Source organism: Colletotrichum jinshuiense, chromosome 9, assembly GCF_051148585.1.
Source record: "Colletotrichum jinshuiense chromosome 9, complete sequence".
NCBI classification, from domain to species: domain Eukaryota; kingdom Fungi; phylum Ascomycota; class Sordariomycetes; order Glomerellales; family Glomerellaceae; genus Colletotrichum; species Colletotrichum jinshuiense.
The window spans coordinates 2,622,057-2,743,807 of NC_139316.1; the positions used below are offsets into that span (position 1 = coordinate 2,622,057).

Here is a 121,751-nt window from a genome sequence, read left to right on the forward strand (position 1 = left end):
ACCCACGTTGAGTGGACCGCAACCCAGGGGCTGGCATCCGAAAGGCCTTGGCGAATTGATTCCACATCACATCAGATGCCCGGCGATCATCTGGGTTACTGCGTAGCATTGGGATCTCGACGCGAGGTTAGTGGAGGGTATCATTGAGGTGTGACCTAGGCGATTCTTGGCTGCTGCTGCAACACGGATATTGCTAAGGTTGACGATCATCCCTGTGAGGGTTAGATGGGGTTTGGAAACGGACACGGAATCGGAGGAGGAAAGGGGGATAAACAAGAGACATGGGTGTCGAGCCGACAGGCATGGGGGGTCGAGAGAAACGATGCGAGGATGGATCTGAGATCCCATTTTATTTGGGTGACCTGCAGCCGACGAATCGATGGGTTGTATCGACATGAACATGGAACACGTTCACCCCATCGCCGGGGCCCCGGGCCAATGGCCTCCCGTCGATCAACGGCCGGCCAGCGGCGTAGGGGAGATGGGAGGTGGACTAAGTATAGCAAGGGTAGGCCCAGCTTTCCTAACGGGAAGCCTCACAGACAGGGGAGAAGCCTGGCACGTAATTTACCAAGCGTAAGCAAACTACATACAGCTTATGGGGACGCTCCGTATTTTCGTTCTCACGTAGGTTGGGAGAGAAAGACTTTGATAGTTTTCTGCCTGAGCACAGGCAGGACAGGGAAGGGTGGGAGCAAGAGCTCGGCAACAAGCAAACCAACTCATCTCAGCCCAAGAACAAGGGGAAACAAACCCTGCCCAGTCCCCCATCCCTCGGTGCTCCGCATCCGAGGTTTCCAACCAACCGGCCAGCCACTCAGCCCTTCAGCCGTTATACGGGTGCCTGCTGTCTCTTGCCCCTGGACTGTGACTCCTGTGTCTGAGACAGGAAGCTAGGCCAGGGCCGGGCGGGTAAGGTATTTGCAATTGGGATCCGCACGTAAGGTAAGGTGAGGGCAGCGCACTGGCACGTCAAGCGAGCTCCCGGTTGCTGTCGTTGCTGTCGTTGCTGTTGTTGCTGTTGTTGCTGTTCACAACGGGACGTCGGTGCTCACTTCAGACTTGTCATTTCTGACTGACATGTCTTGCTGCAGTCGCATGGCTACTACAGGGCTCACAGTTTATCAATCTGCACCACGTTGGAGCGTTATATCCGTACATCATATCCGCCGCTCAGCTTTCTTTGCCCAAGGAGCCTTACCCTGCTTGGGCAGCTGTGCGAACAGACGGGCCTCCCAATCCTGCTCCTCCGCGCGTTAACCGCACATACAATAAAAGGCCATGCATACGCATACTACTGCAGACAGAGAAATGTGTGCAGAATTTTTTATGGTCGTGTTTCCTCCCCCTTGATCATGGTTTCTTTTCAAACCCCTGCTGAACACTGTTGGTTAGTGATGATGCATACCACAAGGTAGGGGCAACGACTGATTCCCAACTGCAGAGCAAGCTCGTCATCCGTACTGTCGTTAATCGACGGGGTGGGGTGCTGATGGCTGGCTGATGCTGCACCCCCTTGCCCCAGACATGGACTACAAAAACCTCATTGTTAGAAGACCGACAAACTGACACCCCTCCCCCCCTACCCGATGGTTTCGCGGCAGGGATTAAAACAACAATCCTGCCGTATCTTGGACGGCCCCGAACCTGGATGACGGATATCACTACTCACATCCGTGGCTGTGGTTCACCCCGATTTCGATCTTGGCGTGGACAAGGACAAGACGCCAGGCACTGAGAAACATGAGCACCAACGGTCGACCAAGTGTTTAGAGTACCTCGTTGTGTACAACGGAGATCTGGGGCCGTCCGAGCCTTCCCTAGTCACCATATTTGCTTGCCTTGTTAGATGACTAGGCGCCTCAGTATGCCAGCTGCATGCTCTTGCTGGGAAGAGGCCTCACTGACTCAGCCTGACCTCCGGCCCCATTTTTGCCTTTCTCTCCTGGTCATCATTGATATGATATCCGCTTGGCTTCGCCAGGTGGTGATATCCCGGCCTTCTCTTTGCCGCTCTCCTTGCACATTGTCCCCTCTCGCCTCTCTCAAGCTCCCAGAGTATCCGTATGTATCATGCAGGCAAAGTAATCCTGCTTGTGTCTTGTGAATCTAGTCTTCCGGGGGAGTTGGGCAATGCTTCCTTGTGACCGATTGAAGTTGCAAGCCACATACGGCACGCCATTAAGCTGCGATGCCCCAGACACCAGAACCCAACGGACCTGGCCAGGTCAGACCAGAGCGAACTAAGCAAGAGCTGCCTGTTTCAGAGGGGAAAGCAGCATGACAAATCCCCTCTTAACCCCTTGCTCTCGACACACACACATGCACGCAGAACGCCTTCCATCCGATCAAAGCAAGCCAGACTACGTACCATATCCGCAAGGGACCTGCCAAACCAATGGTCCGGGTGCCAATGCAAGGGGGCGAGGGCTCACTCTCGTCAATGCGCACCTCCTCATCATCACCAACACACATCTTTAACTCGCCTGCATGGGGCGGTTATGTTATGAATTGCTCCGCTACGGAGTGGTGGTGGCGGCGAGAGGGAGAGAGAGAGAGAGAGAGAGAGCAACAGCTTCATTACGGTCATGGGCTGTGTCTGTTAGAGTTCTGTACTTGCATATTAACCATCTACTGCCTGTCCACGGTATGAACGCCGCCAACGGGGACTCTGTACCACTTCACTTTTTGGGAGAATAGAATTCTGTGAAACAAAATAGAAAATCACCACTGTGCTACATCACCCAACCCATCCTCGTCTACTTCAGCTGCTGCATCATCATCATTCTTGTGCGAGCTTGGACTTTGCCAACTGAGGAGGGATGTCGGTGAACCGGATGGCCTGTGCTTGTATTACTTAGTGGCGCTCGGGTTGGCAGTCTCCCGCGATAAACTTTATTTGCCAACATATTTTTTTCCATAAAAATAAATAAAAAAGGACGAAATTGAAAAACTCCGACCTTCATAGTCTTCAATATTGGGCAAGGTTTCTTTTCTGGAAAGCCATGCCCACTTCTGTCCCTGAGAATTCCCACGCCCGCACACGGACTTGTGAAGCATTGACACACGCGGGTCGCACGAGCCGGCCACGGCGGCACAGACAACGTCAACCGCCACCACATCTCAACATGTTATTATGATCCACACCATCCAAGAATCAGCCACAGCACCCAACAGGAATAGTCACAATCGTTTGGATTATTGTCTGTGGAGGCTGGTCACTCTGTGACCTCGTGCCTGCGCCCACATACAGGTCCACGTCCACGTCGATCAATCGACTCCCCTCGACGCCATGGCACTTTCAGCACATTTCCCGCGTCCGTACGACTCCTGCAAATTTAATACCCAGAGCGCTTTTGTATCACCGCACTCCCGACGGGGAACACTATGCTCTACCCGCCGGCACACTCAGAACATAATCGTACTTGTTTAAACAAATCACAAGCACTTATGGCAAAGCCAGCGTGGGTGTGGTACCCGGCGTTAAGGGTGTCAGGAGGAGACGGAACCATGGCAAGTCCAAAGCTTACAGCATGCCATGCATGTCGGCTTTGCCGTGTCTTCCATCTCTCGCCTCGCCATTGGAGGCGTATGTGGCGGGGAAGTAGATAGTGTCACGAGTGGCTATCTCGTGGCTCTCTCTCTCTTGTGGTCTCAGGCGTGCGACCATGCCCGCCTGTTCGGGCTAGGGGGTAGAACATCGAGCTAAGTCGAAAGAGATGCTGCAAGTGCTGTGGTTGACGCGTCTCACACAGTCATCTCTTTATCTACCTACGATTGACTCTTAATTAGCTCTCTCTCTGTCGTTTGCAGCCTCGTGCTCGGGGGTATGGTCCCAACGGCCGATCGATCCAAGACAGCGGATGGCCGAGACAAAGGGTTGGAACGGCCTAGGCCTTTACCTTCGTCTGCTGATTTAGTGACATAGCCCGGTATGTGGTGTTTCCAGAGGCTATGCATGCCATAGACGGACAGATAATGTAGATGGTGAAATAGACAGTGCTGAGTATTGCCGTCGGCTCAAGCCGGGGGCATCACTCTCTTTGAATGACACGCAAAACATGAAATGAATGAAGGTAGCTACTGCCAGTGGTCAAAGTCGCCATGAAATTCTTCCGAGCAATAGTAGGTAGTCCAGCAAGGTGCGATTCTTCGTCTGAGCAGCTGGAGGTAAACGAAGTGGAATGAAGAGAGAAGGGAGTAGGGGGGAGACTCTCGTGTCCTGTCCGTTCCACATCTCCTTCGCTGCGGAAACCTGGCAAGGAAAAACGCCTCGCTGATCGACCGCGTGCGTCAAAGGCTGTTGCGATCGTGTTTCAATCTACTTTCACACGCCATCACCTTTTCCATAGGACAGCCTCTGCTGTTCGCTGACGGAGAGCCTGGCCTGGCCATATCTGACGTGAAAGTTGTGGCCAGACCAGTCTCCGAGCCGAAAGCTAACAAAGTAATTCTGTCGATAGCCGGAGCCATGATGGAGTTGGCTTATTTACTTGCTTGTGCCTTTTTTCAAGCGTTTCTCTCGCACGCTAGTTACCCCCTCCCCTTGTGTCTTTCACTTCCTGCAGCGGAATTGAAGGAAAACCGCAGTTCTACAAACACCTCTACAACCCTGAACCTGCCCCACGATATAGAGATATGCCGGATCTCCCTATGTGCTTGTGACTTGGAAATTCTTCCTGTGAACTAGCATCCACCCGTCCGCCGCCGCCGCCAGCCTTCCTGGGAGAGCAACGCTGCCACTTCGTAAACCTTGATGGCTACACAGGCAGGGCCAGGCTCTAGGGGGCGAAGTTGACTCGGTCTGAGAACTTCACTCGGTAGTTCTGGTTCAAATTTGGTTGATAGCTTGCCATATGAGTACTTAATAACTGGCTGTATGCACGTATGAGTAATGAACGGGATATTCTATGAACACGGCTTGCTTTAGCTATGTGTACCTCATAATATAGTAAAGGGAATGATGGCTACTGTCACAGTCTTGGAGTAGGGAGACAACAAAATGTTCTCGAGTGTGCTAGACTACTGCCCCCGCATGGCCCTATCCCACCAAGGTCGGCCCGTCGTTGTAAATCCCTCAGTACCAGTGCTCTTGCACGCATCAGCCCCATAGCCTCTTCGCCAGGAGGCTTCCTGTCCCTCGCTGCTAGCCCGCTTCTGTGCCCGGCATGCCGTTATCCGTGCCTGGCTGGCTTCTGTAGCTCGCCGTTCCATCGGGATAACATAACCCCGATGTTACCTCCAATTCATTCCAAACAGTTCTCGAGACCTCAAGGAATATGTTGTGTGTACATCAAGTGCGATTCGTTCCCCGAGAACTGGACATGCCCCCCTCTCTAGCACAACCCCCAACACTGTGGTCCCATTTGAAAAGTGCCGTCGTATCGGGGGTCCGAACTTCTTACTACGAGGCCTTCTCAGACTGTAATCTCGATAAAACCCGCTCGTGAGTGCCATGGGGTTTGCTTTGATTGACACTAGGGCAGAAGTTCCCCTCCCAACACACTGCCATCCGCGCAGTTGTCCTGGCCGTTTGTGGAATGAGCCACACCGACCAAAGGCAGCGGTGAAATACCATCCTCTCCCGGGTCGAAGGAAAACTCTCTTCTGTGGCGGTAGACTTCAGAGGCTTTTTGATGAGCAGGGCACGAGTGCCCGCCGGAGCCTGCCATCGAGACATCCGGGTGGCCATCGGGCGACCACTGGTCGCCCGAATTGTCCGTAGCGGCCGTTCCGGGTCTCACTGGGCCGACGCTGGGGGTCCGTTGAGGCAAGGCACTGCATAGCTCATTCATATCGGTATAATCATCTGACATGTCTTTGGTGGTTTCTGGAGTATGCGTTGACGTCTTGATAATTTGCAAACGTGACGATCGATGGGACAATTCGGGCGCAATAGACTTGGCAGGCAGGTTGTCTATGATCCTGCCCTCTGTTGTCGTGTTCTTGCCATCCTGCTCCGAGCTCTTTGCGACATCCCGGGCTATGTCGGCCTCATTAGGTGGCCACTTTTTTCTCGAATACTTCGTGGCCCAGTACTGTCCCCGCCGGAGATTCCGCAGTTTCTCGCTCAACTCAATATCGGCATTTTCATTCAGTTTTGGGTACATTGTCACTTTTTACTTAGCCTGTATGTCATATACGGTAAAACGAACGGTTTTATAGCTTACAGACTGTTCGATGCGTCTGGTGCGGGCTTCCCGAGGTTGCCAAGTTTCGCGAATCTTCCATGCTATCGGATTTATCGGGGTCTCGTCTGTCTGCAGCGTTTCTTTCAGTCCACGTTCAATGGTCCACGCCACAGCTTGTCAATAGATGAAACCTACCTTCCCCAGGGCTGCCCTTGACCTTCTCAATTCTGGCCCTGAAGAGTCTAGATGATCGAGCGCTTCTATCCATGACACTGCCGGATCTGGCTAAGACGACTGCACCAACACCGTCAGGGGCGACATTGGCAAGTACCATTTCCATACGCTTGATCTCAGCGAGGAAGCCGGCCTCTTTCTTCTCCCATTCCGCTGAAATTTTGGTGAATTCATCGAGACTGTGCTGCTTCGTCTCCTTTTCTTCTGCCAACGCCTGCTCGGTTGCTTGAAGTCGCTCCTGTAGCTTCCAATATCCCTCGAGCAAATGTAGAATGTAAGCATTGTACTCTCTGGGTACTGGGTCGAAGATAGGTTTGGTCATCATGATATAGTGTAAGGCGTTGACCATTTGTTCCAGGGAAAGGGTGCCCTCAGTTTGATCTCGCCCCTGGAAGAGGATCGCTTCGATTGAGTCCACCGGCGATGGTGACAGCCGACGAGAGGATGAGAGCGACCCATCTGACATGATGCTGGGGCAACCATGCTTGGCAGAGTTGAGGATGTCAAGGCTAGCAATACGAGGGATAGACCTTCGTTGTTGGGACCTGGCGTTAGGGAGGCCAAGCTGCGTTGAAGGGTCATTCTCGACAGACTGATTCAGTGTCATCTCTGATTTCCGTCGCTGAGGGAATGTCCTTAGCCACTCTAGATCCGCCATCACTTCCATAATGATGTTGACCAATGGTCTGCCCACCTATCATTTGGGTGAAACGTTGTTGATTCGGGTTCGTGGAACCCGCCTGCTTGGTGCGCTCGCTCTGTCGGCGGCGGCCTTGTACTGGGCAAGGCAAGTTAGTATAGTGCAAATACAGAACCGGATAGTCGATGGATGCTGAATCTGTAGGCGCAAGTCGCAGTATTGAGACGCGACTGCAGAAGGCTCGGTATCATATTTCTGGTATAGTAGCCCTGTTGAACTTGAAGGCAAGAGTGATGCTGAAACGCCAGGCGGGAAAGAAGTATTGTTTGCCTAAGGAGGGGCAAGGTCAAATGAACGGAAAAAAGAAACAGGCATGGAATTTCGACGCAGGTAAGTGCCTCACCTCAGTTGGATCTTGACGCGTAGAAATGGCAGGTGCGGGCTGACTTCGAGATATCCGTCCGTCGCTCACTGCGCCTTCTCGAAGGGAAAGTGCCTTACTTTCCCTACAAAGGTGATGCTACAATGACTTGCCCTCGTCCCGCGTGATTTCGACTCTAACTGCCCACCGACCTACCTGCCATGTCCCGGAGGGAATACACACGAAGCACCTAAGGAGAGCAAGCAAGCCAATGGATGTGTAGGAAATCGTCTAACTGATCAGACTATCCCTAGTCGCTGGTGAACCGAGGTCCAACATGATATGGTGGCGCCTGTCAGCGCTACGTCGTCTCAGCTCTCCAATATACCGGGTGAACAGCTGAGAGTGTCGTCATGCCAATTTACAGTCCATTACCAGCGTATACTTGGATCCTTGGTCTAGTTGGCCTTCCACTGAGGTACCTTGTGCTCAATTTCCCAGATATCTACAGTATCTATGTGAGCCGCTGCAGTTTGTTGCTTTTCCAAAGTTGCCATAGAGAGCGCTCTGTCCTGTTCACCAGTGACCCGGTTGCCGAATGCACCAAGTGATGAAGTGTTAAGAGAACAAATCCTCAGCCTTCTGCCGTCTTCGACCTCGTCCTTCAGGTTTGTCGGCGAAGAGCTCCTTTCCGGTATTACCGCCCCCAAAGCGGCCCGGGAAAAGCTCTTTAACGTTTGCACTCGCAGCCCCCTTGATGGCGAAACCAGTGGTGGGGCCTTGCTTCTCTGCTCTGCCCCGAATATCAAACAAGTCCTTCTTAGCGTCCCCATCGTTGCTGACTGACATATTAACCTGCATAAGCCGTGTAGTCTCCTCCGCACCATCCATCACTCGGTCCATATGTGTCTTGCTAGTCGACGGCCTCTTTGTGGGAAACAGTTCCTTGGACTTGTTATCCCTTGCCAGATGGTCCCTGATACCGGACGCCCTCTGTCTGTTGCTGACTCTGGTCGCTCGTCCAGCCTCCACGTCCATTGCTGCGTCGCCATCGATATCCCTCCTGGGTGACGCTGATCGATCCCGCTGGCTTCTGGCCGTTCTTGATCCTCGATCTGGGAAGAGCTCCTTCTCTTGATTGCGGCGCGCATTCGACCGCTCCCCGTGCGAACTCGAGTCTCTTGAGTGAGAACTTCTCGGACGCCGCGTAGACCTAGTCTCGCGATCTGCCAATGTTGCCTCGTCGTCGTCATACATGCCAGCATCGAATACCTCCACACTCTGGTCACGCTGATTCCTTGCTCGGCCACTGCGGCTGGGGCGGTCGTCTCCCTCCCGGTTGCGGTACTTGCCCCTTGTCCCCTCGCGTCGCCTTCTCTCCTCTGGATCAAATTCGGGGTGGAATAGATAGAACCGACTTCTTGAGGCTGCGCCTGGCACCTTCTTGTCGGAAAGTACGGCAAACCGAATTTGCAAATTGGCTTCCGGTTTGGCTGCGAATGCCTTGGCTGGGATGGTCTCCAATACGGGTAGCTGAGTCACGTCGGCGATCTCAACGGCACTCAAAGCTTTCAGAGCCTCCTGCGCCAATGATTCCGATCCAAAGACCAGATTCGCGGATTCGTCGTCAATCCATTCGACCCTGTCTGTGGGGCCGTAGTGATCTCTCACAAATGTCTTGATGTCGTCCGTCGTCAAAGTGTCGAGACCACGCATATTTATCTTGTTGGAAATTAGGGTAGAGCTTTCCGCATCGCGCTCTATCGTAGTGGAGGGTGCAGTGACGGGTTCTCCCAAGCTCTATACGAAATGAAAGTTAGCAAATCGCGGCCCAAGAAAGAAGGGAAACGAGGCCACACACTGCGCTGTTGGTAGTTGTCGCGGTCGGAGGAGCAAAGCCCTCGGCAACATCGTCCATGTCAATGTCCCAATCCATGGTGACTTCGGTAGGGTTGTGGTTTGTAATGGTAGAGATTGACTAGATAGAAACAGAGGTTTAAGAGCAGGCAAGCTCGGCACGCTCAAGCCTGGAAGATGAAGTAGGATATATGAATGACAGCAAGGATGGAAGTCGTCTGGCCTAACTTCAATTGGCAAGGAGAGACCTTGCTGTGGCTGGGAGAGGTTGAAGACGTGTAAGGTAATGGCCGTTTGTGGTGGAGCGTGGAAGCAGCAATGGTGATCGGGGTTGAATGAATGATCCACGAAGCTTTGGCCACCCAGTGCAGTGGCTGTGGAGGATGAGGCTGAGGTGGGCGCCGTTGCCGTTTCTGGACAAGCGTTGGCTTTGAATCAACTTGCCCAACCGGTTCTTTTGCATTGGCTCCGACCCGGGGTCTTGATAATTGGACGACGTAGTGCCGACCCTGATTACACAATGCCATCAAAAGGTATTACTGAATTCCAGTTATGCCTGTCTACCTGCACTTTACGGACCAGCAAGCATCATCAGTTATATAAAACAAACACGTTGCAGTGGTCGCAGTTAAATCTTACCCCGGAATTTCTACTCTGTCTATATCTGATACCCCATTTTCCGGGAATGGCAACCACGACAAATCCCCCTGTCCTCGAGCCAAATGAAACGGGGTATAATTAGACGCTCTGAGATATCAGGTCAACCGACCTCTCTTCTATCATAACACGGTCTAGATGACCACGCTCATCTTGTAAAGCTGTGTGTACAACTCCCACTTGCCGCTTTGCACGGTACATCAATAGCCATTTGCTTCTCAAGAGGCTGCCATGTCCCTAACGCCGAATGGTCCTTTTATGGTACAGAGGACCGAATTTCGCTGTAAAACTTTAAAAAAATAAACAAATCGAAAGTCTTACACAGTTTCCACCCGTCTGCACGCCTCAACTAGCCCGGGCAGACAAGCCGTGCGGGAAGTTTTGGTCCGCGGACCATCGGGTTCGCTGCCCGTCGTCACAGGTGCCAGGTTCGTGGTTCGCGAGATCTCGGACGCCGCTCGTTTGAGGCATGGGAGACTCGGAACAATATCCCCGGCGGAAGGGCGGTCGTGTTCATCCATACGGTCGTCTTCCACCGGGTCGTTCGGATCTAGAAAGTGATCGTAGACCCAACAGTTCTCAAGACCATCCAAGAACCTTGGGGAGCTTCGGAGAAAGTGCCATGAAAGCTTGTCCTGGCGCATGGCTATGTACAGCGATTCAACCTTGCCACTGGGATCGCAAACACCACAGTGCTTTCGCAAAAAGTCGAAGTCGTATTCGCAGTCGACAAGCTTGGGATCTAGTGGTCGCAACATAGGTAGCCCCTGAAGTACTTCTGCGTCGCAAAGCTTCGCTTGCAAAGGCATCCATGGCCTTCCTTCAAGAAGTCCATTAAAAGTCTTTGTGACGGCCTTGACAAATGAGTCGCTGTCGTGACCGCCAACTACCACAGTCCGATGAAGCCCGCGGGAAAGGCAGCGCTTGTAAGCGTTGGTGTCCCTCTCGAAGGGGAAAGGTTGGGAGGCTGTCGGAAGCAATGAGATGTGAACCGTCCATGCCCCGCAGCTACTTGTGCTAGCGGCAGATCCAGTTGTACTAGGGGTTGGGGAGATACGAGACGCCGAGTATACGTTGTCCAGGTCGACCCGAAAGTCACGCTGGGCATGTATCATGGCTGGGGGTTGCTGTAAGGGAAGGGGCCTCGGAATGTCGCTAGGCAGAGAGCCGGTCTTCATTTCGGCGTTCAGGTGTTGCCTGCCTCGATTGACTAGTAAATCGTGATCCGACTCCAACTGTTCCAACCTCTCCTCAATGCTCTCGTCTGCGTCGAAGAGTTCCATCTGTCGGTTGCTGACGTTCTTCAACTCACCATCAACTTTTCCCAGATGGTCCGACTGGGAGTGCAGGTTTTCTTGCAGTTGACTGGTTCGTCGCTCCAGCTGCTCAACTGACTGCCACACTCTGTTGATGTTGCGATATGATCCTTTAATCTCCTGCCCTATTTCCTCGCGGCTCTTGTCAACAAGCTCTTCCAGCTCGCTCACCCTGGTCACAACAGTTCCAAGGCCGCCCTGCCTTTCTTGGTCAAGTTGTTCTTCCAAAACCCGAAGACGCTGCTTTAGCAGCTCAACCTCCTGTCTGGTTGATGATGGCTCCGGCGTCTTGACATGATAACAGGCCATGTGACCGCAATCACAACTCGCCCCGGGAGTGGACCGATTTAAAGAAAAGTGTACGCAGGCACATCGTTGGCCTTTGATACCAGGTACCAGTAAGATATATCTGCACTGGCCCTGCGGTAGACTCGCCTCGTCGATGCGGCCAGTTGGGCCTTGCAACGGTGAGGGGGAAGACGTGGAGGACATGGAGGTAAGCAGTATCCGCTGGCTCACAAAGCGATAGCCTCTCGATAAGACCAGGGTCGCTGTAACAGCAGACCCAGTGTGGGGAGCAGGTTTATCGAGTTCAAAGCTATCACAGGCTGTCGTAGGCGCGGCTCAGAAAGAGTTGAGCGCGAGACTGAGATTTGGGTGCAGTACAGAAGAGTAGGCGGTCCATGGGACGATGCAGATGGTTAGGTTTATAGAGGGGCGGGCGGCGACGATGAACGAGGTAGAGGTGCCGGAAATAACAAAAACTATATCCAAGAGAGATAACACGGTTTGAGGTAGGAATCGTAACTAGATGAGAAGAGATGTCTGCTGTTGCGCGGGTAGGCGGGGGCGGCTCTTTAGATAGCAGACAAGAAGCGGGAGGAGGGCTGGGACCGGGAAGCGTGGGTCTGGGCGACGAGGGTTTTCAGGCTGAGGTACACTTCGTGTCTGGGGTGAAATAACAGGGACCGAGCTTAGACGTGCGATATCTGAGGTTCGGGATGCGTATCTATCGTTGTGGAGGAAAACACGGGATGACGGGGGCGAGAGGGGGGAGGGTAAGATACGTCGCAGTACTTCCGGCCGGCAGCCTGTTGGTGGACGGGCCTGTGGAGATCAGATGGTTGGGTTGGGCGACGAATGCTGCAGGGAATGCTCAATGGGTTTGTAGATAGGACAAAGTCGGTAGGGTCCTGGTATCGTCGGCAGGGCGAATGTAATACATAGAAAGGCGGCGATACGGACTGACTGCGGGCGAGTGTGAGGGTGAAAGTATCGGTCTCAAAAGACGACGGATGGGTGAAGACGTTGGCCGCGTGAAAAAGAAGTGGCATTGGACGAAAGTACAAAAAAGGGCGTGTCGTGATGAACGGCAAGGGGCGGGAAGGGGAAAGGGGGCAAGGGGGACTGTCAAGTTTTGCAGTCCGGACCAAGGGGGGGTGGGAGTTGAATGGAGATGTGGTGTGGGAAAGGTAACGGGAGGAGTGAAGACAGGCAGACAAGACGCAATAGACGATGGGGAGAGGAAGGGAGCGATGGCAGATGGAAGCGGTCGAAGGGCCGGATTCGTAAGGACGGGGGGAAATGAGGGAATTCGATACGGATGCAGTAATTGGTGGCTCGGTACAACTTGCAAAATGCGAGGCTGCCCGTACCGTCCACCTATTCTTGGGCCTCTAGTGTATACAGAGAGAAGCAGGCGTGATTTCCTTACCTTTGATGAAAATGGGAGGGAGTACCTGCTGTCGAGATGGCCTTCCGAACTCCCGTCGTCTTTTGGTCGGGCGGAGCACAACAGAGAGGTGGAGGGAGCGAGGGGTGATACGGGGGAAGCGGGAGGCGGCAGGCGGGAAAGTGGGTTTTGCGCGGGATTGGGAGACACTAAGGTACCTAATCTCAGTGTAGGGGAGGGGATGGACGCGCTTTCAAATCGCTGGGTGGGAATCGCGGGATCGCACTGTGGCGCTGCTCGTCTTACCCCAGAAAGGCGCGAAAGCGTCCCGGACCTTACCCCGCGAGTTTGCTGTAGGAGGAAGTTGAAGGTCTTGTACACCGTGCGGGATGCATCGGGAGGAGACGCGGGTAAGTCGCACCGTTTTACGTGACAGTTATCAATCACGGCAACAAAACACCGCTGAACCGGCCATTGGGTCCAAACCAAATCAAACCACCAACCCCTGGCTCGGCGGAATGATGCCCTGGAAGGAGTGCGCGCGCACATACACACGTTCTGCCCGCTACCTTAGCTACAGACTTCAGGCATCTTGAGATGCCTGTGGTTCATTGTCTTTGGATTTGACCCTCTTCCAGCACCCACGATTAAGTTGGCTACCACTGCTCCGTTCCTCTGCCGATGCACTAGTAACGAATAACCTCGGGGGTGAGGTGGTGACTTGTGAGAGGTGTGTCCTCCCACGCTTTCCTGTCGCAACCCACGTCTTGATGCGCGCCCTACGCCCGCTAGATGGCCGATGGGCGGCCTGTGACTGGTGGATGTGGGGGACACAACCAGATAAGGCGCAACCTTTTAACAACCTTTTCGCCCCTTCATTGGCCACCTCACTGAGTAAGGTATCCATAGTACCTCGTGAATTGCATAGCATGTACCTCCGTATATTTACACGTGTAATCCCCATCCTGTCGAGTTTTACCCTTCACCTCTGCTTAGCTTGCAAGACTCGCCGTAATGCTGCGGGCGTTGTCGAACAGGGGTCCAATCGAATGCTTGGGGGAGGCACCTTGGCCTTGCCCTCAACTTCAACCGCTCAGCCGCCCCACCTCCAACGGGAATCGAGTTACGTACTTGCTGTTCCAATACCCGTCCCTGGTTGTACACATACGCATGTTTCATTCAACGCCATCAATAACATCGTTACTAACTGGTGAACGTTTTATCTTGCATTGCAGACATGGTCCAACCCCCGTCAACACGACAACGAAAGAAAACATGTACTACGGCGGACAATGGTGGTCGGAGGAGTCGAAGTTGGCAGAAGAGCAAAAATAATATTAAAAAGTTAAAGCCCTGCGAAGAAAGAAAAAAGAAACGAACTCTCTCCCGGCATTTCAATCACACGGAGAAGACGCCATGTCGGCGCAGTATTAAATCTCACCTCCCCGTCCAGCAGTCAGGCACCGGATGAGCATCCGACGCCCGTCTAGTGCAAACTATGTCGTCCCAGAAATCACTCTTATTGGGCAGATCAATCACTAATTGCACCCAGTTTTGAAGGGTCCCCCACCAACTCCTCGCTGGCATTTGAGAGGTGGTTCGACTGGCTACAGAGTCAGCGATATCAGTGCGTACATCACTCTCTGCTGATACAGAGCACGTATTATCTCGAAATGCCTCGTCTGCTGGGCATCAAGCCAAGGTTTCTAGCGCCCAGGAACGGGCGACAAAAGCCCGAGCCGCGTAGGCACGTAGGTTCTTCATGTTAAGCCTTTGCCACCTTTGCGCCCCAGCGATCGTCGCCCGTTGTTGCACAGTAGACCCCGGGGTCTGTCTGTCTTCGTCTTTTGTTACTTGGTCCGCCTCTTGTGCCTCGATGTACTCCATAACGCATATTCCTGAGACAAAGAACACATGCAGCTTCACATGAGGCAAACAACCCCCGTCCAAGACATGTTCATCAGTCTCGCGAGATAACCTTGCCACGCCCGTTCAGTTGGCCCAACCGAAAACGCCCAGACAATGGGATAATGAGACACATCCATTGCGACGCTGCATCAATTCATCGTCTCGTCTTCTCGGTTCGCACACAATATCCACAATCACTTTCTACCATTGTCTGGTACCGCCAAGGTTGAGTACCCTGGCATAGAACAGAACCTTCTCGGGCTGCCGACATGACGTTCTATTCTGTTGTGCTCTGCCAGAGGCAACCAATAGTGACCAGCGCCAATACATCCCCCGTTGCGATACATAATATTTCACCCATGTCGTACGGACCCCCGCAAGACTCGGTGAGGGCTTCCGAGCAATGCTATTGGGCCGGCGTCTAGGATTGCGAGTGCTTTTTCGAAGGAAAACGCCATTCCACCCCGACTATCATTCGACTCACCTCATTTGCACTGGACAGGAAGGGACCCTATGTCGCCACCCAGAACCCCTGTTCCCCTCCCTGCCCTGCCTTATCAACGCTCTGCCGTTGACGGTCCGATATGTATGCTTGACTCACCGCTGATCGCGCCCATGTGGAAGAGACAGGCTGGAGTCAAATGCCAGCGCCGACACTGACGCTCGGTGAATTACACGTGGCCCTGTCGGTCTAATATGGCGACACTGCGACGCTACATGTCGTCTTGAGGAGCGCCATCCCGCGGTGGTCTGGCTCATTTATTTTTCAGTCAAGATTCATCTCGGGTCTTCTCATCGCACTCCTGTCAAGTACGACAGCGCCCGCTCTATCGCCCCCGTCGCCTCTGGCCAAGACAGTACATCTACCGGTGCTATCCCTCTAACTGTAAGATGGAATCTACCAATAGGCGCTTGGGAAACTTGTGCACTGCCTCTCTCAAACTTGGCTTAGCGGAGTCTCAGACCTAGACTCCAAGCACCAAGGTCGCCCGGCTATCCAAGATGAGCAAATTATATCTACGGCATAGCTCAAATTCTTGACCAGTGAGTTGCAAAGTTGCAACTCCTGACGAGATTTTGACGATGGATCTGTCGAAAGTTAACCATAGTAATACCTTCTCTCAGCTGAGTACGCCGATCGGGTTCAAGGAACCGGGATAGAATACTGCGGCGGTTACGGAACCAACCAAAACGCATCGTTTCCCATCGCTGAGTGACCGTCTTCCGTACGTCAAGTCAAAAGCTTACCTTGACAAGAAAGGCGGGGAAACCAGTTTGAAATGTTCTTCTTTTTCTCACCACCAAGAACCGTTCTTATGGCGAATATTTCTCTTCTTCGTCGTTTTCTCGCATCTTAAAGGCCAGTGAATCCAAGCAACGTCGAGAAGGGGGTTGAATATGGGTGAGTTCGGCAATACCGTTGACTCCCTCCTGGAAACATACTCGAAGTGTCTATCGCTCCTCAAGAGCTTGAAGGGAGTGAACAACAATGACAAGCAGCCGCGACAACTCCGGAAAAGCATTCGTTCCGACCGCTCCAAGGTGCGAAGTGTGTACTCGACAAGGCTCTCCGTGAGTGGTAGTCATCTTGAAAAGGGAGATGGTATATGTTTTTACACCTCCCATTCATCGCGTAATATTGTGCTAACTGGAGACCACAGCTGCGGCTCAGTCTTCGCTGAAAAAAGTTATCAATCGTCTTACCTCGGCCATGACCAGGCTACTTCGTCTCATCACCAGAGGACAGAATCCTATCATCGACTACCAGTCACTCAAGACCTTGTCCAACTCATCCCGTGTTGACGCTGTCAAGACCATTAATGATCTTTCACGGCGGCTTAGTACTTCATCGGCGAGATCCAGTTCGTCGGCATCAAGTAAGAAAGAGAGGCGTCAGAAGAGAAGCAACCTCCCGAGGAAGCCTCAAGAGTCCAAGAGCGACAGGACTTACAGTCAACAAGCTAGCCGTGAAGGAGAAGAGCAAGAGCATCGAAATGCGTTGTCAGTCACTGCCGCCGTTCCCGTACGTGCACGGCAGATCGACGCGAATAAGCGCGTGTCAATGGCAACAGTATCATCAGGGAGCACCAAGCTGGGAGAAATCGCCCCCAAAAAGCTGTACCGGCGACAGTCGATGGCGTCGGATGAGTTTGCTGTGCAGCCAACCTACCCGCTGAGGCCATACTATCACGACCGCCATCATTCCGAGATCAAACGCAAGAGGTTCTGGAATTTGTTTGGGCGGGGGTGAACCAGCTCTTCCGGGGTCGTCCATATTTCTCCATCTGGATCACATGAGTGGCCGGTAAACCTATGAGTGAGTGATATGTTTGGCACTCTATTAGGATCATGGTCTACGCCGATGGAGACGAGTAAAGGGGGAAAGGGAGTAAGGAGGAGAGTGGCATTCAGAAGATAGCCAGGTAGCACATATGAATGCAAAAGGAGAGATAGAAACGAAAATCTTTGACCTCCAGGCAGCGCGCGTTTACATCGAGTGACGTGGTGTTTACTTTTTGAGTCTTAGCCTCATCAGCTTGACATAACCCCAAAAATTGGAATGTGGGTTGTCTGCCGCTAAAAAGCGTAAGTGAACCTAGAGGGCACCGCAAATCCAGAGGTACGCTCCTATGTATCATCGCACTTTATCTGGGTGAGGGGCTACAAGGGGGTACACGCTGGATGGCGCTGAACGTCACTTGCTCTGCCCCACCATCCACATCTCCATTCGGTCTTCTGAGCTAGGCCGCAGCGTGTCTTTACCACAGGTATCGCCTTCCTGTCGTACTCACGAGACGACACCAGCGACAGCAGCAGCAGCAGCAACGACGACGACGACAACGACAGAAAGCTTCTGCCCCTTCGACGGCCGTCGTTTGACCGAAACTATTTTATCTGTCGTCGGAATCAGTTGTGCTCAGAAGCCAGAACATGCAGTGTCGGTTTTACTGAGACAAAACCACACGCCTCCAACCCACCCCTCACGATGCCTTCAGATCCCGCTGCCAACCTCGGCGCCTTGCTGCGCGCTGCGTCCATCGAAGACCACGAGGAAGTTCTCAAGGCTGCCAATGCCTCTCTGAAAGCATCCAAGGCCGACTTCACTGCCCAGCGGACCCGAGTTGTCGCCCTTCTCAAACTCGACCGCTTTGACGATGCCCTCCGCGCCATTGCCGACGGCGGCAGCAAGCTCGAGGATGCTTGCCTTTTGGAAAAGGCGTACGCACTGTACAAGTCAGGAAAACTTCAAGAGGCCGGAGATGTCGCCAACTCTAAGCCACAACGAAGCTTCCGCCATCTTGTCGCACAGGTTGCTTATCGAGCCGAAGAATTCAAGGACGCGCTCGGCGTCTACAGTAGTCTGTTGGAGGATTCTCAGGACGAATACAGTGATCTGAAGATTAATCAACTGGCTTCCGCGGCCCAGTTCGAGTGGAAATCGGCCAACAACCTCGATGGCGACAGTGGGCCGATCTGCGCCGCAGAGGACGCCGATACGTTTGAACTGGCGTACAATATTGCCTGCGGCTCCATCGCGCGTGGCGAGCTCTCTCTTGCGTCGGCGCTTCTACAGCGGTCTTTGCGTCTCTGCGACGAATCCGAAGATCTCTCCGAGGCTGATAAACAAGCTGAAATGACGCCCATCATGGTCCAGCAAGTATACGTCTACTCGAGGCTAGGCAAGGCCGAGGAAGCCCTCGAAGTCCAGAAGCGCCTGTCCATTTCCGAGTAAGCTCCCCCGGATTCATCGAAGGAAGGAGGAGTATGCTAACACTTCGACGTAGTGACTGGGACGCCGAGTCTAGATTGATTGCATTGAACAACAAATCTGCTCTTGCGACCGAAGTCAAGAACCCGTACTTGGCTCAGCGTGAAGTTGACACGGCAGCGGCCCTCAGCAAGCAGGCTAAATTATTCAAATACCAAGAGAGCCAGCTGAAGCGTAACAAGTATATTCTTGGTCTGCAAGCTCAAAAGTTCGCCGGCGTCTACGAGAGTACATCTCGAGCACTTGTTGATGCCCCACCAACCGTGTCTGCTGACACCAATAGCCTGTCGGCCATCAATGCTACAGCCCGTGCCCTACGTTCCTCTAAGGCGGTCGATGTCAAGGATGTCTTGCCCCTGGTTGAGAAGCGTCCCGCAGATATCGGCTTGCTTCTCACTATAATGCAGCTCTACCTTGCAGCAAACAACCCCGCGGCCGCCTTGTCCGTTCTGGAAACATTTTTGCAAAACTTGGAGAAGCAGGGCGTATCAGAAGTACGATTCTCTCCTGGCCTGGTTGCGTTAACCGTGTCTCTCTACAGACGACAGGGGCGCCATGGCAGTATACGATCAGAACTAGCAAGGGCTTCGTCGTTCTGGGAGAAGCGGGACGGTCGTCACGTCGATTCACTCCTTCGTGGCGCAGGCTCAGAATTGCTTAAGTCATCTGACCCTGACGATCTGACAGCTGCCGGTGCCGCATTTGAGAAACTTTGCCAGAAGCCCATTGTGGATCAGGTTGCTGCCGCAGGCCTCGTGGCATCTTTTGCCACCTCGGACAAGGCCAAGACCCAGCCGTACCTGGCTGGCCTTCCTTCCATCGACAACCTCATTGGGGGAGTTGATATTGAACAACTTGTCGGCGACGGCGTCGTGACTCTCGTAACGCCCGCCAGCCAAGCCAAGAAGCGGCGTCTCGAAGCACAGCCGACTGATACGACGACCAGCAAGAAGCGGAAAAGAAAGTTGCCCAAAGACTACGTCGAAGGGAAGAAAATGGATCCCGAAAGATGGCTGCCACTCCGCGATCGATCCTCGTACCGGCCCAAGGGCAAGAAGGGCAAGAAGAAGGCAAATGAGGCCACACAGGGAGGGTTTGTCAAGGAGGAAGAGACATTGGAACTGGCGGGTGGTGCAGGGTCTGTCAAGGTCGAAAAGGCACCGGCGTCGTCCAACAAAAAGAAGAAGAAGGGCAAAAAATGAGCGGTAGGAAGGGCTTTGTAGAAATTGCTATTTCATTCTCCCGCATGTCGAGTTCGGCGGGGACACAAAACATCACAAATACAAAGCTTACGCTGGCTGACCTATGGACAAAAATAGCCAAGAGCACAATCACCGTGTAATCGTTCTATCGGTCTGTTGAGATATTGTCGATCGTTGTGCGCTCTACTCTACACAGAGGCCCATATCGGCCGCCCTTTTTGTTGCCCCTAGTTGCCATCACAATGCTATGCCCAAAGCCCAGTGTCCTTGCCCCGCTTAGCCATGAATCCATACATATGTACACATCTGCCATTAAATCGACTTCACCTCCTTTTTGTGATTGTTGTTGACGACAGTGAAGAATAAAAAAAAAGACGGGTGGCGCCCCTGTCTGCGCAAATTTGTGTAGTCATGGCTTCTTGCCACTTCTGTGCCCTCTTATGCTATTCCCCAAAGCTCGCTCTTTATTGTAAGTGCAAGTCAGAACTTGTAATCTCCATGCTTGCAATCGGATCTTCTCATCGGTCACTGAATTAAGTTCACCGACGTCCGTTCTCTATCACACCATCCTCGTGCCTTTTTGACGTGAAATGCTGCTATCGGGGCCCCATATCTTACTTACCCGCGGCGTATTTCGGATACCTAAGCCTTGACCGCTTGGATTGGTGGGCTGGGCAATCGCTGCATTTCATTGTCTTTGCCATCCTTGCCGTCCTTTTGCTCTTCGTTCTGAGGCTCCAACGGTGTCATTGGCTCCAGGGGGGTTGCCAGCACGGCAGGTATAGGTTGCGGACTGGCGATGGACTGCGGGCTGGCCACAACGACCATGTCTTCGTCTTCTTCTTCTTCTTCTTCTTCTTCTTCTTCATCTCCAGATTCGATTTCAATCGGTGGCAATGGTGTTCGCCGTCCATCTGAAAAGCTGACTGCTGCTTCACTCTCGCCATCTGAGGGGACTGAAAGTCGCCCACCAAACGCAGGCGCCTTAGATGCATGTGCCGAGGAATATTTGCGATGAAGTTCACGGAAGCTCCTGGCTGTTGCAGTGCTGGCACTGGCGGCCGATTCTCGCCGCTCCTTAGGTCCCAAGGAGTTATTCAAAGCGTCATGAAAGTCTTCCTCGACGCTGGCAGGAGAAGTAGGCTCTTCGCGCTGTTCTTGCTTCCGCTGCCTTAAACGTTCTTCCGGAGTGAGTTGTTGTAGCTCGGAGCCAAAGTTGATGACAGATGCTTTCTTTCCGTGAACCACAAAGCTTCCGGAGCCCCGGGTGAGCACATCTTCGCGGCCTGTCTCGTCTGACACACCGCCGGAGATGATCTCTTTGCCCTTTCTACTGCGGTGGTGAGAAAGGTGGCCGGCACTCTCCCTGAGTGTACGTTGCAAACTTCGCCGTATTTTGATTCTGTCATGTTTGTCGATTGAGCCGGGTGTGTCCCGCGACTCCGAAGCATCCCTAGCTTCGGATAGCGACCCGGTACGTTTCCTTTCCGGTGCCCTACCACGGGAGCCTGATTCTAGGAGACCGGCTTGCTCAAGGAGCACCCGCTCGTTAGCATCGACGTCATCATGATGGTCGTCCACCGTAGACTGGTCAATTCCCTTGCCCTTCTTCGGCGTTGAGTGTTGTTTTGGGCTATAAAATGTCGGCTCGGCAGATGATTGACTCGAGTTAGAGCCTGGTCTCTGCCGCTGGACGTGTTCCCTCGGCTGGGAAACTGCTGAGTCCCAAGAGTTTTGATGTTTGTGCGGACTGAAAGTGGCACTTGTCGGCGGTGTTTGGAAAGCCTCGGTGGCTGGCGATTCGGGCTCAGCCTGGGGCACCTTCGTAGACCCTTGGACAGTGGAAACGGCAGCAGACGACCGCCTCCGCCTTCGCGCCACGCTGGTTGCTGATCCGGCTTCAAGAATGGATGGCCTCTCCTGGGACGGGGATGTTTCGCGAGGGTCAGGCCCGGTTTGTGTCTTGGACGGTGTCAAGCCCTGGGGACTTTGTTCCTCAGCCAGATCCTTCAACAAAACATCTCTATGGCACCTCGATTTCCATATGTCCATGCGAATCCATTTGATCTTTACGTCCATGTGAGCTGCAGCCGAGAGAATCTGATCTCTGGTTTTGGCTTGGACAGGCGACAATATTTGAAGGTGGCGAGCGTTCCTCAAGTGAGCCTCAAGTTCTTGCTCCTTAAGGGCAATGTCCTCATCTGCCTTAGCAACTGCGTCCATCATTGTCTGTCGCCGTTGTGCCTGAATGGATTCGGCCTCCTTGTGGTCAATCTTGCCGCGAACGATACTGACATCGCCGGTGGGAGTCTGAATGATCTGCGCAGAGGCTGAACTGCCGAGCCTCCTGATACCACGTCGACTTTGACCCTCATAATTACCGCCCACAACTCCTCGCATACGAACGCCCGAGGTTGTGAAGGTGGCAGCGTAATTCAGCTTAGCAAGCCAGTCATTCATTTCTTCTTCGTTGTCGGCCAGCAGGACTTCCTCGACGTACCCCCCCGGCTGAGCATACTTGAAGGCATTCTTGTGTTTCTTGTATGTGGAGTCGACGAGCGCAACGGCCTCCTTTGTAGGTAGGTACCCGTCCGGTTTGAATTCGGGAAGCGGCGGTTTGAAGGTGATAGGCTCACCATCAAAACCTTGCTTAACATGAGACTCGTACTGTTGCATCAAGTTTTTGATCCATGTGGTGTTGCGGAAAAAGTAAAGTTGAGCACCCGTAAGAACAGCTCCCCATTCTTGCCATGGCGACCTTGTCTTCTTTTTTTTGACATCCTTCCGCCATAAGAGGCCAACCTTGGTGATTTTGATATCAACAACGCCCTGTGCTGCCTCGGCCGGGTTGGTCGTGCCCTTCTCATCACGAAAGGCATCTGGCCGTGATCTGGCCGACACAATTTGCAAGACGCCAGTCCTGAAGAACGTTCTTTGGAGCTCTCTCACGTTGAGGTCCTTTGCAGTTCCCAGATAGTTGTAATGGTCCTCGAGCTCCATTACGTCTTTGAGGCTCGGTCGCAAAATGTCCAGCTTGCCATCTATTATAAGAGTATATGGATCAAGAGGTTCGCGATTCGACCGCCTGGCAGTTGCATCCGGTGTGCCTCCTGGAAATAGTGTTTTCCGCTTGGCTCTATTCGCCAAAAGCCGGTCGCCGCTGAGATCCAAATCGTCTTCCACATGGATGAAAGGGGTATATGTGATGTTGTCGTAAAAGCACCTTAAAATGGGATCTGACACCCCCTCGCCCTGTGTGTTCTTCAAGTAGTCAGGTTGCTGCATCTTGTGCTTATTGTTCTTGTTGAAGACGTCGGTGTGTAAAATGAGTAGGGAAAAGGCCACAAAGTACGCCTGGTCAGGAGAGGCATAGATGCCGGGATTGCATTCGTGGTAACGATTCGCAAAAGCCTGCAGGCATCTGTCTATCTGCTGCGTTTCTTTCGGTAGCTCAGCTTCCATGAGTAGTTTTCGAATGGCCATATCCATCGGGTATTCGAAGAAACTGAAGCGGCGCATATAGCTGCGTAAAACTGCAATCGAGAAGGCATCGCTTCCCTTGGACAATGCACTGGCAATGACCCCGCGGCTAAGTATCTCCTCTATTCGAGCGAGGTACTTGACAGGTGTTTCGTCGTCAAGCTTCTCGGGCAAGGCGATTGGTTCTCGCGCAATCTGCAGGGAATTGTTCTTCGATGTGTTGGAGCCGGGGGTGGCTGGTGTCAGTGAGCCTTGCCTACCCTGGCCAAGATCCGAATTCTGGCGCAATCTATTGAGGCCGAAAAGGTCCCCAAAACTCTTGCGTCCAACCGATGTTGATGTTCGACCGGTTCCTGGGTCGAGATGCCCATCTGTTGAATCCCTCCCCAGCGAACTCATCGTTGATGATCTGCCCCGGCGTTGTAGGCGGGCGCGAGTTGGAGAGGACTGGCCTGAATGAGTTGACCCTGGTCTGAAAAGAGCTGTAGCAGGCGAAGCATTTGGCTTGGCTGATTGCTCAGGTGCTGACGATGCCATGGAATCGGCGCGTGCGCTGTGACTCGACTGGGGCCGTGATCCTTGCTGGGGACGTGGGGTTGCCTCCCTAGATGTAGACATAACGGTCTGCTGAGTTGTGCCGAGCGAGAAGGAAGGCATAGCAACATTATCTGCTCCGTTTGGGAGCTTGCCCTTTTGAGGCAGATGCGATAGATCGAACATGGGCGCTGAAGCCTTTGGTTTTCGTCGAGGTAGGCGGAAGAAGTTGGAGCTTGTGGAAACTGGGGGGGAGTTGCCTGCAGTGTTGGTGGTATACAAGTGATCTCCCGAGCTTGCGTCGGACCGTGATGATTCCGAGGCTCGATTCGCGGGAAGGGATAAAGCAGGGACATCGTAGTGGTCTCCGTTCGTTGGTGCCCTCGAAGAGGACGGGCGGTTGGGTTCTTCGAATGTCACAAGAGTCGGCCGGTTCCTTGAAGCTAAATCCTCCAGTCCCGTCTTTCTTCTCGACTTCCACGTCATGGGCCGGTTGCCTCCGTCGTCACTGTTTCTTGGTATTTCGCCAGAGCGTCGAAATCGGTCTGCGAGTCGCATCCGAGATTGCTTCTTTTGGGGAATCTGGAAGTCAACGGTGGGCGCGGTCGTGATGATTTCAGGGGCTGGCGCAGCTGGTTAGCAAGATGGACTTGGCAAAGCGCGCAGGACTGCCTGGTAAGGGAATTGGAAGACCACATACGGCGAGGAACAGGGGGGGGTTTCTCGGCCTGTTGCTTAGCCCTAAGGGACAGCTGCGAGTCGGAAGCATTGCGAAACCTCAAGATGGAAAACCGACGGTGCTTCGAGTTCTCTTCCTGAATTGGAGGAGTATCTGGCCTGGCATCTGGGTCGGCGGGAATTGGTTGGACGAAAGCGTCGAGGTCGGCGTCGGACTGCGCAGGCACGGCCAGAGACATAGACGGAGGTTCGCGGGTCGAGGCTGACACGCACAGGGGTGGTTCTTGCTGTTGCTGCTGCAGTTGCAACGGACCCTGCAACTGGGGTGTTTCTTCCGGCAACTGCTCGGTTTGCAGATTCTGTTGTTGTTGTTGCTGCTGCTGTTGTTGTTGTTGCTGCTGCTGCTGCTGCTGCTGCTGCTGCTGCGATTGAGGTCGCGGTGGTTGTTGCTGCGGCTGAGGCTGCTGGGGAGGAAAGTGCTGAGGGAGCGGCGGTAGCTGGGGCGCAGAGTCGGTATCAAGAATGGTATGGCGCCTCATGTCGGTCTCGCTGACCATGTTGCCGCGACGGCGTAGAAAAGGCATGGCGGCGATGGGTCATGGTTTGTCAGGGATACAACGTCGAAGCGGGAGTATGACGAGCACAGTCAAGTCGGATGCTGTGCGATGCCGTTGATTCCGGACACTAGGCCATTAGCGCAGCGTGAGGTTGAACGGGGAGTCGGCACACATTGGCGAAAACAGGAGTCGGAGTCGTTGACACAAAGGAGAGGAGGAAGGCAGGGAGACCAAGTAAGCAAGGTGAGGTGAGGTCAGGCCAAGCAGGTGAGGTAAGGGTATTATGCTAGGTGTAGTGCAACGCAAAAGACAGGATGACCAGGCATTCTACAATGGGGTAGGGGTACCAGTAAAGGATAGGGTAGGGAGGAAGGGGGTCTGGAAGTCAAGTACAGAAAGATGTGGGGAGCAAGAGGGCGCAGAGAGAGAGGAGAATACTGTAGAAAGCTGGCGACAAAGAAACAAGACAAGGAGGTGAGGCAGGTAAGTAAGCAGAGATGATAGACGATGGATGAAGTTGGAGGGAAGAAGAGATCAAGCCAATTGGCAATGCGTCCTCGTTGTCGTCGCCCGTTGCAGCAGCGTCCCGGTCTCGAGAAAGCAGCAGGCTGAAAGGTGAGGATGCCCCTGGACAAACACAGCACAGCATAGCACAGCGGGCAGAATGGGATGCAAATTGCGCTTGACTGTACTGGGCTACCAGCTGTGTAGTGTGTAGCGGCCCTGGACAACTGGACTGATAGTACCGTTGCCAAGACACCTTAGGTCAGCACACAGAGCAATCCATCCGTACTCAGGCATTCGTAGGCTCTGGCAACGCAGCGTGGCAGGGTAGTCAGGCCCGGTGATCTTCAGACTTCAATTTGGGAGTCCCTTCATGGACGGAAGTCCCGGTCTAGCCCAGCCCAGCCCAGACAGCGACCTGATGGTTTCCCCACAGCATCCAACCCTTGTTGGGGGTCTTGTCATGTACTCCTCATAGAACCCCCGGTATGGAAGTACATCATGCCGGGGCCACTGTATTTTGTACAGTGCGTAGAGAAAAGTCCCTTTCTACCACCGATGCTCTTGCGCTGTCCGCTACTGCGGGTTTCACTACCTTCAACGCACTGCCGCCGCTCAAAGGGCCTCCGTGTATACAGTGCCAGCCTGGCCACCATTCGCGATTTCCCACTTTAGAATGCCACCTTCAGGTTCTCTCCTCCTCCAACAAGGATGATACTACAAGGGAATGCAGTGTAAGCAACTCAGGTACGGTAAGTGGCTGCCTGCGCCAGCTCCCTCCCACTTCCTCCTCACCTTATACAAGGTTCCATTGCTCGCCGAACCTGTCCAATCTGAGCCGCCCTGCAGAAACTGTCACCATTCCCTTATCTCTACTCTGTTTGATTTTGCACTTTTCAATTGGGCATTGTCGCACTACCTGCTTCAAGCTGCAACCTCCAAGCCATTGACTTATTGCACGTGAACAGAGCAACATCACTTCAATTGCATCGCTGCAACTGTCCTTCCTTGACTGCGAGCACCGAACGCCAGTCCTCGACCCCGAAGTCGGGGGTAGTCGACGTCTTCATCTTCGACAACCATTCCAAACAACCTCACCTTGCTTCACCTTCGACATGCGGGCCCAGGCAGTCATCTCGCTCGTCAGCTTGGCCCTCCTCACCCCCGCCACCTCCGCTGCCAACTTCGATGTCTATCCTAACCACAACCGCGATGCACCGAACTCCGCTCCGTCCAAGTCAAGCCTTTTCCCATTCCTGAAATGGCTGCGCAACGGCGCCGTTGAATTTGTCTTCGGGCCCCATCCCTCCAAAGCATCTAGCCACCCTACTTCGCATGCTCGGGCGAGTCTTCGGAACAATCACATCAATGAAGTTGTACTGCGTTTCAACTTGACGACTCCTGAAGAAGAGACGGCCTTCGCCAACGCCGCAACCCGTACCTTTCTCGACATCTGGGCATTCACCCACGATTTCGTCGATGTTCGCTTGCGCCAAGACGATGTTCGATCGCTGCTGCGTCTTCTTCCTAAGTCTCTGGAATCATCCTATTCAACATTGATCATAGATCTGGCCGCTGCAGTGTACGACACCTATCCGGCCCTCGACACGCCAGCCCAAATCCGTCGTTTTGAGAATGGTCGAGCATCGCTGAAGCCTTCGCCTAGCGAAACCGACAACTACTTTTTCCAAGATTACCAGAAGCTTGATGTAGGTGACTCTCCCGGTCCTCACCCAAGCAAACCTCGATCTGACTTGATAAAAGACAATCGTCCAGTGGATGCGCTTGACAGAGGCTATGTTCCCTGCCATTACCGAAGTAATCACCATCGGGCAATCGTACGAAGGCCGAGACATCCTTGGTCTTAAAGTGGGCGTTAAAACACCAGGAAAATTAAGCGGGAAGAGGAAGACTGTCGTCGTCACGGGAGGAATGCATGCCCGCGAGTGGATATCCACAACAACCACAAACTATGTTGCATGGTCTTTTATCACAGCTTTTGGGAGGGAGCCCATGATCACTAAGCTGTTGGAACACTTCGACTTTGTCTTCATCCCCACGGTCAACCCCGATGGCGTGGAATACACCTGGCAGGTCGATCGATTATGGCGCAAGTCCCGGCAACAGACGGGCATGCAATGGTGCCGCGGCTTCGACCTCGACCACGCCTTCGGCTACGAATGGGGCGATTATTCCGAAAATGATCCTTGCTCCGAAAGCTATGGCGGTAACGAGCCATGGCAGGCAACCGAAGCTATCGCGCTCGCTACCTGGGCAAAGAATGCATCTCGCGAGAACACTGAGTTCATAGGCCTCATTGACCTACACTCGTACTCGCAACAGGTCCTTTTCCCTTTTGCTTACTCCTGCGATGTGGACCCGCCCAACGTCGAGAACCTCGAAGAACTTGCCGCTGGGCTCGCTAAGGCTATCCGCCTGTCTAACGGGGAACTCTATTCGGTCACATCGGCATGCGAAGGAGCAGTTGCGGGCCGAGCCAGCAAGAGCGGCGCAAAACGTATTGAAACGGGCGGCGGGTCGGCCATCGACTGGTTCTACCACGAGTTGCATGCCCATTACAGCTACCAAATTAAGCTGAGGGACACGGGTAGCTATGGTTTCCTGCTTCCCAAGGACAATATCGTCCCCGTTGGCGAGGAAATCTTTAGTGCCATGAAATATTTTGGAGACTATCTGCTTGGCAATAATGGCATTGAAAAGTCCACTGGAGCCACTGCACCTACGTCGGAAGAGGCCGATCGCAGCTTGGAACTGAGGCGTCTTAGGAAGAAGCGGTGAAACAGTCCTTGCCGTTTGGTCCCCAGAAACGATTTGGCGTTATGGCGAGATTCATATTGTATTCCAAGACACGATATTTATGTTAGTACGAAGCGATTGTCAGGTCACCGGTAAGTTCACCGGGAAGGTTTCTGTAGGTGTGTGGGCACGCATCTGTCTTTGGTATATATTACTTTGCAGTGATTATGGATACATGAAATCGATACATGTGCCAACAGACTGACCCATGAAAAAACCTCCAATCAAGCATTGTTACCAGTTCAAGATCATGGCAATAGAAGTGTACACAGCCGTGAACTTGAGAAGAGTATCGAAGAGGAAGGATCCAATGGATCCGCTAGGTCGATATGTCAGTAAGAGGGATCGATTACCGGGTGTTACGAAGATATTCACCGAGTTCGGCCCTTGGGGCCAGCGCCGCTTGTGTAACCAAAAGCGTATAGGACGCGGGAAAATGCCCAGCCGGCGCCTAATACGGCGCTGGCGACGGGGTAACGAAGACCGGAGATGAGTAGGGCACCGAGAAACGAGGGCTGGTTCTCGGTGAAGTTGGCGTGGGCGCGTTGTGCTATGTTGATGAAATGTGTCAGTACCTGGGCATCATTCCGGTGGTCGCTTGTATGTATGGGTTCCAACGTACCGCAGTTGAAGTTGTACGCCTTGGGGTCCTTATCGGCTTGCTCGTTGGAGGCGTACGGCGCCGGATAGACGAGACCGCTCGCCTTCCGGTACTTGCTCGTTAGGAGGACATGAGTAGTGTTGATGAAGAAGGTAGAAGCGGCCACGAGGAGGACGTAGCTGTGATTTCGGGTCTTGTTAGCCATTGACTTGTTCGCCAGGTGCAGATTTGTTGTCGACAGTATGGGAGGAGTGTTGCACGTACCCGTACTCGTTGGGGAGTTGCAACGTAAGAGGCATGGTGCCGGGCTGAATGATTTGGTGTGCTAGTAGAGAAGTTGGGATTGGTGTTTCTCTCTGGGGCTGCGAGGTTGATTGAGCAAGGTTATGGAACGTGCTACTATATGTATGCAATGGGCGGGAGCAAATTTCTACGACAGGCAGACACGTCTTGAGTATGTAAGGTTGTGTAGCAACCAACTTTGTTGCTTGCTAATGCTATCGGCTCGAGACACCTGGTGTCTGGGTCTCTTCTCCGCTTAGGGGAAGGGTGGTTTGGCGGGGGTTTCTCCGCTCGCTAGTCCATCTATTCCGTCCGAATACGTCTGTAGCTATTACCCTTGACCACAAAGGTAAACATGGTCCCTGCCGACCGCGCGGTTGTAGTGCCTATTGCGCCTCCACAGGATGCACCGACGGGACAGGAGACGGGCACTTTTACACCCCGATGGCCGATGGCCCGTGTGTTTGGCCAATCACTGCTTAAAATGAGTTAAGTGTCTGTTCGCCCAGCAATCGTTGCGGATTTCGGGGCGGACTTTGTCCTCCCTTACTAATTGGAAGAGTTGAAAAACATCCATACCGATTGGCTTGCAATGACGTCGTGACAGAAGTTGAAGCTCAGTCATTCAACAATTGGCCCGAAGTGAGGCTATTCCCATACCCAGTTGGCTTTTTAGACGGTCAACTTTAGCTTGCCGAGAGCTGGCTGGCTGCGCTTCAAGGCGTTTGGAGCGCTTCTCTCCCAATGAGATGTTGGCAGAACCAGCACGCCATTTTAACGCCCGCTTCGCCATGCAATATATCACCGGTAACGTAGATCGGTTCGGTAGCGTTGCCTGCCGTGACTCGGCTTGTTTTCATGCCGAGGTTTCCGATGGCTACCCCAAAGTGTGCCATTGACCCAGGGTGAGCTCTTGTCTTCACCCAGTGCACCTATCTTGCGGGTGTACCCAGTCGAGGCCTAGACCCTCGAATACCCTCCTCTCTGCTGTCAACATGTCGGGAGCCGTTCCAAGCTTGCCGCCCTCTAAGTCTACCCAGCTACCGTCTAGTCGGCTCCGAATCCCGCTGCTATCAAACTTCAACCTCTTGTGTCTTTTGCAATAGCGCCGTAGGTCCCGTTGGAAAGTCGTGTCCCCACTCCAGCCTAGAACAGCACAGCCCACCGTTTTCCAGGGACTTATGATGATGTCCACCCGCCGGTGCGGTCTCTCGTTGGTTTGGCTTTGACTGCATGAGAGTTGCCCGCTAAGTCCTTCTTGGTTTTTCTTTTCAGGGTCCTGCCAGACCACAAGCGCCTTGTCAAGGGTGTCAAATCCACTTCCTCTTCCTTCGTCACCCTTCCAACTGACTGGTCGCTGGCCACGCTCGCTGTTGTGGTTGCTCAACGTAAGTGTATGGGTAATGTGCCTGCCCTTCTCCAGGCTCACGACGATTTTCTCAACAAAGTTCAGCGTAAGGGATTCATCTGGATGACTGATAACTACATCCACATCCCCGCTAACCTGTTTGCCACGCCGGTAGCCACCGACAATGACCAGTTGGAACTCGAGGCTAAACTTTTGGATATGTGCTAATATCGTTTTAGCGATGGACTCAACTTCAGTTCGCGGTATCCTAAGCCTGAACTCGTCGTAGTACTTAACGCCAATCTGCTGAACGCGACTTAGGCTGTCCCAGCCATATTCAACAATATCATCCAGATCTCGCCATCCTATAAGAACTGGTCAGTGAAATTTCCACACCCATCTTCCGTGGTAAGAGACCTCTGTTATAGAAATCCCGAGCGGTGGTGTCACCAACCCCCCAAATATCGTAGAACATATGTATCACGGCAAGTTTGGGGTCTGCCTCAGCTTCGGCCGCTTCCCGAAGCCTGCCGGCGTCTTTCCATTCATACCACAGCTCGGCGATCTTAACCCCGCAGCCTGGCAGTCTGGCGACTTCTGTTTACAGTGTAAGTATTCGCCAGTCATGTTGCAGTTATAGCGTGAAACGTCTGCTCACCTTGTGTACTGGCTATTGCATAAGGATATGCCGATATCGTGGCTATCGATGTCGAGTATGCCCGGACTCCGATCTGGTCGCCAGCAAGTTTTCGTGTAGTCCGAATTTTCTTTAACTCGTCGATAAACGTAGCATTTGGAGGGTTGGCGGGGGTTGCCCGTTGGCAGGCATATGTTGTCGTGAGAAAAGACGGCACTGGGGGGAGGTTGAGAGCTGGGTCGTGCCCCGAAGTCGTTTGTCTGATCAACGAAGGCACTGTTCGATGCGAGGCATGAGGAGACCTGCCCCTTCTTGTCTTTAGAAGACTACCGCCCTGTGCCTGTGATGTAGCGTCGGCCGTAGCGCGAAGCAATATGCCATTTCCCTTAGCTGCGGCGGGTGTCTCGGGAGCGTCTCTTTTGAGACCTTCATATATGATATAACTGTGAAGCGGGAGAAGCTTGTTCTGCGCAAGAGATTCGGTGAGCCATGACAGCTTCACGACCTTGATAGTGTTGGTATTGCCGGTTCTCTTGGGTGCGGAGGATGCCTCGAAACGTTGTAAAGTACCCGAACCATCTTGCTTCACGTCCTCGGTGTACACGGTATAGCCGCTCTCGCTTTCCACCGATGTTCTCTTGCGCTTCCGAGGAGTTATAAGCTGGGATTCGGCACTTTCTGCTGCTTCCAGTGGATCCGTCTGCACTTTCCTGTGTCTGAGTTCGAAAAGCGCCCGCTCTCGCTTGGAGATATTCCCAATGACGACCTCGGCCTCGCGGATGTCATATGTCAAGCTTGGGATCTTCTCTTCGAGCTCATGTCGGCGGTCCGTCTCCAAGTGAGTGGGAAGAAGAAAAATTGCCGGAAAGTCGAGACCCATATTTACAGGGCAGTCTGCCATTAACGTTTGCCGATAGACGAAATAGTAACTTGGGGGGAGGGTGCTTCAATAAATGACAATGGCTTGCAATATGGCTTGCTAGCCTATATATTTTAAGGAAGGGCGCCCAACGAAGTGGTGCAGAATGACCAGTCGAAGTAAACAACCGGACTTGGACTCCAGAGAAGGATGTTATTCAACAAGTATTTGGCGGCGACGTATATAACGAAGAAATCCTTGCTACGAAAACCGCCTGCTGATTCAATCTCAATGGAGGTGACCACAAGTTTGTTGTGGACTTGGAGTAGAGGGATGCATAACCGCGCTGGCGTGGCGTGGGTGAGGTTTAGTAGGGCCGTCCATGTTACGCAACCTTCAACTGGTTAGCGTTCCAAGCGCTGACATCATCGTTGCGACTCAATTGACCCTTACGCAAAAAGAACTGCCAAAGGCAACGCGTCTGGAAATAGACGTTATAGTATAAGTGTTTTGAGTAGGGTCATATTGGAAAAAACTATCCCTCGGCTAGGGCCACCTATATGGTAAGCAGCTGAGTTGTTAACTCAGATGCAAGTAAAGCACATGCATCCCGCACCGGTTTTATTCGTTATCGACGGATACCCATTCTTTGAATTTTTACTCTTTTACGCGTTGCGAACCAAATTAGTCCTAGGAGAAGAGAGCGAAGCATAGGCCGAGACAAATAGCGCTGCTAGACGTCCTCAAACTCCATGTCTTCGTCACTCTCGCCATCCTCCACATCCGCTGGCATTTCCACCTTGACTTTCTTGATTGCCCTCTCTTCTGACTCCGGTGAAGGTTCTGCTTTTATAGCTGGAGCTGGGGTCGTTATACTGGGTGTTACATCCTCGAAAGCATCTTCTTCCTCGTCATCAGATCCCTCTTCCTCCTCCATTGCCCTCGCTGCTTCGGCCGCTTGCTCAGCCTTGAGCCGGGCAAAGTAGTCATCCAGTTCTGCGTGTTCTTCGTTATCTGCCGACTTGACCACAGCATCCTTGTCGTCCATTTCCTCAACCTTGGTGGCAGGTGTTGGTCCCGCCTGGACCGCGAATGACTCGCCAGTGACTGTACTAGTGGACATCCACGAGGGCAGTGCATTTTGCTGGGCAACCTTCTCCTTGCGCGCCTTCTCCGCTGCCTTTTCAGCCTCGGATGGACCATCCGTCGTCGAGATGCTGACCGACATGGACTTGGGCCCAACGTTATCGAGACCCCGGACTGCTGTCGGTTGCAAGGACGAAACGGGAATAGTCGTGACGGATTGGTAGCTTGCGTCTCGAACGACCGGTAAGGCTTTACTGATTGCGATGTCAAATGTATTGTCCGGTACCACCATCTCGTCGATGCGCGGTAGCAGTTCGGTAATGAACTTAAACTGATTGTTCAGCCGTGTTGATTGCTCGTGGCCGGTCGAGTTGCGCTCGAGATCATGAGTGAGCGAAGAGCCACAGCGGTGACAGACAAAGCCCTCAGGGCCGACATTGTCAAGAACCTCCATCTGTGTCCATTCTGCTTTGCACCGCCCGCAGAAATACTCCTTGCGCTCGCTTGCTGGCACAGTCGTGCCCTGGATCTGTTTGTCGACAGTGTACACGCGCCACTTGATGGCGTCAATGGTTTGGCGGTAATCGATATAGTAATATGTTCGGTTGACGGGACGCGGTTTCGCTTCGGGGTTCTTGGGATCTTCGCGATATTCTAGTCTCGTGTACCTAAAGGGAGCTCGTTGTCAGATTCACGCAGCAACGGTAGAGGCAGTCGTAGAGCTTACACAGCCAAGAAGCGGTCCTCTCTCAGCTTCCCGCATGCTTTGTGTAGGTCCTTAGTGTTCGTTGCCATGAGGTAAGCGAGATCATCGTCCCGAAGGCTACTGCAGGTTAGTGAAGTTGCGAAGTAGGTAAGGAAGAGCACCCCACGCAGAGTGAATGATCAAGGCGTCGATGATCAAGATATGGCGGGTTTCGTAGAAAGCGCGCATAACAGACTTGACAAGCGTCTTTGCGAGATCCAACGATTGCGCCATCTTGTTGCCTGTTTAGACAATGCCACAGAAAAGAAAAAAAACGTGTTGAGGGTAAGTAAGGTGGGCAAGGAAAGGATGGTTCGCTAGCTAGCTCAGAATGTGAAGTCCATGGCAATTCAGCTTCGGAACCGGCGACTTGCGATTGCGCATGCCACCTGACGAATTTTATTTCTCAAACAGACGTCTAGATAGAAAGAATCATGGGGAAATGGTTGGAAGTATCGCTTTCTGGGGAGGGCAAAATTAGGTTGCGTTTCTGCCTTTCGCAACAATGACCAGCCGTACTTTGTTGGGGGCGGGCAAAAGGCCCAGGCGGCTCCGAGGCTGGCTGATAGTGACAGGGCTGCAGGCAAGGCAGACTGCATGCTATGGAGCCGCTAGCGTACCGCAAGCTACCTACCTTCCCTGCTATCCTTATCAAATATATCTTAACTAGGCGAAGGATGCCACGAAGGTCGTGCCGCGCTTGGGACATTTCCTCGAGTTCTTGACATGGTACCCCTCAACCTTAGCTCCAGCCATAATCAAACACGCAGAACTGCACACCACCTGGCAATCATTATTGCCCGCTTCAACACAAGGATAATGGCTAGAGTAACAGGGCGGGCCATCAATAAATATGAATTCAAGATTCCACCAGCCGTATTACAGTCCAAACTCCAGTTACAGCCTTGCCGATTCATGGCGTGGCTGTCGCACTGCCCTTTGAACCGTTATGCGTAAGCCGAGATACCTGACACGAAGCAAATGCTCGTGGCTGACTTACACTCCCCCGAAAACCTAACTGGCCAAGAATACAGAGCTGGTATCGCGACTCGTTCTCCCACCCTCTTCCACGCCCAAGAGAAATCACATTTCATTCACCCGGGTGTGATCATGTTCCCCATCCCCCTTATTTACGCCAGTCGGACATCCCAACCTTCTACGCTTAAGCATACTTCCGAAGCTATATCGCCGTTAGTACCCGAGTCGCATGGCTTCAACAGGAGCCAACTTACATCGAGAGTGAGCGCCCTGGAGCTGTTGACTTCTTGGTCTCTATAAACACCAACCAAGCTCTCACTGTCTTGGAACAAACCGGTTTTGAGACTGATGACGATGAACTGCATACCGGGGCCGGCATGCTCGCGAATGTACTTTTTGATCTTGTCAACATTGGCGTTGTCCAACGCGGCGTCAACTTCATCCAGCACAAAGAATGGGCTAGGCTGGTAGCTGTGAATCGCAAATAACAGTGCCAGGGCAGCCATTGTCTTTTCACCTCCAGAAAGGTGTTCCATGTCTCTGAATCGCTTCAGTGGCGGCATCGCGTGGTACTTGATACCCGACAAATAGGGAGTGTCCGTATCTTCCTCTATGTCAAGGTACGCTTGTCCACCGAGAGGGTACGCTTCTGATCGCGTAAGATCCTTGTAAACGTGCGAAATCTGTTCCTGTATGTGGGTGAAGGCCTTGTTAAACAGTTCATATCGCTGAGCTTTGACGTGGTTGAACGCATCGCGGGCCGCCTTGAGCGCCGCTCTAGAGTCCTCGAATTCCTTCTCGGTATTCTTCAGCCTCGACTCGACGCTCTCTAATCGCTCAATCGCCCTCATGTTTGGGTTGAGCTTCTCGAGTTCCGAAGCCAGAGAGGCAATCTTGTCCTGCAACCGCTCTTCAAGACTGACGTCATCGGACTGCACCACTTATCAGCATTCATTCGTTTGGGCACTAAATCGAGATCTCTCTTACGTTTTTCAGCTCTTCGTCCAGGCCGTCGTAGTCAACTTCAATACCGTGGTTCTCAAGGGCAGCAGTCATCAGCTCCTCATCGTCCTCCTCATCGACATCCATGGCATCGGCATCTTGTCGCAGCATGTTGTCCTCGTTTGGCAGGTTATCGAGTGAGCCCTCTTGCAAGGGTATTTGAATCTGATCAAGCTTGCACCGTCTGAGCAATGCGAACTTGCCTGCACTGTTCTTTTGTACCACCGTCTCCAAGGCATCTATCTGCTTTTGTCTGGCGTCGATCTCCTTGCTTCGCTTGTGGAGCTCGGCCTTGGCTTGAGAAACCTTTTGGTTCTTCTCTTCCAAAGTGCCGCGATATTCTTCAAGCGTTTCGTGAAGCGCGTCGAGTTCGTCAGATACTTCGTGACTGGCGTCCTCAATATCCGACTTTTCCTGCTGATACGTCTGCAAGTCGCGCTCTGCGACCTTCAGGGCCTCCTGCAATTTCTTCAGTCGTTTTTCCAAGTTGCTGTGCATGTCCCTTGCCAGGGTAAGTTGACTTTGAAACCTTGACTTTTGCACTTCAAACTTAGCACGTTCCTCGTCAGCCTCTCGTTGCATGTCTCGGTGCTCCGTCTCGTACGCCCGAATGTCGCTGAAGCCGAGCCTATTGCAAAAACCGGAAAAGACTTGATCTTCTACTTGAGCGATAGCATCCGAGAATTCCTTGACGGTTCGTTTTGTTGCTTCGAGCTCTGCTGTCTTTTCCTCGTACTTGGGCCTGAGCTCGTCAAGCTGCCTACTTTCGTTGTCCCTTTCTCTCTTTTTGCTGTTGAAATTCTTCTCCAGATGGGCCAGTTCGGCCTTTGCAGCCGTTAAGCGTGGCTCAAGACCGTGTATCTCAATCTGGAGAGACTCCTCAGCCGCGCCACGTCGGCCAGACTTTGGTAGCTTCTCTATTTCCTCCTTGTACTTGGTCGCCATCTTCTTCAGAGGTTCCAGGTCGGTGCTCTCAAACCGACGCTTTCCGCCCTTAGGCTCTGGACCACGACCACCAGTCATCATACCGGTCTTATGAATGACCAAGCCGTCTAATGTAACCGTCTTGACGGGGATGCGTTTTTCGTATGAGATGAGCTTCGCAATTTGCTCACTGTCGCACACAACCGAACTGCCGCAGGCGTACGCCATAGCACGCTCATAAGCAGCATCGAAATCAATAGTGTCAATGGTTAGCCGAGCTCCAGAGATGCCTTTGATAGCAGAGTTCACCGCATTGACCTTGATGTTGTCCAGTGGGATAAAAGTCATAGGCGGAAAACGTTGGTCCTTGAGATACTGGACACATTCATGGCCCGTTTTTTCCGTATCGACTATGACTGAATCGTAGTCTCGGCCCAAAGCAATACCGACAGCCTCATCATACTTCTTCTGCTTCGGCTTGCAGAGATCGCCCACTCTGCCCTTGACGCCAGGATAGAGTCGCTTCAGGTTATTGACCATTTCCTTCATCCTAGCCTCTCGGTCGTTCTGCCGACGGCCATCATCGGCTTCTCGGAGTTGCTTGGCAACAGTCTCGAGCTTCTCTTCTAGCTCCGTGCGTCTTTGGCTGGTTCTAACACGCTCCGACTGAATTTGGTGGTATTGCTTCTTCTTGGTGTCGATCTCTTGGGACAGACCCTTGATGTTGCCTTCGGTTGTCGACTTGCGTTCACCAATGGTCTCCAACTCCCCCTCATACTTCTCCAAAGCAGCCGAGAGAGTGTCAACCTTGCCCCTGAGCGTATTTACTGTCACCTCGTCGGTCTTTTGCTGGCGAATAAGATTGTCGAGTCTCCCTTGATTGCCGGCACACTTCTGTACGACCTGCGAGCGTAGAGTGTTGTACTCTTTGCGGTCGGCTTCGCTCAACTCCTTGCCTAGTTTCTTCATTCGTTCTCGCAGCTGCTTCTCAAAATGCTGCTGGGCTTTCTCAGTAGTCTTGAGTCGACCCTCGTCTTCCTTGATAAGCTCAGCCTGCTTGTCGCGCTCTTTGCGAACCGGTTCCATTCGTGAACGACACTGATTAATATTCCGAGTCTTCTCTTCAATCTTTGCGTCAATTGGAATAAGCTTGTGTTCCAATTCGTCGAACTCCCGCTTCTTGGCATTGATGGACCTTTCCACCCCATGGACGTCCTTTGCTGCTGCTGCTTGCTCCTTCTGAGCTGTCTCGAGCTTTCGTCTGAATGACTCAACATTACGCTGAAACTCTTGTAGATTCTGCTGGTGGTCATGTATCTGTTCCGTGGACTCATCCATGCCACGCTGGAAGTGGTATAACTTCCACAGAGCATGCTTGACAATGGCTTCATCCCTCTCCTCTGTCTTCTTTTGAAAGTTGTCGGCCTCCTTCTTCTGTTCTTGGTACTGCTTGATTTCGGAGTTGATGCCGCGTCTCCGGTGGAGCTGGAAGCTCTGGTTTTCGGCGGCTTGCTCGGCTTCGGCTTGTAATCTTTCGTATTCGGCCTTGTACTCCAAGCTGCCGGATATTTGCTCTATCAACCTCGTCAGGTCTTGAGGCGACTGTGCAGCGATAGCTTCAACATCTCCTTGGAAGACGAGAAAGTTCCTGGCCTTAATCAAAATATTTTCGGATTCGAGTGCCTCATTGTATTGCTGGGCTGTCACGACGCGATCATTGATTCGATACTCGCTAGAACCTTGGTTCGTGATAGAGCGCTTCCACTTTTGCTCGTCGCCGGCATCGTCTTCGTAGACAGCCATGACCCATGCGGTTTTGGGGTCACTGCGGGAAGCCTTCTGCGACAGCTCATCTCCATCACCGTTGGCGTAGCCGTTCGTCTGGCCGTTCGCTTCGGCAGAGCCGTCATCGTTTATTTTAGAGGTTTTGAGTACGCGACCACGGTAAACAAGGTCTTTCAGGTGAGCTGATCGGAGATGCGACGACTTGATGCCAAGAACGAAGGATATCGCGTCCATGCTACCGGGGGCGACACGTTAATTTGCTGGCCGATGCAGCGCGTAAGGTAAGGTAGACTTACGAGTTTGACTTGCCGGATCCATTTGGGCCGATGATAGAGGTGAAATAGGAGTCGCCGAACAATAGGATGTGATGGCCCTTGTAGGATTTGAAGTCTGCGTGAAGGACAAAGGTCAGCGCGAGGGTGGCACGAATAGCTTGGGAAATGGCACGGGCATACTGAAAAGCTCTAGACGTATAAGCTTTCCCATCTTGCCTGAAAATGGTCGCGGGTGACGCGACGAAAGATGAGTATGGTTTTGATCGTAGGAGGGCTAGAATTGGGCTCGTCGCAAACGCGAGGTGTAGGCGCGCGAGAAAAAAGGGTTGAGGCACGAGTCCAACGGAAAGCAAGCGGCGACGACTTGGTTGACGGGTGGCACGTCGCAAAAACAGGGACTATGCGGAGGTGATTAAGTCGAGTGTTGATGGCCTCGGGTTGGCCTGGCGCATCGCGAAGAGGCACTCGGGAGGGATTGAATTTCGTCTGACGATAGTGAGGTCGTGGGTGGTGTACTTGACCTGAATTGTTCCCCACGCGCGCGTCTGAGTGCTGCACCCTCACCAGGACGCGACTGGCAATTGCGGGCCACACTGAGGCTGACCAGATGCCCGACTCAGAAGCTCGAGCCACATTGGATTGCGAGAGCAACCCATTATTATCACGTGACTGTAGATCGTCAACTAAGAACTTTGAGTGGATTGGCTAAGCGTCATCATACACTAGATACTTATTTGGGCCTCCGATTTTCGCTCAACAGCCAACCAAAGAGCCGGCTGACAACATCTGCACAAATGACAGGCCAGCTGCTCAAGCGCCAAAGCGGAAGTAATTATGTTGGCTACGAACGGAGCGCGAATACTGTAACTATTGGTTATCTGCGGGACGAGCTGCCCAGTCCTTGCGGCAGGGTGGTATTCTGACTCTCACATTAGTACTCGATATTGATACAGGGCCAGGGTTCATTCGGATTTACCTCAAGTGGCATGTGTGTGTTGTTGGAGTGACTTTTGTACTGGGTTCGAGAAGCTCTTTGGCCTTGTTTGCGCAATATTATCATTATCGGATTCTCATGGAAATTTGCCTGGTTATCTTGGTTCAGTACTGGCTGCGTGCATCCATCCATCCAACAAGCTTCGGCCGGCCAAGCTCATACCCTGTGACGTATCTTAGAGTGACCCCTGCTCGAGAAGGTCCAGTTCACCGTCGCCAGGCAAAGGCAAGAGTGTTGACACTCCACGACCCGGCACCTGCCTGCTAGTCTCGCGACTGGGATTTTAGCGGTCAATCATCAACACGTGTAAATCATCGCCGCACCTAAACGTGTTCCAGACTTCTACCCACCACACCCATCACAAGTCCACTCTGCCTTGTCATTTGCTTCCCCCGCCCATCCAAGTCCTAGTCACGCTGCCGCCCAAGCTACGGTGTAGACAGACACCACCTTACCTTGGTAGTCCAGCGTTATCTCATGTACCTTGACAACCAACCCGTTCTTCCCCATCAGTTGAGACATTCGCATTTACCGACGAAATATACCCGCGTTGGTCGTCCATCACCGCCACTCTCCCTTTACCCATACCTCGGCGTCCAAGCTTACTCTACAACCTGCCGATAAACTTTGCTTAAAGATTCACCTAGGTTCCGTGCCTTGGCCAACAAGGTTACTTCTCAAGTGGTACGCTATCTCCTGGACTTCTGTGTCCCATACACACAGCTAGTTTTGACTGGTACAATGACCCTGCCATGATCCGCCTCATTCAAAAGCCAAGACTGACTTCTCTCTCGTCGATAATACAGTTCATCAACATTCCGTTTCCATAGCCGAAGTTTTCGGGCCCATTCGGTCTCAAGCCCCAGTGCAGGATGGCGGAATCAAAACCGCTAGACATACCCAAAGCAAAGGGCGACGATGCTCAGACGGACAGCGAAACCGCCTTTACCCCCGATCCGACCGAGGCGCAGTCTTCTTTTAGCTCCTCTCCGCCAGACCACGATGGCCTTCATACCCCTACTCTAGGCCCTGTCAACACTGGAAGCCCTAGGCTTTCGAGGAATCCATCTTTCTCTGGAAGCAGTTCCTACCAAGAAGACTGGGACCCATTCCCACCACTCGATCGCCTCACTGTGCTAGATCTTCTTGACAACTTTGCTCTCCCGCAGCAGCTCGAGAAGCTACAGAAGGGCATATCCGCCCAGACCCAGAAGGTCCGAAAGCAAAGACAAGTCTTGAAGAACAAGAGCCAACACGCCCGGGAACGTATGGTAGAGGAATGGCGACGCCGCGTCCCTACCGCCGAAGAACAACTGGAGAGATATAGAAAGCGGATGCGCACCAGCGTCGACAAACTTGGGAAGCAATGGAATGACACCAGAGTGGTAACGTTGAGGGAAAAGGTGTCATTCATATGTGGCGTCATGAACATCTTTGCAAGCGGCTTCCTCATCGGTGGCTATCCCGAGTACTTCCACCTGTGGTATACCGTCCAAGTGTTGTACTTTATGCCTATCCGCTACTTCACTTACCATCGTCGCGGCTACCACTACTTCTTGGCAGACCTTTGCTATTTTGTCAACCTCCTCCTCGTACTCAGCATCTGGATTTTCCCCAACTCGAAACGCCTCTTTTTAGCCGTCTACTGCCTGGCATTCGGCAATAACGCGGTAGCCATCATCATGTGGAGAAACTCGCTCGTCTTCCACAGCTTCGACAAAGTTACTTCACTCTTCATTCACATCATGCCCTGCGCAACACTTCATTGCATAGTACACCTATGGCCGGAAGAGCTCCAGGCCAGGCGCCTCCCCGCTATATGGGCAATCAAGCATTCTCCAGTTGGTTCTCCGACGGCATATGGCAACATCTTCTCCATGTTGGCGTGGAGCTCCATTCCCTACGCTGTTTGGCAGTTATCCTATTACTTCTTCATCACAGTTCGCCGACGCGAAAAGATTGCCGCCGGGCGACCGACGTCCTTTACTTGGCTACGCAAGTCTTATTCCAAGAGTTGGATCGGCAGGGTTGTGCTTTCACTGCCGAACTCTCTGCAGGAAACGGCCTTCATGTTGATCCAATACTCATACGCAGTTCTTACTATGCTTCCCTGCCCTATCTGGTTCATGAGCAGGTACGCCTCGGCTGGATTCCTCATGGCCGTTTTCACATGGAGTGTCTACAATGGAGCAACCTACTACATTGACGTCTTTGGGACACGTTTCCAGAAGGAGCTCGAGGCTCTCAGGGCTGAGGTCAAACAATGGCAAAACACGCCCGATATGGGCAGCCATTCGCCCTTGATGACACCGAATCCTGACAGCTCTATACCAAGCGAGCTGCATCTGTCGAATACCAACGATTCGGCGGATGAAGGCAAACTCGACTCCGCCCTCAAGCACGAGAATGCCATGATTGGGAATATCATAGGTGCTGACAGACCTTCGGTAGACCGGGTCCCAATGCTGAGCGAGGAGCGTTTAGCTCAAGCTGAAGCCAGCGGTGTCGATGGGGGTGCCAGAGATGTTGCCAGAGAGAGGAAGGCAAACTAAACTCAATAGTTACTGGGCTGGCTTGTCTTGAAATGCCGCAGGAGATATGGAGTATGAGAGGTTTAAGACTACAACGCCGTAACGACTTCTTATTTCACCTTTGAAACGACGATAACCGCTTTGGAGCACTCGGAATGGTTTTGTTCAGTCATGTTGCCAGTATGTTTTGTATACCCGCGGAATCGTTTTGAAGGTTACTTGTGTTGGATAGCTTGTTTCACTAGCACACGAACAACGTTTTGAGCATGGCTGCTTGTAGCTTGATTCGAGACGATTCATAGTGAGCTACTGGAATGCCCCGTCCTTACGTTCCACACAACGATGTGAGGGTCCAGTTTAAGTCGGATTTTTCTTCTCGAATTGTGCTTGATTTAAGAGGGGGTGGATACACTCCACGTCCCCCTCGACGAGCATTTGCGTTAAATACTATTGCGCTTGAAAGCCCATGGAGATGGTTTCACTTCCTTTAGACCATCGTCTTTCCGCGCTACCTGGGCATTTGAGCCTTTCCCCAACCGTTTCCTCCCATGAACCCGCCAAAACCCAGAAAAGGGGGGGAGAGCAAGAAAAAAAAAGGACCGTTAAATCACTCCGAAAAAAAAAAGACAACAAGCCCTGACCCTACCACCCGTTGTGACGCCATTTCCATGCACATAAAGCAGCCTGTAGCGGGGTATTTCGTGTCCTCTCCCATCAACATTCCCATGATAGAATTCGATTGTTCGCTCCGATCCCCCACCGTTCCCGCCTATAACCGCATTAATCTCCCCGGACCAGATGTAAGGGAGATGATGGTATAAAGATTTTGCCGAGGCTGATCTGTCCGAGAGGGATGGTTGCGGAAACTGATACTCCCAACTTCCTACCGAATGATGCCCCAGTCAGATAGTCGTCCTCCGTCACTGTCTTCTCTAGCTCCTGGCCGTCGTCCAAACACGTTCCAGAAGCGTAAGGTCTCATCACCAGCACCGGTCACGACCGTTCTGCCGTCCGGGCTCATTGCGAGATACAGCACACGATATGTGTGGCCAGTAAGACTGACAACCTGCGTCATCGATGGGTATTTCCATACGACTATCTGATTCTGGCTGTAGCCGTGAGTCGAGACAATCTCGTTGGAGTTCTTTGACCAGGCAATATTGCAGACCTGGCTGCCCGTATCGACCTCATTGATTACTGAGCCACGGACTGTATCGTGAAATATGATTCTACGGTCAGCCGTGCCACCTCCCGAGGCCAGGAGTCCCCGTTGGTGTGGTGACCAAGAAATAGCCTTGACAGCAGCTGTATGGTCCGAGAACTTCCAGAGTGGTGTTTCTGAGAGCTTATCCCATACCATCAGCTTATTGTCGTTGCCACCGCTGGCCAGTTGGCCATCTTCGCAATTCCATTTGAGACCGCAAACCTCTTGTTTATGACCGACAAGCTTCCTAAGCCACTGATCAGGGGCTCTGACATCCCGATGATAGATGAGGCGGTCGCGAGACCCGGATGTCAAGATATGGGTGTTCCAAGCCAAGGAGCCCACTCTCGCTGTATGGCCGGTCATTGTTCGCAGTCGTCGCGTCTTTTCGGCATCCCAGATCTGAACCAAGCCCTTTCCCGTCCCTATGGCGATGTGCGTTCCCTTTTGAATCCACGAGACACTCGTTACTGTATCGTCTTCGAGCGTGCATAATTTGTTGACCCGACTGGTCTGAGCATTCCACATGTAAACACTGGATCCGAGACCGACCCCGAGCACATTAGCACTACCCCAGTCGACCAAATTCAAGTAAAAATCGTCTGCCAAATCTGGGGCGTCGAGGACTTTGTACGGCACTTTGCTTACCGCCCGGGGCTGCCGCCGCGGGCTGAGCAACATTTGCTGGCTGTTGAAGCGAACTGGCGAAAGACTGTATATCTCAGAGCGAGTGTCCAAGTTTGGGCCGTGTCGACTCTGTGGTGTCCGGGATGGCGTCAGGTGGCCTGCGTTGCTGAGTTGTCGTGGTGACATGTAAGAGAATAGGTTCTTGTGAGGAGTTGACGGCGTCAGGGTGGACGGAAGAGAGTTCGTAGAGGCGTTGTTCGGCGGCGTGCGAGACCTTGTGCCATCGCGACCTTGGGCAGCTGAGTGAGAGGCCGTAGATAGAGAATGATCAGGAGACAAGGTCGGCGGCGTTGACTGAGGTATTGAGCCTTCAAAGAGCTCGGCGCGAAGCAGCGTCGAGAATGTCCGATTTGCTTCCTCGGCTACATTGCAAAATTAGTTCAGAGTCCTGCTTCTGTAAGGGCAAGTATGGCTCACTCTTTTGAAAGTGAAGCTCTCCGTGGGGAGTGCGCTTTTTCTGCTTGGATGGTGTTGCTGGAGACCCATCTTCATGGAGCAAGCTGAAACTTGCTTGAAGGTCTTGGCCGGATCGTGTAGGAATGAATCTAGCAATGACAACTTAGCAACGATGCTCGAGATGAACAGCCGGACCGCCTACGCACCTGTCGCCATTTATTCGTTGGCGCTTCCGGTGTGGACTAGCACCGGGTGTGCTTTCCCGCTGTTGTCGATGATGCATCTCCCGCAGCAAGGCATTGTCGACGGCGTCGGCGTCGAAGGTTGTAGAACGAGTTGCCTCGCTAGGTCTTCTGCCATGTTGTGTTTTGCGCTGGTTTGCATTCTCCAGGTGCGGACGGTTCTCGAGGAGTCCTCGATCGGAGGGAGGGGGAGGTGTTGCAAAGCGAGTGGGAGTCGCGGTCGCGGAATTGCTCGTATCGGCCACTGGTCTCTTGGTGGGGGCAGAGGCAGCAACCGCCGCCGTAGACTCGGTGGGAATTGTCATTTTGGTCTGTATGTGTCAAGTTGACGAAGGAGACCTGGGCGCGAACAGTGAAGTGGCTAAGGTCCAGCAAGGCGGCTGGGACAAGTGTCGGGCGAAGATGGCGGGGGCCGAACAAGCACCACCGGCACCTGTGCGGGTCAAAGACGTCGGCGCAGTCGCGAATCGACCGGCGATAATTGATGGGAATGATGCTTCGATGACTTCTAGGTGGAAATGAGAGTGATATGACCGTTGGCGCAGTCAAACGAATCACCACCTTATCCCTGACGGTGGCGCTTCAACTTGATATCGTTCGCATGCTTTTCCACGGCCGCAAGAGCTTGGGCTTTGGTCGACAAGGTGGGAGGGTGTAGAGTGGCAAAGCGCGAGATTATCGAAGGAACGGATTAGGAAAATAAAAGCAAGGAAGGGATGAAGGAGATCTCGTCGGGTGCAGATACAATATGCCTGTGACCACGAGTGCAGAGATGCAGGCGGGAGTTGTGGAAGGCGGCAGCCAGCGGAAGAGGATTGTGTGAATGATGGAGTGAGTGAGGTGGTGTAGCGGTGGTGACGGGAATGCCCAGTGGCCAGTGAGGCGCAACGTCCAATGTCCAATGTGCAGGCAGTGGGCAGTTGTTGTCGGGGAGGACCTCAGACGGTAAACGTCCTGTGGGCTCTGGCGGGAGGTTGAACCGGGAGAGTCGCGGCTAAGGGATGAGCGCTAGCCTTATTGGGGGTTTAGCGTTAACGGCAGAGCAACAACACAACAGCGGTGGTCCCTCGGCCGCTGTCTGGGTCCCTTGGCTTTTCTTCGGACGCGACGGTGGAGGGAAGAGGGGGAAAGGGCGTTGGCGTTCGGTGCCGCACCGGGGGGCAACATTAAGGAGAAGTTGAATAACAATAAACAACCCGTCACAAACCCCCCCCCCCCCCCCCCCCGGTCGTGGAGGGTAGACGCGATGTTCGAGTTTCTTTTTCCTGAAGATTGACCGAACAGCAACGACCACATACAACACGAAGGAAGCAAAACACGCAAACTTTACTCGTTGCCGGAAGCCAGTTAGTTAGTTGATTGGAAATTTGCCCAGCGCGCCTTGTATCTATTTTCTCCTGATAACTTTGTCTGCATGCTATTTCAATCACTGGTAACTTGCCCTCTAAACAACTGCCCACAATCATGACCTTTGCCATTTCAAGCCCCCTGCTTTCTGGAAATGCATATTGCACCTCGCCATACACCTTACATTGGCTATCTCACCTTGACTGGTCTCGGTCATGCATACTCAACGGGTTGTCGTCTGGCTCCCTAATGGCGAAAGACTGCTCGCAACGATTGCTTCTCAATACATTGCACTGAGTGCCCTGGCTTTTGTAGCATGATTGCTGCCAATTTCAAGACCCGCGTGCGGTAGGCCATTTACTCAATAGTGCCTCTACAGCTTGGAAGCAACACATGAAGTTGACGATGGAGGGTGGCCATGCAGACGCTACAACGTACCACCCTATGTAGCAACCACCAACAAGCAACACCAGGCGAGACTTTGGTCTATATGCAAGGTACGGGTGGGATGGGATGGGATGGCAGTCGCGGTGAAACGCTGGTGGTCAAGATGGCGTGCGTTTGTGTTTGTGTGTGCGTGCGTGTTTGTTCCACGCTTCGCGCTTCTCCAGCGAGGGAGGTTCGCGTACCCTGTCTCGTGAAGCCGCGCTGAATTCCAGTTTCGCTTCCACCTAGATGCTTGGACCAGACCTTCTGGCCTCCCTAGCGGGGATGAGACCTGTAAGCAAAAACAAACAACGCCCTTTCCAGCCCCCCCGTCCGCCCAGATCCGGACAAGGGAATGATACGGAAGGCCAATCCGGTGCCCAGGTCTCCTGGCGAGGGGCGAGAGGGGGCTGGAGGGGGACGCTACTGCCAGAGGTGCTGTAAGTTGACACTGGGAACCAGTCAGCACGTGCTGGGCAGTTTGTTTTAGTGGGATCGGACCCATACCCCTAAAATCCATCCCTCGTTCACCCCTCAGGCGAGGAAACCCGGGCCCGCACTGGACAACAAAGCCAACGCTGGAATGATTCCCTGCCGGTTGCCTCTGTTTTCTACGAATCCCCGTTCTTGTGACTTTTGATTCTTGTCGAAAGATGCTGGCGATCTTGCATTTCCAAGCCACAAATTGAGAGTTATCCCAAATAAAACTGGGGTTCCATTTCTTTTTTTTATTGCTTCGAGAACCCTTCCCATGGCAGGTCGGGCCAGGTTTGTCGAGTCGAGGGAGCAGGCGCTTACACGGTCGCGAGGCCGCAGATACGTCATTTCACGCCTGAGAAATTAAACGATGGGCTGGGGGTGGCAGGTGCGTGACGCGTCGCAACGCGTCAAGAAGCGCTTTCTCAAATTCGCGTAAAGTCCTGCTCCATGGCCGTACCCCTCCCTGTGTTTGTAAAGTGTTAGCTGCTGTGTTGATACTATTCCGCACAGTATGAATGTCTTACTTAATCTGAGGCAACGATGAGCGAAGCTCAACTGACCGACTTGATGCTTACCTAATGTGCTAACCTCTAGTGTATGTCCATACTGCATCAGCTAATTGTGTCCACAGACAAATCAAACCTGAGTAGAGGACAAACTTAATCCCTATATTATTGCACAGTACCTGGCCAAGCCTTCGGTCTCAAGAGGGCTCTTTTTAACGGCCAAATCAGGCTCGTTTCGATTTACTGCAGCTCTACGCCGGCCCACTTATGCCAACCCATTGACACGAACATCGGCATGAAGGTAGACAGCATTCGCTCCACATCTTCATTTGCCATTGATACCACAGCAGGGCCGATCATCGCCCATCTGATTCTTTACTGAGAACTTCATCTCTGCACGACTGGCGCCTGCACACTTCTGCGTCTAACAACGACACTGGAGGACAGCCGCATCCTTGGGAGCACTGCCACTCAGCTACACGCCCCGATCGACACTAATTAGCACAGCATACTAAAACCTGGACTGCCAACGCTCGGCCCATGACTGTTGACGGGACATTGACGGTGCCACCACTGAAAACCTTTCTCCAACAAACCGTTTGTTCCCTGCCTTTGGTCTGTTCGAACGCCACGCCGTGGGCAAAATGAGCCCAGTTTTGAACTGCCTCGTGGGAATTTACCGCCTGGGCTTGCCGACTATGCTGCCGCGTGCTTCTCCACACACACGGGCCATGATCTACTGCGTTGGAAGCTGCCAAGCGGGCGACAAAGTAAGCGGTACGCCTTGAAGCAGCTTAAATTTCCTCGGCCTACTAAGAGGCTGTTCGCACTGAGACAAAATACAAAGAAGGACCAGACGATGGGTTATCAAAATGGCAAAGTACACGTTTTTATGTGGCAGAACCGCCTTGTACGACCTAGGTACTCCAAGGCGTACGGCATTTCCTGTTACCCGCCTGGCCGCTTGCCGATGTGAGAGATGACAGCGTTACTTGCCATGGATCACTAAATGGCAGGCGTCTCGAACATCCCGGCCACCCATTATTCCAAACAGCAACGATCAACGGGAGTCTATGAATAACCATCACTCCCTGGTTACGAGCAGGTGCCTTTTACCGGTGATCATGATACCGGCATTTCGATTCGGGGTATGAGCCTCGGCTGTTCTCAACTGACAGATACATAGACATCTTTAATCTACACTCGGCTCGTATGTTAGGCAATGTCGTCCGATCGCCGATTCAAGCTTTCTATCGCAGCCCCGGGGATCGAGAAAGCATTGGCTTCAAGTAGTGCTTTGGCATATCCAGCTAGATCGGGCTGATGGCATCGGCCCCAAACATTATAGCGGGTGGCATTACGCGCAAGCCAATTTGGAGATGGTTCTATGCTAGCTTAATGCCAAATGTTACTTGTCAGGCAGGGGGCGCCGTCGTTTGTCTGGATTGGGACTTTGAAGGAGGCCCGGGTGTCGACGGCGGCGGGGCCGACGCCGAATCGGTCGAAGCGCCGGCTTCAGGGAATTTGAAGGCCCCCACAGCCACAGGCATGCCTCAAGAGCATCGTGGCGTCCCATCGCTACCATCGGTACTACGCTTTATACAACGAAGCACGGATGGCACCCGAACTTCGTCTGCTGTCGCCCTCCGAGTCAGGGCGACGGGAGACGCAAGTACAGGTACAGCTACTATTGGCACAATCCTGTGCATGCCGCCAAGCTCGCTACATTGCGAAGCTGCTTCGATGCTAGGGAGCCGGCTCATGCTTCCCCGTCAAGCCGGTCATTTCCTGGCCACACATGGATGCTCATCCTGCTCTTATTAAGCAAAGCCATGATCAATCTTGGTCCCCCATTGAGATTGCGGTAATGCAGAGGACGGCTTCATCACTTCATAAATGCTTGAGGGCGGTGCAGTGTTTCTGGTTTTCGGACAGACCATTGAGCCAGGCCCAACCTATCAGCAATGCCTGGATTTGCTAGCAAACCAACAAAGGCAAGCCTGCAGCTAGATATGGCCTCCTTTCAGTTATTTGAAGTCTCTTGTACATAGTGTATCTAAGTGGCCCACAGCTATGCTCCACTCGGTTAGTAGTTGATCTTCACGCTCGGCCGAAAGTCAAATCGCATTATCCCACATGTTGTGACGACCTATCAAGCCATCTTGCCAAACTACTACTGCAACACAACCCTGTAAGTTTTCCCATTTTTTTGCGAGATACCAAAGCCGACATTGTCCGATCAGGTTGAGGAGCAGTGCACGGTTGAACGGGTACCTGGTACGGGGAGTTAGCTTATCCATCAGATGTGCCCGCTTGTGTTCTTCCCCTTGCCCGTCAATAATGCAATTGGTCCTCGGTCCTTACCCACACACCCTCGTTACTATACCTTCATCGATGCCGGGGCGGCTCTTTGACCATATTCCCGCTGTCGATATGGCGCCGTCCCGCCTCGGATAGAATGACGTTGTGAAAGACAATGGTTCGGACGCCGCGTGTCTATACTTCTTTGACATTTGGTGCCTGCTCCTGCTCCTCTCGCGATAATGTTCGTCAAACCCAGTATAAATCGCATCCCTTTCCCAGCTTGAGAAATGCTCCAACTATTTGCCCCAACTTCTTGTTCCCACTTTAGCCTGTGATTTTCGATCACACTACATCATAGTATTGTTCTGCCAGGAAACGCTCATGGCTCAGACTACTGCCAAAGCTGACCAACGCCAACACGGATACGGAGAACTTACCCAATCACACATGAACGGCTTCACTGCTCCAATTGCCATGTCCCTCAACAGCCAGCAACGAGCTGTGGATATGGATGAGTGTGGCGCTGATATCCCGGACATACCACTCAAGCGGCCAGCAAACCGTATACCATCGGACCTATCATTTAACCACACTCGGTTCGAAGAGGCCTGGGATGACGATGATAAAGACTGGACCGCGCATCTTGGACCCATCAACCCCAATGCTACGAACCCCAGGAAAAATATAAGGTGAGTGACGATCCAGGGCGTGAGTCTGCTCATGGGTATGAGTTATTACTGATTGTTCATGTAGCACTGTGCAGCCTCCTGAGATCCCTCCCAGGGGAAGAGTCAGATCCCCCGAACCCCTTCACGTACCAGAGAGGCACCCTTCCTCTAGTCCGCCAAGAAGCCCGAGAACACGTTCTTCGAGGTCCAGGGGCAACTCCACATCATCATCATCGTATCTTACAAATGCCACTTCGCTCCCAGCTCTGCAAACCAAGGGTGCGGGAGATGACGAGATACTCGAGCCCTTGGCCGAGGAGGAAGTCGAACCAGGCTCCTTTGACCTTGTGGTGCCATCTCACGGCGACAATGGACATTACTCTCTGGAGAACCGGTCAGAGCTCCTCTTCTCAAAAGAACACTTGAAGGCCATCTTTTGCGACCATGTTCTACTCCAACGGTTCACCGACTTTCTTCATTCCGTTCGCCCCAACTCACTACCTCTGTTGACATACTACTTGGACTGTTTGAAAGCGTTGCGCGCCATCGCATACGCAAATGCTATCACGGCTGGGTTAGATTCTCTACCAGACCATGAATTTTCGACAATCCAAACCGATAGCACGCTCAACATTTCGTTGAAAAAGAAGGCCGACGCTGCTTTTGACGTTCTCGTGCAAGAAGACCTTCCCGCCTACATTACACATGTTTGGATTCAGACAGTAACTGTATCAATCAAGAGGCGCATCACGGGCACACTTCCCGTTCAGTTGAGGGAGATGTCGGAGGGTTTAGCGGAAGTCTTCTGCTTGACTGATCCTTCAAGACACGACAACCCCATCGTTTTCGCCTCTGAAGGTACGCAACCCCATCGTTAAATGTGTATAAGTTCACATGAACTAACCATTGCTGGCAGAATTCCACCGGACAACGCAATACGGCATGAATTATGTCATCGGTCGAAATTGCCGGTTCCTCCAGGGACCCAAAACAAACCCCTCCAGCGTGAAAAGACTCCGTGAGAAGTTATTGGCTGGTAAAGAGCATTATGAGACGTTCCTCAACTACCGGCGAGACGGCTCACCCTTCATGAACCTGCTCATGGTAGCACCTCTTTACGACAGCCGCGGCACTGTCCGTTATTTCATTGGCGCTCAGGTCGACGTCTCGGGTCTCGCCAAAGAAAGCTCGGGCTTGGACGGGCTTCAAAGCCTGGTCGTCGAGAGGGAAGCCAATGCTACATTTAAAGATGTACAAGAGTCTGACGAAGAGGAAAAGGATGAGTTCCGGGATCTCAGCGAGATGTTCAACATGGCAGAACTCGAGACCGTCCGCAGACAGGGTGGGAACATGCACCGAGTACCACAGAACGAGTCTAGAGCAGCGTCATCGACAAACTGGAACAAGCCTCGTATTCTGATCCAGGACGAAAGCTCATCCGTTCAGCAATCTAATCCGGCAATACCGCTGACGAGCGGTAAGCTCTCGGGCGTTTACGAACACTACCTCCTTGTCCGCCCTTACCCTAGTCTTCGCATTCTCTTCGCCTCGCCATCCCTACGGTTGCCAGGAATTCTGCAGTCTAATTTCTTGGACCGAATAGGCGGCTCTAACCGAGTCCGTGAAGGCCTCACCAGTGCATTCGCAGATGGTCACGGTGTTACCGCCAAGGTTCGCTGGATCAGCAAGTCATGCAACGAGGGCAGAGTGCGCTGGATTCATTGTACCCCCCTTCTCGGCAGCAATGGCGCCGTGGGCGTCTGGATGGTTGTCCTCGTTGATGATGAGGCGGATGCTGGTGTGAAAAGGGGCAAGGAGGCACCCCCCGTCGACGGTCGCCTGCGGAGAGCCGGAGCTTTACAGTCACAGCAACACAGGCCTTCCATAGATGACAAGATGAGTCTATCGAGCTTCGCTGCCATGAACAGGGCACGTGACGAGGTTGGTGCCCCCGGAGACTTCGAGGTTGATGTCGAACGCCCTGCAAGTCGCTCCAGCCGCACAAGCCGCTCGAGTCGGCTAAGCCGAGGACCAGCCGGTACCTCCCGTCATCCTATTCCAGTTGGATTTGACGACCCCAATGGAGGGCAGCCCCGGCCTGCGTACACGGTACGGCTAGAGGAAGATTATTGATGACCAACCCTAACACAGAAATCCTCATGGCGGTGATGTGTTCAATGTACTTAATACCACGCACACTTCTGTATGTTACTGGGGTGTATTTCATAAATGGGATTGTAAGCGCAATAGAACTTGGGGTACAGAAGAAAAAGAAGAGCCCCGCACGCTTGACAACTTATGCGCTTTCTCCTCATATATACGCGGCACTGCATAAGAGAGGTTGACTTCATTACCTGTAGCATGAAGCAACAAGACGTACATTGCCAGGTCTAATAAGGCAAGCTGCCCACATCTCGTTCTGACCCTGGTTTCAGATTGAAGTTCGCAGTGAGCAACCAAAGACCTTTCTTCATATGGCGAGCTTCCCTTTCGCATCGTTGTCGTATTCATCAACTCGTGAAAATTCATATAGTCTAATAAGTGCGGGTGCTGGAAGTCGCCAAAGTGTCAGGTCTACCCAAAAACACCCGTTGATTCTATGCCGACCCAACTCCCACATTAGCCAATCTCGGAGGGGCGCGAGTGACCCGCCCAAAGATTCGTCACTTGCGGATGATAGCCAAACTAACAGCCTGCACGCAGTTCGTTTAGGCTTGAGCAGAGCCTGCTTGCTCTAATAGCCGGGCACGCCACCCATTGCAAACTTCTTCGAAACCGCCAACGACATCGCCGCATACTCCGGCACACTCGCGCTTTGCAAGCCTTTCGCTCCAGTTGCCTCGAGTCAACCACCGTTCGCCCTCCTCACGGAGCTCCTCTTCCCTCCTGATCTCGGCGACCAGCTCTTTGGCGCTCTTCAGGCGCCGCGTCGCCGTGGTAGTTGTTTGTCTAGACATATGGAGTGTATCTGAGAGATAATTAAGGCTCTGGACAAGATCCGTAGTTAGTGTGTGCAGGGCTGTCAAAGAGTCATAGGCTTTCGTTGTCGGCCGCGGCATCGATTCGGAGAGTTCGAGCAAAAGGGGTAGTAGTTCGTCAATCGTCTCCGAGTCCGGTGGAGGCACGAGTGGGGAGAGAAGTGGGAATGTAAGGTTATGTAGTTGACGGGTCTGGTGAGTTAGGTGTGTCGTGAGGGCCGAGTGGGCGGTAATGAGCCTGGACCAGTTAGCCAAGAACCAATACAGCGGGAAGCCGTTTAAGACGTACCTCGTAGCACTGCCTTCGACGCCAGCTTGCGACCCTAGGTCCCTCAAGCCCTCTGTCACGCGGTGAAAAACACCATCTGTAGGGCCTCCGTTGCTCTCAGTCCCTCTTCTCGCCAAAGATTCGACGGCGTCCATCTTGGCTACCAGACTGGGCAGCATGCCGGGGGAATCAAGATCAGACTCTGATCCATACTCGCTTCCGTCGTATTCGCTTCCAGTCCTTCGGTGCCCACGTTGTGCGAGTGGTGGTGGTCCCAGGTTCAGATTCTTTGCCTTGGTACCGGCCTCAGCCAGACTCGCAACATCAACGCCACTGTCCCGTGTTACCTCGGCGCCATCTCGTCCATCGGCCTCTTCAACACTAATGTTTGGCGTCCCGTTATCATCTTCGTAGTATTCACCCTCTTCCCCTGAATCGGAAAAGGCGTCAGCCAGCTCATCTGCGAGATTGCCCAGGCCGTTGCCGTCGTCCATGGCCCCACTAGCGTAAGAGATGTCTAGGGCGTCTTGGTTATTGAAGCTGCTTCTCAGAGGCGTTACGGGATCGTTGGCTGAGGACCTCGATTGCCGTCTATTTCGAGGAGACGAGTTGACGCTGTTGTATTGGTACGAGGCATCGATGCTCGAGGGGTGGCGCGAGTGTCCCGGAGTCTGCGGCATTGTAGCGAATGTTGGAGAGGAATGTGTCGGTCAGGCGGCGAAGGAGGTGTAGCGCAAGTCCGGTGATGCCGCCCCAGAGACTTAAAGACAGAAAAAACCCGGTTGATGACGCTCCACGACGTATGTGTGTTGGCAGTAAACAGTCAGGTTGGTGTGTAATGTTGTTGCTTGCTTGTCCCGGGTTTGCTGGTGCAGTAACAAACAACAGGGGTTATCGCATCAAATAGACGACAAGGAAGATCCAGGCGGAGGACACGGCAAGAGTGTGTAGAGATGGCCTGGTACTTGGAGGACAATGGTCGCGCAAAGGCGAATTTGAGCGGAGCGGAGGCTACTATTGGCGTCCCACGTAGGCCGTGGAGCCAGAGTGATGTGTCTGGCGGGCGAGCTTGAGGTTATTACTTCTCTTATTAATTTGAGAGCGGGCTGGTATAGGAGGACCGGCACCGGCGATCCAGTTAATGCAATTTGGCGAGCACAGCGGGCTCTGCTTTATTGTTGATCTGTCGCCCGATGGATGCTATGGTGTAAAAAGGTGCAATAAGGGCCCTTGTGCCTGTGCGTCACTCTCGGGATGCCTTGGAGACTGCTTGTGGGTGTGGGACGTCCGGACAAAGAGAACACCAGGTTGCTGTGGGAGGATGAGAAGAAGGGACTCGAGACGCTGCTCGCTGGATCGCCGGATTGGATGCAAGACACGCTGCGCTGCGCTGCTTCCTGCGTGGTGTTGCGTCTCAGGTACGCTGACCGCTGTGGTCCATATTTGGGGAGAGGGGGGGGAACCTGCCAACCCTCGTGGCTCGGTCCCTGCATCCGGCACTGAAATTACTTTTCGCCCGCTGTTATGTGTGCCTGACCGGTCGGAGCCTTATGTCAGCAATACCTCCCACTTCCCTCAGAAAGCGTGATGACCATTATCGTCCCTGCGCTGGGACGAAAAAAATAAAAGCATAAATTGAAATAACAAAATAACAAAATAAAAATAAAAGACATACACCGGTGCCCTGCGGAGCATCAATCCCCGAAATTCTGCTCTTAGCCCCATTTATTCATTTTCCCACCTTAAAGTAGATTGTCCAAGCCCCGTTGCAATCAGCACTTCTCTTCCGGCAGCCGAAGACAATCGATTTCCTGGCAGCGACCCCTCCCTCCCTCTCTTACCGCGCCGCTCTTCCCCCTCACGACTGATCACCGACCCCGTCTCCCGCTACGGCCACCATGGCCACCTTTCGCCGCTTCCGTCCCGACGATGTCAACAAATTCTCCAAGTGCAATCTCGACCCTTTAACCGAGACGTACGAGCTGGCCTTCTACCTACAATACCATGCCAAGTGGCCTTCCATGTTTCAGGTCTGTGAGGACATGAATGGAAACATTATTGGCTACAGTACGTCAAATGCCATGTATACGGGTCGCTCGACTTGTCTGACTTGATGCTTTAGTCATGGGCAAGCTCGAGTCATCGCCAGATGTATACAAATATTCCGAACATTACCTTCCGTGGCACGCTCACATCACTGCCTTGACCGTTGCGCCAGAAGCGCGGAGGCTCGGCATTGGCAAGATCCTGTGCGAACAGCTGGAGGCCGCCGCCGATGCCAACGACGCCTGGTTCATCGACCTTTTCGTCCGTACGAGCAATCACAAGGCTATAGCTTTCTACAAGAGCATGGGTTACAGCGTTTTCCGCGTGGTTAAGGATTATTACGGTGACCACGCCACGGACCCGACGCGCGATGGTGAGGATGCCTACGACATGAGGAAACCGATGAAGAGGGACACGAAACTCCAACACATAAGAGATGATGGTGAGAAGCATGAGGTTGATCCATCCGATGTTTGGTGATGCGCAACCAGCGCCGTTTCTAGCAAAACCCGCCTGCCCTTGCAGGTCTTGACAGACTGCGTTGGCTCAAAGCCACGCTCCATCGACTTGATAGACGCTCCCGCTCACAAAAGAACTCTCTGGGCTGAGCAGGAATGCGATAACGTTTCCGCACTCCTCGGCGGTGCCCTGGCGTTGGAATGCCGTTGGCTCGTCGAAGGCGGCGTCTGACGCGCGGTCGTGAAACTTCCATGCCTTCTCCATTAGCGGCGTGTAGATGGCGCCGGGGGCGACAGCGTTCACCCGGACTTCGCGGGCGCCGTTCTCGTTGGCCGCCGCTCGAGTGAGCCCGATCACACCATGCTTGCTGGCATCGTACGCACCATGCTTGGCGAATCCTATTGTATCATAGGGAGGTCAGACGAGCCCACAGGCAGTTGGGAGAGGCGGCATACCCTTGATACCATGAATCGAGGCCACATTGACAATGGAGCCACCGTTAACTATGTTTCTGAGTTCCGCCCTGAGACAATACATGCAGCCTGTCAAGTTGACGGCAATGATCTTGTGCCACTCTTCATCTTCGAGGTCTGCGACGGCCCGGATGCCATGGTGTTTGCCTATAACCCCGGCTACATTGGCCGCTCCGTCCAAACGGCCAAACTTCTTGACGATACCGTCTACCCAGCCCTCAACCTCGTCCTTGCTGGACACGTCGACCTTGGTCACCGAAAATGGCGCTTTTTGCCCCAAAAAGTAAGCCTCAGCCTCCTTCATGGCATCCGGGTCAATATCCGCAAGGCATACCGTGGCGCCTCGTTTTGAGATGATCTTTGCCGTCGCAAAGCCAATGCCGCTAGCGCCGCCAGTAATGGCATAGACCTTTCCGTCGAGAGATGACATGTTATCGGTGATTCAGGGATTATGTGACTGAGAAGATTGCGTTGGTGATGGCTGATCAACCTTCCACTCACTACTGGGGTCCTTGAGGGCGTGGGGAGGTTATTTGAGGCATCGCGAGGAATAACCCTCAAGTCTTGAAGGTGGAATAGTGTCCCGTCCTTCCGGCACCAACCTGCCGCCAATCAAATCACTTCTACGTCGGCTGGATCGTCTATGTTCGCATGTATTTGACCCGGCCCGACGTACGAGAGAGATTTGGCAAGTCCCCAGCCGGCCAGCGGAGGGCAGTTGAAAGTAGTATTTGTGTGGTAGAATACAAGGGACTCTCATTTCAGATGGTTGACACTTTTCCGAACCTTCCATCCAAACTTTGCGCATACTTGGGAACGCTCGAACTAATGGTAGTTCGACTTTCGTTTCTGAGGTTTACGAAGACGGGTTGACAGGGCCATCTACCCGCGTCTTGAACTCGGGGAAGCTCAACCCCGCACAGATCAACCCCGCCGTCCCCGCAAAACAGGGGCTCGTGGCGCGACACTTGGTGTGTGATTGGTGTCAATCGAGTCACGGCTGCTGCTCTGATTGGCCCCCAATTCCTTGACGGATGGGAATCCAGCCTTGTTTCTTCCTCCACCTGACCCGCTGTACCCGCAGTATTGACGTACATGCGCCGGTTCTGCTGCTTTACCTGTGACTACCTAGCACGGAGCTTCGACCCCAGATTTCTCCAACTGTTCCCGTGCCGTTCTAGTGTAGAGCTCCTGACGCTGCTCCCTAGTGGTCCTGGAGCTGGTGTAAAACAGAGCCGAGGAAAGCTTTTGTCTGAGCCCTCCTCCTGCGTTTCCTTACCTCGCCTCGCCACTTCTTCTTCCTGTTCTGTGTCAAACTGCTGCTGGTTCTATCTTGCACAGTTCATCTCGCACCGCAACTCTGCGCAAACACTCCCCGGTTCTTCACTTCGCCCTTGGCCTACTGTATAGTGTGATTCATCGCCTACTCCTTCGGTGACTGTCCCGCAAGTCGTTCCTGTCCGGTCGTGGAGCTGGTTCTTGGGATACTCTCCTTGCCATGCGCTTCTCCTCACTGCTGGCCGCCGCCGTGACGGCCAGCGCATCCTCTTTAACGCCTCCTGTTCTTCCTCTGATTGTTCGCAACCCATATCTCAGCACTTGGCTGGGCAATGCTCGCGATGCGCCATGGGAACATTGGCCCTATTTCTGGACCGGCTCCAGTGTAAGCGATCCTGCCCTGTCGTCGTCTCGATGTGTATGTTCTGGCTGACCTGAAGATCCCCGCCAGGTTGGCTTCTCCGTCATGGCCTCCGTGCCAGACTCCAACACTGTATATCCATTGCTTGGACGGCCACAGGACTCCTTGCCCCCATCCTCCAAGTGTGTTTGACCACTCCTCGTGCTGGTGCCGGTGATAAACTGACATCCCACCTGAAACTTTAACGTAGCTTTTCCGGCCTACTTGGGCGCCGCTTTTGACGCATCGACGACGAATCTGTCATACTCGATCCCCCCTCCCAAGGGATCTTCCGAGCCTGTAAAGGTCGTACTCTCGTTTCTGTCCCCTATCACGCCTACATCTACCTTCCGACAGTCAATCCCTGCTGCGTATTTGACTGTTTATGTCAAGGGCTCCTTCGATATCAACATTTACACCGATGTAAACGGCGAATGGGTTAGCGGTAACAGGGATAACAAGATTACCTGGGAGCTGAGCAAGCCGAAGGTTACGCAAGAGCAGAGTGCCACACTTAAGACCTGGAAGGTGGCCAGGCAATCGCAGCAGCTGCTCACCGAATTCGCTGATCATGCGGAATGGGGCACTCTCCATTTCACTGGTCCAGCCGATATCTACCATCAGTCTGGTACGTCCGGTATTTTACGCCAATACTTTGCAGCAAAAGGCTCCTTGAGAAATGAAGTCGATGGTTCATTTAGAAAGATCATGGACGATGAGCCCGTATTTGCATTTTCCAAATCATTTCATCTGGGCAACAGAACCGGCTCTGAATCGACATCGGAGGACAGCGTTCTCTTTACACTCGCCCTTGTTCAGGACCCCGTCGTTCAATTTGCGGCTGCCAGGGGACTCACACAAATGCGTCCATTGTGGTCCTTTTACTTTCCTACGCCGATTGAGCTTGTCCAGTACCATTACGATGATTTTGCGGCTGCCAACATGCTGGCCAGGAACTACTCAGATCAACTAGCTATTGATGCATTTGCCTCGGGCTCCCAAGATTACCAGGATATTGCCGCGCTCTCGGCTCGTCAGGTCCTAGGCGCAACCCAATTCTCTGGAACCCCGGACAGCCCCATCCTCTTTCTCAAGGAGATCTCCTCAAACGGAAACTTCCAGACGGTCGACGTTATCTTCCCCGCATTCCCTTTCTTCCTGTACACAAACCCCCGTTGGCTTGCGTACTTATTGGAGCCTCTACTGGAACACCAGCTAAGTGGACAGTACCCTAACGATTACAGTATGCATGATCTGGGTGCCCATTTCCCAAATGCCACTGGTCACCCAGATGGAAGAGACGAATATATGCCTGTGGAGGAGTGTGGAAACATGCTCATTATGGGTCTCGCTCTTGTGAATGCCTTCAAGTACGATACCCAGCCAGCATTTCTTCACGCCGTCGAGGGCCACGCGAGACCTCTGGAATTGTTTGACGTGAAGGTTACTGGTTCCCAGCCCTGGGCTCTCTCTGTGGACGCTTATGGTATTGACCATTCTTCCGTCGATGCTGCCATGAGGGGGTCTAAGGAGGCCGAGAAGTGGGTATCCAGATCCTACCAGCTCTGGACCAAATGGACAGGATATCTAGTCCGCGAATCACTCATCCCGGCGAACCAACTTTGCACGGATGACTTCGCCGGGTGGCTTGCGAACCAGACAAATCTGGCACTGAAGGGCATCATTGGTGTCAGGGCCATGGCCGAGATTGCCGATGTTCTGGGCAAGTCGGACGATTCCAAGTACTATACGGACATTGCGACAGACTACATTGACAAATGGCAAGGGTTTGGTATCTCTAGGGACGGTACTCACGCTAAACTGGCCTACACCTGGTACGGTTCCTGGACCAGCATTTACAACCTCTATGCAGACTCTTTGCTCTGCTTCCATTTGTCAGACCCAAATAAATCATCGCTGAGCGGACGCTTCACGGGGTGGGTTCAAAAGGCCATGGGCATCAAGGCCAAGTCAACCTTCATCCCGGACAGAGTGTACAGTATGCAGAGCAACTGGTACCACGCAGTGCTGCAGCATTACGGATTGCCGCTTGATAGTCGCCACCTTTACACAAAGAGCGACTGGGAGTTCTTCGCGGCTGCAGTGACGAGCAAGAAGACCCGGACAGAGATCCTTCAGAGCATTGCGACTTGGGTTAACGAGACAACAACGGGTAGGTTTCACCCTAGGTTTATAGACTTCCTAGAGTCAGTTTGTAGGCTAACGCGAGTGACAAGACCGACCATTTACCGATCTCTACGAGACAGAGGGCACGGGCGGGTGGCCTGGACCTCATTTCATGGCCAGACCAGTCGTTGGGGGGCACTTTGCCTTCCTGGCACTGGAGAGAGCATGCGGAGGAAAGGCAGTCGAGGGCCTGAGCTTTTTGGATGAGCCGGAAGCATTTGTCGAGGTGGATGTCCGCAAGGCTCTCGAGGCAGAGATATTGGGTATTGATGTCCTGGAGGCGGACCAAAGAGGTGAACAGGTGATGATGGAGGACTTGTGAGGCATTGACGCCCAGTTGGCCCCGAACAAAGAGTTTTGATCCTTTGAGGCTTAATCAAGGTTGTCGCAGTCAGTACAGAGGCGCGACTCGCGCAACAAGAACAACCAAAACATGGCATTTTGAGAGAGCCTGGTGGACAATCATGGTGTCCGATTTGCATGCACATGTGGAGCGCCATTCCAGATATAGCACCGACTTTATAGGACCACTATCCCTTTGACGACGAGCACCACACCTTTAAGCGTCTCGACAGCAGCAGGGAATTCGGCGAATAATGCTCAAGACCAGCTGCTTATATAACACAGTATGTTCAAGATCAGGGGCTTAGATAACGCCATGTATTCGTCACGCACTGACCAGCCAATTTCCCGCTGAAAGGTGTGTTGTCATCGTCAAGGGAATAATACTTTGGGTGACATCCGAGAACACTTGACTGAGTTGAAATGGTTCCCTATACCTATTCAGGGAGATAGGATGCTACTGGAGCAATCTTGAATGAAGTAAGGGATAGACGACAAAGACAGACAGACAGACAGATATGGGCCTTGGCCAACATGTTATGGTCCGTGCATCTTGTGGGGGTCACGAGCTTTGGTCTGGGTTCACTCACTCGATGTCGCCAAAAAATGATCTTGTCAAATCAGCAGGAGGCAGCACCGAGGAGGCGGCTTGCGTCAAGGGTGTTTCTCGTAAGGCGTCCAGACCATTTCTTCTATGTCTGTTCATAATACCGAGCATTCAACGGTGGCATTGATTGGCTCCCCTAATCTTGACTTCGCTTTCCATGGCGAAATGGGGGGGGATTGGGAAGGAAAAGAAAAAGGGACAAGGACCCCGCCAATGAGATGCCTGGACTGTGTTGCACATCTTGCATACACACACTGTAGCAACGCAGGGAAGGGAATTCAGTCACCCCAAGTTGGTACCCAGGCGGGTACACTTCCCAACTAGTAGTGTACTGTAGACTACACTACCTACGGTGTAGTACATATCATGGGACGGATACTGGCCTAGCTCCCATAGCAAGGCAGGACCAAGCAGGGCATCTGAGTGGCCAGTGGACCACAGGGAGAGGAGACAGGAACGCCAAGCTCGCTCACGCACGGCTACATCTTTCCCTTTTCTGCTCCCCCCCATCCCCTGTCACAGCCCGCCCCAGTCGCAGGCAATCCATCCATCCCATCAATCACAGCCTAGGGGATTTTTTATTTTTATTTGATTTTCGCCTCCTTTGCCCGCCCTACCTTCCTTCACTACCATCCATACGCCAGCGTCAGTGCCAGCACCCACGCCTGCCTGCTGCTCTTGCCTGTTCCGTCCGCCTCAACCTACGGATACATTACACTACTTTTGCCCCAGGCTGTCCACTCAGGTGCCCTGTCCACTACACCTACCCTGCCCTGCAACAGCACCAGCACCTGCACCAGGACCTGCACCTGCACCTGCACCTACCACGGTACCAGCACCAAAGGTACGCCGCAGACCTCTCTTTCTCCCTCTCCTGCTCGTCTTTACTTTCCAACATCCCTTCCTTCACATCACCTTCCTCACCTTCATCTCTATCACCTGGCATCTCCAAGCCGTCTCACTTCCTCAATTGATGCCCTTCGTCATCTAATCAATTGCCGACGATTGTAATAGTTTTCTTCCTCTTCCCTCTAGCCTCTCTACTTTTTCCTTGTTTCCCAAGGCCCTTCCCGCTGGGTCCCGATCCGCTTTCCATCCCTCCCTTCTGACCAATCCCCATCACAACAGAAGAGTCTGCGTCACCGGCATTCGCGTCGTTGGCCAATTCTCCCAACCATCAAACACCAAACCTGCCGACGAACAAATACCGCCGGCTCAAAACATCAACATGGCTACCACCTCTATGGATTACGAGGCCGCTAACGGCGACCGCTACGATGGTTCGTTCTACCTCGATACAAATCGCCATACTGATCCCGACTCGGCACTGACAGATATGCGCGATGCAGACGAGGCTCCTCGTTACGAGCGTGACAACCGTAGCGCCTCTCCCCGCCCTATGCGCGATGATGTCGATTCTGGACGTCGTCGCTCAGCCTCCCCTTCCGGCAACGGTGACCGGTAAGCAGTTCCCACCGCCATATTCAATCGTCGCTTGCTGTTTTCAATCGCTGACACGTTCTCCGCTTGCATTACAGTGGCGCCAAGGACGAGACTGGCTCCAAGGGTGGCGACGACGATGACGGCGCCATCAACCCTGGCTCCAACCTCTTCGTCACCGGCATCCACCCTCGCTTGACCGAGTCTGAGGTCACTCGTCTCTTCGAGAAGTACGGTGAGGTTGAAAAGTGCCAGATCATGCGTGACCCCCACACCAAGGAGTCCCGTGGTTTCGGCTTCGTCAAGATGGTCACCTCTGGTCAGGCCGACGCTGCCAAGGAGGGCTTGCAGGGAGAGCAGATCGAGAGTCGCACCCTCAGCATTGAGAAGGCTCGTCGTGCTCGCCCTCGCACCCCTACCCCGGGCAAGTACTTTGGCCCCCCCAAGCGTGGTACGTTCTACCCATCCCGTTCTTAGAGTTCATCTACTCACACGACATCAATCAGAGGGACGTGGCGGTGGTCGTTTCGAGGAGCGCTCCTTTGACCGACGCAGAGGTGGCTACAGCGGTGGCGGTGGCGGCTACGGCGGTGGCGGCTACGGCGGCGGCCGTGATGACCCCTACCGCTACCGCGGCTACGAACGTCGCGGTGGCTACGAAGACCGTGGTGGTGGCTACGAGCGCGGCTACCGCGAGGAACGCGGGTATGACCGCAGCTACCGTGAAGACCGTGGTGGCGGTGCAGGCTACGAGAGACGCGAGCGCGACGACGGATACGCCGGCGGCGGCCGTGTCGACCGCTATGCTGGCGGTGCGCGCGAGGAACGCGGCGACCGCTATGCTCGTGGCACCGACGACCGTCGTGGTGGCGGCAGCAGTGGTGGTGCTGGATATGAGCGTGGTGAGCGCTACGACAGAACCGCTGACCGTGACGGAGCTCGTTCCCGCGATGCTCCTGCCGGCGGTGCAGCCTACACCGACGCTCCCGCCCGCTCGGAGGGCCGCGAGGCTTACGGAGGTTCGAGACTCCCATCGCCGTCCTATTAGGTATCTCTGAAGCTAACGCGCCTAGGTTCTCGCTGATTTCCACACTATTCTTTCATGCCGTTAACGCGCCCGGTTTGATGGCGACTGACGGATCATCCCTTTCATCTTTCATAGTGCGATCGATTACGGCGGATATCCCAAAAATTGCGTCTCGTGGAGTTTTTGTGCACTTCAACTAGTCTGGGATGGAAACACAAAATGGGATTTCGGCCTGCGTGGTTTACCGCTCCTTGACCCCAGCCTCTCGTTGACAAGAGCTGCATGCGAGTTACACCTGCCTCTCAATTGGCTTTTGTTTGTCGACTCGGGTCTTCTCCAGTCAACGAATTTCAGGCGGTCTCTTTGGTAGCTTTGGCAAACAATCAACACGGCAAAACGGCAGGCGTCGACAGGCTTTGGCCAGAGTGACAGTCACTTCCCCCTCGTGGATCAGCACTTTCGTTACACCACGTCGCGGGCCTGCGGCGGTCCACGATTGTTTCCCTCACGCAAACATTTTCCACCTTGTACCATTATCTATCACGTCCCGCTTCGGGTCGAGTCGAGTTTGAGACGGCTTCGCAAATCCGGCATGGCTCTTTCGATGCAAATCTCAGCATGATAAGACGTTGACCAACAATGCAACATGAATGACAACCGCGTCCCTAAATACAACTTAACCGTAACTGTGCCGCCTGAACGCCAATACTCAACTTTCCAGTCGTAAATGAAACGCCTCCTTCTCGCCATTTTACACCCACTGCCCCTCTAGTCGTCGCCCTTGCACAAACTAGCGACGAGGGATACAACGAAGTCGTGGTTCATTGTTGCTTCGCTTCTACGAGCTGACTGCAACGCGTTGCTAGGTTGTGTTTCCAGGCATTGTAGGCCTGATTGACGAACGGCACCCAAACTGTTCAGAGGTACATTCCCCCAATACCGCTGGGCAAAACTAATGGTTCGGCGATGAGTAGCTTCCGGAGTGACATGGCCATCAGTTTGGGGGAGGGGTGTGACTTCAGGCACATCATCCTTGGCGCCTGCCTCCAACAAACTTCCAAGCCATCCCTGTCTACACTCGTGGGCATTGTTGAATGTTCGCAGGCATTGAGCTGGACTTGGTTTGAACTTTAGCCAGCCCACCTCCGCTCAATATCGCCTGGCTGTCTCGGTTTCAACGCGGTGTTCTTCGCTCGTTAGGTTGGGCTATCGACTTGAATCTGCACCGGGCCACCTGACAGGGCTGTTCCTCCCTCTGCAGCGAAGTCGTTCACAGGCGAAGTGGCCCGACAATTGACATTGCGAGGCTCTGGTTGGTACAACCCCAAGGTCTTGGGCGACGAAGAGCTAGATTTATGGCGGTCATCGCTCTTTAAAGCTTTGATGGACCTAACAGTAGACGCGCCCAATTTCATGTACCTATCTCGTTCGAGTAAGGTAGCACGCTGCGCCTAAGCAGTGCGCAGCCGCAACAATATAGTGAATTATCAAGCTGCGTCAACGGCCTCAATCCAAGATGCCATCCTGTCAAGTGGCAGTGATTGTGTCTTCCTCGTTTCAACGTGCGGTAAAGAACATGCGTGTGGATTGGACAGACGTGCTTGAAATTGAGTAACTAAGTAGCACAGTCATCGGGTCGAGAAGAACGAGAATTTGAGTTCGAGATTCTTAGCATTCACTACTGGGGGATCCTCTATAGGAAGCTTTTCAGTCCTAACGGCTCTACGCTCCTATGCTTGTTTGATATGAATGCCCCAGATTGATGCACTTGCCCACCATACCTAATAAATTTGGAAATCATTCATCATGCAGTCATTTCATGTGTCTACATCGTTGCATACGCACTCCTAGACGTGTCCTCGCATCACTCATCTCTGGCCGCATGGTTTTGGCTGGGTGCAGGTGCCCCAATAAGCCAGCCTACGCCCGAAGTCAAGGTTCCCATGGCAGCCTCCCGAAGCTGATCACGCTTCCTCGATTTGGGGTAATCATCGTGTTCATCGTGCATCTCTCCATCCCCGCCCGCCGGTGGTGCTGTAGTAAGGTCTGGGGCCTTGCCGCCAGCAGACTGCTGCAGCGTTGAAAGCGCCGCAAAGTTGCGCGATGCCGCGCGGGCTGTCGCGCGAGAGAGGTCAAACAGTGACATGGGCGCATCATCACCTGCCTTGCCTGTCGATGCCGCTGGCCGGGGCCTGGTGACTGATGACTTTTGGGCATGAGGCGCTGCGGGAGTTGCGTCGAATCCGCCGGGCATGCCGTGTGAGTGAAGGTCGGCGACGGCATCTAGGTCAGCCTCGCGAGCGGCCTGCTCCTTGACCGCCGAATCGAGCTGTTCCTCACAACGCCGAAACGTCTTGAGTATCTCCTGCAGTTGCGAAGGAGGGGCGATCCGGAGGGCCGTGGCGAGGCAGTCGATGCGTTGTTCCAGATGACGGATCTCGGGGTTCCCGCTGGCGTTGCCCAGATGCGTTGGGCGTACCGTTTTGGCGGTTCTAATGTACTGACCCGCTTGGAGCGCGGCCCTCCATGACCAGTCATCGTCTAGTTTCATCGTAACACTCGACCTTGAGTTATCAGTCCTGCCACTGAGTCGGTTGACGACGTAGGAGTACGCCGTCTCAAAATCATCTTCCTTCAAGGCCGCCTCGATGCACAGCGCGACGATGCGCTTTTCCGTGGCGTCGGTGTGGGCTTCCTCGTCCTCGACCACTTCGGTAGCAGCCGCCCCCTTTTTGCTTCGGTTTACCAGTCCGGCGTGAACCATGTTTGCTCCTATCTCTGAGAGATCCTGGATGCGTGTGTAGCTCTTTGAGTTCTGCTCCAGGACTTTGCCGATGATAGACACAGGGTCTGAATGGACGCGCAAAACGACAGGACTGAAGGGTTCGCCTTGTTTCAGTACCAGTCGGTAATTGCTGAGGGCATGTGTTGCCTTGAGTAGAGAATCGATCCGCAGTCGCTCTGGAAGAGACTTGGTGATAGTTTGGGGGAAAGAGTTGATGCTACTTAGGTGTCAGTTTGCCGATAGCAACAGACCAGGCTTGGACCTCCACATACATTTCATCACATTTTTTGAGGCCGCCCCTCGTCCGATTTGGGTTTGACGCGTTGTCGTATGCGTTCAGCGCAGCAGTGACGATGGTCTCTCGGATTGCTTGTACCGGCAGCGGCTTGTCAGTCACGTCTTCATACAATGATTTCGCTAGCGAGTATCCTGTTATGTTTTAGCTGAGCTGTTGATTAAAATTACTGCTCCATGACTTACGCGCACTGGACAGGAGTGCCTTCAGGATCTCGGTTTCGATGATCTCCGGCTTAACCTTGGCAAACACTCCCTTCACAAGACCATCTGGTGAGGCCGCAATGCCCCAATTCCGGAGCCAAAGGACTTCATTTCGTGCCCTGATCCAGCAGTTTTCGTCGCGGCTAGGAGCTTGCTCAGATATTGTGTGTATCAGTTTGATCACCTCGGCTCTCTGGTCACGTTCATCCTGGACGAATGCTAAATCTCCAGCCCTCTTGATTGTACAAGGAAGCCCGGACCGTGTCAGGATGAATGCGCTGAGGATAATAGCATGTAACAGATGCGTTGACTTTCTTGAGGGATTGGTGAGAGGGTTTGACTGCTTGAGAAGATCATCTCGCATAAACGCCGTGTTCTTGTGAGAGAGTATTCCGTCGCCTTCCAAATGTGGGACAGGGGATAGAGTATCTGCGCCTGAGCTCAAGGACAGCATATCGTCCTGTCCAAGCAGATCCATGACTTTTCTGAGCATTTGATGAGCTCCTTGAAGCGCATTCGGGGTGGCCTCGGGTACCAGATATGCACAAGCCATTATAGCCCGAGCATATCGGCGGTCGAGATACTGCTGCTGCTGCTCACTGAGCCAAACGTTATCGAAGTCACCCAAATCGACATCAACAGCACCTCCCCACTGCTCGACAGCGGCGACAGCTACTCTCCAAGAATTAGAGCTCTGTAACATGAGCCATTCAAGGAACCGTTCCCATCCCGGGCTGGACAGCCCAGAGGACTCTCCAGAAGTGCCACTTTCCTCTACCCGTTTCCATCGGGCGTTGCTGTGCAACCAAGGTACAAGTAGGCCTCTAAGGTCTCGCCCTATGAATACATAGTCCTCCTGGCGCACGCCCGTCTGGGACAGAAGGGCGCTTACGGCAGCACCGTCGGGTAGGCTCTGGAATTCGGCTAATGTGTATGGTATATCATCCGTCGGGTAATATTCGTAGGTTCTCCTCAGCAACGGCAATAGAGTCGAGACCATCCAAACGCGTATTGTGGGGGCATACTGCAGAAAGGGGCCAAGCAATTCGGGTAGTTGGGTGAGCAAACCAGCCTCCTCGTCGACGCGGTGAGCTCGACGGAGCAGAAACAGTGTAACTGGGTCGTCTTCGGTGTCGACAGGCGCATTTTCCCAAGCAAGAGGTAGCAGGTGAAGCTTGCGAACCTTTCTGGCAGCCTCCTCATCCGACAGATTCTCTACAATGTTATAATCGATATCGCCCGGTCCATGTTCAGCAAATTCGCCCGACGAGAGTTCTTCGACGAAAGAGACATAGTCGCTAGATCTGACCGTTTCGGGCAAGTAGGTCAGAAGTATGCGCAGAACAAGATCCTTGTGCAGGACGGTGGCATGCCGAGAGGTGAGAAAGGCTAAGCTGTCGATGTTGGCGCTGATAGTCATATGAACGGCCAGAAGCACCAGCTTCGGCGGGGAAATAACGAGGCTCATAGTGCGTGATTCCAGGGCATATCCGATAGAGCGCGCTGTTAGAGGGTTGACTTGATATCGTGGGCAACTAGGCCGGTCAGGGGAGGTATCGCGAGCGTTGGTTTATCGGAGCATCGAACTGGTTGGCATGCATGCGGACTGTCAAGCTCCAAGCGTGTTCAGTTGGGGTACATGCGGCAGGTATCTTAGCTCCGTCATAATTAAGTGGAGAATACAAGGGTCATCTCTGGGAGGTTAGGCGCGCGCTAGCCGGGAGAACCCATTGCGTTACCGGATTCACCATTGGAATCAGGTACCATCTGATAGGACAAGATTTCCTGACAGCCGCGGGCTCTTCCGTTGACAACCACTCCAGACTTCGACTTCGCGGTTGTGCCTCTACGACTATCCGACGACCTTTGAGCTTCACCCACCCACCAATTGGCGTCTGTACATCCACAATGGCCTCTGGATACGGTCTTCACGGAGGTATGCTTGGACTTTTGCTGCCATTGGTGCCGTACTGACCCGGTGGCACCGATTAGGCCCGTCGCGGTGCTTCCCCTTCTGGCAGGAGCTTCTCGGTTGTTACGTCGTCAACACCGCTGGAGAGGACCACTCAGGAAAGAAGAAGTGCGGCTTGGCCCTGGAGGACTACTACGAGTGTCTTCACCACAAGAAGGAGGTTTGTTGCCCCGGAGTATACGATACAACTAGGGCGGATGGCAACTGACCAATGTTTTCAACCCTACAGGCTGCGAGAACGAGGGCACTTCAGGCGGCCTACCGAAAGGCCGAGTCGGCTAGCGCACGCGACAGCGCTCCGAGTGCGGGACAAATACGCAACCTGGGATTGCTCGGCAAGGAGGATGACACAAAGACTGTGACGGGGTCGAGTTGATCAAGATAAGCTGGGCTATGAGAGAGGCGATTATACATGTACATGGCGCGAATCGGATAGGTAGCTGTTAAAAGCAGCAAATGACCAACCGCTGTTTTCTTTTCTATGCAACGAAGCGATCGTGTTTTGTCTAGAAACCGACATAAGGCCGGGTTTTATTGCGAGCAGGAGCCAAACGTTTGATTGCAGCTGTTTCGGGGGCTGGTTGTCTTCAACATCCCTTGGTTACAGGAGCTGGTTGGGAATTGGATGGTAGTGCTCTTTTATGTTTTTCTTTTTTCTTTTGAATGCGTCATGGGGTTACTCTTGCTGGTTCATCCCAGGAAAGCGAGTGTTGAATGAACGAGGAGGTGCCAAACTACCTATCTATTTGCGCCGCACCTCCCGGAAGCGAACAATTTTGTTGTATTCACTGCCCGCCTACGTGATGGAGCCTCACAGTATATCTGAAGCTATTGGTCCAACCTTATGGAAGGCGAGAGTCAGAGGCCCTGTCAAAGCCGCCTCGGCCAAGTGCTCTCCTCAAACACCCGCAAGGGAAACTTCTCGCCTTCTCACCTAACTATCAGAAGCTGCATCCTCAAAATGTCATTTGACCCTACACGCCATCCTGCGATCGCAAGATAGCTAGGACGTTATCTGCCCTACAGCACACCACCCACTCAACAGACAGACTACTGCCTTCACTGTTTCTGTTATTTCTACTTCCGCCGCTCCTGCCAAGTTCACTTCCCCTACTGGCTCTATTGCCTCCGCCCAATTTCAATAAAAAACTGTACATGTCACAAAGATGCCTAGCTTACGCGGTCTCGACGTCGCGATCGTTCCCAGTCCTAATGACGAAGGTCTGTCCGAGTTGCCTCACCCCGATTCTTCCTCCATCCGTCTTCGTGGCCCATATCCTGCCAGTCCGACGCCTTCGCCAGCTTCCAGTTTGAGTACGACACCGGAGAAATGCAAGCCAACTACGTCGGTTTACATTCCGTCTTCCCCAGGTTCGCCGCCGCCTATCTGTTTCCTTTGCACCCTCCCCTGCTTGCTATTATTGACCGAGAATGATAGGGGCCCAGTTTCATCTCCGCTACTCAATAAACAGACCTCCTACCGACGCCAAATATCTATATTTCAGGATGGCTATGAATGGCCGTCAGGTGGTCTCTTGGGGCATCAAGTCCCAAGCTATTCAGAATCAAATCGTAAACCACGCCCTGTATGAACCCGACCACAAATGGCAGTACCGAGAGAGCGGGGTGACATACAAACGCGAAGGCGTCGAAAAACGATACTTCCATTTTACGCCCCGCTTTGGAGAGATTTCGGCTGCTATGGATGGCGGTCTTATCGACCTGCAGGTTTTCCGATCCAAGAAAAGGAAAAGACGAGCCCCTCAACTCGCCGACTTTCGTAGTCAAGACAAGTATGGTATCACGTAAGTGGTCTTTTCCTGTTGATATTCCGGCTTGAAACATAAGCAACCAAAGATATTGGGTTATGGTCAAGCAAAGAGACCGTGGCTAACCCGGCCGTCAGATCTCCGACTGGTGGCCTAGTAGAGTCACCTCAGGATCTTACCTTCTACGACTGGGTTCTCGTCGATCACGTGGACTCACCATTTGCCACGTTCCGCTTCTTCTACCGCACTTGGGCACACTTGAAGGCGCTGAATCTTGTGCCTGAGTCGTACTACGAGGAACTCATGGCTACATCGAATATGCAGTGTGAACATTTCCCGACGACACCCCAAATGCAGGACCGAAAGGTCGCTGACAGAGAAGCGATATTCTTCGGCTTTCCCTTGCTTGATGGATCAGTATTTGACGATGACGGTGCCGCCGGTGGTAAGATGAAGGGAAAGAAACATGAGCAGTGTGCCCAAAGAGCTTTCTACCTGGCAACCCCACCCAACTTGGCGCCGCCTCCAGGTACTCTAACCAATATGCCGCAGCCTAGCAAACTGGCTCGCGATATCAGGCAAACTTCAGATCCCATGCGACCACTGCCTTTGCTACCCGACGTTGAGCCTTCGTTCTGCAGATCTTCGATTGAGTCAACGCGAGCTCCATCCGTCACGCCTTCACTTTTACCGTACGTGGATGAATCGAGCGGCGCCGACGAATTCGAGTTCGGAGTGGCCAGGCGAGTCATCCTACCCTCACTCTCTCAGGAAACCGGCGAAGAGAGCATCCCTGCGCGTCCCCTGCCCACGCCACCGCCAATGGCACCATCACCCTCATCGGAATATGAGATGCCGCCCCCTTCTACAGGAGGTTTGGATGTATTTAGACGGGTTGGGCGACATGAATACATGGCAGCGAAGGGCACCTCACGTGAACAGCATATTGCAGAGTCTGGCAATTCGGCTGCAGTCAATCATACCCCAGGCGTGATATTGACTACTGAGAACTTTTCCGATATGAAAACCTCGGAGTGGAAGCGGCTCGAACGAAGTCTATCACCGCTGCGCAGGAAGCAGGGCAGGATAGATCCTTATAAGCGGGGTGCGCGATGGCTAGACGAAACTTCGACAAAGTCGCCGCTGAGGCAGCATACCGCGAACTTCGTATAGATCAGTTGATCTCAGAGAAGAGGGTCGAGAAAGAGTATAGGCAACACAATAACGTATCCGCCAGCTAACTAGGTGTCAACATAGATCAAGGTGATACTGGTGAAGATCAGCCGAAGGAAATTGGTCCGGTCTCTCAGTCTCAGGTAAGGTCAACGAGGAAACTGCCCTGACAGATATTGGGGGCGCGCCAAAGATTATCCAGGAAGAATTTGAGGATTGTTCAGCACTGCATTCAAGGAAGACTCGCCAGCGAGGACTCACTAGGAAATCAGGACATAATGACGGAGTCGTAGAGAGTGTATACGACTTGAACAAACAGCGCGGTGTCAGTGCAGCCAAAGCAACTTTGTAATATTATTTACAGAATGCGAGTGTCAAATTCCTCATCCCCTTGTCGGCTATCAGCGCGCTGCATTTATTATACTCTTTAAGTATATTTCTTAAAGGTCGCTGTGAAACTGGTTCGGCAGGGTTTACTTTATGCTCCTTTACTACTCTTGCACTCCTTGTTACTGCATGCTTAGTAATGACATATGAACACCTGGGTGGTCGTCTCTAGGAGAAGAACATAGGATTACGTTAGAAAACGGCTCTAGGATGGGACGAGGGCCTTGCCAATGAAGATCTCATGCTAACCTCGGTGAAGCTCCGTCGTTTCATTTGCAGTTAGTTCACGGGGCCAGGTTAGGGAATCGATATGAATGGATGCAGAGCTAAAGCCTTCTAGATTACCACCACTTTTCACAAAAAACTTGATGAGGCTGGATGCATAGGCTATCGAGAGAGATGAGTTTCTCTACGAACTCATCTGTCATAGACGGCACCCCGCAAACATAAAGCACCGTGGAGCCATGCTCCTTCTTTGACCCTAGCGCTTCTGCTACATCGCCGAGGACAATACGACGCGGCTTGTATGGAACATCGATCTCGTTACATGACAGTACGGGTTCCTCCGAACCAATTGCCGCATCCAGGCCGGTGAGAAAAAGTCGGAGACGGCCCTGCACTTTCTCTCGCCCATAGATACCAGCCAACCGCTCCATGAATAAGATCTTCTCTGCATCGAGGTCCTTGGGGGCTTTTGTCGAATACAGGAACTGAACGTCGTAAGGGCAATCTCCTTCGGCCAAGTGGCTAAGAATGCTTATTAAAGGGTTCACACCGACGCCACCGGCGATGAAGACAACCCGGCGGAGAGAGGATAGATCGATACCACAGGGCGGCCAAACGAAAGACCCGCCTACCCGGACCTGAAGCCGGGGTTCTTCCAGAGACGGATGGCTGCCGTCATTGACAGGTTGTTCCCACAGCCAAGCGGCGGCCGGGTTGGACGGAGATCGTTGCACCGCGAGTTCGAGGTACGGCAAGGATGAGAGAGTGGCCTTGGACGGTTGGCTGGTGATTGTGAAGCCGCCTGGGTTGGCCGTGCCCGGGACAAAAGTGTCGAGCCATTGGCCAGGAAGAAACTGTTTTGGTGAGTAAAGCAATTGATTTTTACTCGAGAAATGAACAAAGAGGTGATCAAGTAGCTGTGCCTCGTGCAAGGGCTCTATGACTGATTTGTGGTGATGCAGTCAGCGCGGGGTGTATATTTTACCTTGATGCTCGATCCTGACCCTTCACGTATCCCCAGGCGGAACAGTCGAGTGGTGCTATTTACTTGTTCGATACGACTGAGAGTGACAGTGTATAAATTCTGCGACTTATCAGCGATCTTGACTGAGAAGAGTGGCTGATGGACGATGATTATTACAGAGCCTCGCGGTTCGGTCGCTGTGCGCTCGATATGCGACCATTTGCTACCAAACGTTGCCTTCATTTTTACCGCGGACGAGAAAAAACGCTCGACTTTGGAATGAAAAGAAACTGTAGGTCTAATGTTGAAAAAGTATCGAGGTTTGTACATCTGGACAACTTTGTGTGGCAAGGTCAAGGGGTCCAAGATCCGATGACAATGGAGTGCTTATGCATGGACCCGAGGTCGGAGTCCCTGCCATTGGCATGTCTTTGTCACACCCCAACAGACAAATGTTGGTGGCGCAAGGGAATCAAAACGCTGTCTTCACAACGCTTTTACCGTGGTCCTCATTGCATTTCAGCATGGCATACTAGATAGGGCATCAATCAGATAGATTCGAATACGATGTGCATATTTCGCACAGCTTTTTATCCTCGCAGATATGTCTATTTTTTACACGCTTGCCTTGCCATATTAAATATACAAGCTCAAGTCATGTATGTTCGTGCCATGCCCACCAGACTACTCCTTCTTAAGATGGCTCGGTCCAGTTCACCTGGTCCATCACTTCTCCGGCGGATGGATGCGCGTATCCGATTCTTAGACGTAACCGCAACGGCTGCAAAGATGTTAGCTAACAAATTGACACAAAGTCGGATTCGCTAGGTAGTGACTTACCCCCTTGGCTCCAGAAACAATCATTCTCTGGGTGGCTTCGGCACCAGGTCCAACATCCGTGCTCGAAATGGCCATGAGCTGCAGCTTCTGCGTCTTGGGAACAGCTGCCTGCAGCCCCACATTTGAGAGAGGCCCGGGGTTGGAGTTCCTGAACCGGCTGATGACCTGTACTAGCCCCTCGGCGTTGCGCTGGATTTGGAAGCTGACGTTCAGACCATTGTTGTCGTAAACGGGAAGGCCTGCTGGGGCCTGTGGAGCAGCCTGAGATTGAGGCGGAGGAGTTGCGGCGGCGGACATGGAAGACATCAAATCGAGATTCGAGCCACCCACTGTGGATGCCGGGGCAGCTGCTGGCTGGGCTGGGCCTGGTGAGAATAGGTCCATTATGGAGGCAACGTTGGATTGTTGCGGTACAGGAGAGGTTGACGTGGGAGGGGGCGAAGAGTTGCCGCCGAGAATGTCGGCTAAGAGGTCGGTGTTGGAGGCACCGCCAGTAGCAGAGGTCGTCGTTGTTGGGGTGTCCATAAGATCAAAAAGTAGGTCCTGTTCAGTGGGCTTGATGACCTTTGATTTCCTGTTTGTGGCCTTGGTCTTCTTCGAGGTGGTCGCTGCTCCGAGCACGCGAGATTCTTCCTTGATCTGAGGAGGCGGCATCTTCTCCAGAACACCGCTACGGATCTGGTCATAAGAGAACAGGTTGCTGTATTCCACAGCTCGCTGCTGCACCTCGACATCCAAACTTGTTTGATGGTTTTGAAGCAGTCGCCGGATTCGGTCGAGCTGTGTAGGATCCGACAGCCTTGTCGTCAATTTGACGAGTGCCGTAACGATATACTCCGTCGCAACTTGGGTGGCGTAGTTGCTGTTGAGAATGGACGTAAACAAATCAATGAGTTCGTGCTGCTTAACTTCCTGCACAAGCTCCTCTTCCTCGTACTGTCCTCCTCTCAGCAAAGCGTCACCATACTCGCCAATACACCAGGCTCCGGCTTGTGTCAAACTCTCTTGCGTGATGTCCTTCTTCAAGCTTATGTAGAGTTTCTGAACAGCATATGTCTGCAGCTCGGGGGTGGTAGCGACCAATCGAATGAAAGACGACATGATGGGTTCCTTGACGTAGTTTCCGGCGAGAGTTAGCACTCGGAGCATCGTGTCGACATGCCATCGCTTGTTTGGCGCAAACTTGTCGGCGGCGATGCCTATTTGGCTAGTCATTGTCGGCTTAAACTCGTTGTCGGCGACTTCCAAGAAAGCAAGCAACTCCCGTATAAGAACCCGTACGTTGCTCTCGTTGATGAGGGTAAAGCTGAGTTCAAGCGCCCGCCTCCTGATGCTGATATCCGGGTCTCTCAGGCACTCAAGGATTGTATTGCGGTGTCTTTGAACAGCGTTTGGTTCAATAGCGACTACCTTTATGAGAGTGTTGAGCGCGACATAACGGATGTTGTTGTCTCGGTTGGACAGGAACTTGCCCAAAATGTTGACTCCAAGCACGCGGAGGCCGGAATCCGCCTCGATGTCGAGAATTGTGAGAACAGCCTCGTACAGGATGGAGTTGCCGACATTCTTAGACGAGTCCGTGTTCGTCGCCACCTGTGCCAAAATATCGTTGATTTGCTCGCTGACCTGCGCGTCTCCCATGGCCAAAACTCTGAGTAGGCGGAGGATCTTCACTTGCACAAACGGATCGGTAATGCCGGTGACGTCGTGCTCGGGGGCGTAACCAGATGTTGCGAGCCCCTTCAGACTTCTCACCAAGCTCGGCACAAACTGCTTAAACTTTTCGACAACGCCCTCCTCCCCACCTTCTTCCTCGTCGGCCTCGCACAGACTGGTGGCCAAAGTTAGGCCGCACAGCAATACGCCATGGTTTCGGTCGGCCAGGAGTTGGCTGACCTTGTCGACAAAGTGCTCCTGCAAGTCGGGGACCTTGCGACATATGCGCATGGCGCATAGCGCTGCTTTCCTCCGAATATAGGGGTTGGACGTGTTGATGCATGTTTCGACTTGGGAGAACAGGTCTCGAGACATTTCGATGGAGGCAATGTTTCCAAGGGTACAAAGGGCCAGACCGACGACATACTGGTTCGAGTGTGCGAGATCGCTGTTCCTTGTTAGCATTTCCAGTGAAGATTAACACGAAAAATGACTATTCTCACTTCTGCAGCGAGTTCGTCACAAGCGTCAGGACCTCCTGGTTCTCGTCCAGCAACAGGCTCGTGGCCAGGTGGCCCAGTCGCTTATCTGCGAACCGCGGAGACGCCAGCAACTTCAGGCATTCGATCTGGCCAAAATGTGTTCTCTCGCCGAGGGTAAAGAGGTAAAGGAGCTTGGCGACATTGTTCCGTCTGGTGGTCAACCGTCAGCCTTTGTCTGTAATGCGGTGCCTAGGAGTCTCAATTCGTAATGCGCACCTCACGCTGTGATCCCCGCTTTCTTCTCTGAAGCTTGCTCGAATGGAAGCGCTCTCTTTTTGAATAACGGCTCGTTCGTCGGCAATGGTCTTGGCGGCGCGAACATTGCGGATGAATTGCTTCACTGGAGTGTCACCCGGGTCAGCTCCAGGCCACCGACACAGAGGGGCAGGGGCTCTCTCGCACAGGAACTCATGTTGGGCAACAGGGGCGGCCCACGTAGGGCCTTGGGCAGGCTGTTCGAGCCTAGAGAAAAGGCTCACGGGGTTGCAGACTTGTCGGGAGCTCTCGAATGGCGAGTCGCGAATGGCGAAGTGTCGATAGTCGTGTAGACTTCCAATGGTCGGCGGAATAGACCAGATAAACGTGCCCAGGATGTCAGGTCCGGGCGGGCTGAGCACGTATCGTGCAGGTCAAGGTCCCCATCAGCCTGGCTGTGCCACTGTGGCAGGTCCAGCGCCGGCACATTTGTGGGGCCGACCGGATCTGCGGCCCTATATTTCAGGCCTAAATCACTTGCAAGGATGAGGACAATGTCGGTAAGGCTCCAATAGGGGGGCACTCTTAGGGTCCTTCAATAGATGTCTGGTGATGGTGCCTTGTGGGTGATAAGGGGTCTCTGGGTTGCTTGAACTCCTTTGGGGCGAGACAGATCACAAGTCCTCGCTACAACAATGACTTGGAAATCTAGTAGACGAACACTGTCCTTTCTCAGCTACAACTATTGTACTGTCGGGTGCCATGAGTGGCAGTTCAGTTGACTTTGTATTGCTAGAGAAATCGGCCCTGAATGACTCAATCGATTCTGTCCAGCTATCCAGCACTTCCTTCATCTAGTTGCCGCCTTGCCTCGGCTGAATTAGGGGTTGTGTTCCGTATGAGACTTGCACAACCGGATTTAGATGAGGTTGTACGTCATCCTTCTTGCTTTCTATAACAATGAGAGGGGGGATCGAGAAGGTGCCTTCAGCCCTGCCAAGCCATATCAACTTTTGGCTGAGCTTCGTTGTTCAGGACTTCCAGATCTTTAATATGCCCTGATTCCCATGTTGAACAGTCAATTTAGTTAGCCTTTCCCTTCTTCTTTTGGTGCGTGTCCAGGCTGCATCTTACAATGCTGGACAAGTTAAACATATGTGAGGCATGATCGCTACCGCAGGCTACCGCAGCACCTACCGGCTGTAATCCACGATAACTCATTTTAATCCGGGTTCAGTGCTAAACATAAGCTTGGGTGACTGGAAAATAACTATGTGTGCCTCACATCACCGGGTGGAACGCACTGGGTGTTGAGTGACTTTTTGCATTCATCGCCCTGGAAGAGATCCCCTTCTAAGCGTAACTCCCGTCTCATTCAAATATGTCTTGTGTCTGTGTCTGTTTTGGAGGTGTGTTCGTTAAATAAGCATCGTCATAGAGCGGGAACGGAACAAGCAAGCTTGCTGACAGTGAGGCGGAAGCATAGAGTCCTCCACCCGACCTTGCGCTGGATATCCCCGCATGGTAACTTCCATGGCCCAAAAGGATACCCTCTAACCAGCCCAAACCCGGTGAAACTTGCCCGCGTCTTTCCTCGCAAAGAAAAAGAATGCCGCGCAGCCAAACTAGGGGGACTTGGCAAACAGCCGCTTGTGCAATTTGATGCCTTATTTCTGCATCATGAGTTGGACGAACTCGTTGTCTAGTCATCACCTGTTAGCGCCTGTATCGAATACGAGAGCAACCACAAGCGACTGAGGGTCGAATCCTTACAGTCAATGCGTCCATCACCGTCCTGGTCAGCCTCACGGATCATCTCGTCAACCTCATCGTCAGTGAGCTTCTCGCCGATCGATGTCATGACGTGGCGCAGCTCAGCGGCAGAGATGAACCCGTTGTTGTCGCGGTCAAAGACCTATGCCATGTCAATATTGTTCGCGCCTGATGTTGCGCACCACTTCCTACCTTGAAGGCCTCACGGATCTCTTCCTCAGAGTCAGTGTCCTTCATCTTGCGAGCCATCATGGTCAGGAACTCTGCGAGAGGTACAAGTTAGCAAAACTGCAATGTTGGCTACATGCGATAACCGGGCTTCAGCTTACCAGGGAAGTCAATGGTTCCGTTGTTGTCAGCGTCGACCTCGTTGATCATATCCTGGAGCTCCGACTCGGAGGGGTTCTGTCCCAGTGAGCGCATGACGGTGCCGAGCTCCTTGGTTGTGATTTGTCCTGTCCCCCTTCTTTAGCGTCATGTCAAGCGGGTTCTGTCTTCCGACTCCGGGCTCGTTGCCGTCTGGGTTCTGGTGTTCAAATCGAAATGCTCGCGAGGGTCGCAATAGCAGGCGCGCGGAGTCGAAAGCAAGGGGGAAGGGGTGAGCCACTGACCATCGCCGTCCTTGTCCTGTGATGCGTTAGCAAAGGTTACGACAGTTCCCAGGAGATTCAAATGGCGACGAAAACAGAGATTAAATGACTTACAAAGAGGGAGAAGGCCTCCTTGAACTCGGAGACTTGCTCTTCGGTGAGGGAATCAGCCTAGATGGATCGAAGCCGTGTCAGTTAAGCTTGCCGAAAATGGGAGTCGAAGTGAACAGCCCCCCAGCCGCGGGGTTACATCCTGAAGGGTACGCGAATGCGGGGACAGAGCACAGATCTCTGAGGATGGCAGACTAACCATGGTGAATACTGGGCGATGATGTGCGGAGGGTGGTTGGGTTAGGGTCGGGAAACGTCTTAAGTCAAAGGGGGTCGAGTTGGTTGAGGTCGGAGGATATTCGCGAAGAGTGTTCGCGAGTCTTGGCCAGATTAGATGCCACTGGGTGTGCCTTGGGGTCGAGCTTTTCTTTAGTGTGCAGCTCGTGGGGAGGGATGGGGCAGAGAGGGGGGTTTTGTCGGGCGATAGGGGGGCCACGGCCACGAACTGAATGCTGACAGGCTGGGCTCAGCGACGTATGAACCACTGGTCGGCCTGGGCCAGCAAGTCCCTGCCTTCCGGTAGCGTGGGTTCAGCGCGTCAAGTACGTCGGCCACTACCTGGCGGCCCTGGCCTTGAGCAATGAGTGACTGGAACTGAGGTGCCGGTCATGCCAGGTGTCAGCCTGCACACAATGGCCCCCTTTTAGTATAGTCCACCCAGCCCACTTTGCTCCCATCAATCCATTAACAGATGCTGACATAAGGCCAACTCCGTTAAGACTGAACACTGTGTTACTAGCTACAAATGTGTGCTTACGACAGTGCCCCAAAAAAAAAACAAGCACTGCACTGAGGCATCATCTGCATTACCAGTTGGAGCTGGGAGGAGGATACCTTGAGTGCGCTCCACACGCGGCTCATTCCGCCGATGGCCTGACTGACGCAATCAGCCGCCAATGGCTCTTGGCTCTATGTATAACTTGTCCAGTTTATCAACGTGTTAATGCACATCCTGTCGGCGCATTCCAGGGTTGCATTACTGCGTATCTCACATTGACTCGAGAATCTAGAGTGCCCCGTGCTTGTCACTCACTGCGTCTTGGCTCGGTTATCTCACAAATCAATCACATACCAAACTACCTACGAGTGCTAGTAAATGCGATTCGAAGCTTAGAGCCGAACCTTGCCTTTTTGGACAGCTAAACCAGCCCGCCCTTGACACAACCAACCTATCTGACGTACCTTTCCTGACGGACATCCCGAATCGCCCTACATACACATATTTGCAACGTTCTATCCCATGTCAATGGTGTCCTATTCTGCACTTGTTACCTCTCGTTCATGACGACGACCTTGAGCGGCCCGCGCAGCGAGCGACAAAAGACTCCAGGCTGAGGAGCATCAACACGCCCATCTGGCGTCCGCCATGTGGCGAGACCGCACGAATCTGTACGTCGACGCCATCAGCGATTTGCCTCTCTCCCACCCCAGCAAAGCAGCTGATGGACCTTTCGTTCTCTCGTGCTAACCTACTGCAGCTACATTTCCTATCGGCAGTCGTACGCGCACCATCCGACGAAACGGACAAAGTACAGCGGCGCAGCCGGTGGGAATAGCTTCGGCGATGCCTTTCCCGGAAACAGCAGCTATGCCAGTGGGAGCGATGACACGCGCGGCCTCCTCTCCGCCGGCGCTTTTGAGGATGACGGCGACGCCGTTATAGAGATGGATCTCCTGCCCCCGCGCTGGGCCGACATATCCGACGAGATAACCGACCTGCTGGCTGACATAGCCACCAAGAGCCAGGCGCTGGAGCGCCTGCACCAGAAGCATGTGTTGCCGGGCTTCAACGACGAGGACACCAAGAAGGCCGAGGAGAGGGAGATTGAGAGGCTCACGCAGCAGATCACGAAGGGCTTCCACGACTGCCATCGTTGCATCCAGCGGGTCGAGCAGATGGTTCGGGAATCTAAGCATTCGGGGACAATAACCAATGCAGAAGAGACAATGGCGAAGAACATACAGATATCGTTAGCCTCAAGGGTGCAAGATTCCAGTGCGCTCTTCAGAAAGAAGCAGAGCGCATACCTGAAAAGTAAGCCGGGATTTTCGTTAGGAGTCTAGATAGGCGGTATACTGACAACAGGACAGAATTGCGTGGGATGAGCGGCCTCAGCGGCGTAGGCGTAGCAGGCGAGAGAGGGTCAACACCACAGCCATCCAGCTCGTACATGGACCCATCTATGCTTGAGTCCGACGCCGACAGGTCCTTCTCGCAATCGACAATCCAAGCGACGCAGCAGAAGCTTCTACAATCAAACGATGCGGCCATTGTCCAACGCGAGCGGGAGATTGAAGACATCGCCCAGGGCATCATCGAGCTCGCCGACATATTCCGCGACTTGCAGAACATGGTCATTGATCAGGGTACAATGTTGGACAGGATAGACTATAACGTCGAGCGGATGGCCACCGATGTCAAGGGGGCCGAGAAGGAACTTGTTGTCGCTGCTGGGTACCAGAAAAAGACGACAAAGCGAAAAATCATTCTCCTCCTCCTTCTCATTATAGTGGGCATGATTATCCTGCTAGTAATCAAACCCAAGAATCACGGAGGTGAAGAGTAGGCACAAGACGTCCAACACCATAGACGTCGACGAAAGACGAGACGTGTAAAATTAAATGTATGAATTTCTTTCTAGAATAACGTCGAGCGCATCTGGGATTCATCATCGACCCGCAATGATCTTCAGTCATCCAGCGCATCTATGAATGAGTGGTAGTACATGTGGTATTACACCCATAGCAATCATAACCGACCCCGCATCTTTTCTCTTGCGCCCTCCATTAAATCTCGCAATCCCGCAATGTCCGGTAGAAGTTTGCACCCGGCTGCCTTGTTGAATAACTCGCTCATGTCTTCCAGCGTCGGTCGCCCTAATTTCGTTTGAGACCTCCCTATGTTCTGTAAAAGATACATCCGAGCGAGGCATCTCACAACCTCCTCCCGAACGACAGACACCCGGAACGGGATGCCTCGTTCGCTTAATTTAGCAAGAAATCGTACCCCCCGAGCGGCGGAGAACTCGCATACGATTTTGGTATCTAAGGGGACGCGAGCCCAGCGATCAGGTCCCTTGGAGAGCCCTGCCTTAAAGCCCCAACGAACAATTGCGGCATGCAGAGCGGCGTTGTCGAACATCCGGCGTATTGGGTGATGCTCGTGAGTGATAGGCAAATCGGCGGGGACGAGAACCTCCAAATCTGAGCCTTCGACGTCGGACGGCGGTGCATCCAAGTGATGGACTGGAAGCAGACCGCCCTCTAAAGTGCAACGCTTTTGGTAGGATTCGAGAACACCAAAACACAATTGCTCCAATTCGCCAATGCGGCCAAACTTCCCCAGGCCGAAGACTACCTTTTGCCAGTAACGCGAATGAACCGGCTTTTGGACCAACGTCAGGCGTGCAAGATATGTGATGGCCATTTGCAAGGTCACCTGATTGTGTTCAGTGATCTCGGGGTTCCATGACAGAACGTCGAAGATGTTCTGGCAGATGTGATGGACCGATAATGCGGAGATGTCGATATTCATAGCTCGCATATCATCAAGCAGAGTCAATGCCTGTTTGGTTTGTCCCTGCTTGACGAACTGCTGCAGCAAATAGTTCGATGTTGAGTCGACCGATTCCTCGGCTATTGCAGGTTGTATTGCGAGCAGTAACCGATGTGTTTTCCAAGGCCCGGTGCTAACAACTTTGTTTCGAATGCTTGCCAAAGTTGCGGGGTCGTCAAAGACGTCTGGATGAATATCGGTATGCAGCAATTCGGACAATAGCTCGTTATCCTCGTTCTCGGCAAACCGCTTTAGAACCCGCGCATACGCTGAATGCCCAATGCTAATGTTCACTTTCCGTAACTGTTCAATACGGGCCTTGACTCCTTTAGCCGTGGGTTCACGCAAAGCAATAGATTGGAGTGATAGAGGTCCAATTTGACGTATCCCTAGGGCATGGGCCGCATGAATTGCGAAGTCGAGTGGCACCCAAGAGCTTGCGAACCATCGTGCGCCCAGTGTGTCGCTGTGCCGTCCCCCTTTCGGGCCATCTTCGTCGCTATGCGTGCTACTCATGGCATCCCATAGAGCGTCTTGGCCATTCCAATAGGCCGGGGAATTCAGGCCTACGACCATCTGCTCCTCCAGCTCGAGGACTGTCGTCGGGTAGTATCGGGCAAGGAACCTCAGATATGGTTGTGACACAGCAGTTGGTCGGGGTAGGTCGTGGTGATGTATGAATATTTTGCGCCACTCATTACACTGTTGGGAAAGGCCGCTTTGATAGAGAAGCGGGATAAGCTCATCATACAAGCCACGGTGCAGAGTTGTGATGTACAAAGCTTGAAGTGCCTGCTGCATGTCGGCTTCCGGAGTGACAACAAACTCCCGCAGCATGGCGCCAAAAGCCTCTGAGCCAGGTTCGAAATTTGGTATCAAGCGCAGATGCCATTGCATTGCCCTCCGAAACTGGCCGTTGCGCAAACAGTAGGCAACAACTGTGGAGTATAATGATGGCCACCGAGCAGAGTGTGCATGAAGCAACCACTCTGCAAATAAGACAGCATCCTGAAGCTGATCTTCGCGGTGAAGGACGGCTTCTAAGACGATGTTCCAGAATAGTTTTGCTCCTTCGCTCGTCACATTGTATAACGTCTTGCGTCGCTTCACGGCATCCCAGATGGCGAGCACGCCATCCTGCCCGTGCTCTCTTTTAGCGGCACGGAGAACACTGAGCCAAAGTGAAGCATCGTTTTCATTCTCGGGGATGTCGACGAGACCAAGACCAGCCTCCCGAAGAGACCAGGAGTCCGTTGTCGGGTAGAACTCGGCATCGAGGTTAACTCTCCACGGCTTGTCCAGACTTTGTACTTTCGGCGTTTGAGTGGCTGCAAGTAAATTTCGAAAGGTCAGCTTCCCTGGACATTTCGGCGTAGCCTCTGCTTGTAGGATCGATTTCCTGGGGTTGCTGGACCCGACAGTATAATGTGGGAAAAGAGTGCTAGGTCGCGAGTGAGTGGACGTAAGAGATTCGTCGTTGTAAGCACGGGCTTGCGTGCCAAAGCTGTAGAAGTGCCTGCATGGAGTCCTTGGTAGAGTTGAGGCCGTTCGTCGAATCGGGTTGAGCCCTTGATGTGGTTGCTGCCGGCCGAGGCGTGCTCTATTCAAGTGACAGAGGCATTGTGAGGCCAGTTGCATTGCCCCGCGTAAAGAACCACCAAGACACGAGTGTGTACAGACAAACTTTGAAGCATAGCAGCTGATACATCTAAAACCGCATTGGTTCTGGAGCAGGCTGCATCGCGAGGCTGAAGCTGGTGATGGAAGCTGGTGATGGAAACAAATTCAATCTTGGATCAAAAAGTTCCCTTCCAGCTCCATCCGTCAACCGAATTGAGCTCAGTGTTATTCGTCGACAAAGAGCCGCGAAGTGGGTTCGCTTAGTCATCGCGGCCGCTCGGCCCACCAATCCAAGGCATCATCCCATCTTCCTGATTGATCCGTCCGTCCTTCAAAGTCGACATTTCGAGAAAGCCACGAAGCTGCAATCGCCACAACCGCCGAGCATATCGCAATTGAATCGATCAAAATGGGGTATGTGACCTCGTCCGGTTTGAAGAATCGGTCAGCGAATGCCTGCGTGCTGTCGCCGCCAATGGCTGCCTGCACTGAGGCTAGAAACAATATCGTACGAGGGTATTTCTGACGTCCGCATAGTCTCGTCGACGCGAAGAACAAGGTCCCGGAGCTCCAGAAGTTCTACCAGACCGCCTACAAGGAGCACACCCGTGTCTGGAAGATCGTATGTCGAATTGCCTCATCACCGCCCTACCGGTATAAGCGCCAATATACGGAGGCTGACTCAATTATCGCAGAACCCTCGCAGTCGTCTCTACATGACCCCCTACGTTATCCTTCTTTGGGGAACCGTTGGCGGTATGTTGCAACTCCCCAGCAATTCGGTGATCCGAGTGCTTACAAATAACAGCTTCCTTGTACGGTGCCGGCCGCAAGGTCCTGGGCTACAACACCTACTTCGGCAAGAACTAAATCGGGCACAAGATGCATTTCACTTGGCAGCGATAGATTCTGGGTCGGACTGTATGATTCGTAGGGCGATCAATAGACCGAATTGTCACTAAACGAGTCGCTTCTTTTATTTTTGTAAACGTTGTTTTCGAGTGAGACAGAGAGACAGGGTGACGTCTTTATCATGGAAGTTTCTTGAGAATGCCAGAGTTACTAAATGGCGACCATTTCCCGCTCTTCTCTGGCAGAAAGGGTCATCTAGAATACACGTGCGCGTTGGCACCGCCAGTAACGCCAAAGTCTCAGTGACACTCCCGTGCGGTTGCCACCGCTCACCTCATTCATCCGTCCAACCATACTACAACGCATCTAGTAGCCGCTAGCACCAGGTGCCTTCTCGTCCTTCTTCAGACTCAGTAGAATCTCACGGAAGCGCTCCTTGCCAGAGCCAGAGGCACCACCCTTCGCGCCCTTTCCGCTGACATCAACCAGCTTTGCGATTCTCTCCCAGCTCGTGCCTCCAGAAACAGTATCCTCTCGGCTGGCCAGAAACTGTTCGGCTTCCTTGCGCGTCTGAGAAATTCCCTTCTCCTTCTTGGCGTTGTAATTGTTGTAGAAGTCGTCGATGTTTTCTCTAGCCTCCTTGATAGTCTCCTCACGCTGTGCGGCAAATTGCTGCGCTCGCTTCTCGTTCTGTGCATCTCTCTGCTCGCGCCATTCGCGGATAACTGCGGGCTCCTCCTCTTCCTCAACATAGGCGCCGTAGCCGGAGTTGTAGTTTACGCTAGGTGCAGTTATGTTTCCGCCGGGAATCCCTCCAGGAGCAACGGCCTGTTCGACTCTGTGTTAGAAGGTAGGAACAAAAAGTGATAAGACAGTGGCGAACCTCGTTCTGGTTGGCAAGATCTGGGAACTGCGACTCGAATGTGGACTCCTCGCTGATGACGTTAGCGCTCCCTCCACCACCGAGTAGATCATCGTCGCCGGTGCCGAAAGCAACAGCATCGTCGCTGGTAGCAAACTGGTCAGCGTCGTCGCCCAGAAGCGCCTTCTCGCGAGCAAGGAAATCGTCGGCGGAGGGTTCAACACCCGTGTCCTTGATGTCGGTCTGGGCTGGAAATGATCTGTTAGCCTGGAAATACGCTAGCAGCCCTGATGTTAACATACCGCCTGAATCAAAGTCCTCCAGCGAAGGGAATCTGTCAGCCATTTTGATGACGAGTGTGAGTGGCTGAATAAAAGGAAAGGAGGACGGATAGTCGAAGTGGTTGCTAGGATCTGGCTCCCGAGTACCAGTAGTGGGATTTTGGCCAAGAAACAATGTAAATATCACACAGAGATGGGCACCCAAAGAGGTAATTAAATCTGTGACCACTGGTGATGTTCGTGCAGTTGAGGTATAGGCAGGATCGAGTTGTGGTGAGATAGGGTAAGGTAAGGAAGCTACTTGATAGGTAGGTGCAGCAGGTGAGGCTACTTTGGCCAAGAGCGGTGATTGCCGTGTGCAGCAGCAACTGGCTAGTAACCGTAGAAGCTGTCCCCATCGGTTAGTTGAATGCACCTCTTTGAGAAGTGTCACCTCTGTGGTCCAAGCTGCTCTGTGACTGGGGTGCCCGGCGGAAAAACAAGGATCGTTTATATGCATAGCCCCGACACTGCGAAGTGAATATCAACCTGATTAGGAGCAACCTCGTCAGAGCCATCAGCGTTGTTTTGATCCCCATTCGACCTCCATTTACTGACGACCATACTGAGTCCTTCCTCCCCTCCAGCAAATCCGGCAATTCATCGCAGGAAGCAGACATATTACTACCCAGGTCTACAGCCTTTCGGCTACATTGTTTGGCCCTTTACACTGAGGGGCCGCCTCATGCACTGACCCGGACACTTTGCGCAAGCAACCTGAGTGTTTGCTGCTGGAGTTTCAGGCCCAGTGATTGATTGATCGTAGACTTTATCGCCTACCGGGGTGATCTCATTTGGAGCTTCCCAACTCTGCACCTCAGAGATTTTTTCTTCTTTTCCTTTGACTGCAAATTAAGTGCTATAAGTCATCATCACCAGCATTTTCAAACAGCACCCATCCAAGCACAGGACACAAACTTTCCCCCAGCCTTTTGACTTCCAGGATCGTGTCTGCGACCTCTCCTCTCCCACACACCCTTCTCCATCTGCCACGGACACGACCCAACAATAAACCGGAGCCATCATGGCGTACAACGATGACGCTGTGTTGGCGAAGCTGTCGGCCTTGAATGAGAGCCATGACAGCATCGCCACTGCGGCACAATGGATTATGTTCCACAAGTAAGCTCACTGGCTTCCAACTCACTTCGTGTTGATGGGCGAGCTGACATACATAGGCGACATGCGGATCGCACAGTCCAGCTTTGGCTGCAGCGGCTTCGGGATTCATCAAGCACTAAGAGACTGAGTTTACTTTATCTTGCAAATGGTGAGTGTCTGTGAGGGCTGTGGCTTCTTTGCCTTCCTCCAACGATGAGCTGCGGACGGCAAAAGTTTGCTAATACACACACAGAGGTTACTCAGCAGTCAAAGGCACGACACAAAGATGACTTCCTCATTGCCTTCTCACCAGTCATCGCTGAAGCGACGGCACTGGCCTATAAGGGGGCGCCGGCTGAGATCCAGGGCAAGCTCAGAAGGGTGATCGACGTCTGGAAGGATCGCTTCATTTTCGAACCGCCCATTCAACAGGCCATTGAAGCACGCATTGATGGTTCGGCAATCCCTCAAGAAGCTCTCAATGTTATGTTACTAAATTTCAGATAGAACTCGACAAGGCCCGTGGAACCGCTAAAGCCACCTTTAGTGGCCCGGGTATCGGTGGCTCGACTGTTCCAGCAGAACTCACCCCGCTCGTTACGTCGTATCAAAATGTCTCGAAGCTCAACCTGCCCACCAAGACGGCCATCAGCACCGCCAACCAGGATTTCGAAAAGGTCACAGACCCCTCCACGCCTGTGCCTTCCGCTCCAGTCTACGCCGCGCGCCTGAATGGTCTTCTTAAGAGCCTTGCCAGCGCCGAGGGCGCTGTTGCAGAGTGTGTTAAGGCTCGAAAGGGTCTCATTGGCGAACTGGAGAAGCTTCTCAGCTCGAGTCAGGATGCGTTAATGAGCGACGAGAGACAATATGCAGAGTTGACGTCGCGAAAAGCAGAGACAGAGGAGAAAAGGCGTGAGGTTGAGCTCGCTATCATGCGTGGACTGCCGACACATGAGACTTCGCAGTCACCAAGCAACGGAGTATCCGCAAGCCCGGAGCCAGAGAGACCAGAGGTGGAGGCGCTCACTCCCCCAGCTGTAGAGGCTTTTACACCACCGTCTGTGGAAGCACTCACGCCTCCGCCTGTTCATGACGAACCAGCTATTCCTCACCACGCAGGAGAGGACCGTGCGCGATCGGCGTCAAGCCAAGGCTTCCAGCAGACCTCCGCATCAGGCATTGAGATGCTGTCTACTCTCGCTTCTCAGTACCAGTCAATTCCTGTCTCGGCGAACGGTTCGAACAAGAGACGCCGACTTGATGGAGACGAATTCCCTGACCTTGGAGGCGACGATGAAATCGATGCTGACGTGGCTGAAATGCTACGCAAAGAGAGCAATGGCGGCGCTTGAAGGACGTCTTTCTTACAGATAGTCCACCTTCAGAAACTCCGCCACCACTGGTCACGGTTTTAAGACACTGGGAGGGGGCATGTAATATTACATTAGAATACTCAGGAGGCGTCCTTGGCCTGTATGGCCATTACTGAGTTTGGGCTATTTGAAGCCAAATACGGGACGGTTACTTGAATTTTCGTATTCAGGACTTTAGTAGGAGGCAGGCATCAGCAATGCTGGACCTAGCCATGGAGGGAATCACTTTGTCAGGAGCCGTTTTTCCGTGAGCGATTAGCAGGATTGGGGTTTCGTTATAGCCTCGCATGCATGTATGTAGGAAAGTTGAGAAGCTGAGGGAGGTTCGGAACAAAAGAAGCATTTTCCAGTCAACTCGCGGTTTTGAACCAAGCTGTGGTGCGAGATGACAGAAGTACGGCGATGTGAAGCCGTTGGGTATTGACTGTCATCCTCGGCTGAGGCGGAATGGAGTTTCGGCGAAAGGCCAAGGCCGGCCCGACTATCACCGAGGGGGCCGGCTGCAGCGTGTCATGCCCCAAGATCGGGTACCTCCCGGTACTGTAAATTTTGAGCCAGACCGATGACGGAATCTTTCCCGTTCATTTATCAGCCAGACCATGTCTTTATTCACACGCAATTCACACCGTTTCTTCGTATGATGACGCTTCATTGTTCCACCCTTTCTGACTATGCGCCTCCCATGAGATAAATCTATTTCGACTCCATTCCAAAATGGCCACGGGAGTAGCGCGATCTGCGGTGTTGCTCCCGCACCGCGTCGGGAGCTGCCAGACGCCGCTGCTGGCATCTCTCCCCGGCCTGCGCAACACCTCGACGACATCCTCAGCCTTACAACATCCTCTTCTTTTGCAGATCAGAGGCTTCGCCACCAAGCCCGTTTGTTCATTGCCTACTGGACAATTCGCTAAACGTCACCACTTTACACAATGGCGATCAATTCCGTTATCCCGGGAGCCTCAAATACCGCGGCCAATCTTGCGCTATTTCTCGACCGGATTCTCGAAGCAACAAGACTCTCGACCTACCACGCAGGCTCAGACGGCAAGCGAGGCGGAGAAAAACGCAGCGCAGGTCGAGTCAAAGTCTCAGGACACGGAACAGCTTGACGACTTCCAGAAGAGCGAGAGGGCCGCTAAAGCTGCCCAGGTCAACCTGAGTGCGAAGCTGTCAAAGGAAGGCAAATCACAGGGTGGCAAGGCTGGGTTCTCGGAAATATGGCGGTTGATCAAGATTGCGCGGCCGGAGCTGAGGTGGCTCGGAATTGCTATGATCTTTCTCGTCATATCGTCTAGCGTCACCATGTCCATCCCCTTCTCCGTTGGCAGAATCCTCGACATGGCCACCAAGGACCCCTCTGAGGACGCTCGCTTATTTGGCTTGACTATGCCACAGTTCTTCACTGCTTTGGGTGTTATCTTGACAGTTGGAGCCATTGCCAACTTCGGACGTGTAATTCTCTTGCGGATTGTCGGCGAAAGGGTCGTCGCACGTCTCCGGTCGCAACTTTACAGGAGAACATACGTCCAGGACGCCGAGTTTTTCGATGCGAACCGAGTTGGAGACCTCATCTCACGTCTCAGTTCAGACACCGTTATTGTCGGCAAATCCATCACTCAAAACATAAGCGACGGTCTGAGAGCTCTGTTTAGTGGAGGCGCTGGCTTCATGGTCATGGTTTGGCTGAGTCCGAAATTGACTGGCCTGCTCTTGGTCATGCTGCCGCCGGTTGCGGTTGGCGCCTTCTTTTACGGACGCGCGATCAGGAACGTGAGCAAGGGAATCCAGAAGAACTTGGGCACATTGACGAAGATCGCTGAAGAGCGTCTCGGCAACGTGAAGACGAGCCAGGCATTCGTCGGTGAAGTTCAAGAAGTCGGTCGCTACAACCACCAAGTTAAGAAGATATTTGCCCTGGGCAAAAAGGAGTCCACGATTGCTGCCACTTTCTTCGCCTCGACGGGCTGGGCGGGCAATATGACTATTCTCGCTATGCTGGTTGTCGGCGGCAACTTTGTGCGCGACGGCGCCATGTCCCTCGGGGATCTCACGTCCTTTATGATGTACACAGCTTTCGCAGGGTCCAGTTTGTTTGGTCTCTCGTCGTTCTACTCTGAGCTGATGAAAGGAGTCGGTGCCGCCAGTCGCTTATTCGAGCTTCAGGACAGGAAGCCTGGTATCTCTCAAACGGTCGGACTCAAGGTCAAGTCGGCACAAGGCCCGATTCGGTTCTCTAACGTTTCGTTCGCGTATCCTACGCGGCCGGCCGTAAAGATCTTCAACGACCTGAACTTTGAGATTCCCTGGGGTAGCAACGTATGTGTTGTGGGACCGTCAGGTGGTGGCAAATCAACTGTTGCCGGTTTGCTACTGCGGTTCTATAACGCGACCTCTGGTTCCATCACTATCAATGGTGTTGATATTTCGAAGATGAACGTCAAGTCTTTGCGACGCCGGATTGGCATGGTGGCGCAGGAGCCCGTACTGTTCTCCGGCAGTATTGCCGACAACATCTCGTACGGCAAGCCTAACGCCAGCAGAGCTGAAATCATCTCAGCAGCACGAAAGGCGAACTGCAACTTCATCAGCGATCTTCCAGCTGGCTTGGATACGCAGGTCGGCGCCCGAGGCTCCCAATTGTCGGGTGGCCAAAAGCAACGCATTGCTATTGCACGAGCGCTGATCAAGGATCCCGATATCCTCATCCTTGATGAGGCAACTTCAGCTTTGGATGCCGAGTCTGAGACACTCGTTAACGCCGCTCTTGCTTCGCTTCTCAAGGGCAAGAATACGACCATCTCGATTGCCCACCGACTGTCAACTATCAAGCGTTCCGACCTAATCATAGTGCTTTCCAACAACGGCGGAGTGGCCGAGATTGGCAAGTACACAGAGCTGTCGGCCGACAAGGAGAGCGCATTTAGCAAGCTCATGGAGTGGCAGATGAGCGGCGGCGAAATACCCGACTCTCGCAGCGGCGACAGAGCTCACATTACAGAGGAGGAAGAAATCGAGTCGGATCTTGAACAAGAAGAGGCCGAGGAAACCGAACATCTGCCGCAGGAGGAGATCAAGGAGAAGGAGCCGCGGCCGTAATACACACGTGGCCCCTGGGCATTGGACAAAAGCGGGCATGCTTCAGGGGTGGACTTGTGATTCTCTAGTGTTTTATATCAAGCCGCCCACATACTCAGTGGCGGTTGAGCAGCAACGGTGAATCCCGTGCTGCTCCAGTGCAGCTCACATATTGCTGTCATCTCATGTACTACAAATGATTTTTAGGGGTTACACAGCATCACAGACCAATCCCACCTGATTTGAATGGACGTTTAGAGTGCTGCGAAAACAGGAACCTTGAAACGAATAAGCATAATTTGATATCGCAGCACGAGCGACGTACAGGGGCTTTCTAACACCAGACGCAGTTGCAAAGGTGACAACTGCCGATGTGACCACCCACGCGCCGCTCAACAGCAATCTGCAAATTTGCCTGGGCGGGGACCTGGATACATTGGAGTTGGGGAGGATGCGAACCAAGGCCCGGCGGAATGGACGGATTGACGAGTATTGGTCCCTAGGTAGCTAGGGCAATAAGGAGCGGGGTGGGAAGCTTGTTGGAGACCCAAGCTCTTAAGCTCCAAGCTCCCCTGCCTGCAAGCGGAGCATGGCTCTGCCAAGTGCCACAAGGTGCCACCACTTACTGGATGTCTTAGATCTCTTCCCAACATGAGCAAGCACGTGAAAGCCACCCAAGCAAGGGAGAACATATTGCGTCGCACTTTGTCACAACTCGAGACTACCGCAACACGCAATCCACCAGAATTGGGCGACACGTCTGCTTTACCAATTCCGCAATTCTCACATTTTTCCTGTCACTAACCTCATTACACTATCACCGTCACCATGGCCACTGAAGCTGAGGGTACCTTTGAATTGGACGGCCAGAAGCTCTACACCAAAACCTGGACAGTAAGTGGCCACATTGGCTTCCCAGCCCGTCCGGCTTGCAACTCACTGATGCCGCATCCCAGCCCCAAGGCCCCATCAAGGCAAAGCTCATTTTCGTCCATGGTTTCAGCGACCATGTGGGACGTTACTACGAGCTGTTCCCCAATCTCGCAAGTCGCGGCATCCAGGTCTTCGGTTGGGACCAGCGCGGATGGGGCCGCAGCGCCGCGAAGCCCGCCGAGAGGGGCCTCACGGGCCCAACGCCGCGTGTGATCGCCGATGTGGCCGCCTTTATCCGCGACAAGCTCCCATCCCCGGACGCGCCTGTCTTCGTCATGGGCCACTCCATGGGTGGCGGTCAGGTCCTTACGCTGGCGAGTGACCCGCAGTACCACGACCTTGTCGGCGAAGTGCGCGGCTGGCTCCTTGAGAGCCCATTCATCGCCTTCACCCCCGGCGAGGAGCCCGGTTTCTTGAAGGTATTCTTTGGCAAGCTTGCCAGCCGGTTGCTGCCACGGCAACAGCTCGTCAACGAGATCCCCGCCGAGAACCTCACGCGTGATCGCGCGGTGCAGCAGAGCATCCGGGACGACGAGATGATGCATAACACAGGCACGCTCGAGGGTCTGGCGGGTATGCTTGAGAGAACGGACGCACTGGCGCATGGTAAGATGAGGTTGAGCCCCAACGTCAAGAGCCTCTGGCTGGGCCACGGCACTGAGGACAAGACGACGTGCTTCAATGCCAGCAAGAAGTGGTTTAGCACGCAAAGCATCGAAGACGGCACACACAAGCCGTACGAGGGTGCATATCACCAGCTGCATGCGGACTTGTGCAAGGAGGAGTTTTTCAAGGATGTTGGAGACTGGGTTTTGGAAAGGGCTGGGGAGTCTACGGTTAAGCCCGAGTCCAAATTGTAGAATACGGGACAGGCCATCATACCTAGGCTAGGCGTGCATACTGGTATTTGCAGTAATGTGATTCCATGGCAGGAGGGTTGCACTGGTGACGTGACTTTTCCGCCCGTTGTTTTTCAAATAATAGAACCCTATTTTTAATTTCAATTTTTTGGTTTTGGGATGATTTCTCGAAGTTGCCCGGTGCCCGTACTCTATGGATACTCTCTGGGTGACACTATTTGCTTCGGATATTCTGTGCGCACCGTCGTTTCTACGAAACCGAGAATTCAGCGAGACCAGCCCGTATGTTTCGGTGGCTTCTATGAGGTGGGGGTTCCGGCCGTGCCCGAAGCGCGACAGAAACGATAACCCGAACGGGTGGCATCTCCCGCCATTTTCGGGTCCAGTGACGTTTCGTTTTGAAAAGTAAGTAGAGCCGCATTCCGGGGTAATTCGACTTCACCTCCGGTGTTACAACTTATGAGCGCCTGTCTGCCATGTCCCTCAGCCATAATGAAAAGCCCGAGAGTCGCGGAGGCCGGCCTGCCTGCCTGCCTGTCAGTTCCTCTCTCTCGTTTCTCCAACCACGAATGATATTGCGAATCGATGTATTCGTGGTGGGTGTGATGTGAAGGTAGTCCTTCAACACATTTACCAGACGTTGGTTCGCCTACTCTTTTCGACATGGTCCGCCCTTTCTCGAAAGCATCGTCACATCGGATGACGGGTCTTTGTTGCACAGCGATAGTGGCTCTGGCTGGGAAGACGGCAATCAATGCTGACGGTGTCTCGGTGTGGTGCTTTTGCTCTACTCGTTGCATCCCATATCCCACAACCCACCCACATTTCCTGCCGACTTCCCGTGGGCAAATGGTTTGCTTACACCTCTTCGTTGTTCTTGAGACTTCCCGCTGGACAAACTTCCAACCTCTACTGCTCCCTTAGGTAGGCACTCGTGACCAGCTAAGGTGCTGCATAGTAAGCTAAAGGTCTTTTAGGGCAGGAAGAAACGTCTCGACAACTCATCCGCCCAAATCACCTGTCGCCCCGGCCCCCGCACCGCTCACGCTGGCCCTGTCCCCTAGGCCTGGGAGCACCTCCTGCCAACCGTCGGCCATTTGTCTGTCTTTACCTTGACTAGTCGGGCCAGAGATTAGAAGTTGCCGGGTTGCCATAATCCCTGCAGAGAAGCTCCGGTGCGCTTTGAAAGCAACTGAGTGACCCAAGGTTGTCGCTCACCATGCTCTTCTCCCACTCGCGACATCACTGTTTGTCTATTTTGTGTTCAGTCTTGTTCATGTTAATTTTCCTGGCCAACTTGTGGCATGCCTGTTTCAGCCAACATCACCAACCATTTGTATTCTTACTGCAGCTCTAGGCCTACCGCCACCATGGAACCTGACCTCTCCAAGAGTATTACTATGCACCCGCATCCCTTCCGATTGCACACGCCATCTCACCTTGCCAACTCGTCGCGTCGAGGCTCTATGACGCTCAGCAGCGAGGAGGCTCCGGCCAACGCATTTAGTACAGCTCTAGAAACCGCGCCTCCCGCCCAAGATGAGAAGCAAGAAGCCGTCGCCCGCCATTCCAACGCTGCCACCGACGTCGAAAGCCAAACCCGCCTGCGCTCTGACTCCGACCCTTACGGACTGTCTTCCGCCTTCAAATCTCCGGAGGACCTTGCCCAGATCAAAGCCAATACCTCGCGCAAGAGGGACCCCAGGGATCCAGGCAAGGGACCGTGGAGCCAAAGCCGCAAGATCCAAAAGTTTTACGAAACACAGAACGCCGCTATCGACCGCATGCTCAAGTCGGTCGATGAGCATGTCGCCGAAGCCCGACAGGAAGCCGGTGAAAACCAGCTACAGTTCCAGATTGCCGTCTGGGGGTCTTTCGGTGCCAACGTAGTTTTGACGGCCCTGCAACTTTACGCCGCCATCAGCACTGGCTCACTTTCGCTCATTACCACCATGGCCGATGCCATCTTCGACCCCCTCAGTAATCTGACTCTGATTCTGTCCGCCCGCGCCATCAAGAGTGTCAATCCTTGTCGCTTCCCGGCCGGCAAAGCCCGCCTCGAGACCGTCGGTAACATCGTCTTTTGTTTTCTGATGATTTCGGTCTCCATGATCATCATCGCTTTTGCCTCGCGCGATCTGGCCAACCCCCCCAAGGAGGCCGAGACCAAGCAGTTCCGCATCGAGCCCATTGTTGCCGTCTGCGTTGCCTTCGCCACAAAGCTCGTCCTCTTTATCTACTGCTTCTCCTTGCGGAACCGCTACTCCCAGGTGCGCATCCTCTGGTCTGATCACCGCAATGACCTCTTGGTCAACGGCTTCGGCATTCTGACCTCAGTTGGTGGCTCTAAGCTCAAATGGTTTATCGACCCAACGGGCGCCATCATCTTGTCCTTCATCGTGTCGACAATTTGGCTCCGCACCGCCATCGCCGAGTTCATGCTCATAGTCGGTGTTACCGCCTCGGTTGAGACGCAACAACTCATCACCTATGTCTGTCTCACGCACTCCCCCGCCATACAGGGCATCGACACAGTTCGAGTTTACCACTCGGGGCCTCGACTCATTGCCGAGGTTGATGTTGTCATGGACCCCGAGAACACACTCACCGAGACGCACGACGTGGCGGAGGCGCTGCAGGTCAAATTAGAGAGTTTGCCGGACATTGAGCGGGCCTACGTACATATCGACTACGAGACTACTCACAAGCCGGAGCACGCATTCAAGAAGGACCTGTAGTGATGTTGAAGTAATACGAGAGAGCGGCCCGGAATCACGTCCCCTCTTTGACCATGGCTGTTTTGGAGTTTTTTGAATTGAACTGGAAGTTCCTTGGCCCGGCGTGGCGGACGGCGTAAAAAGATGCATGACTAGAACACAACAAAGTTTGGACAGCAGGCGGTGAGCTGCATGAGTTATGATAGTCATGATCAATTATTAGTATTCTGACATCCTTGGCGGACACTCTGGCTTAGGGATTTCAGCTTTGGGATTCCCTGGTCCATTTCGTATGCCCACTGATATCATGGGCCTCTCTTCAATTGCATGCAACTGGCTTACAACGTAGTTATGACGACCAGGCCGGTCCCTGCAGCCCCCGAACCCCTGTGCCCTAGATAAAGAACTGTTGGCGGTGGCTAGCGTTGCAAAAGGCACACAACTTGAACCGCCCAAAATCTGAGTTGGGTAAACATCACTATTAGCACTTGGCCCCAGAGAGGTGCAAAGTAAGGGCAGTAACAACCTTTTTCTAGCTCCCATAGGCTGTTGCTGAATTGCAAGTATGCCGGCTGGGGACTCTCGCCGTTTCGTTTACAATCACGGTCACCGGGCCGGCCGTCAGCGCACATGCGGACCAACTCGGTTCCGGCAAAGACGCGGCAGGCCCCTGCAGAAAGTGTGAGCCAGTGGTCACAGAGACAGGCGCCGCGGAAGGTCATGCAAGAAAGCTGGAGCAACGTCGCGGGACGCAGATGCCAGAGAAAAAAGCCCGCCAGGTCCGAAGAGTCAACTCCGGTCTGATCCCTCGCATACAGCTTCAAGCCTACAATGAATCCATTCTTGCGGTAGAGAACAGGGGTAGCTTCAAGGTTGATCTGTTTGCTTGTCTGCAAGATCTCGACGTGGGGCTTCCTGTGGGCGAGCGTCACTGCGCGAGGCCTTGGACGGGGGGCACGTAAATAGGCAACCTGGTGCTCTGGAGGTTCGATTCTCACACGAAGCTGGCGGCGGCGGGTGGACACGATGATGGGCTCTGGGTTGAGGAGCAAGAGCTCGTAGATGTCTAGGCGAAGCTCGTACGGGAGGTCGAGAAATGATGGGCGGGGCGGGCCTGATTTCGCGGCGGCCGGTCGTGGCGGCTGCGGGAGGAGAAGCAAACGCAGTCAGCACCCGTCTGGGAACGTCCAGAATAGGTGGAATTTGCCGGGGACGGCAGAGCGGTAGGCAAACATGCAGACATCGGGCTTGATAGGTGAGGTGTAGGGGAGACGACGGGTCAACTGGACGACACACTGGCCTTGCGATGTACGGTGCTAGGTGGAGCCCTTGGTGCAGATCGGTAGCATATCCACTCGCTGCTGGATACGATACCCGCACGTCACCGGTCCGGAGGTGGCCTGCAAGGTCTCCCCCGTCTTAAGATTCCCGTCGCTCAGTCTTCCTTGCCCTTCGTAAAGGTAACGTGGTAACGTAGTGTGGGCGGTTCTGGGTGCGTCCCCGGACGATCCACTCTCGTGATCAACTTGCAATGTCCGTCTGTTTAGGATATGTATGGGTACGGTTCAAAGACTGGCAAACGTGGTTGGGGTAGAGGGCAAGGGCTGGCGGCGGTGACATGCGAAGGGAAGATTACGGGTACATGGAACGAGGACGAGGCAGGATGGGAAAGTTTGGCTGCGTAAATGGACGGGGCAAAGCAAGCCAAAGAGTCCGGGGTGGAGCCGTGATGACTTACAATGGTGAGCAGTGTCTCTAATTCGGGGTCCAAAGTTGATGGACCCTGATCGGAGGGGCACACGGCCTCGCCTGAATCGTAGAGGTGGCCAAGAGCAGAAATATCCATGGCGGGCGAGGGCGCTGCAGTCGTCGTGCCGTCTACTTGCAGCAGGGAGCAGCAGAGCAAGCTTGAGTCGGGTCGCAAATGCTGCAAGACGGCAGCGTGAGAAAGAAAGGAAGACGTGGGTCGATTGGGGAGACTGGGGAAGATTGGGCGACAATGAGGATCGGACGTGAAGGATAAGGGTTGGCTTGATAATATTTGGCGCCTGGCTCGGTTCGGTCTTCAGGTCGGCGTCTTTGAGGGGAAGTTACCTTTTGTCCTCACCCAGTTTCCCATCCTGCTGAGAGCATCTTTGGTCGTGGAAGGGAGAGGCGTCAATTGAAAGAACCCAAAGGCGCCATAACTAACCGGATCCAACCGGGGATCGGCACTGGTGATGGACGAAGCTCTATGGCTTCACGCCACCCGACATAGGTACAGTGTAAGTACAGAACCGGTATGTGCCTACATTGCATCAACAACTAACTAACTAACTGCTTGGCCTGGTGGCAGGATGTGGCGGACGCGGGCGCGGGTGCGGGGGGGGAGGGGGCTTCGGGTCGGGGAAGTGCCCCTCAATTCCCGGACATGGCCAGAGCTCCAGGAGCTTCAAGAGCTCGGGGAGGAGGAAGGTGGGGGGCTAGCATTTCTTTGGTTGAGGCGGCTCGGAGGTCAAGTCAGGCCAGAACACAAAGCGACGGTTTCCACACGTCGCCGTCGCTGGCTTCCCCATGTGTACGAGGATGCTGCGGCGGTCAGAGTGGTTACGCACACATGACGGCAGGCAGCTTGTCAAGACACCAGACGATGATACTACCTTGGCAAGGCGAGGCAAGATGTCAAGCTGCAAGAGGCGTCGGATTGTGGCCGGCTTACGAAATTCGTGCAAGTTGGCCAGTTAGTGGAACGACAGCTAGGAAAGCAGTTGGGTGGCGTAGCTGGTGCCCAAGACCGTCAAAGGTGAAGAGTCGCAGAGACAAGCAGGGGAGAAACGGGCCCAGCTATCTTTGTTGTTTGCCGTGCTTTCTTTTTCGGCCGAGGCTGCGAGGGCACGCGGTCACGAATTCAGCGCAATTTCAAGTGTATTTTTCTCATGCATATCACGTACCTTGGCCAGGGATCATGATGCGACCTATCCGTCGCGAGGCTGCTCTGCGCCTCTACCCGTACATAGTAGAAGCCTCCCGGAAAGGGCGGGAAGAATGGGCCAACATATCCAAGTCGTGTCTGGTCCTTTGGCATTGATTTCTGTTTCTGAATCCCATGCGGTTGGGAATGAATGGATGTGGGACACGAACCTCGCGCGTCGGGGGTCAAGGCTCAACGGAGGGAGGAGAAGGAAGGGTTTACCCCAATCAGGTCTAGATCGAAGTGAAGAGAAGGGTGATACAGGATACGAACACTGACGGGGGTGCCACAGGTTCTGTGTAACAGTGCCACCAGACCCAATTCCGAAAGGCATGCAGGACGACTTCTGTACGGGGTTGTCTCCCTTTCTCCTTTGCTTGTCCCTTCTCCCTTTATTAGTAGTATTATTATTGTTGTTGTTGTTGCTGCTGTTGTTGTTATTGTTGTTGCTGTTGTTATTTATGGGCAAATATCAAACACAAGGAACAGCTAACTCTCCTGAACTGTGAACCCAATGCGCAAGGACCCGTTGGGGGAAAACACTCTCAAAGCTCGCCAGCCTCACCAGCCGAGCAAGGTAATTAGCCAGCCAAACGATGGCCTTGATCCCGGCTCACGTCTTCGTCTTCTATCCTTCTACGCTTTCTTCTTTCTCCTCCTCTTGGCTTGTCTTCCGTTTCCCTGCATGAAGGGAAATGGGGTTTGTCAACCTCTCTCTCATCCAAAACATCGTCAACGCTTACACATCGCCCAGCTGCCTATCATCTTCTTCGCCCGCTGCAATTTCGATGCTGCAACGGCCTTGCTAGTGCAGCTTAACTCGACCCACGCTGTTCGTTCTGTCCTATCCAAACCTGCATCGCTCTGCCTGGGGCCCTGGTCTTGCATCGTTGGCTTCCATGCCAACAACGGCTTTGGTCCCACGAAGAGGTAGAAGTACTTGCACCGCTTCGCTTTTAGCTGCCCTCAGCCCGCCGACGTCTTGCATTGGTACGTCGGTTATATTTGTGATGCTATTACCCTCATGCACTACAACCTGCAGCGCTTTGCGTGATAGAAATTTGGCAGGCATCGCGGTTAACGCTGATTTCCCGCTAATGGTATGATTACGAGCCACAGTCAAACTGACTGACTGACAAGATCAGTCCTGTCCTGTCCTGTTCTGTTCTGTCCTTGCCTTTCTGTCTGCCTGCCACAGACATATACACCTCTCACCCAGATTAACCAACGCTAGTGACGACGTCCTCCTTCAATTGTCCTTCCTCATTCAATTCTGTTGATCCATTTCTTCCGTTTTTCTCCTCTCTCAACATCGTCTTTTGTGTCTGCCAATACGGAGAAATACCACGCGAACCCGCACACACCACCATTGGCTCCCCTTTGCATAGCAAGGTACCCTGGCTGTCGTGTGCTGTGCCACTGTGTGCCCACCTCCACGGCCCCCTCACTCCGCACAGCACCACGGAAAGACTTGCACCTGGACCTCGACCTGGACGCACGGCTCATCATCCCCGCCGCACCCATCCATCCGCTAGCCGCTCTACACTACAAACAACTTTCGTCGTCGTGCTACACCACCAGCCCCCAACCGAAGACGCTTGTATTATATCGTCCATGGCCACTCGCTGACACCAATCCGTTGCCGTTGTCTCGTTGATTCTGCTCTTCAGCTTTGCCTTTCTCGGACCGCCTCGAGTATACAATGGCGTCGCTTCATGGAGGGGAACATGTCTATGCAACGGTTCGTGGGTCCCAATCGTCATCGCAAGTCCGGAAGAAGAAAAAGTAAACAAATAGCTAACGGCCGCTTTCGCATAGCTTCTGTTGAACGACACATACCTTCCAGGTTGGTTTCCGCCCTTGATATTGCTTCCCTTCTCATCACTGACACTTCTGTGGCCAGGCGCATTGGTTCTCGCCCACTCTCTGCGCGATGCTGGCACCTCGAAACAACTGGCCGTTCTGGTCACGCTGGACACCGTCTCCCCCGAGGTCATCACCGAACTCAGAGTGAGCTCCCAACACCCTGTGCTTGCGCTTCTTCGCTTTCCTGTCCACCGCACTAACCCCCCGCTGCTCTAGGTTGTCTACGATCATGTCATCCCCGTCCCGCGCATACGCAACGCCCGACCCGCGAACCTGTACCTGATGAATCGGCCTGATCTTCACTCGGCCTTTACAAAGGTCAACCTCTGGAGGCAGACTCAATTCTCCAAGATTGTCTATATTGACGCCGACGTCGTCGCGTACCGAGCCCCTGACGAGCTTTTTGATCTCGCCGCTCCCTTCTCTGCTGCACCAGATATTGGGTGGCCGGACCTCTTCAACACGGGTGTAATGGTTCTGAGCCCCAACATGGGAGATTACTACGCTCTCATGGCAATGGCCGAGAGAGGCATCTCTTTCGATGGCGCTGATCAAGGTCTATTGAATATGCATTTCAAGAACACGTACAACCGCATCAGCTTCACCTACAACGTCACCCCCTCTGCGCACTACCAATACGTACCCGCCTACCGGCACTTCCAGTCGAGCATAAATATGGTGCATTTTATCGGCCCCGATAAGCCGTGGTTCCAGGGACGACAGGCAAGCAAAGGCGACTCGCCGTTTGAAGACATGATTGGCAGGTGGTGGGCCGTCTACGACCGGCATTATAGAGTTCCTGTGTGTCTTTTAAGGCTGCTGCAGCAGAACAATAGCTTACGTCTGTCTAGGAATCGACTCCTGCCCCTCTGCCGCCACAGCAACAGCATCACGAGGAGGCTTCCCAGCATCGGCAACAGGAACAAAAGGTTCCCGAGATCGTACAGTATTTTACTAAGGGAGAGTTTCAACCGCAGCTACACGCCGCGCAAGCAGCATCAACGGGTGAGCAATACAGTAGGGCGCAAACCTCCCTTAGTCACGGTATCACACATCACCAATTGCCGCACTCTTCTTCGAGTGTTGAGGCTCATGGTCCCCCTCACCATGATTCCCATGGCTCTGGCTTCTCTCCATCGTATCCGCATTCTTTGCACCGTGAGCCGCTGCATCATGATCACGGTGAACAACCGCAGCCCAAGATTGCCCACCAGGATAGCCATTCATTCCCCCCTCCCAGCGAGTCGTTTAGTGGTTTTGCTGGATCGCAGGCTGAGGCTCGACCAGAGCAGGTTTCAGCACATCAGGGGCGGTGTCCGTCACCACGCGTGGAGCAGCAACAAGAGCCGAGCTATATCCCTCCGGCCCCGGCATGGGATGCTCAGAGGTTCGTCTGATATGCCTTCGAGGTTCTCATAGTCGCAATGCTAACTTGGCCTAGACAACCACCTCCGGCAGGTTCGAGGCCAGAGGCGCTCAACTTCCCCACGCAGACGTATGAGATGTCTCAGGACCCCGCTCCGTTTGTGCCCCCCGAGCGATATCCAAGCCCCCCGAGAGATATGTGGTACGAGGTCCCAAAGGAAAAGCCAACGCAGAAACCTCGTCAAATTTTTCCCTGGGAGGTCAATCAGCCCAAGCCGACCAGGACCTTCACCACGGACCTGGCCGAGCCAGAAGCCGGGGAGAGCACGCCAACTGGTGAGCACGCGGCGTTTTCCGTATCCCAGGCTCTTGCTGAGCCGCTTGTCATAGGATCATCGACGACTGGTCAAAAGAGCGAGCCCAGCACCCCAGCCACTCCGACTATCAAAGTTGTCCCATCGGACCCTTGGACCACTTTTACACGTACAAATGCCTGGGACGAGGTACCCGAGATCGAGCGTTATGTCGAGGGTCTCCACAAGCATCGTCGTGGAAAGAGTCAAGGCTCGGCGGGCATCTCTGGTGGGAAGATGGCAAAGGAGCACGGGCTCAAGCTCACCGACTTCCCAAGTGTGGTCGAACGACCAAGTCTTCCAGTCACTCCCGCACCAATTCGCCGACCAAAGTTCTGGGGCGGCGGCCCCAGAACTAGCGATGGTGAAGACGAGGAGGAACTGCCGGTCGCTCAGGGCGTACCGCCGCAGTCTGACTGGGTATGTGTGCATGGGATTCGATGGACTCCTGCAGACTGCCTTTGCGACTTGACTAACGTGCTTCGGCATTCCAAGGATCCTTCAGTACAGCTTCAAAAACTGGCTAAGCAGCAGTCAGAAGCTTTGCTGAGGAAGCTTGGCGCTGGTGAAGGCGGCCTAGAGGGTGTGAGTCGCGAGATCCCAACACGCTCGTTTCCGTTTGGCTCGGAGGGTGTAGTTTCACCTACTTATGTTGCGCAGGCATCTGAAGGTGCGGTGCTCAGTCCGCAGCCGGTAAAAGGCAGCGCGACGACGAGCGCCTTGCGCAATCTTGGTGGTGAACAGGATCACTCGGCAACCTCTCGGACTTCCGGCACGGTACCTTCGACGAACACAACGATTCCGGAACCAGCCTACCAAGGTCCAGGCGCAGCATGGGAAAAAGGCGAGGACGTACTGCTAAGGGAGACGCCTGCGCTGCCCACAGAGGAGGAGCGTGACGTGCTTGATACATAATGGATGATAAACCGTGAGCATTCCTGGCTAATATTTAATGCATACAGCAGCAATTTTCAAGAACACGAAGGGAGGAATGATGGCATGTGGGGAGAAGGAAAGGGATCCTATTGTATTATATCGATGGAAATGTTTATGAGATTCCGAAAGGAAGGGGGAGGATAATGTCAAGATGAAGTGTCGTGGGCAGTATATCGAGGTACCGCTGGTACCCACATGTCAACCGGTTCCTTCGTGACAAAGATGATCTAACATATTGACCTCCGAGAAGACATAACCTTGATACATGTCGCATGGTAATAACAATTTTGCATTGCGTCCAAAGTAAACTCGCTAGTATTTCTACAAAGTGGTATGATTTTTACACCCGAGAGCCAGAAACATTCCCAAACGCCGCGTAATGCCTACTTCCAACACTCCTTTACTCTTCGTCGTCGGCTTCCTCGACTGTGACGGCCTTGGCCTTTCCCTTGCTATTGGAGCTCTCGGCATTCTCCCCTCCCGCCACAGCGACCGGCGTTTTCTCCGCCGAGCTCCCAGGTGGGTGCTCGTCCGGTCTTGCAGCTTCATCAATCGATGGCTCTGATGGCGCTGGATTGCTCATGCCAGGCAATCCTCGTCCATTGCCAAAGAGCTGATTCGTTCCTCCCCAGTTGGGTAGCACCGGGTTTGGAGCGAGAACGGGTGGCGAGTCAACCTGGTCAGCGGTGACACTGGATCTCGACGTCGTCGTCTCTGGCCGTTGTCCAGGTTCAGTCGAGCGAGCCAAGAAATCGATCGAGGTTGTAGAAGCTAGTTCTGTACCTTGTGCTGCACCGGAGGCTAAGGTCTGGGGGGCGGAGCCTGTCGAGTCGGACTGCTGTGTTGTATCGCCCGAGGGAGTCGGTGTCGGCTCGGAGAACGTCTGAGATGTGAATGGGACTGGGGCTCCATCCAATCGCTGCAGCGGCAGGAGTGACCATCCAGGGGGAATAACCACGCCTTCCGGCAGCTCAGAACTGCCTGCGGGTATCGCGTTGGAGTGATTTGCTGCACCATGTCTGGTCACAACAGGACCATTGACTCGCAGTGTTGGGTGAATCGGAAGCTGCGACAGAGACATCGTAGGAAGTGTGAACTGTTGAGTCGGCCCCAAGTTTACAACTGTCGGTGCCGAGCCGATAATAGGTGGTGCATTATGCATCTGTTCTTGTTGCTGCTGCAGCATACGGATCCGGCTGAGCTCTGCGGTCAGAAGCTGAAGAGTTTGCAATTCCTGATGCAAGTGTTGAAGGGACTGAACCTCCCGCTGTATCGTCTGCTCCAGCTGCTGTATTTGCTGGCGGATAGCCAGCATGTTGTTTCCACCTGGCGTTTGTGCGACAGGCGTGAAGGGACCTGCAGGAGCTCCTTGTGCGAGGGGAGTAGGAATTGCTTCTGGCGGGACGCCCATTTGTTGAGCCAGTTGCTGCATGTTCTCCCCTTGAGCAAACCCAAGGCGAAGCGGGCCGAGCTGGAATACACGCGCAGCGCCGTTTCGAGGTGCTTGTTGGCGTGGTTGGCCGCCAGGCGCAGCGCCCGCAATGTTATCCGCAGGCTGCTGCCCCTGCTGCCCCTGCTGGCCAGCAGGTGCGGCTCCAAGGCCGCCAAGACCAATTCTGGCGAGCATCGCTTCCCGATTTTGCGGCACTGCTGCGTTGGCGTTGTTGTTGCTGCTGATAACAACAGGGCTTCGGCACGTAGGGCAAACTTGTTGACGCTCAAGCCAGCTCTTGAGACATCCAAAGTGTAGAATGTGGCCACATGGCAGCTTCTTGGGTCGTACTCGTTCGACTGCGCCGTTGCTGGGGTCCCAGGGTCGCATATCCTCTCGGCAGATAATGCAAGTGTCTTCCCTTGAAAGCTCATCCTGAGTGGCGTCAGGGTACTTGTTCATGTCCTCGACGGCCTTACGGTATCGCCAAAGCGCTGATCCTCTCTTGATAACGGATCTTGCTGTCATGAAGAGGTCTCTCATGATATGGATCGGCAGGCCGTAGAATGTAAGGAGAATACCAAAGAAAACAAGGTAGATTGCCAGCTTAACGCAGTCTGAGGGGTGTCAGTGCATGCTCGTAACAGAGACTTTGCTAACTTACCGGCAATGAGATCCAGGATCAGGATCCATTGGCCCTTTGCTTCCCATCCCGGGACTTCGATATCCATCTCATCAATGTCTTCCTCACGGGGCAAATCAGGCTGATCCTCGCCAGAACCATCGTGTTCCCTCTGTCGGATGAGCTCCTCGCGTTCTTCGCGAACCTGTCTTCGTCGCTCCTCTAGTCGCTGTCTCGTCTGCGTCTTGACGATATTCTGTTCCATCACAGACACCATGTAGCGGATTCCAGTTCGTCCAGAGCATGTCGCTAGAACAGCAAACTCGAAGAGAAACATAACCATCATGTTAGGTCGGGCCTGCTGAATGACTGTGTTCACAGTGTAACGAAGAAGCCAGGTATCGTAGAGCAAGCTCAAAAGAAGCGATATACTAAGTCGGGTGTGGAAGAGGCCGGGGTTCGTCGGGGGCTGCTGCTCGAGAACCTCGACACGGCCGTCACCAATCCAGCCCCAAACCTTGCCTGTTACCAGAGCGGTAAACATGACGAGGAACCATGCACCTATCTCCTCCCGGAATATGGTCATCGCAAGGCATGTCTCGGTAATGGCGAACCATGCCTTTTCAGAGAGCTGTTCGACTTCGACTTGTCGCAGCGGGCCGTACAGGAGTCGTTGCAGGCCATAAATCAGAGTGCCATAAATAAGGTAGATGAAGTTGACCAAGACCTATAAGGTATGTTAACTAGGGTCTCGGCGTGGTTGCATGGACAGCTAGGCGACGTACCAGCAAGCAGAAGTTACTCTGCGCGAGATAGACCATGGCCGAATAAAAATTCGCTCGTTGGTGGAAGGCCGACAAGACGACCGAAGCCGCCAGGGCCGTAGAAACCTATGAATTAGAGTCAGTAGGCTGTAAAGCTGGCATGCCGGACGGAGATGGAGCTATGCGAACGGAGCTTGCTCGATAGCTCCCACGAGAGACTGACCCCTGCGTACCACGCGAGCCTCATCTTGATGTCTGATGGGCTAAAAGCACGGGATCTGGTAGTGTGAAGTGAGGGATGCCCTCAAGTTCCCATGGCGTTGATGTAGGCCAAATAGAGTCCGGATGCGTGGTGTTGGCGTGGCACGTCGGAGCTTGGAGTTGATGCCACGTTAATGACAAGCATCCACTCAACTGCAGTGGATTACCTGAGCAGTGACGCACCCAACGCGGCCAGGTCGGAGAATGAGCACGTGATGGTATGTGGAGGTGGGTTTCGGAATAGACTATTTCCGGTGCCGTTATCGGCCCCTATAGGCTGGGTATCTATCAAATCCCCGATTGTCACCACTGATTTCCGTAGCAAAATGGACGACCAACTCCTCCCGTCCGCCGCCGTTGAGGAACGGACCTATTAGCAGAGGCAATCAACGCAGCAGGTTTAATGTTGGCTTGGTCATTTTTCACACAAGGTAGACCGAGTTCATGCTCACCTCGCTAGCTTGCAATGTTGAAGATAGTCATTTATTTGTGAACACTTTTTTCTTCTGGTACTGTTGAAAGCTTCGTCTTGGAGTATCACAATGGCACCTGGACTGGTCCCCATTGCTACACCGGCGCTTCTTGCGTCGATACGAAGCCAAGCGCATGTCCCCAATAATGCGTGGTACTTCATTGCTGCGACGACATTGACTATACTCAACCGGCCAGATGAGATACCGCACGTTTATAAGCATGTTATGCAACACGGAGTCGGTCCCGAGGATGTAAGCCCAGGCCCAGAAGAACAGGTCATAATATCCAGAAAGTTGCGAGAAGCACTTATCAAAGCGTCGGCGGTTGGAGGACTGCCGAAGGTATCGTACAAAACCGCGTCGTTGACAACGACGAATACTTGCTGACAGAGAACAGACGATAAATTCACTCATGGAGCTCAAGAAAGTGACTCCAGAACATCTTCTGGACGAACCTCATGGGCACGACAATATACTGACCCCCTCGCCCACTGCCCGGCATGCGGATATCTATCACACACCGTCTTTCAAAATCTTGCAGCGAGGCCAAAGCTTTTGGGACAAAATCTATGGCAAAATCTCCAGACGGGTCATGAGCCAGATGGACAGGTCTGGCACAGAAGATCTAGGTCTGACGGCCCGGTTGATGTATGGGTACATCTTGAGCAACACCAATGTTTTGTCGCCCGTGGAAACATCATACGTTCTCATTGCTGGTCTGATACCGCAGGATGTGAGACCGGGCCGCCCAAGTCTCTGAGATAATTCCACTGACGCTACAAAAGGTGAATCCGCAATTAAAAGGACATATTCGAGGCGCCATCAATGGCGGCGCGACTGCCGAGGAGGTGAGGGCCGTCAGAGGGATTGTCATGGATATTTGCAAGGCGTCAGGCATGAAGCAACTAGGCGACGATGTGATAGGCGGTTGGGGTTGGCGGGGCGAGGTTGCAACTATCTAACACAATGCCCGTCCGACCTGAAGTCGGACAGGTAAGTAGACTATATCCGGTGTAAGTCGCGTAGCGCAGAGAGATACACCTATGAACGAGTCTGGCACACCAGGGGCGCAATACATCAAGCCTGACAGCGTCAGTAACCTCGTCAATTAAAGCAGCAGGCGCGTTCTCAAATGCATGGCACATACCGTATTGTTTCCTGGCGTAGCCCTTCTACGTAGACACGTCATGATAATGGAGCATGAGGCTCAACTCTCGGCCGATGGATTCCGCCTCATAGGGAATTAGTTCCGCAATAGGCGAGAACACAGGCGATAGCCTAGCAAGGCGGCCGGGGGGGAGGCCGGCTGGTCCACCACCGCTGGCATTCAAGGCCTGTGTAATATGTGTGGTATTGTGCTCCCGTGATGATAGAACCGTGGCACGATGGAGCAAGAACGCTGCAGACATGGGTCATAGTGGCCCGTCTTGCATACGGCCGTAAGGGAGCTCTGAAGATGGGGGGCAAATTGAACTATTACCAAGTTGCGTCCTTGCAAGCGAGAAGCAGGCCTGTCGCGGTCCATGTCATGCAGCCTGGTCACAGATTGTTGCTGGGTTTTCCCGTGGAGATCTGTACATGTTGTAGCTTGACCGGAATGATGGGCGGCCCCTTGCTCGACACCCATGGAGAATTGAAGGCATCGCCAGAGCCCCGGCGCTGAAGCCGAGGAGTGTGGTTAACCAAAAGTTACGTCCATGTCGACGACGCCAACTGGCATGATCTCGATATAACAGCATACCATCGTATCTTTCACCAACAGACCCCTGCAGCGGGTTCACGGCTTCTGCTTGGCTACCACCCGGGTGGAGAGGCAGGAAGGCAGCAGCAGAGCGCAAGCCGACGGGTCCAGGATCTTTACCCGGTCCGGCACAGGAATAAGAAACAATGACAGGATTGGCGTGCTGATCATCTTCTTGCGAGGGAGAGCGACGGGATCAGGGATTGGCAAGGTTGACAGTCTTTTTTTGTGGCCACGCCACTAGGAAGAGGGGTCGCTCGGGGAAGAGGTGCAAAAGTGGTCGGCGACCATTTTTCAGCGCCTAATTTCGGAAGCCTCCTCGTCCGGGAGCACACCCTTGTTCCCCTTCGCTCCCCTCTCTCCCCTTCCCCCTCTCCAGAAGCCCATGGTCACCGCGACTGCCCATGTCTATCAATCGCTCTTGTTAGTCGAGCTCCGGAGCCGCCATATGATGATATGATGTTCATTGGCAAGATGATAATACCAAAGCAGCGAGCCGATGGATGGTGTCCACCCCCGCCTCAGATCACCATATCCTGCTTGTATCCGCTACCTACCTGGCCATCCAGCCCTCGGACCCGTAAGTGCGAAGAAATGAAACTATTGATTTGGTCTCGTCACGATCGTCAGGATTTCGATCTGTCAGTTCCTCTCGCCGTCGACCGCATATCCTGCCCTAGCCTTGACTTGTCCGGCCGCGACTTTGTCTTGCGCAGTCCCGCCCTATCTTGCCGGGCAGCACCCTTCTGCGGAATGCATGTCAGCCCATGCCCCATGGTCGCCGGCCACCATGCCTCGCTGGCGTGAAGATATCGCGGGGTTCGCCTGCCGCCTTCAGAACCAACCCCCCAAGTTGTGCTCAAAGCTCCTACCCGCCTCGCCTATTGGCAACCCCTGCGCAGTCAGCACACGTGGGTTCGGGGCGAATCTAGAGCTGTTTGGGGCAACCTCGATCCGTCTGGCGTGGCACTCGCTCTAGGCCTTGAGCCATCGTTGGGGGACGGGCGTGGCGCCGGTCGAAACCCGCTGCGTCGGGTCCTTGGGCTCGTCTGTGAGACCCCGTTCGTAACCTTGTTTTTTTGCCATCGCCCTCCTCTTTTACCGAAAACCAAGGGAGCCAGTCCATCCATCTAGAGCTGTTTTTATTTTATTTTTTAAGACGATATTCGTCTGATTCAGAACTTCGCCCACAGACTAGCCTCGCCCAGCCGCCTGTGCACAGGCACAGATGGCAAACCTGGGGCTTGTTTTCTAACTGCGCTGTTCTTGCGTACGCCCACACGCCCATGGCTGATAAGGTCGCATTCCCTCGAGTCTAGACCCCTTTTAACGCCCTCGTAGAGCAATGGCCGCGGGGATGTGCCCTGGGTTCGAGGCTAGTGGCCTACTTTGCAGGACGGCCGACGCCTCCTGCTGGGATGCTTAGTCCCGCCGGTCCGGATTGACCCGCGGCTGCGGTTTGGCAGATGGCGACTCACCACGCCAGGATTACCGCACTGTTGTGTCAAGTTTTTATTTTTTGTGTGTTGATTTTTGTTATCGCGCACATTGGGTTCACCTGGAGCTGGTATTTTTCTTCCTCTCCTCCCGCGGACCGCGGCATGCCCACCCACCCACAAACACCGCATCTCCAAGGACATGGCCATGCAGAGACATTGAGACCGCGTTGGCTATTATAAGCTCTGTATTACCGGGGCCTTGCGGAGTAAGGGAGTGGCGCGGGACGCCACAGCCCAGCCTTGAGTTTGAGTGGTTTTTTTCTTTTTCTTTTCGCAAACAAGCAAGGTAATGCCGGCAACTTGGATGGCCGAAAAACTAAGGAAACTCTAGCATAGGGGCGAAAACCTCAGTGACACGTCGAAACGCCGATGTGTTGCCGCTCCATCGTGGTGATTTTAGACCGTGGCGCCAAAGTCAAAAGATCCCTCTACTGTTTAAGTCCGTGAAGTTTGTCAAGATAATTGTTGCTGCAACTGGCTTTTTGGTCGTACAGAAACGGCCCGCCAAACAAGGCCCTGTTCCGACGTGTCAAAGATCTATCCTACGGAACATCAGAATATCACGGTGTAGTCTAGGCAGTTGATGCCTCCATGCCATAAGCAGACTTTCATCCTGTGCGGCACGATCGCACCCCGTGCCTCGCGTGCAGACAAGACGAAGGACGGTTATCAAGCGTGAGCCACGATCCAGAAGCCCTGCGCCTCGTTGCCAACCACCACCGGTCATACTCGGCCCTATATCGCGATAGCTGTGTATAACAGTCATTGGACTCAGATGGAGGAAAGGTTGACTACTCAATGCCCTGTACTTATTGCTCGACCAGTCGATCAAGTGACCTAGGCGCCTGATGGTGAGGGTTGTCTCCACTGCAAGCTTGTGATAGTGTCGATACTTCCCGGCCGTTATGACAAGTCACGGCAGGATCAGACAATGGCCGGGTTATTTCTGTGCTAGTTACTCTAGGGCGGCATGGCTGTATTTGATTCATCGGAGCCGTTGGCGAGGAGCCAACGTCTACCTGGCCACCCTGCCGCATTGTTGCTCGATTCCTGACTGACAGCAGAGGTTCCGATCTGGCCGTAGACCGTACAGTAGTCAACGGCATGATGATGGCTCATGGACCCGTGCCATTGAAACCCAATTGCACCATAAACCCGGCAGACCTTGCCTTTGGCGGGAGGCCAAAGGCAGACACAGCCACGCAGACTCCAAAGTCCCAAAATCTGCCTGCCTGCCCTCTACGGAGAAATTGCCTCGATCTACGAAAGGGGCCCGCGCGGGTTGATCATTTCGGCTGCCTTCCCGTGCCGGTGGGTGTGGTTTCACGGCGGCTTTCCCGCATCGAGGACGTGGACTGGGAACGGTGATGGCGTCGAGCGAGAGGGAGATGCGGTGCTTGGGGTGCCTCAACCCCCCACACTATCTTGACCAACTAGGCCTGACAAGGCATATACCGGTATGGTGGATGGCGACCAGGTGATGTGTATGGTGCGTGGGCGGTGTCCCTTGACTGGCTACAGTACGAATAGTGGCAGAAGGCCTCGCCTTTCAAGACATGGATTCTCTTATGGAGTTCAGCGGCAGCTAGCCCTAGAGGCTGCCTCCCGGCCTTGCGGCCAATTATTGAGGTTCCAACTCCCACATCGCGAGCCATGCAAAACCCGGCGTGGTCAAGACCAAGATCAGGAGGACCAGGCAGACAAGGTCAAAGCCGACGGGTACAACGACGACCTTGTCAAACTATTGAATCTCAAGATCAACAAGTCGAGCCGATCATGACGCTGAAAGGGTTTGCGTTCCTTGCTGCGGCACTGTTTGATATCATATCATGCCCCCGTCCCCCGTAGCGGATGGGCCTGACGCACATCATGTTTTTGATATGTCGATCATTATTCACCCACAACCTCCGTTGGATGTTGCGTCTGATCTACAAAACAGGGATCCATTGATTCCTCAAATAATTGCTTTTGGACTTGCAGGGAAAGAAGTGAGAGATATCGGGTACATCCCTGTCCTTCAGCTCCCCATCTGCAAGGACACCAGGCCGAGTATGGAAAACCTGCATGCTGGCAATAGACGAATCTCCCCGGGCCGACCTATCACGGCGAGCGAAAAAGGGGCCAAGAGGGTGCGGACGGGATTGGGGGAGGGGGTCACGGAGCGATCATTGGCGGTCTGGCTTCGTCAACTCGACATCATATCTCCCGCCCCTCGTCTCCCTTGGCTGACATTGCCGGCTCTCCGAATGCAGTTGTTTCCCTTTCCACGTTTCGTCCCGAATAATGGTATTTGGGACCATGGTGGTAAAAGTATTGGCGGACGGCGGTCTGAGAACGGGCAAGGAGGGAGAGGCGGGGGAGGGGCAGGGGAGCACACTCACCACAGCGTAGGTCGGGCAGAGCAAGAGTGAAACCTAGCCACTCGTAATCCAGCTTTGCATTCAACGACACTCGGCCATGTTTGTCTAAACAGGCGCTCATGGTCTCGGCTTTTGCCAGGCTCTTCATCCCCCGCTTTCTCCAAGATGGGGCATCCCTATCCCCCATGCTGTTTCGCTTCTTCTCATCAGCCCACTTTCGTTAAGCTTTTCCGTATCCGTACTGGCATGATGGCCCAACAATGACGGGTGTCTAGTGTTGAGGGTGAGACGGCGTTGGAGCGAGCCTGTGCAACCACGCGACAGGAGATAGCTCGTCCCATCGCCCATCAATATCCTCCCAGGCTTAGACGTGTCAGTGGGATTGAGCCCATTAGTGGGGGACCGGGACCAGATGGGGGAGGAAGGGGAAGGGGGGGGGGAGGGTAGTGCTGGCACGAGACGAGGCTAACCTGGGCGTAGCTAGCCTGCAGCCCATAGCCTGGTAGCTAACCGCCATGCTGCCACACCCACGGCACTCTCCGTATTTTTTGTAGGCCACTGTAGGTGTTGCAGTAGGCGAGGCTTTCTCTGGCCCTTTCCAAGCACCACCACACCAGATGGCAGAGACAGACGAAAGGGATGTGCCTTGTGCCCCGCTTTTCCCACGTACGCTTGTGATGCGTGTGTTCGGAGTTTATCTCATTTGGGGTTAAAGATGGAAACCTTGATTTGACGCGTGTGGGGACGTTTCTTTCATTTTTCTCGCTGCCTCGCGTCCTGCACTTGCCCTGTCTCTCCCCCACTTCTTCCACGCCCTCGGTCTGGCATCTTTCACTTCTGTGTCTGTTTCCCCCCCTTTCAGTGGAGATCAAAAGTGGAGGATGGGCATCTGGTCTTCTTAACATTACACGTAGGGTCTTCTCGCCCTGCAAGGGCCATGTCTCAAGATGAGAAAACCTTTGGCCCCGAGCTAGACTGACGTGGGCTTGGCGTCCAAACAATCCGGCCAAAGAAGTCAGACGCAAGAATGTCAGGGTCTCCTGGTCTTCCCAAGCACCCAGGGCCTTGGGCCTTTGGGCGAAGCTTTGGGGCGGACGCCTCCGTCTGTGTTTTGGCCATGGCCCCCAAATGGCTCGCGGGAGAGATGGTCGTGAACTGGTGCAAAACAAACCCGGGCTTGTCCAAGGGGGAGGAGAGGCGCCAAGAAAATACAACCCCCGTCAGGCAGCCTCACCCCCCCGATCCAAACAGTCGACCCAGGAGTCTGGTTCTCGCGCGCCATGTCGGTCGGTTTACACTCCTTTGGCAGCCTTGGGTAGATGCCGCCGGTCCGCCAAAAGCCATTGCGGCACGGGCAAAACCGTTAACCCTGCCATCCACCCATACCGTACCATAGGTACACCCACGCCGCCTTGCCCTAGCTCACAGTAGAGGCGAGGCTAGACGTGGTCGACGTAGCAGTGGCTCCAGCTTGGCCTGTGTTGGGAACCGAATTGTACCATGCATGGTCCTGGTCCAAGTCCCAAATATCCTCCCGCCCCGCCCGGTCCGCTTCCCTCCAAGTAACCCCCCATCGACCAAGACAGCCCGCCCCATGCCGTTTCGGGGGCTAGCCCCTGGTGACTCTCGCTTACTATTGCTCCTTTCATCGTAAGCGTCCTTTGTATCGATTCCGTAATAAGGCAGGGTCCTGCCATGTGAGATCTGCGGAACCAGAGAAGCCCCAACCCTGTCGTCCATCGAGCGGGGCCTACAACTGTGGACTCGTAGCAGGGTAGGGACAGGCAGTCATCCCCAGTCTAGCGCCGCCTTTGTAAAGTCGGGTCTTGTTTATTCGATACAGAAAAGCAACAGACGATTCAATTGCTGTTGCCTTGAGATGTTCAACCTGGCCGCTTCTTGCCCCGCTCGCGTTCATGACATCCGCATGACCCGCGTGGGTCACGACGGTGACGATTCAAGCCTGCAATCATGTCCGGTCGCGAGAGGGCAGTTCATCTGGAGCAGAACCAAAGTGATGCGTTCAACCCTGCGTGATTTTTTCTTGGATTGGTCGAGTGGTCCGGGTGTTCCCTGGTCGAAGAATGCGAGCAGACCAATCCGATGCATCTTGGAAGCGAGCCACCGACCGGCCATGGAGTATTGTCCCGGGCAGTGTATTAGCTGGCGATGGCTCGCATTTGTGATCTGATGATGCTCGGTGAGTGTGCCTCGATGTTTCTGAGCGGTCCGTCATGCAATTGGCAGCATCATTTTTCAACCCCCGAGTTTCCATTGTCATTGACCACGATCATCCGGGGTTCAAGTCTCATCGACAATATGCAGCATGCCAGCCAGCGCCTGCGCCATTGACATTCGAGAAGTGAGCAAGCGTCAACGGTCGTTTCGTGGAGTTTTGCGTTTGTGGAGTGTCGCATCGTGGAGTTCCACCCAAGGGGCAGACAGGGCAGTGAGGAATGTGAGTCCGTAGGACACGGAACGATAGCGGGCAGGCCCACACCGTCTCTCCATTCCGCGGCACCTAGCAAACGGAATAACGGAATTTGGAGCGCGCCTGACGGTCTCATTGGCTAGAAGTTTGCGTACTCTCGAGTACGTTTCCCCTCTTGAGCCTCGAGGCCTCGTCTCCACCCATCGTTACTCCGTTCGGCGACGCCGATTCCAGTAACTTTAATAATTGATCGTCGCTTCTCCGGCCAGTAAGAGCCTGCACCTGCTTAGGCCAATCAACGAGCCTGCCTTTTCCACCTCTGGGTTCCGCAGTCTTTGAACAAGTACCGGTCCGCTTTGCCGCGCTGTCTGCGCAACACGACCCCTAAGGATGGGGGAATGTGGTGGTCAAAATGACAATGTCTATAGAGGATGATGAGCAAGGGAGGTCGTGTCGTCTCTGTTCTCTGGACTGTGGTCAGTTTTCCTCGAGCGTACGCTCTAAGCCGACGTCGGGGGTTCCTCGCGAAGACACGCCCAGTTGAGGAGGGTTGATATGGAATGGCATGGGGGCCCAGAGCAAGGCAGGCAAGGAGCACCTTGGCTGTGTGACCTTACCGCCGAGCCTGATCCACGTTCCTTGACGAGGTAGTATCCGTTGACGGCTCCCGCGCTCGAAGGCGATTTCCAGGGCAGGCGGACTGCAATGTCGGTCAAGGGCGGCAAATGGACGAGGAATGAGTCCCGGCCCTCGGACTGCGGATGACTTCACTCAATGCTTGCTTGCTGGGTGGAGGAAAGGAGAAGGAAGTGAGGCTATCGCACAGCTTACCCAATTAGGAAGTCATATGGTCTGTGCGGAATGTCACCCTGCTCCACCCTGGCACCGTCCCGACTCCCTGCTTGTCGTTCCCGTCTGTCCTGTCCCAGGCATTCGGATGATGGACGGGTTGTGTCTCCAGCATCTGCATCCTGTGGTCCTGTGCTTCCGTTCGTGCCTCCCCTCCGCATCTTGGCTGGCAACAACATCATCGGGGGTGATGAAGAAGGATCGCCGGTTCCCACAGCGGATGCTTGCGATACCGCCTCTCGTCCCCAGGGGCCGCTACCAATGACCACCATCTCCCCTCAACTGTTGTATCTTCAAGGGTGCCTGCCCAAAGCATACTGCTTCTACGAGGTTGCATCGTCAGAGGCACGGGGAGATCACAGGGTGGACCGCCAATGGCAACCCCTCGAAGGAATAAGAAAGGAGTAGGTACTCAGATAATTACCAAACACCTCACCCAAGAAACGGCCTGTATAGGGGGGGTTGGGGGGGTATGTTAATCACAGTCGTAAATCGACTCAACCTGCCCAGGCAGGCAAGCCTTGGACGGCCCCTTCCCCTGGCCGGTCTGGTCTATTCTGTCCTGTCTTCCCTGTAACTACACTCGCACTTGCACTCGCACTCGCACTTGCACTCGCACTTGCACCTCATCTGCACCTGCACCTGCACCGTGGTGGCAGGCTCAGCCCTATACTCCCAAGCCGTCCCGACATTTGGACTAGTCTCATCAGCCACACGCTATTCAAGAGTGCTTCCCCGTGCCCTTCCCTACCACACTTTACTCTACTGCAATTGCGACAGTGCAGCTGCTCCTCCTTGCACAATTTCGCATGCCAGAGGTGTCGGAAAAACGAAGCATCCCAGGAGCATCATGAGACTGGCAGAGATGGCCAGGGTCCCGGCGATTCGGACACACATGTCGTTGGGCTTCAAAAACGGGACGGGCTGGATCACCATGGACCAGTCCACCCCGACTACAGACACGCGCAACCGCATTCGGCCAGAAACGTGCGACGAGACGCCGCCGAGGCCAATCTCGAGGTGCTCCACGCCCTTCTCGGACCCCGCTTCTGCCAAATCAGACGACACCGGGTTTTTTCCATCCGTCGTTTGTCCATGCTATGGGACGCTCGGCGCCATGTAACCTTCTCGGACGAGGGCCCTAATCCGCCTTGCCTGAATTACCATACTTTGTATGCCAGCCTTCACCTCGTTGCGACTCTGTCTGGGCGGCATGGACATCAACCATCGGATCGTTCACCTTGCAGCCTGCCCAATGACCAGGGTTCGTATATCGACCCACAGAGGGCTTGCATCTCATAGTCGTATTATCAACATCATCTCATCCCCTCGTTCCATCTTACCTTGTGCGGCAGCGCTTGCTTGCAACCCCCCGCCAAGACTGCCATATCGACTATTCATTTTGCACGAGCCTCGCCGTCATGGGATCGCATACGAGCCTGTGCTTCAATAGGATACCACCACGTGCAGAATACTACTTTGCAACGCCCAACTGGGAGCATCAGCACACTTGCCTGCTTCCCCTATTGACATCAGCGCTCAGCAGCCAACTATTCTGACCCTTGCATTCTTATTACCCGTCTTCCTGGAAACTCAAGTGCGCGCTTCTAATTCGCCCTCCGTTCGCCCTTGGACCCTGCTGACCCGGCCAGCATTGGCCAAAATATGGCACCGTCATCATCGGCAGTCGTGATCTCCCAGCTTACCGGGCACGTCCGTCTGTCCATAGGCGAGCCGCCAATAGGGGAGGTGCCCCTATTCTCTACAGGTTTACACTCTCGCTGTGGCCAATGACGTGCTCCGGCGGCGTCGGTGTTGGAGGCCGCAATCAGCCAACACTGAGCCAGTGCAACGGACGCTAAAATGGCCTTCGTGATACGTGGTACTGGGCGAGCCAGTCAGATGCCGACGACGATGGCTGGCGGCTTTTCCCTCGAAACGTGTCATCCTCCCTGCATTCGAGCGCAAATTTTACTTGGCCATATTTCGCGACAAAGTTTTCACAACGCTCTGACATGCATATCGAAACCCCTGGCTACGAGCAGGGAGGAGTGGAACAAGAGGCTTTGTACACCGTGGGCAGCAACAGATCATCAGGGCAACCGACGAGGCTTGGAGCACTATCGACATGGTAAGGCTGAGCGCCCTGGATTCCAGTTCTCGAATGCGGACTCGCCGCAATTGATGTAGTGCACGACGACATTGAAATATCCCACCATGCGGGATCTGGCGGACAATTGGGCAGCGCAGGAGCGGCATGCGTGCTGCATGTCTCTCCAGTCAACGCCGGCGGGCTGGTTACGCTCCAACTGACGGGATCGCTCCCGTACTCTGGCTCCACACGAGGACCCTGGGCCCAGAAAGCCACCAGACGGACGCATGCAACGGGCATAAGACTCCGAAGGCTTTGCTACGTTGCCTGTTGACTCTGGGTCAAGTCTCACGAATTGCTTTCCTTAAGGTTATGGCACGCAAGATCAGTTTCTTAAGCATACCGACAGACAAGTGTGTTAGAAGACTAACAGCAAAAATTCTATTTGGTAGGTTTCTAGGGCACGCCCCCCCCGCCCCCCCAAGGTGACCTGCAAGCTTCTGGCTGACAAACTGTTTGTTGAATGCCTTTCGAGGTGGGGATTTCGGACGGAAACGATACGCTTCAGTGAGAATGCTGAGTTTCGTGAGAACCACATTGGTTTGAATCAACTTCTCGGGTGGCCCTGGGCATCTGGTTCGATACTAGAACACGCTCGAGCTGCTCGAAGCGAACCTACGCGCAACCGGAAGATCCCTCAAGGCAAACAAACTGCAGCAATCAATCGATGCATTGGCACAAGAAAACATGACGTCGCTACAGCGCCGTAGTGTACAACGGAACGAGTATGCCCTTGCGGAAAGAATCCCACGACGGTCCTCCTTTGTCAGTGGGGTTATGCAATATTACGTGTCAATTATCGACATGCTGCTAAGTTTGATGACCGCAGGGTTTCCAGGAGACAAGAGCTCGTGTTGGTAAGGCGCATCCATGTTCCCAGGAAAGCGGGATGGAGTAGTGATCAAAGATACCAGGTACCTCTACGTGCCACGCGCATGAAACATTGGTGGAAGATCATGTCACTAGACACTGCCCACACAAAAGGCATCTGGTGGCAGCCCTTGGCAAGGTTGGGGTTCATCGGGGCTGGTGAACGCAAGCCAGGGTCGCACCGCCTCCTGAATTTCTTTTTAAAGATTTTGACTACCTCCCAAGCAAGGATAGTGGATGCCGTACATGCACCAATCAGTCTTCGCCGTTGGAGGTCTTAAGTGGATGAGCCACCGCTATTCCCCTTTTGGTGCCATGTCTCGACGGACGGTGTTGAATCACGCCGACTCTCTTCGTTTTCTCGCAATGCGGAGTCGACTTGAGGTTCCAATGGGTGCCCCGTGTGCCGATGCCCCGGCTAGCGACCCATGATGTGGAATGCTTTTGTTCAGTAGTGCATTGATTCTCGCCAAACGAAACGACTCTATGCGTGTTCGTCTAGATTCGACTGGTATTGCGAGCGGAGCAACTATGGTTTTCGACAGTAACACTCCTTGGGGACTTGGCGGTTGCTCGAGAAGCAGCGCAGCATCGCGGACTCTTGCTCATCCGTGAGAGGCAGCTCATCAACCAGCAAGTGCGGCAACGGCCGTAATGCGGAAGCATGGTTTGTTATAGCAACGGACGATATTGCCTGATGGTTTCGCTAAGTCAATGCGACGCACGAAGTCATTAAGGACTTGTACGTGTCACATTTTGTTTGAGGCTCGAGAGGCCACAAGCAAGAACTAATAAAAACCAACAGCGGTAGGCTATCTCACCACTCGGCTGCCTGCTACAATGGCAGACAGCGTAAAGCTTCGAGGTAGAAGCTAGTCTGGTGTCTCATCACGGCCGGTGCTTGATAGCATAAAAAGTGAATAGAAGCATCTAACCACCAAAACTTGCCCCACTGGTCGCACATACGTTTCCCACGGGGCCGGTTGTACCCAAATCAAAGTCTTGGACGGAGCCATTTCGAAATGCGACCGTCGACTGGACGAAATACGCCTCAAGGAGCGGTGCCGTGTTGTACACGCCTAGCGTGTGAAGACTATTCCCTATTGACTCTGGAACCTTTCCAACGTCTGAACCCTTGAACCAGCCAAACAACCCACCACTCCGGATTGGCATGGCATCACAGACAAGAGACTCAGTTGGAAGACTCGTGGGTGACTGGTGAAACTCTATTTGGGCCGCCGTGGTTCTTAGTCACGATGTTCTGCCGCGTCTTAGGTCGGGGCACTGTTCTCAAAGCAAACTCTGGGCCGATTCTTGTCTCTGCCAGTCGGACATGTGCGATGCAAGCTCCCTGCTCATTAGACTTGCAGGCGTAACAGATTTGAGCTGGCATGCTGCCGCTTCTGGAAACGATGCTGCGAACAAGATGCTGACACGCATTGTCATGCATTCTTGGACAGACGGGAGGGCCAGCAACGTTCGGTGGTTGTTACGAAGACATCAGCACATAATCTCTCCGTTCCGTACGTGACCCCTTCCCCAATTACCTCACGAAGGGGCACAGGCGCCGTCTCATGCGCCGACGCCGCTGTATCCAGCCACCAGTGCAACCCACACACCAGGCACCGCCTGCTACGGCGCGATATTGGGGTAACTGCAGGACATGACAAGTCGAATAGGACCAAGAGGGACGGATAGGGCCGGGCTGTGCACACCAAATACTCTGAGGCGGGCCCTGGCCTGCACCCAAGGTGCTGCCACGGGCTGCAAGCGTGGGGAGGGAAGAGGCGCCGCCCATTGGGTCAACACATCTTGAGGATCGCTACGGCGAGGCTTGCTCAGCACATCACGCACAGCACAAGCCCGCAGTGTGTGCAGCGAATAAAAATATCCCCAACTAAGCAACGCAACGATGCGCAACCTTCACAACCGCCCTACCGCCAGAGCCT

The 121,751-nt window shown here is 53.5% G+C and overlaps 37 protein-coding genes across 37 annotated transcripts; 18 read left to right on the plus strand and 19 right to left on the minus strand.

The window, feature by feature from the left end:
* Positions 1-5,477: 5,477 nt before the first annotated feature.
* On the minus strand, positions 5,478-7,032 carry EsH8_IX_000698 (uncharacterized protein; the record flags this gene model as incomplete). The annotated part of the gene is made up of 3 exons (XM_083267034.1): positions 5,478-6,115; positions 6,171-6,260; positions 6,327-7,032. 3 exons carry the CDS (start codon positions 7,030-7,032, stop codon positions 5,478-5,480), a joined length of 1,434 nt encoding a protein of 477 aa, XP_083130599.1.
* A 952-nt stretch (positions 7,033-7,984) lies between these two features.
* Positions 7,985-9,302, minus strand: EsH8_IX_000699 (NCBP3 domain-containing protein; the record flags this gene model as incomplete). Its single annotated transcript, XM_083267035.1, has 2 exons — positions 7,985-9,166; positions 9,228-9,302. The coding sequence occupies 2 exons, from the start codon at positions 9,300-9,302 to the stop codon at positions 7,985-7,987; spliced, it is 1,257 nt and encodes a 418-aa protein (XP_083130600.1).
* An 895-nt stretch (positions 9,303-10,197) lies between these two features.
* EsH8_IX_000700 (uncharacterized protein) lies at positions 10,198-11,688 on the minus strand (the record flags this gene model as incomplete). The annotated part of the gene is made up of 1 exon (XM_083267036.1): positions 10,198-11,688. One exon carries the CDS (start codon positions 11,686-11,688, stop codon positions 10,198-10,200), a length of 1,491 nt encoding a protein of 496 aa, XP_083130601.1.
* Positions 11,689-16,174: 4,486 nt separating this feature from the next.
* EsH8_IX_000701 (uncharacterized protein) lies at positions 16,175-17,027 on the plus strand (the record flags this gene model as incomplete). The annotated part of the gene is made up of 2 exons (XM_083267037.1): positions 16,175-16,379; positions 16,438-17,027. The coding sequence occupies 2 exons, from the start codon at positions 16,175-16,177 to the stop codon at positions 17,025-17,027; spliced, it is 795 nt and encodes a 264-aa protein (XP_083130602.1).
* Positions 17,028-17,762: 735 nt separating this feature from the next.
* On the plus strand, positions 17,763-19,747 carry EsH8_IX_000702 (signal recognition particle subunit SRP72; the record flags this gene model as incomplete). The annotated part of the gene is made up of 2 exons (XM_083267038.1): positions 17,763-18,505; positions 18,562-19,747. The coding sequence occupies 2 exons, from the start codon at positions 17,763-17,765 to the stop codon at positions 19,745-19,747; spliced, it is 1,929 nt and encodes a 642-aa protein (XP_083130603.1).
* A 642-nt stretch (positions 19,748-20,389) lies between these two features.
* Positions 20,390-25,023, minus strand: EsH8_IX_000703 (Arf family guanine nucleotide exchange factor SYT1; the record flags this gene model as incomplete). Its single annotated transcript, XM_083267039.1, has 2 exons — positions 20,390-24,384; positions 24,462-25,023. The coding sequence occupies 2 exons, from the start codon at positions 25,021-25,023 to the stop codon at positions 20,390-20,392; spliced, it is 4,557 nt and encodes a 1,518-aa protein (XP_083130604.1).
* A 1,592-nt stretch (positions 25,024-26,615) lies between these two features.
* EsH8_IX_000704 (M14 family metallopeptidase) lies at positions 26,616-28,299 on the plus strand (the record flags this gene model as incomplete). The annotated part of the gene is made up of 2 exons (XM_083267040.1): positions 26,616-27,209; positions 27,265-28,299. The coding sequence occupies 2 exons, from the start codon at positions 26,616-26,618 to the stop codon at positions 28,297-28,299; spliced, it is 1,629 nt and encodes a 542-aa protein (XP_083130605.1).
* Positions 28,300-28,551: 252 nt separating this feature from the next.
* On the minus strand, positions 28,552-29,217 carry EsH8_IX_000705 (MAPEG family protein; the record flags this gene model as incomplete). The annotated part of the gene is made up of 4 exons (XM_083267041.1): positions 28,552-28,636; positions 28,693-28,867; positions 28,940-29,097; positions 29,183-29,217. 4 exons carry the CDS (start codon positions 29,215-29,217, stop codon positions 28,552-28,554), a joined length of 453 nt encoding a protein of 150 aa, XP_083130606.1.
* A 902-nt stretch (positions 29,218-30,119) lies between these two features.
* On the minus strand, positions 30,120-32,086 carry EsH8_IX_000706 (type-X family DNA polymerase; the record flags this gene model as incomplete). Its single annotated transcript, XM_083267042.1, has 3 exons — positions 30,120-30,913; positions 30,966-31,145; positions 31,207-32,086. 3 exons carry the CDS (start codon positions 32,084-32,086, stop codon positions 30,120-30,122), a joined length of 1,854 nt encoding a protein of 617 aa, XP_083130607.1.
* Positions 32,087-32,777: 691 nt separating this feature from the next.
* Positions 32,778-34,109, minus strand: EsH8_IX_000707 (uncharacterized protein; the record flags this gene model as incomplete). Its single annotated transcript, XM_083267043.1, has 3 exons — positions 32,778-33,798; positions 33,858-33,953; positions 34,003-34,109. The coding sequence occupies 3 exons, from the start codon at positions 34,107-34,109 to the stop codon at positions 32,778-32,780; spliced, it is 1,224 nt and encodes a 407-aa protein (XP_083130608.1).
* A 928-nt stretch (positions 34,110-35,037) lies between these two features.
* Positions 35,038-39,050, minus strand: EsH8_IX_000708 (uncharacterized protein; the record flags this gene model as incomplete). Its single annotated transcript, XM_083267044.1, has 5 exons — positions 35,038-35,055; positions 35,108-35,785; positions 35,841-38,799; positions 38,861-38,954; positions 39,020-39,050. 5 exons carry the CDS (start codon positions 39,048-39,050, stop codon positions 35,038-35,040), a joined length of 3,780 nt encoding a protein of 1,259 aa, XP_083130609.1.
* Positions 39,051-43,247: 4,197 nt separating this feature from the next.
* On the minus strand, positions 43,248-45,198 carry EsH8_IX_000709 (WD40-repeat-containing domain protein; the record flags this gene model as incomplete). Its single annotated transcript, XM_083267045.1, has 3 exons — positions 43,248-44,617; positions 44,673-44,800; positions 44,858-45,198. 3 exons carry the CDS (start codon positions 45,196-45,198, stop codon positions 43,248-43,250), a joined length of 1,839 nt encoding a protein of 612 aa, XP_083130610.1.
* A 5,139-nt stretch (positions 45,199-50,337) lies between these two features.
* Positions 50,338-52,757, plus strand: EsH8_IX_000710 (uncharacterized protein; the record flags this gene model as incomplete). The annotated part of the gene is made up of 3 exons (XM_083267046.1): positions 50,338-50,645; positions 50,710-51,482; positions 51,541-52,757. 3 exons carry the CDS (start codon positions 50,338-50,340, stop codon positions 52,755-52,757), a joined length of 2,298 nt encoding a protein of 765 aa, XP_083130611.1.
* A 575-nt stretch (positions 52,758-53,332) lies between these two features.
* Positions 53,333-54,550, minus strand: EsH8_IX_000711 (uncharacterized protein; the record flags this gene model as incomplete). The annotated part of the gene is made up of 2 exons (XM_083267047.1): positions 53,333-53,840; positions 53,892-54,550. 2 exons carry the CDS (start codon positions 54,548-54,550, stop codon positions 53,333-53,335), a joined length of 1,167 nt encoding a protein of 388 aa, XP_083130612.1.
* Positions 54,551-55,768: 1,218 nt separating this feature from the next.
* EsH8_IX_000712 (uncharacterized protein) lies at positions 55,769-56,396 on the plus strand (the record flags this gene model as incomplete). The annotated part of the gene is made up of 2 exons (XM_083267048.1): positions 55,769-55,937; positions 55,993-56,396. The coding sequence occupies 2 exons, from the start codon at positions 55,769-55,771 to the stop codon at positions 56,394-56,396; spliced, it is 573 nt and encodes a 190-aa protein (XP_083130613.1).
* Positions 56,397-56,462: 66 nt separating this feature from the next.
* Positions 56,463-57,278, minus strand: EsH8_IX_000713 (SDR family NAD(P)-dependent oxidoreductase; the record flags this gene model as incomplete). The annotated part of the gene is made up of 2 exons (XM_083267049.1): positions 56,463-56,773; positions 56,831-57,278. The coding sequence occupies 2 exons, from the start codon at positions 57,276-57,278 to the stop codon at positions 56,463-56,465; spliced, it is 759 nt and encodes a 252-aa protein (XP_083130614.1).
* A 1,068-nt stretch (positions 57,279-58,346) lies between these two features.
* EsH8_IX_000714 (uncharacterized protein) lies at positions 58,347-61,035 on the plus strand (the record flags this gene model as incomplete). Its single annotated transcript, XM_083267050.1, has 4 exons — positions 58,347-58,511; positions 58,578-58,671; positions 58,738-60,699; positions 60,764-61,035. The coding sequence occupies 4 exons, from the start codon at positions 58,347-58,349 to the stop codon at positions 61,033-61,035; spliced, it is 2,493 nt and encodes an 830-aa protein (XP_083130615.1).
* A 1,855-nt stretch (positions 61,036-62,890) lies between these two features.
* On the plus strand, positions 62,891-64,186 carry EsH8_IX_000715 (RNA recognition motif domain-containing protein; the record flags this gene model as incomplete). The annotated part of the gene is made up of 5 exons (XM_083267051.1): positions 62,891-62,942; positions 63,012-63,123; positions 63,201-63,553; positions 63,609-64,121; positions 64,176-64,186. The coding sequence occupies 5 exons, from the start codon at positions 62,891-62,893 to the stop codon at positions 64,184-64,186; spliced, it is 1,041 nt and encodes a 346-aa protein (XP_083130616.1).
* A 1,807-nt stretch (positions 64,187-65,993) lies between these two features.
* Positions 65,994-68,880, minus strand: EsH8_IX_000716 (Sec39 domain-containing protein; the record flags this gene model as incomplete). The annotated part of the gene is made up of 3 exons (XM_083267052.1): positions 65,994-67,131; positions 67,187-67,343; positions 67,395-68,880. The coding sequence occupies 3 exons, from the start codon at positions 68,878-68,880 to the stop codon at positions 65,994-65,996; spliced, it is 2,781 nt and encodes a 926-aa protein (XP_083130617.1).
* A 440-nt stretch (positions 68,881-69,320) lies between these two features.
* On the plus strand, positions 69,321-69,760 carry EsH8_IX_000717 (uncharacterized protein; the record flags this gene model as incomplete). The annotated part of the gene is made up of 3 exons (XM_083267053.1): positions 69,321-69,348; positions 69,405-69,544; positions 69,614-69,760. The coding sequence occupies 3 exons, from the start codon at positions 69,321-69,323 to the stop codon at positions 69,758-69,760; spliced, it is 315 nt and encodes a 104-aa protein (XP_083130618.1).
* Positions 69,761-70,890: 1,130 nt separating this feature from the next.
* On the plus strand, positions 70,891-71,710 carry EsH8_IX_000718 (uncharacterized protein; the record flags this gene model as incomplete). The annotated part of the gene is made up of 3 exons (XM_083267054.1): positions 70,891-71,189; positions 71,291-71,598; positions 71,706-71,710. The coding sequence occupies 3 exons, from the start codon at positions 70,891-70,893 to the stop codon at positions 71,708-71,710; spliced, it is 612 nt and encodes a 203-aa protein (XP_083130619.1).
* Positions 71,711-73,054: 1,344 nt separating this feature from the next.
* On the minus strand, positions 73,055-74,145 carry EsH8_IX_000719 (FAD-dependent oxidoreductase; the record flags this gene model as incomplete). Its single annotated transcript, XM_083267055.1, has 3 exons — positions 73,055-73,792; positions 73,924-74,022; positions 74,080-74,145. The coding sequence occupies 3 exons, from the start codon at positions 74,143-74,145 to the stop codon at positions 73,055-73,057; spliced, it is 903 nt and encodes a 300-aa protein (XP_083130620.1).
* Positions 74,146-74,596: 451 nt separating this feature from the next.
* On the minus strand, positions 74,597-77,352 carry EsH8_IX_000720 (AP-1 complex subunit gamma domain-containing protein; the record flags this gene model as incomplete). The annotated part of the gene is made up of 5 exons (XM_083267056.1): positions 74,597-74,683; positions 74,743-76,846; positions 76,902-77,090; positions 77,157-77,280; positions 77,343-77,352. The coding sequence occupies 5 exons, from the start codon at positions 77,350-77,352 to the stop codon at positions 74,597-74,599; spliced, it is 2,514 nt and encodes an 837-aa protein (XP_083130621.1).
* A 1,450-nt stretch (positions 77,353-78,802) lies between these two features.
* EsH8_IX_000721 (calmodulin) lies at positions 78,803-79,811 on the minus strand (the record flags this gene model as incomplete). Its single annotated transcript, XM_083267057.1, has 7 exons — positions 78,803-78,837; positions 78,909-79,050; positions 79,101-79,171; positions 79,238-79,363; positions 79,520-79,535; positions 79,613-79,669; positions 79,809-79,811. The coding sequence occupies 7 exons, from the start codon at positions 79,809-79,811 to the stop codon at positions 78,803-78,805; spliced, it is 450 nt and encodes a 149-aa protein (XP_083130622.1).
* Positions 79,812-80,975: 1,164 nt separating this feature from the next.
* On the plus strand, positions 80,976-82,176 carry EsH8_IX_000722 (t-SNARE syntaxin TLG2; the record flags this gene model as incomplete). The annotated part of the gene is made up of 3 exons (XM_083267058.1): positions 80,976-80,998; positions 81,088-81,644; positions 81,701-82,176. 3 exons carry the CDS (start codon positions 80,976-80,978, stop codon positions 82,174-82,176), a joined length of 1,056 nt encoding a protein of 351 aa, XP_083130623.1.
* A 182-nt stretch (positions 82,177-82,358) lies between these two features.
* EsH8_IX_000723 (uncharacterized protein) lies at positions 82,359-84,859 on the minus strand (the record flags this gene model as incomplete). The annotated part of the gene is made up of 2 exons (XM_083267059.1): positions 82,359-84,475; positions 84,850-84,859. The coding sequence occupies 2 exons, from the start codon at positions 84,857-84,859 to the stop codon at positions 82,359-82,361; spliced, it is 2,127 nt and encodes a 708-aa protein (XP_083130624.1).
* Positions 84,860-85,194: 335 nt separating this feature from the next.
* EsH8_IX_000724 (cytochrome c oxidase subunit 7) lies at positions 85,195-85,655 on the plus strand (the record flags this gene model as incomplete). Its single annotated transcript, XM_083267060.1, has 4 exons — positions 85,195-85,199; positions 85,323-85,407; positions 85,481-85,541; positions 85,594-85,655. The coding sequence occupies 4 exons, from the start codon at positions 85,195-85,197 to the stop codon at positions 85,653-85,655; spliced, it is 213 nt and encodes a 70-aa protein (XP_083130625.1).
* A 348-nt stretch (positions 85,656-86,003) lies between these two features.
* On the minus strand, positions 86,004-86,844 carry EsH8_IX_000725 (clathrin light chain CLC1; the record flags this gene model as incomplete). Its single annotated transcript, XM_083267061.1, has 3 exons — positions 86,004-86,465; positions 86,521-86,747; positions 86,802-86,844. The coding sequence occupies 3 exons, from the start codon at positions 86,842-86,844 to the stop codon at positions 86,004-86,006; spliced, it is 732 nt and encodes a 243-aa protein (XP_083130626.1).
* Positions 86,845-87,843: 999 nt separating this feature from the next.
* On the plus strand, positions 87,844-89,272 carry EsH8_IX_000726 (RNA polymerase II-binding domain-containing protein; the record flags this gene model as incomplete). Its single annotated transcript, XM_083267062.1, has 4 exons — positions 87,844-87,941; positions 87,998-88,089; positions 88,174-88,374; positions 88,428-89,272. The coding sequence occupies 4 exons, from the start codon at positions 87,844-87,846 to the stop codon at positions 89,270-89,272; spliced, it is 1,236 nt and encodes a 411-aa protein (XP_083130627.1).
* A 735-nt stretch (positions 89,273-90,007) lies between these two features.
* On the plus strand, positions 90,008-92,389 carry EsH8_IX_000727 (ATP-binding cassette permease mdr2; the record flags this gene model as incomplete). The annotated part of the gene is made up of 1 exon (XM_083267063.1): positions 90,008-92,389. The coding sequence occupies one exon, from the start codon at positions 90,008-90,010 to the stop codon at positions 92,387-92,389; it is 2,382 nt and encodes a 793-aa protein (XP_083130628.1).
* An 807-nt stretch (positions 92,390-93,196) lies between these two features.
* On the plus strand, positions 93,197-94,161 carry EsH8_IX_000728 (Alpha/Beta hydrolase protein; the record flags this gene model as incomplete). Its single annotated transcript, XM_083267064.1, has 2 exons — positions 93,197-93,262; positions 93,325-94,161. 2 exons carry the CDS (start codon positions 93,197-93,199, stop codon positions 94,159-94,161), a joined length of 903 nt encoding a protein of 300 aa, XP_083130629.1.
* A 1,370-nt stretch (positions 94,162-95,531) lies between these two features.
* EsH8_IX_000729 (cation efflux family-domain-containing protein) lies at positions 95,532-96,899 on the plus strand (the record flags this gene model as incomplete). The annotated part of the gene is made up of 1 exon (XM_083267065.1): positions 95,532-96,899. One exon carries the CDS (start codon positions 95,532-95,534, stop codon positions 96,897-96,899), a length of 1,368 nt encoding a protein of 455 aa, XP_083130630.1.
* A 373-nt stretch (positions 96,900-97,272) lies between these two features.
* On the minus strand, positions 97,273-98,724 carry EsH8_IX_000730 (uncharacterized protein; the record flags this gene model as incomplete). The annotated part of the gene is made up of 3 exons (XM_083267066.1): positions 97,273-97,337; positions 97,405-98,020; positions 98,617-98,724. The coding sequence occupies 3 exons, from the start codon at positions 98,722-98,724 to the stop codon at positions 97,273-97,275; spliced, it is 789 nt and encodes a 262-aa protein (XP_083130631.1).
* Positions 98,725-100,342: 1,618 nt separating this feature from the next.
* EsH8_IX_000731 (uncharacterized protein) lies at positions 100,343-100,762 on the plus strand (the record flags this gene model as incomplete). Its single annotated transcript, XM_083267067.1, has 1 exon — positions 100,343-100,762. One exon carries the CDS (start codon positions 100,343-100,345, stop codon positions 100,760-100,762), a length of 420 nt encoding a protein of 139 aa, XP_083130632.1.
* A 768-nt stretch (positions 100,763-101,530) lies between these two features.
* EsH8_IX_000732 (glycosyltransferase family 8 protein) lies at positions 101,531-104,327 on the plus strand (the record flags this gene model as incomplete). The annotated part of the gene is made up of 8 exons (XM_083267068.1): positions 101,531-101,569; positions 101,647-101,674; positions 101,732-101,838; positions 101,911-102,495; positions 102,546-103,081; positions 103,136-103,395; positions 103,450-103,832; positions 103,908-104,327. 8 exons carry the CDS (start codon positions 101,531-101,533, stop codon positions 104,325-104,327), a joined length of 2,358 nt encoding a protein of 785 aa, XP_083130633.1.
* A 421-nt stretch (positions 104,328-104,748) lies between these two features.
* On the minus strand, positions 104,749-107,413 carry EsH8_IX_000733 (E3 ubiquitin-protein ligase HRD1; the record flags this gene model as incomplete). Its single annotated transcript, XM_083267069.1, has 4 exons — positions 104,749-106,397; positions 106,445-107,129; positions 107,188-107,292; positions 107,390-107,413. 4 exons carry the CDS (start codon positions 107,411-107,413, stop codon positions 104,749-104,751), a joined length of 2,463 nt encoding a protein of 820 aa, XP_083130634.1.
* A 556-nt stretch (positions 107,414-107,969) lies between these two features.
* EsH8_IX_000734 (AhpD-like protein) lies at positions 107,970-108,862 on the plus strand (the record flags this gene model as incomplete). Its single annotated transcript, XM_083267070.1, has 3 exons — positions 107,970-108,242; positions 108,298-108,633; positions 108,686-108,862. The coding sequence occupies 3 exons, from the start codon at positions 107,970-107,972 to the stop codon at positions 108,860-108,862; spliced, it is 786 nt and encodes a 261-aa protein (XP_083130635.1).
* Between the last annotated feature and the right edge of the window lie 12,889 nt (positions 108,863-121,751).